General features: G+C 40.7%; 2 protein-coding genes across 2 annotated transcripts in view; one reads left to right on the forward strand and one right to left on the reverse strand.

Annotated features, from left to right (window-relative positions):
* The window catches only part of b4galt5 (UDP-Gal:betaGlcNAc beta 1,4- galactosyltransferase, polypeptide 5), a 49,049-nt gene extending 44,211 nt beyond the window's left edge, over positions 1-4,838 (forward strand). The window contains exons 6-9 of the mRNA XM_067446969.1: positions 625-812; positions 905-1,027; positions 2,740-2,841; positions 3,838-4,838. Coding sequence (XP_067303070.1) covers positions 625-812; positions 905-1,027; positions 2,740-2,841; positions 3,838-3,985 — 561 coding nt within the window. The 3' untranslated portion in view covers positions 3,986-4,838. The remainder of the gene's footprint in view (positions 1-624; positions 813-904; positions 1,028-2,739; positions 2,842-3,837) is intronic.
* Positions 4,839-19,079: 14,241 nt separating this feature from the next.
* Positions 19,080-66,436, reverse strand: LOC137079431 (EMILIN-3). The gene is made up of 5 exons (XM_067447386.1): positions 65,931-66,436; positions 23,430-23,552; positions 22,401-22,678; positions 21,171-21,703; positions 19,080-20,672 (listed from the first exon to the last, which is right to left on the reverse strand). The coding sequence occupies exons 1-5, from the start codon at positions 66,083-66,085 to the stop codon at positions 19,383-19,385; spliced, it is 2,379 nt and encodes a 792-aa protein (XP_067303487.1). The 5' UTR covers positions 66,086-66,436; the 3' UTR covers positions 19,080-19,382.
* Between the last annotated feature and the right edge of the window lie 77,743 nt (positions 66,437-144,179).

The following is a 144,179-nucleotide window of genomic DNA, read 5'->3' on the forward strand; positions in this document are numbered from 1 at the left end:
CCTGAACACAGCTGGTTTTCAGACCAACGCACATGTCAATAGTCATTTGAGCACATTTGTACATATTTGTAAATGCTTGTCTAAAACAAACCCATAAGGTTTGGACTGTCAACAATTTGTAAAAAATAATTCTGCTCATAATGTTCTACTACAAAATATCATGAGCAGCACTAAAGTACAATGTAAAAATTATTTAAAAAATAAGTTACCTGGTTGCCATATATTTTTGAGTTCATTGAAAAGAAAAATTTGAGTTAATATGAACATTATTATTATGAAATATTATTAAAAGATTTTGATAGCATATTGGGTAATTGTGTGTGTTTAATTTGTGATAACACAGTAAAACATTGATTTACATTGATTATGATTTATGTTGTTTAGATACAATAATATTTTGAGTTTCTATTTATTAAACCAATTTACAAGCCAACTAAATTTTTAAATTTCAAAAAACTCAAAATGTTAAGGCAACCAGGTTACTTACTTTTTTAAGTTAAATCAACCATATTTTTGTACAGTGTAGTCCTGTTTCATTGTAAATAAATAAAAAAATATTTCATTTTAAAGTACTGCTAAGAGTAAAGGACAGGAAGTAAAAAAATACTTTGTGTGTGTCTACAGGCAGGAAATGAACCGTTCAATCGTGCCATGCTGTTTAATGTCGGTTTTAAAGAGGCCATGAAGGACTTGAACTGGGACTGCGTGATATTCCACGATGTTGACCACATCCTGGAAAATGACCGCAACTACTATGGTTGTGGAGAAATGCCAAGACACTTTGCGGTCAAACTCAACAAGTACTCTTACATGTAAGTTTCCACCTGTTTTCCTCACGTGTGATTTTGAAATGTTGCTCGTTTTTGTGTCCCAGATTGAAATAAGCACCTTTCTGAATATGCAGGCTTCCATACGAGGAGTTTTTTGGTGGCGTGAGCGGGATGACCGTGGAACAGTACAGAAAGATAAATGGCTTTCCCAATGCATTCTGGGGCTGGGGAGGGGAAGACGACGACCTTTGGCACAGGTATGAGGCTGAAACTCTCATTAATCATTTCCTCAATCGAGAGGGTTTACAGCTAAAAGAAGAATAGTGTTTTTGAATATGTTTAAATCATATGCACTCGCTCAAGAATGAGATGAAGACTCCCTTCATAACTCTAGCCCCATAAAACCTTTTTAATTTACATGGAGATGTCACAATTTAGAGATTAGATTACTTTTACAAAAAAAGTACATTTTATTAAGTACACTGCATACTTTATGTAGTAAGTAAACTAAAATCAATGTACTGCGTTTGTACTGCTTCAGTACTTCTTGGAACGCAATTGGCCCAATTCAAATTAGACTTAAAAGTAAAAGTATACTTTAAGTGTAACAATAGTATACTTAATAAGTATACTTCAATAAGTAGACTTTGATTTGTCTGTTCTGTGAACTTCACTGTTAGTTTATGGGCTGTCAAACGATTAACAGCGATTAATCACAGTTACATAAAATGTGAATGTGTGTGTACTGTGTACAATTATTATGTATAAATACGCACACATGGATGTATATTTTTAAGAAAAACATGTAAAATTTATATATAACATATTTATATATGATATAAATTACATTAATATATACAGTATATACATGCAAATATTTCTAATACCTGAATGCATGTATTCAAATATACAGAGTAAATATACACAGTACACACACAGTAAACACAAACTTTTCTTTTAGATGCGATTAATCACAGTTAATCGCTTGACAGCCCTAATACATCAATATAATTTATATTATACATAAGTATAAATAACTTATATATAAATATAACACATTTTTCTTAAATATATACATGCGTGTGTGAGTGTGCGACCTGCGTGTGTGTGTTGATAATAATTATACACAGTACACCTAAATATATTACTTTAACAAACTTTAATTTCGGACAAGATTAATCATTTGACAGCACTAGTTAGTTTAATTGCTATATCCTTCTAGGTCACTTTTTAATTTTTAACATTTTGAAGTATACCCTCAGTAAACAACTTTTTTATACTGAAAGTATACTTGTTTTCTTTAAATGAACTTAACATCATACATGTTACTCTTAACAGTAAATAATGCAAGTAACTAACCCTACATCTTACCAGAACTATATAGTAAGTACATTAAATTAAATAACTACGTCATCTTAAAATGACTAAATAATCAATATAATCTGCCTCATGTTTAGCTATAAACTTTAAACCTGTCCGTTTTGAAGATAATATGTAAAACCTATGCTGGAGTATCTCAATTAATCCAAAATGTGTGACTACTCTATCAAAGGGCAAAAACAACTGGTACACTTAGAATAATAAATTACACTTTTCTGAAGTATATCGCAACCAAAACCAAACGTATGTGCCAAATATAACTTCCTGTATACTTACTATCCGTATAAACCAAGTACACTTATATAAGTGAAAGGATATTTCATATAAAAAGTAGACTGACTCTCGTTAATTTTGAAGATGTATACTAAATGCCCAGCTAAATAAACGTTGCTGTGGTAAGGATAGCCAAATACTGCTCACTTGGTCTTGGGTGACCCTCGTTTGTCCATAGAATAAATGTATTTTGGCCAAATCTATTGTAACCAACTATAAATACAGTATATTTAATTCATTCAGTTCATTGCAAATATTGTAAATACACCTTCACTGTGATGGCTTTGTTGGCACTAATGTGTGCGCTTCCTTTCAGGGTTCAGTTTGCCGGCTACAAAGTGAGCCGACCTCGTGGAGAACTTGGCCGTTACATGTCTATACCGCACCACCACCGAGGCGAAGTCCAGTTTCTGGGCAGGTACGTCGAGGATAGGCCTAAGTCTTCATTTCTAATGCCATGTCCTCAATCACATCCTCAATGGATGTAGTCGTCCTCCAAGCGCACACTTCGCGATGTCGTATGTTTTTTTGGAGTCATGAGAACTCATTTCTCAATACTTTGGTCACTTTTTCTACACTCTTCACACATTGAGAACAACATAAATCTATGTCAGCTAACACTGTGGGTCATTTATCATTGCTTTGGCACAAAATGCATTCAATGATTACATCTTTCAAATTGCATTAATTATTTTCTCACTTCGACACAATAATCGGCAAAACTTTGTGAACCTACAGACCAATTTGCACATGCTTACACACTTGTTGCTTCCAAAAAATGGTATCTCTGCTTTCAAAACTGTTAAACTTAAGTTCAAAACAGTGACATAATCCAAAACGGAATAAGAAATTTGCAACATTTCTAGAGTAATATTGTAATAAAATGTGTGACCCTGGAGCACAAAAGCAGTCATGTGTCTCACAGGTATATTTGTGGCAATAGCCAACAATACCTTGTATGGGTCAAAATTATAAATGTTTCCTTTATGGCAAAAGTCATGAATATATTTAGTAAAAGTCCTACCATAAATATATCAGAGATGTTTTATTAGTAGCAATATGTATTGCTAAGGGCTTAATTTGGACAACTTTAAAGGCGATTTTCTCAATAGTTCGATTTCTTTGCACCCTCAGATTCCAGATTTTCCAACAGTCGTATCTCAAGCCAAATACTGACACGTTGAGAGTTTGTTAGGAGAACTGTGTGAAGAAGAGTCGTTTAAAAATGATGCAAGGATTGAGAAAAAGTAAAAAACTGTAAAAAATAATAATAATAAAAAAAGCCACATTTTTGTAAGATTAGACCTTATTCATGAGCAGAACACATTGTGTAAATCGTTCCTAAATCCATTCAGAGATTGAATTATTAAAAGTTTTGTATGCTGAAGACCTGTGATCTACTTTTGCCTTTCAGATACAAATTGCTCCGTAGATCTAAGGAACGACAGAGTCTGGATGGCCTGAATAACTTGAACTACTCCCCTCTAGTGTCCCGGAAGGGTCTCTACACGAACGTGTCGGTGACGCTCAGCCGAGACCTGGCGCCCGTGGCCGATTACTGACACCCCTCGAGGGGCGGGCAGGAGAGACACAAGCCACATGCTACACCACGCTATTTTTGAAGTTTTTATTTTTGGAAAAGGGGGGATTCCACAGATATTTGTTTCTTTGCTTTTTTAAACATTTTTACACCTTTTTTTGTGCACATTTTACCACATTTTACCTTTTCCTTTGTCACTAATCCACTGTGTGTCTATCATGGATCTGTTCTGGAATCCAAAACCCCAACTTCTGACTTCCCCTCGCCGGGCCGATCAGATCCTAATCAGACTTCGCCAGGGGGGCGGCGGGTGAAGTCACATGTTTACAGCATCAGTGAGAAACGCTATCGGACAGGTCAAGGGCCGTCATGCTGAACGACTTCAGAATAGCCATCGCAGGGTTTGGGCAATATGCCCTATTCTCTGCCAGAAACAAACACAGCTGGTTCTGTGTGTTAGAATATCAACAAATAAATACAAATAAATAAATAAAAAATCTAATATATAATAAATAAGCATGCACTGATACTCATAGTAGATGCTACTAACATCACGCGTTTGTGTGCAAACTCATATCCACTCGTGAAACGTGGAAATGAACACCCTCACGTAGTCGATAAAAACCGGCTAACATCTTCTTGCCCCTGTAGATTGACCCCATGAATGGCTTTTCAAGCACAGTTTCCTTTCCCGTGTTGATCTGTATTCCACTAAAACTGGACGTTGAGGCATTTCACAAGGCTTCAACCTGTTTTAACATAGCCAGCAGTCTTTAGTTGATCTCACAGATGGTAAAGAGACATTTGATTACACACACACACACACACACACACACACACACACACACACACACACACACACACACACACACACACACACACACACACACACACACACACACACACACACACACAAAAACAAAACAAAAAAATACCAGGCCCATATGGGCAAGATTTGTCATTATTATTATTGGCCAGTTTTCTCTGGAAAGTAATTCTCACTTTTAGAGTCCTTTTAATGCATTTATCTACTCCTAGCATATCAGAGCAAGTAGACATCGACTAAAAGCCACAAAAGGGGGTCTCTAACAAACACGAGAGCCGTACACAAGCCAGCGAAATGCGTCCGAATGATCAAGTGTTTACGTGTCTGTACACTGGGATATGTGTCATAAGAACTAGATAAGGACCGGTTGACTTGATAGTTTAAAAAATTGTTAAGCTGTATTTATTTGGGTCTGCTGGCCATTTAAAATAGTTCTGATGAACAAACATTTTGAGGTTTGTGCCTCCAGAGGAGTTTTTCCATTAGCTCCAGCTTACATTGTGTAGATATTTTAAGAGTGTTTCCCATGAACTGCCCTTTACAAACAAATTGACATGCTTTGCATTTTGAGCAATATGCTGCTGCCTCTCTGCGTGTGTACTCACCTCATATTGAAACAATGGGTGTGTGTGTGTTAAGTTTTACAGTAGCCAACAATTGTTTAAATCTGAGTGTTACTGCCGTCAATCTTTTGCGCTAAATTTGGACAAACATATGGCAGAACTAACCATTTTATTAGACCAAACACACACACACACACACACCTTGGACCTCCTTCATGAAACACAAGAATGACTTTCAGTCTAAATCATATTTAGTTTGCTTTAAAGAAATGGGTAGACGGAAGAAATCATTTAAAAATATGAAGGGAAAAACGCAAATTGTCACATTAAACTTAATGCGAAATTCGTTCTGCTCGTGTTTCACACGATTCTGAAACATGATGTCCACGTCAGTCATTTATGAATCATGAATGAGGCCCTTTCCATCATATCACACGTGTTTATGTCGTTTAGAGATCTTAGAGGCTTCACAATGCGTATTTGTGAGCGTGTGTTTGTGTGTCATCGAACCATAGAGGCTGGCCCTCATATTTATTCATTCATGTTTTTTTTAGTTCATTGTTTTACTGTAATCGTGATTATCGTGAGGGAAACAGATTAATACGATAACTGTGATCTAAAAACAAGCACTGAAATATGTTTCTTATGTAAGGCTGATCTTGGGAAGATCATTGTTTCTGTTAAACTGAGCGGACGGCGGTTTCGTATGATGACCTCAGAGAAGGAGACGGTTAGAGAGGGGTATTCTTGAGCGCCCAGATAACCGATGGTGCTGATCTCACGGACATTAGTATTGTGCTGCCGTGGTACTTATGTCTTGTAAGGGATAATTATACAGGATTGAAGCTAATTACACTGTTGCCTCATTGACCGGCTGTGTAATCTATCCGTGTAGCATGCTCAGCGCTCCGAGCTCTTCTCTCTAATGTTTGATTCTCTCTGTGTTTGACACTCATGGAGTTTTTGCGCCAATGTTTGGGGTCTTTTTTTACTCCTATAAAAGCTAGACAATTACAACTCTTACACTGTGTCCAAGTAAAAACCAAGCTACCAATAAAATGTCCTGTTGCTTGTCAAATTTTGCTTAAAAAGAAAAAAAGGCTGTACATGTAGGAGTCATTTTTATTGCGTGTTGCTGTATTGTGCATCTGAATACAAAATTCACAATGCTCCATATTGATTGGCAGGAGTTTTGAATTGCATATTGCATTGTATTGTGTTTTAGGGTTGAAGGAAATGTAGGGTAACGTACTGGCCGGTACCTACAAGTACCGCTGCTTTTCTACAGATTTTTGTTTACAGGACACAGATTTAAGTTCAAAATCCTAATGAATGCCATTGCTAATGGAATAATTTGAAATCAAATGCTCCGTTCACGACATGTCGTAACGACCGTCATTTCGAGATGACAACTCGCCTACTCGAAGCTGTTTAACTCTATCATTGGCAAAATTAATCTGCAGCAGTCAGGTCCTAGACAGCAACATAGTGTCGGCCCAGATCTGGCCCACATCTGGGTTTTCGTTTTTAAAACTTTCCCTAGAATTCACCCTAAAGTGTGCGCCAGAAAAACCCAGTCAGTAGAAGATTGTACTTAAGCCAGGGACAGACCAAGGCAATGGTCAGGATTGAGCATATGTGCATCTAAACCCCGAAATAATCATATATGGAAAGTTTACAACGCCTAGTTTTACTATGCATAACGTCATTTGCATATAATTCGCATTTGCATATTCATCCATGTGATGCCATGTTTAACGTTACGACATTAGGAAAATATGATGGGCCGACTCATTGCTAAAAATCATTCAGTAGCCTATCTTTGCCTATAACACATTTCAAAGAAACTTTTTCTCAATCATTCTCACTGGTACCAAATAGTATTTTAAATAGCTTTTTTGATTTGGGGCATTATTGATCATTATTAGCACAAAAAAAAGAAGTCAGACCATGTGCTCTGCTATTATCATGCACCTATAGCAATCCTCGCTGTAGTTAATACATTTTATTCCGCAGGAAAAGTGTTCAAAAGTAGCACATCCACTACAAATATATCTATTTATTAGAATAATAAAAAAAAATACTTTCTGGATTATGATTTCATGTAATTGCAGTGCTCAACTATATACTATATTGAATCTAAATGTGTATAAAACAGAGTTTATATCATTATTTTATTGATTGAAACTTTTTTTGAACATACACTTTATTTATGAGTCGGCCAGATTTACTAAACAGGGCACATTTGCATGAGAGCGCAATGTTGAAAGTTCAGCTCGTGATCTACTGATGAACATTTCAATAATGACCAACGCAATCCAGATGTTTTAAGACGTGTTTTTTGGGGGCTTACCGCCCCCTCAGTATTTAAATGAGTCATGCATTATTTACCATAATGGGCAAACTCAAAAACACTTAGTAAATCACCTCGCGTGACTCATTTAAATACTCTCCTGCCATCCGTTTTGTGTCTGAAAGGGAAACTCCTACAAACGCACATGCAATAAGGTCAGCCCCAAAAATAACCCTGTCCTTTTAGTTTACTTTTCAGTGCTAATTTCTCACTGTGTGTCTTTAGTAAATCGTGACAGCAGTTTTTCTAACAGCAAAAGAGGGTTTGCACTGGAGCAAGCTGTTAGTAAATCTGGACCATAATGAGGATTTAAAGTGGTTCAGAGTTTGCGTAAGTTTAAAAATTAAATCGTCAAGTTTGTATTTAGAAATCACAACTTTTGTGTAGGAAGTGGCGTACACCTCTTCCAGGGCCTGTTTTGTGCGTAAGCAAAGGTTATAAATGAAGACCCAGATGTGGTACAAGTAGGAGCCCTAGGAAATCTCCCAGCTATTCTGAGCTCTATGATGACGTGAACACTTATGAGTTGAAATCTCCTAATCTACGGGCATTACGGCATGGCGTGAACGCACCAAAAACACAAAGTCAAATAGGAATTCTCTATGAATCAAAAAGTTTTTTTTTTTTTTTTTTTTTTTTTTTACATTTCCAAATATTACAAACAATTGATTTGTTTGTTGTTGGTGTTGTTTATGCTAATAGCATTTGATTCCTTGGTTCAAATTATGACTTGCATTCATTATGTTTTTTTCCACTTTGTAAATATAGGGTTATATGTTTAGTGTAAGTCAATGTTTTATATTTTGTAAAATCGAGTGTGACCCAGCTGCTGGGTTGATTTCACTTCCATATAAAAAGGAAAATGCAATACTGGTCTCTAATCTAAGATAAGGCACAGAAGATCCCCGTCATTGGCACACTCCGCTCCTCTACATCACCCGTTCAGCTCCGGTTGAAATGACAGGGAGGGCGCTAACCAACCCGTCCCTTGAACAACTGGCTGCCTTAACACCTGTTAATTTATTATCAATATAATCATTTATTTTTTATTTTTTATAAGAAAATATATTTAAATATGTTAATGTGTTTATTCACTTGTGCATAGTGTGTTTTGAAGCAAGGATGTCATATAAAGGAACATCTATTGAGAAAGATTTTGGAGCCATTTAGTCAGACAGTGATTTGGTGCCATTTACCTCTCTGTGAATGCCATGAGCTGTACAAGCTGTATTTTCTATTCACTCCAACTATTGTTTCTTTTTCTTCTTTTTTTTAAATCATACCAGGCCTTAAAAACTGTTTCAGGATTATTTTGTGATGATGAAGATTATCCGACATTATTTTATGAACGGTCTTTTGTCGGCCAAACCTCTGCATCAATCTCAAACTGAAAAACATTCAACATTATTTGTATAATATCGAGACACCTGAAATGTTCTGAGAAAATAAGATGCTGTCGTCCATTATAAGGAGATCCGTTCTCCTTGAAGTGAAGCCATCTGCCACTCGTACAACACATCTCGGCCTTAGTGTTTGTGTATGAACATATCTTTGAGTAGAGACACTTTATATGATGTCAGATCTTTTTTTTCTATCATTGTGAAATGACTGAAGTACACCAATAAAAGTAAGTTCAAGCAATATCTTTTGTTGTAGTCCTTGGTATGTTTGAGGGATTCAGTTGCATTATATCTACACGTGATCAAGTCTGCACTCAAGTAATATCATATTCAATATCCAAGTTTGTAAGGCCTCGCTAGACTTTGCTAGAAAACCTGTTGCACACAACCCAATACAAGTCTGTCGATTTGAATAAAGTAAATGTAAGAATAGCTTTTATATTGCTTTAATTTTGAATCATTTCTGTTAATTTAACAGCTAAATCTCGGACTGCCCACCCATCTGACATCCTTCCATCCCATACAGTAGGCTAATCCATTTTCAGAAAGTGTGATGATGGAAATATACATGTCCTCAATGCCTCATTGAGTTACTTCTGTGTTTATCAAGTGAATGTCAGGATCAGGAATAAAAGGACCGTGTCCTCATGATGAAATATGAGCAATGAATGAACCTCCTGCACTGTAAAGAATGCTTTACTTATTTTTTTATTTTTGTCTTGCTGTTTCCAGTCAAAATATTCGTAAATCAAGATGCATTTTCTACATAAAAAAATGACATAATAACAAATGTATTGTTTTACAAATGATCTGCCAGTGGGGTAAGAAAAATAATCTGGTTTCTTGTTTTAAGTAAAATGTGCTTATTTTAGATTAATATATATATTTTTAAGATATTTGTACTTGAAATAATGTAATAATTTTACAAAATACACTTTTTAAAGCCTTTGTGTAGTGTGAATGAATGAATGAATGAATGAATGAATGAATGAATGAATGAATGAATGAATGAATGAATGAATGAAGTATTTAAACACCACTGATGAGGGTGACCGAGAGAAACTTTGGGTTTACGGAAGAAATCCTGTTCCAGACCAGGTTAGGTTCACAGAGTAAGTTAACATGGTAACTAACTCTTAGTGTAACGCCATCTTAGCGCTGCATTCGATACTATCGATCACAACATTCATCTGAATAGAATCGAAAATTATGTTGGCATTAGTGGAACTGCTTTGGCATGGTTTAAATCGTACTTATCTGACCGTTATCAGTTTGTAGTAAATGAAGAGATGTCACACCGATCACAAGTTCAGTATGGGGTACCGCAAGGCTCAGTGTTAGGACCGCTGCTCTTCACCCTGTATATGCTCCACTGGGAGATATCATTAGGAAACATGGCGTTAGTTTTCATTGTTATGCGGACGATACTCAGCTCTATATTTCTTCACGCCCTGACGAAACTTACCAATTCACAAGATTAACAGAATGCAGAGCTGATATAAAAATGTGGATGAATAGTAATTTCCTGCAACTTAATTCAGATAAAACTGAATTTTTAATTATTGGACGAAAAAGCTCCACAAGTAGTAACCGAGAATACTGTCTAACACTTGATGACTGCTCTGTCTAGCCCTCGTCATCAGTGAGGAACCTGGGTGTGCTAGTGTTAAGCAGTTGTGGGAGTCACAGTTCATTCTGTTCATTCACAGTACTCCATTTGGATTACATGCCTTTTCACTCGAGAGTGCATTGAACTTTCTATTCACAGTGTGTCATTATTTTCCAGCCCCATCTGTCATTTAATCAAACAGAACAGACATCTTTTGAGTCCTCCCCTAAAAATAGCGCTTCCCGTTTTAACAGTGTTTAGCTCATCTGCTTCTTTTCGGCAGAGAGCTGCAGAGATGCAAAGTGACACAGAAATACAAATAATGTGATTGTGTCAGACAGGATTTCACTCAGCATAAATTAATTCAGTTGCGAATAACAGCTCTGAATGGACTGCTTCAGGCACTGATAAGGAATTGATACAACTGTAGAAATTATGTCTATGGAAAGTCCCCATAAAATATAAAAGCACAACATGAGTGTGTGTATTCATGTTTGTCTATCCCGGTGGGGACTTCAACCTGAATGCACGCAGTCTCATGGGGACTTCATGGGGACATGAGGAAACAAGCTTATAAATCATATGGAATGAGTTGAAAATATAAAAATGCGGAAAGTTTTCCGTGATCAGTAGGTTTAGGGTGTGTGTGCGTGTGTGTTAATAGATGCTCAAAAACTTGATCAGAAATGCACACACTTCTCAATCAAATATTTACACTCAAGCTCTCACACACTTGTCCTGTTTGCTCTGCTGCTGCAGTGTGGCCTTGTTATAGCAGTGGGTGTTTTTACAGAGCAGCTCAGGGACGTTCGTGATCTGTTTCTGAGGCCAAAACACTACACAGAACAATTGTGAAAAATATAAAAAGTGTGCTTGCCTACATTCATGTTATCAGCAGGGTATGGGTAAGATAAGGGGGAAAGTTAGGGACAGGTGTGGTGGTGTGAGTGAGTTTAAGGGTAAAGTTAGGGACAGGTGTGGTGGTGTGGGTCAGTTTAAGGGTAAAGTTAGGGACAGGTGTGGTGGTGTGGGTGAGTTTAAGGGTAAAGTTAGGGACAGGTGTGGTGGTGTGGGTCAGTTTAAGGGTAACGTTAGGGACAGGTGTGGTGGTGTGGGTTGGTGGTGTGGGTCAGTTTAAGGGTAAAGTTAGGGACAGGTGTGGTGGTGTGGGTAAGTTTAAGGGTAGAGTTAGGGTCAGGTGTGGTGGTGTGGGTCAGTTTAAGGGTAAAGTTAGGGACAGGTGTGGTGGTGTGGGTCAGTTTAAGGCTAGAGTTAGGGACAGGTGTGGTGGTGTGGGTTAGATAAGGGTAAAGTTAGGGACAGGTGTGGTGGGGTGGGTTAGTTTAAGGGTAAAGTTAGGGTCAGGTGTGGTGGTGTGGGTAAGTTTAAGGGTAAAGTTAGGGACAGGTGTGGTGGTGTGGGTAAGTTTAAGGGTAGAGTTAGGGACAGGTGTGGTGGTGTGGGTAAGTTTAAGGGTAGAGTTAGGGACAGGTGTGGTGGTGTGGGTCAGTTTAAGGGTTAGGTTAGGGACAGGTGTGGTGGTGTGGGTCAGTTTAAGGGTAAAGTTACGGACAGGTTTGGTGGTGAGGGTCAGTTTAAGGGTAAAGTTAGGGACAGGTGTGGTGGTGTTGGTCAGTTTAAGGGTAGAGTTAGGGACAGGTGTGGTGGTGTGGGTCAGGTTAAGGGTAAAGTTAGGGACAGGTGTGGAGGTGTGGGTCAGTTTAAGGGTAAAGTTAGGGACAGGTGTGGTGGTGTGAGTTAGTTTAAGGGTAAAGTTAGGGTCAGGTATGGTGGTGTGGGTAAGTTTAAGGGTAAAGTTAGGGACAGGTGTGGTGGTGTGGGTCAGTTTAAGGGTAAAGTTAGGGACAGGTGTGGTGGTGTGGGTAAGTTTAAGGGTAGAGTTAGGGACAGGTGTGGTGGTGTGGGTAAGTTTAAGGGTAAAGTTAGGGTCAGGTGTGGGGGTGTGGGTAAGTTTAAGGGTAAAGTTAGGGACAGGTGTGGTGGTGTGGGTAAGTTTAAGGGTTAGGTTAGGGACAGGTGTGGTGGTGTGGGTCAGTTTAAGGGTTGAGTTAGGGACAGGTGTGGTGGTGTGGGTTAGTTTAACGGTAAAGTTCGGGACAGGTGTGGTGGTGTGGGTCAGTTTAAGGGTTAGGTTAGGGACAGGTGTGGTGGTGTGGGTCAGTTTAAGGGTAAAGTTAGGGAGAGGTGTGGTGGTGTGGGTAAGTTTAAGGGTTAGGTTAGGGACAGTTGTGGTGGTGTAGGTCAGTTTAAGGGTAAAGTGAGGGTCAGGTGTGGTGGTGTGGGTCAGTTTAAGGGTAAAGTTAGGGACAGGTGTGGTGGTGTGGGTAAGTTTAAGGATAGAGTTAGGGACAGGTGTGGCGGTGTGGGTTAGTTTAAGGCTAAAGTTAGGGTCAGGTGTGGTGGTGTGGGTAAGTTTAAGGGTAAAGTTAGGGACAGGTGTGGTGGTGTGGGTCAGTTTAAGGGTAAAGTTAGGGACAGGTGTGGTGGGGTGGGTAAGTTTAAGGGTAAAGTTAGGGACAGGTGTGGTGGGGTGGGTAAGTTTAAGGGTAAAGTTAGGGTCAGGTGTGGTGGTGTGGGTCAGTTTAAGGGTAGGGTTAGGGACAGGTGTGGTGGTGTGGGTAAGTTTATGGGTAAAGTTAGGGTCAGGTGTGGTGGTGTGGGTCAGTTTAAGTGTAAAGTTAGGGTCAGGTGTGGTGGTGTGGGTCAGTTTAAGGTTAAAGTTAGGGACAGGTGTGGTAGTGTGGGTAAGTTTAAGGGTAAAGTTATGGACAGGTGTGGTGTTGTGGGTAAGTTTAAGGGTAAAGTTAGGGACAGGTGTGGTGTGGGTCAGTTTAAGGGTAAAGTTAGGGACAGGTGTGGTGGTGTGGGTGAGTTTAAGGGTAGAGTTAGGGACAGGTGTGGTGGTGTGGGTTAGTTTAAGGGTAAAGTTAGGGTCAGGTGTGGGGGTGTGGGTAAGTTTAAGGGTAAAGTTAGGGACATGTGTGGTGGTGTGGGTAAGTTTAAGGGTTAGGTTAGGGACAGGTGTGGTGGTGTGGGTCAGTTTAAGGGTTGAGTTAGGGACAGGTGTGGTGTGGGTCAGTTTAAGGGTAAAGTTAGGGACAGGTGTGGTGGTGTGGGTGAGTTTAAGGGTAGAGTTAGGGACAGGTGTGGTGGTGTGGGTTAGTTTAAGGGTAAAGTTAGGGTCAGGTGTGGGGGTGTGGGTAAGTTTAAGGGTAAAGTTAGGGACAGGTGTGGTGGTGTGGGTAAGTTTAAGGGTTAGGTTAGGGACAGGTGTGGTGGTGTGGGTCAGTTTAAGGATTGAGTTAGGGACAGGTGTGGTGGTGTGGGTTAGTTTAAGGCTAAAGTTAGGGTCAGGTGTGGTGGTGTGGGTAAGTTTAAGGGTAAAGTTAGGGACAGGTGTGGTGGTGTGGGTCAGTTTAAGGGTAAAGTTAGGGACAGGTGTGGTGGGGTGGGTAAGTTTAAGGGTAAAGTTAGGGACAGGTGTGGTGGGGTGGGTAAGTTTAAGGGTAAAGTTAGGGTCAGGTGTGGTGGTGTGGGTCAGTTTAAGGGTAGGGTTAGGGACAGGTGTGGTGGTGTGGGTAAGTTTATGGGTAAAGTTAGGGTCAGGTGTGGTGGTGTGGGTCAGTTTAAGGGTAAAGTTAGGGTCAGGTGTGGTGGTGTGGGTCAGTTTAAGGTTAAAGTTAGGGACAGGTGTGGTAGTGTGGGTAAGTTTAAGGGTAAAGTTATGGACAGGTGTGGTGTTGTGGGTAAGTTTAAGGGTAAAGTTAGGGACAGGTGTGGTGTGGGTCAGTTTAAGGGTAAAGTTAGGGACAGGTGTGGTGGTGTGGGTGAGTTTAAGGGTAGAGTTAGGGACAGGTGTGGTGGTGTGGGTTAGTTTAAGGGTAAAGTTAGGGTCAGGTGTGGGGGTGTGGGTAAGTTTAAGGGTAAAGTTAGGGACAGGTGTGGTGGTGTGGGTCAGTTTAAGGGTTAGGTTAGGGACAGGTGTGGTGGTGTGGGTCAGTTTAAGGGTTGAGTTAGGGACAGGTGTGGTGGTGTGGGTTAGTTTAACGGTAAAGTTCGGGACAGGTGTGGTGGTGTGGGTAAGTTTAAGGGTTAGGTTAGGGACAGGTGTGGTGGTGTGGGTCAGTTTAAGGGTAAAGTTAGGGAGAGGTGTGGTGGTGTGGGTAAGTTTAAGGGTTAGGTTAGGGACAGTTGTGGTGGTGTAGGTCAGTTTAAGGGTAAAGTGAGGGTCAGGTGTGGTGGTGTGGGTCAGTTTAAGGGTAAAGTTAGGGACAGGTGTGGTGGTGTGGGTAAGTTTAAGGATAGAGTTAGGGACAAGTGTGGCGGTGTGGGTTAGTTTAAGGCTAAAGTTAGGGTCAGGTGTGGTGGTGTGGGTAAGTTTAAGGGTAAAGTTAGGGACAGGTGTGGTGGTGTGGGTCAGTTTAAGGGTAAAGTTAGGGACAGGTGTGGTGGGGTGGGTAAGTTTAAGGGTAAAGTTAGGGACAGGTGTGGTGGGGTGGGTAAGTTTAAGGGTAAAGTTAGGGTCAGGTGTGGTGGTGTGGGTCAGTTTAAGGGTAGGGTTAGGGACAGGTGTGGTGGTGTGGGTAAGTTTATGGGTAAAGTTAGGGTCAGGTGTGGTGGTGTGGGTCAGTTTAAGGGTAGAGTTAGGGTCAGGTGTGGTGGTGTGGGTCAGTTTAAGGTTAAAGTTAGGGACAGGTGTGGTAGTGTGGGTAAGTTTAAGGGTAAAGTTATGGACAGGTGTGGTGTTGTGGGTAAGTTTAAGGGTAAAGTTAGGGACAGGTGTGGTGTGGGTCAGTTTAAGGGTAAAGTTAGGGATAGGTGTGGTGGTGTGGGTGAGTTTAAGGGTAAAGTTAGGGACAGGTGTGCTGGTGTGGGTCAGTTTAAGGGTAAAGTTAGGGACAGGTGTGCTGGTGTGGGTCAGTTTAAGGGTAAAGTTAGGGACGGGTGTGGTGGTGTGGGTCAGTTTAAAGGTAAAGTTAGGGACAGGTGTGGTGGTGTGGGTCAGTTTAAGGGTAAAGTTAGGGACAGGTGTGCTGGTGTGGGTCAGTTTAAGGGTAAAGTTAGGGACAGGTGTGGTGGTGTGGGTAAGTTTAAGGGTAAAGTTATGGACAGGTGTGGTGGTGTCGGTCAGTTTAAGGGTAAAGTTAGGGACAGGTGTGGTGGTGTCGGTCAGTTTAAGGGTAAAGTTAGGGACAGGTGTGGTGGTGTCGGTCAGTTTAAGGGTAAAGTTAGGGACAGGTGTGGTGGTGTCGGTCAGTTTAAGGGTAAAGTTAGGGACAGGTGTGGTGGTGTCGGTCAGTTTAAGGGTAAAGTTAGGGACAGGTGTGGTGGTGTGGGTCAGTTTAAGGGTAAAGTTAGGGTCAGGTGTGGTGGTGTGGGTCAGTTTAAGTGTAAAGTTAGGGACAGGTGTGGTGGTGTGGGTCAGTTTAACAGTAAAGTTAGGGTCTGGTAGTGTGGGTAAGTTAAGGACAGGTGTGGCGGGATGGGTACATTTAACCCTCTGTAGTCTGAGTTGTTTTGGGGCCCTTCAGAAGTTTTGACATGCTCCGACATTTGAGCTTTTTTTAGCTGATTATAAACACATTAATGGCAAAATTGCACTGTATTCTGCACAAACTGGGCTACCGAAATATGTAACTTTAGGGACAAGTGTAGTAGGATGGGTAATTTTAAGGGTAGGGTTTGATATATAAGGGAAGCGCCAACAGTGTATTTATAGGTGTAATTACCAGCTAATTTTAAAAATGTAAGTACTATGTAAAAACATGTATGTACACATAAGTGTATTGTATCACATGATTAATTAAAGTGTTAGTACATAGAATTTAAGGACACAATATAAAGTGTGTCCATGTTATCAGTCTTCACAATTTCACCAAACACACAGTAGTGATGAATATTAAAACCTGAAGATAAACATATGGTCATCATGAAATGTAGAATGTAGAGTCAAACAGAAGAAAATGGGTTGGAATGTGGATCCATTCATGGATAGGAATATGAAAATAAGATCTTTTATTAATTTGTATATAGCATAACATTTGATCATTAAAGTGATAAACATAAAATATTACTCCGGACCAGTATTGACCACTTTCTATACATGCAAACAGTTTAACCTACATGACTGTGCTAGTTGCATGTCTCGCACATCACTCTGTGTTCTCAGATCATACAATTATTTAATAATTTAAAAAGCTAAATAACAAGATTCGGTGTACAGTTATTTGGTAATTAACCATGTATTCAGAAGATGGATGTCCATTCAGCTTGTCATGAATGTCAAACTGGATTTATTTGGTATTAGTGACCAGCCGACCGTCTTTCATCCCTCGATGGCCTCAGTTTCATTGGTGTGGTTGAGTTCTTGACGATACTGAGTGGCGATTACTTCCACAAATGATGAATCAGAATCAGAATAATCAGAATATAAAGGAAATATTTCACAAAGGTTTTTCTTCAGTCACTTCAACTCACTTTTATTAATGAAAAATTATAATCTCTTAGAAAATATTTCAATAATAAGAAATATATTTTAAAAACAAACAATTTCACACACATCAAAAGTTTATAAAAATGAGTAGTTATGATACAGTAATCAGAACAGTAATTAGACCAGGAGATGATTTGGATGCTGAGATGAGAAGGTAGTGAACAGTACTTGCCATTAGAAACCCGTAGCAGCTTAGTAGTGTCATAACATTCGCTTTTGTTTGTTTTGCATGTTTGTTACTTCATTTAACAAATCGTCAAATATGTTTAATAATGCATTCACACTTTACTTATAAACTTTAAATCGTTATAAAGGCTTAAAGGGATAGTTCCCCCCGCAAAAAAAGAAAATTATCACAATTTACTCACGTTCAAGCCAGCCTCGGTTTATATTACAGTCTTCTTTTAGACGAATACATATTAAAACAAATATATTAAGTATATTAAGTTATATATATATATATATATATATATATATATATATATATATATATATATATATATATATATATATACACAAAATTTTAAGCCCAAATAATGCACATCCATCCATTATAAAAGGGCTCTACACAGCTTTGGGGGTTAATAAAGGCCTTCTGAAGTTAATCAATAGGTTTGTAAAAAGAAAAATATCCACATTTAAAACTTTATAAAGTAAAATATCTAGCTTCAGACGGACCACCTTCCATATGCAACTTATGAAGAAAGTGTAACTCCTTTCCCAGTTCAAAACGCTTAACGTCTGTCGTTATTGTCACGCCAGTTAACTCTTTCTTTGTAAGTTAAATACGGAAGGCATATTCAACATGTTAAATATGGATATTTTTACTACAACAAAAAATAAAATAAACATCAATTCATTTCAGAAGGCCTTTATTATGCACCTTTTTTGGGCTTCAAATTCTGAGCTACCATTCACTGCCATTTTAAAGGCATAGTTCACTTTGAAATTAAATTTTGATATGTTTTAGCTTACCTCATTAGCATCCGAGATGTAGGAGTATTTGTTTCCACAGTAGTTTCAATTTTGATCATTTTAGGTCAAACCGTTCTTGTCTGTGCCTCACATAATGCAGGTCTATGGTCACCAGCTCAAAGAGCATACACAGAGAAGTCCAAATGAAACAATCCCCCATCGGAAGTACACACTGATGGCCTAAGACACGAAACGAGCGGTTTGTGTGAGAAAACGAACAGTATTTATATCGTTTTTACCTCTTGTACACCACTACGTCCGACTGATCCGAGGGCGCGCGTGCGTGTCTCCTGTTGTGACATTCGCGTGTTCTGGCTTTAGTCTGCGCAAGCGCGGAAAGCGCCGGAAGTGGTATCACATTCTTGATCAGTGTATTCTGGTTCAAATAAATATGGTTGTGAAAAAAATTCAACGTTGTCTGTTAATATATCGAAATCTTCTTCCATTGCGATGTCCTGTACATCTAAATATGTTTAGATCTTCACAGTGAAAGGTAACACTTCCCAAATTTCTGTGTAAACAACGAGAGACGTACACGCGCGAGAGATCCACTTCCGGCGCTTTCCGCGCTTGCAAAGACTAATGCCAGAACGCGCGAATGTCACAACAAGAAACACGCACGCGCGCCCTCGGATCAGTCGGACATAGTGGTATACAAGAGGTAAAAACGAAATAAATACTGTTCGTTTTCTCACACATACCGCTCGTTTGGTGTCTTAGGCCATCAGTGTGTACTTACGATGGGGGATTGTTTAATTTGGACTTCTCTGTGTATGCTCTTTGAGCTGGTGACCATAGACCTGCATTATGTGAGGCACAGACAAGAACGGTTGGACCTAAAATGATCAAAATTGAAACTACTGGGGAAACAAATACTCCTACATCTCGGATGCCCATGAGGTAAGCTAAAACATATCAAAATTAAATTTCAAAGTGAACTATCCCTTTAAAGCTTGGAAGAGCCAGGACATTTAATATAACTGATTGTGTTTGTCTGAAAGAAGAATGTCATATATACCTAGGATGGCTTGAGGGTGAGTAAATCATGGGATAGTTTTCATTTTTTGGTGAACAATATCTTTAAAACAAATAATAGGAGACAAAATGCCCTGTCGAGGGAACACAAATATTGCAAGTTTATACAACCTCAGGCCTTGTGGTTTCTCTGTAGAGGAAGGATTACTGACCGTCAGCCCGCAGTCTTGCAGGGTCTGTTTTGCTCATGCAGTCTTTAAGACCGTCCTTTAGTTGCCCCAGCTGCTCAGAATGGCTTTCCAGTGTCCCGTTGACCTGCTCCAGGAAGCTGTCCGAATGTCTTTCCAGTTCACTGCGGATTCTCTCAAGGTCATCAGCCAACTCCCCTAGGCTGCCACATTGTCCTTCAACCTGGGTGATTCGACTTTCCACCCCCATCACTTCCTGTTGCATTCCCAGCGTTGTGGTGCGGCAACCCTGCAGTTCCCCGGCTAGCCTCCGCCGCAAGCTCTGGAGTTCAGCCTTCAACTGAACCAGTCTTCGCTCCCCGGCCCCAAGCATGGACGTCTGTCGCTCCACCAGATCCGAGATGCCCTGCACCTGAGTGACCAGCCGGCTTTCCCGCTCCTGCCAGGAGGAGTTCGCATGGCCGACTTCTCGAGCAAACAGGCTGACTGAATCACGGAGCCCCTTCAATGTACGATTGACGGAATTGACATTGATCTTCAGCAGTGTGATTTCCCCTTGAATGGAGCCCTCCGAGTCCTCCTGGGACAGCTGTGTTAGGAGCCTCTGTAAAGTGCTGTTGAGATGGTCCAGTTTGCTTGAATGTACATCCAGACGGTTCATCATCTTCTTTTCTGTTTCCTTACAGTCTTCTACTTCCGTCTGGATGAGGGCCGTCTCTGGGCTAGAGGCAGGGGAGCAAGCAGAGGAGCAGAGGAGCTCCAGGACGGACATCTGCTTTTGCATCCCATCTAGGTCGGCCTCCACCCTCCTCCGGACACTGTCAATCTCCGTCTCCAGTGCTGGCACAACTTGCCCCTCAAGCAACGCCGGTGCCGTGGCATTGCTCAACTCTTCAACTGCTACGAACAGACGTCGCTCCAATGTCTTCAGCTTATCGTCCAACAAAGTCTTAAACCCATCTAGGGAGCTGAACCCACCTAGGTGGTTATGTTCGGAGGCATTAAACCTGCCCTCCATGTCCACCAGCCGACTATCCAATAGGTTCTCGATGTGGAGTGTCTGGTCAGTCATGTCCACTTGTAGCTGCCTCTGAGACTCGGTCAGGCCCGAAACTGAGTCCTCCAGCTGGAACATCCTCTGGGTCAGGCTGTTCATCTCGCCGCAGCAGCTTTCGGTCACCGTCAGACCCTGGATCTGTGCCTGCAGCTCACCCAGCTCTTTCCTCAAGCCCGTCTCACGGCCATCCAGCGAGAGTTGGATCTGTTCTTGGCCTGTTAGGTGCTCTTTATGACACTGCTGCTGAACCTAAGGACAGGACACGGGAAGACGTTATTTCAAAACCAAACTTATTGATTCATTTGCATACATTGATATCTGAAAGTTCATGATGTCATGTTAATATAGTCATGTTTGATCATCTAGCATAGTTAAGTGTAGTAATTCTTCATTTTAATGTCTGCTTACATATTCATGTCGGAAAAATTTGTTGCAGAAATTAAATTAGTACACTGTAAAAATAGGGCACACTGTATAAATATAAAGGAATTTTCCGTATTGTTTTTTTACAGGTGTTTTACCTGTATTTAAAATTACACATTAGCATTAGTTTATTTTATGAATTACACATTTGAATTAATTTCTGTAAATTACTAGATAATGTACTGTTAGAGAATTACCAGTACATTTTCCGTTTTTATTTTTTACCATGAAGCTATTTCCGGTTGATGAATTAGAACCAACAAAACAAACGTTATTATGTGCAACGATCCAACTTATTCTTCGAAAGTTGAGTGAACAACTCACCTGACCGATTCTTTCATCACAGTGACTCTCCAGACCCGTCAGTCTCCTCTCAAAGCCATCGAGGACATCCGCCCTCACTCCGGCCAGCCTAGAGTCCAGAAGATCCTCTAGATGTCTCTGATCCCCAGGGACGGGTCTCCCAGTGGCAGTGTCTATCAGCCTCTTTAGCTGGCCATCGTGTCCCATCACCATTCCACGGATCTCGTCCAGCATGTCGCTCTTGACCTTCAGCTCATCTCTGACCTCCATCACCCTTCCCACCAACTCTCCAAAAGCAGGGAGGTTCTCATCGCCGTCTAAGCCATTTGGCGTGCCCTCTGGGATCAGCCCAAAGCCCACAGAGGTGTCCAACAGCCGAGGGGCACCGGCGAGCAAAGAGGTCAGCATCTTCCTGGTGTCCTCTCGGAGAGACACGCGCAGGCGCTCTTCCATGCCCGTCACCAAGCCGTTCAATGTGGCCAGATCTTGAGAGAGTTTGCGAAGGTTTTCTTCAATGCGGTCCAAACGTTCACCAGAGACTCCCGTCTTTGGACCTTGGAAGAAGTGAGAAAAAGATAACTCTTACGCCTTTATATACTACATTTACGAAATTAGAAAAGCGTAGATCAGGGTTTCCGGGAGTTAGTGAAGGAACTTTCGTGAGGTTGATTAAACGCTAATAATTAATTATATCCAATGTAAAATTAGAAGGAATAAATGGAGTGCCCTGATAATCGTGATACAGTTTAGTGTGATCAAATCAAAGGCTGTTATTTAATTAAATAACACCAATGTAATGGTAATGTGGACTGAGACACTATCACTAAAACTAAAAAGAAATTTGAGTTCAGCTAAAAAGTAAAAAAAAAAAAAAAACATTTCCCAAAAGAGATTAAAGTGATTAAATGTTTTATTTATTTATTTGCATGTCATGTGACCATTAACCAACTTCTAAGAACTGTGAACATGGGAAATTATTGAAATATTAACTTCAAATCGAGGGGGTACTTCAAGCTAATATTTAGGGATTCGGCTGACAAAAAGTTTGGCAACCCCTTGCATTTAAAGCAATAACATATAGTAGCACTGTAAACATTATTAGTTTGTAAATTATCTATTTGTTACCATTTATTTTAACTAACTGTTGATATTAATGCTCATGTCATGTTGATATTAATGCTCATGATATTAAGTGTTCATGTTACATTAATAATTAAACTGCTAATGGTGCGATGTGTGATTTGCATTTACCATAATTTGTTTTTGGAGTTTCTGGTGGTATGAATCCACTAGGGATGGGTTTGTTGTCAGGGTGACCTCCAGGAAAGGGGATATTGGGATGACCCCTGGGGTAACCCTTCATCCCGGGCCGAGGGAAGGAGCCCTTGAAGGGTGGCATCATGGCATCCGGGTCAGAGGACGGCCCATCAAAGCAGCTCTCTCCAGAGTACCCGGGGCAGCAACGCCACTCCAGCTCAGTGATGGTTTTATGACCGATTTTGTACTGCGGTTTAAAGAGTGTCCGATATCTGCAGGGAAAACACGCTGAATGTCACAACCAGAATGAACTTCACACCTCATCATCCATTCGCCCCGTGTTCATCAGACAGAGTTCAGTCTACAGAGATTAGCTTCAGGGTTTTTATTCTCTGACATTCAGGCATGACCATAATTATGCACTGAAAAAATAACACTTAAAACCAACTCTACTTTGTTACAGCCAAATGCATTCAGTTTTTTGTTTCCTATATTTTCTCAAATTACATTTATTAAGGGTTTAAACATTTATTCAAATTGCCAACAATAATCAAAAATCTTTATTTTCCCAAGGACAAAAAGATTAATAGAAAGTAAGAAGATTATTTACTATAAAGATCATGCCATACTTAATCAATATATAAACAGGTTTAAACTAAACCATGATTTCAATTATCCTTATATAGAAAAGCACTTTTCACTTTATTCAGTGTGCTCTATCAGTTTAAAAAAGACGTAACATAATGCATTTTAATTATAGCACACGTTTATGCCATATCATATCATATGCTTCTGCTGCTCTGAACAGCGTCAGTGGACTTTGAGCAGTTTTCTGAGTGACCACTAGAGGGCAACTCAAGGACACAATAAAAAGTGCAAGGCATCTTCAAACACCACCAAAACATTTAACATTCAACAGCTTGAGACCATTTCTCCCGCAATTTTGGAAATTAAAACCCCATTTGTAACTATATTTTGAATCCCCCATTCTGTTCCAATCAGGATTCTTAGTGCAGGACTTACATGAGCACAGGACATTTCTGTCCCCATATGCACTTGGTAGTGTACTCCGGTTTGACATATGTGGCCACTCCATCTTGCATTACACAGGTGATGTTCTTCTGGACAACGTAAGCACAGAAGTTCCTGTTGAGAGGAAAGACACATGCAAAATGAAAACGTCTGAAAAGCAAGGGTTTGTATCTCGTTAGGAGGGTTGAGTTTCATGATGGAAACTATCATTTATTTGTACACTAATAAGTGTAAAAGTACAATCACTTTTTCACTGGGCAAAGTAAGATCAGCTAGTTAAACATCCACTAGAAAAATCTTCCAGGATTGTTAACGGAAAACACAGCAGACTGAATTATTAAAGCAACATAGTGAACCTGCCTACAGTGCTCACTAAAACACATTCATTCACATCCATTCAAACTTTTTCATCTGAAGTGCGTGTCCACAGTAGCAAGAGACAACAGAGATACTATCTTTAGTGATTATAGGAATTATGCTGTTAACATGTTAAACAATAGTATGCTGCATGACCTCATTAATCCGTTTTTTATTTTTAAAAAATGCAGTTTGATCAAATAATGACTGAAGAAAGACATAAAAACCACCGTCCATATTGCTAATGGTTTGTTTCTCACAGAGGAAATGGAAGTTTACGTTGTTTTGCATTGTAGGATAGTTCCCTTTTATGGGAACTTGCGCTGCGTCACCGCTGTGGGAACACCTCTGCGTGATTGCGTTGTGAATAGAGGGTCCAATAGAGGGATGGAAAGTCATAGGCAGGTGACGTCACAGACCCGGACTAGAAAGCAGACCAGCAAACACACACTGTTAGCTTCTGTTGTCTTCAACAAGCGCTCTGTGTCATTCTGTCTGTCACAACTCTGTGTTTGTGTCTGAGTTTAGACTTTATATGTTTTCGTCCACTCAAGGGTGCCGGGTGCGAGCATTATGAGGCTCTGCCTCTTCGCATACTGTGATCCCGCCGGGCACTCTCTGTGGAGTGGCGTCCCAGCTCGCGTTTGCCAAGGCATGTTTTGGGGAGCGCATATGGATCTGTCGGAGGGATTTGAGACGGTCTCCGCCCTATCTCAGCCTTCACCCTCCAGATCCGGTGCTGCTTCTCTGGGAGCCTGCCCTGCAGTAATCTTCCTCTGAGGAGGTGGATGTCTGCAGCGTCGATGTGGGGGCTAAAGACTTGCTCCCTCAGACCCCTGCCAGTGAGGAGCTCATGGAGGTCCTGAGCAGAGCGATGGTCACGCTTAACATTGACTGGCCACGAGAACACAATTAGTTTTAAAACAAAAGTTTTTCCTCCCATCCAAAAAAATAAATAAATTCCACCACAATGATTAAATGTAAAATGACACAAATATACTTTAGGTATTTAATCTCACTTTTTTAAGCAATGTCTTTAAAAAAAACTTAATTTTTGTATTCGCTTTTTACAAGTACACTATCAAAACTCTTTCAAAAACCCAAACCTATCACACTTGTAACACAGCTAATTGTTCTGTCAAAACTTTATCCCATGCTTTAATTACAATTATTACACATGCTTATTGTTAGCCTGGCTCTGCCCTCCTACGTACTTCTGCTCAATTTTCTTTCCTTTAGTACTCCGCCTGGGATTGCGGTATATTCTCTGGCTCTCCGATCAAATTTTAACTGATCCAATCAGCAAACAGAGGGAGTGGCTGAGAACGATGACGTTGATGTTGTGCACTACCGTCTATGGTTTGAGATGACAAACGTCATGACCAAACGTTAGTGATTGGTTATGGCAGATCCAGAGTGGATCTGGGCAGATCCAATAGAGTTCCCACCTTTAAGAAAGTTAAAGCTTGTCAATGGAGAGTGGCCAGACTCTGTGAACAAATGAAATGTAAGAGTATGGTAGGACCAGGCTAGCTTATTGTAATATGTAATGAGAACATTTGGTTTAATCACTGAAACACAACAGTATGATCTTCTTTCAGTTTAGTACTTTTAACAATCAGTTCAATCAACAGCAAACAATGCAAGATGCAAATCTCCCTTGTAGCTAAAGTAATTACAGTACCTGTACAGTTGTTTCAACCCGTGTTTGGATCAAATATGGATAAACCTAAACATTGGCAAAAAAAAAAAAAAGAAAGTCCATATTTGACCCAAGTCCATATTTGACCCAAAGATGGGTTGAAACAACCCAGAATTTTTAGAGTGTAGGAAATGCACTTACATTACCTAACATATAAAATAAAATCTATAATCTAAATCTATAAAAATCTAATAATGTTTTTAATAGTATCTATTCAGTGTGTTATCAAAAGGTGTGATGAAGTTACGAAAAGGTTATGAGGTTTTGTGCTAAAACAGAGTTAGTAACATTTGGAAAATGATAAGGGTGAGTTACAGTAATGTGTCGCTGTCATGTAATTATGTATCACATGGCATCAATCAATCTGGGATGTGTTTCCCGAACAATGACGTAACTCACTGGTTAACTACCATAGTATGATGCATCGTTGAAGAAATCAACCAGCTACTGATGACTGTTTCCCTAAAAAAAGCTAATTAAAAAACTGCAATAAGCAAAAACTTCTTTAAACCACACTTGTGTGTCATTTTTATTTATTTATTTATTATTTGCTTAAGTAATATTGCGTTCCAGCCAGGTTTTTGAGCCCGTGAGTTACGACTTCAAACCACGACTCATGACTTTGTAGAATTACATGCAAAGTCACGCCAAACTGCCTGAGCGGTAGCTAGATGTAAACAAAGCATGGCGGACCGTACAGGACTCATTTACAATCATTTCTATCGCCAAAGGTGCTTACTCCTTGCTTATTTGAGGGAAATGGGGGACAAAAAATGGTGCATAATGCAAGAGAAACACGGCTTACGGGTTGCCTGGAACATAAGACTGTTGAAGAGTGTTGTCACGGTTCAGAAAGAGACGGATTCAATTTGCAGGACAGAGTGTTTATTAGAAACCCGGAGGGGACTACAGAGGAAGTGTCAGGAATAATCAATAGCAAAATAAGTCCATAGAGCGGTAATGCTCAACCCAGAGAAGCCTGTTCCGAAGATCCGGGACGAAGGATGAGACTGGGTGTGTGACTGGCCGAGGTGGCAGGTGAGGCTGGAAGGAAAATGAAGAGGCAGCGGAGGAGCTGATGGTGGCAGAAGGGGAACACCACCCAGCAGCCTGGGTAACAGGGGAACTGGAGGAGAGAAAGAAAAAAAAAGAAAAAACAAGGCCTGACCTGAAAGCAGACACAGGGGAAAAAAATAAAAACCGAAATATACTTATAGAAAGGGGAGAAAAAATAAAATAAATAATATGGCTGAAAAAATGAAAATAAAAAAAATAAAAAAACAAGGTCCAAAGCTAAGCTCAAGGACCAGCCAAAAACACAAAAAAGACTAAGACACTAAGCTGAAGAAAAACAGCGTACTAGACGAGAACTAGACTTTCTAAACAGGAGGAGCAAGACGTGACTGACACAAAGAACAAACACGATCTGGCAGGGAACAAAAAACACAAAGGGAATATAAAGGGAGTCTAATGAGGGAAGCACGTGAGTGTAATGAAGAACTAACAGGGTAACAAGGGGGCGGGGCGACAGCTGACAATGCACGCAGCACAACACTAATGACGAAGCACATGACGAACGAACACAAACACCACACACAAAAGCGCGTGCACAGACAAGGCGGCCAGGCGCGCCGAACAGTGACAACACAAGACAGATCAAACCGGCGTCCTGACAGTACCCCCCCCCCCAGGGGCGTCCCCAGACGCTCCCTGGGTGGAAAGGGCCTGCCGCTGGTGGAAGTCCTCAATCAGCGAGCGGTCCAGGATATCCCGAGATGGCACCCAACATCTCTCCTCCGGGCCGTATCCCTCCCAGTCCACAAGATACTGGTATCCCCTACCACGCCTCCTGGAGTCCAGCAATCTCCTGACAGTATACACAGGGACCCCGTCAACCAGACGGGGGGGTGGCGGGGATGGGACAGACACAGTAGGGTTCAGAGGGGAAGAAAAAACAGGTTTAACTCGAGAGACATGAAAGACAGGGTGCACACGACTAAGAGCAGGCGGGAGTCTAAGCCGCACCGCCGCCGGACTCAGAACCTTGGAGATGCGGTATGGGCCAATGAACCTGGGTGCTAACTTGCGTGATGGCACCTTAAGAGGCAGGTCCTTAGTGGATAGCCATACCCTCTGCCCACAGACATACTTGGGCGCTGGAGTCCGGCGACGGTCTGCTGCCACCTTGGCACGCCTCCCTGCCCGGAGTAGGACCCTTCTAGCTCTTCTCCAGGTTCTCCTACAACGCTGGACAAAAGCCTGGGCAGAGGGGACAGCAGCTTCAGACTCCTGCGAAGAAAACAAAGGAGGCTGATAACCATGCGAACACTGAAAAGGGGACATACCAGTAGAAGCCACAGGAAGTGTGTTGTGTGCATATTCTGCCCAGGTGAGCTGCTGGCTCCAGGAGGCGGGATTATGCGATGCCAGACAGCGAAGCATACGCCCCAAATCCTGGTTGGCCCGCTCGGACTGCCCGTTGGTCTGCGGATGGAATCCTGAAGTCAGACTTGTAGTGGCCCCAATCAGACGACAGAATTCCCTCCAAAAGTGGGAAACGAACTGGGGCCCCCTGTCAGAAACCACGTCCATAGGAAGACCATGAATCCTGAAGACGTGATCGACCACCACCAGTGCAGTTTCCTTCGCAGTGGGTAGTTTGGGAAGGGGAATGAAGTGCACCATCTTGGAAAATCGGTCAACCACAGTTAATATAACCGTGTTGCCCTTGGAGGGAGGGAGGCCAGTAACAAAATCGAGGGAAATGTGAGACCAGGGGCGGGAAGGGACGGGCAAAGATTGCAGCAGACCAGCGGGAGGCTTGTTAGAAGACTTATTCTGGGCGCAAACCGAGCAGGCTGCCACGAACTGTCTGGCATCCTGATCCATGGTGGACCACCAAAAGCGTTGACGGGCAGAAGCCAACGTTCTTCGCACTCCTGGATGGCAGGCCAGCCTCGATGAGTGACTCCACTCCAACACGGCTGTACGCAACGGCTCAGGAACAAACAACAGACCATCAGGGCACCCCACCGGAACCGCCACTCCTTGAAGGGCCTCCCTGACCCTTCCCTCGACTGCCCAGGACACGGCCGCCACCACAACTTCCCCAGGCACAATAGTGTCGGGCGACGACTTACTCTCAGGACAGTCAAAGAGGCGTGACAGGGCATCCGGCTTAACGTTCTTTGACCCGGGCCGGTATGAGAGGGTGAAACGGAATCGGCCGAAAAAGAGTGCCCATCTGGCCTGCCGTGAGTTCAACCTCTTGGCTGTACGGACATATTCGAGGTTTTTATGATCCGTCCACACCAAGAAGGGCTCAGCCGCGCCCTCCAGCCAATGGCGCCACTCACCCAGGGCCAACCTAACCGCGAGCAGCTCCCGGTTTCCGACATCATAGTTCTGTTCAGCTGGGCTCAAGCGGTGTGAGAAGAATGCACAAGGATGCACCTTCCCATCCCGAGGGGATCGCTGAGAAAGGACTGCTCCTACCCCAACTTCAGAAGCATCTACCTCCACAATAAATTGCAGATCAGGGTCTGGAACTGACAGGACAGGTGCAGAAGTGAAACATCCTTTCAGTTTCTGGAAAGCTCCCTGAGCCTGGTCCGACCACCTGAAAGGAACACAAGTGGAGGTCAGAGCGGTCAAGGGGGCAGCGGTTTGACTGAAGTTCCGGATAAACCGTCTATAGAAATTAGCAAAACCCAGGAACCGCTGTAGAGCCTTGCGGGAGTCGGGGACTGGCCATTCGGAGACAGCCCTTACCTTAGCCGGATCTACCTTAATCCCCTCCGCTGAGATTATTTGCCCCAGGAACGGAACTGAGTCAGTGTGGAACATACATTTCTCTGCCTTGACGTACAACTGGTTCTCCAGAAGACGCTGCAGCACCTGGCGTACGTGCTGAATGTGTACCTGTAATGATGGAGAAAAAATTAAGATATCATCAAGGTACACAAAGACAAATCTATTGATCATGTCTCTCAACACATCATTAACCAGGGCCTGGAAGACAGCCGGGGCATTAGCAAGCCCGAAGGGCATAACCCTATATTCAAAGTGCCCAGTGGGGGTATTAAATGCTGTCTTCCACTCATCACCCTCCCTGATCCGAACCAGATGGTAGGCATTGCGGAGATCCAACTTCGTGAAGACCCGCGCTCCCTGCAACAGCTCATGGGCAGTAGACATCAACGGCAGGGGGTACCGATTCTTTATGGTGATGTCATTCAGCCCACGATAATCGATGCAAGGGCGGAGAGAGCCATCCTTCTTCCCCACGAAGAAGAACCCCGCGCCTGCAGGAGAAGAGGAGGGTCGGATGAGGCCAGCTGCCAATGACTCATGGATATACTTATCCAGAGCCTCCCTTTCGGGTCCTGAGAGGGAGTATAGGCGGCCTTTAGGCAGAGAAGAGCCAGGGAGGAGGTCAATGGCACAGTCATACGGCCGGTGTGGAGGAAGAGATGCCGCCCGGGACTTGCTGAACACGCGTCGCAGACCAAGGTACTCCACCGGAACACCGGCTAGATCCACAGCCTCCTCCTGCAACAAAGAAGAAACAGAGACAGAAGACGAAGCCGCACCCAGACAAAACTTATGACAGAAAGAACTCCATGCCAACACAGAATTCCCTGACCAACTCACATGGGGATTGTGTTTTACCAGCCACGGATGACCCAAAACAATGGGGGTGCTAGGAGACTGAAGGAGGTAGAACACCAGCTCCTCCCGGTGGTTCCCCGAAATGACTAGGCTTATAGGGTCAGTGACATGGGTTATTTGGGCCAAGACAGAACCGTTAAGTCCCCTAGCAGTGATGGGTTTCTGGAGACGGGAGGTAGGAATCTTCCAACGAGCCACCAAATCAGCATCAATGAAGTCCCCCTCTGCACCAGAGTCCACTAACACAGAGCAATGTCTCAGAAAAGGACCCCAACCGACACTGGCAGGAAGGAGGGTGCGGGAGCAGGGGGAACACGACAATGGAGTAACGCTCACCAGTACTTCCCCCCCTACTGGCGAGCCCTGGCTTTTAACGGGCATTGTGCAGCAAAATGTCCTGGCTTACCGCAGTAAAGACAGAGTCCCTGGACTATGCGGCGTTGTCTCTCCTCCGCTGCCAGACGCATCCGCCCCACCTGCATGGGCTCCGGCTCAGGAAGAGGCTCAGGACTACGGCTGGTGGCCATCAATGATGGCGAGGTACTTCTCCACTGAACCCGTGCAGATTGTCTCTGACGACGCATCTCTAGACGAGTCTCCACTCTGAGGGCCAAATCCACTAGGTCATCGAATGAAGTAGGTAAGTCATGAATGGCAATCTCATCCTGGAGGTCATCGCTAAGACCCTCCCGGAATCTGTCCCAGCAAGCCTCCTCGTTCCAGCCGGTTAAGGCAGCAAGGGTACGGAAGCGGATGGAGTAGTCTGTCACGGAGTGGTTCCCTTGTCTCAACCTGGCGAGCTGGCTAGCGGCCTCCTTACCGGCCAACGAACGGTCAAATACCTTCAACATCTCCTTCTCGAACAGCTCAAAGGAGGCGCAGAATGAAGCCTTGGCTGCCCACACAGTGGTTCCCCATTCACGAGCCTTGCCAGTGAGCAAAGTGATGACAAACGCCACCTTGGTGGTCTCAGAAGCATAAGTGGTGGGCTGCAAGGCGAAGATGATGGAACACTGAGTCAGGAATGAACGGCAGGACATGGGATCTCCATCGTAGGGAGTGGGTGTAGGCACTCGAGGTTCTGGAGTCAAACTGGATTGGGCTGGTGCGGAACGGGCGGCGACAGCAACTGCTCTAATGGAATCTTGGTCCCTCCGCAACTCTCTAAGCTCCGCCGTGATGTCTGCCATCTGGCTGGCCATTACCTCAACATTATGGGTGGTGGCTGTAAGCTGGGAGTCATGTTGTCCAAGCAGAATCCCCTGCTGGGCCACAGCAGTCCGGACGGCTTCTGGTCCTGCTGAATCCATGACTGGCCAGATCGTACTGTCACGGTTCAGAAAGAGACGGATTCAATTTGCAGGACAGAGTGTTTATTAGAAACCCGGAGGGGACTACAGAGGAAGTGTCAGGAATAATCAATAGCAAAATAAGTCCATAGAGCGGTAATGCTCAACCCAGAGAAGCCTGTTCCGAAGATCCGGGACGAAGGATGAGACTGGGTGTGTGACTGGCCGAGGTGGCAGGTGAGGCTGGAAGGAAAATGAAGAGGCAGCGGAGGAGCTGATGGTGGCAGAAGGGGAACACCACCCAGCAGCCTGGGTAACAGGGGAACTGGAGGAGAGAAAGAAAAAAAAAGAAAAAACAAGGCCTGACCTGAAAGCAGACACAGGGGAAAAAAATAAAAACCGAAATATACTTATAGAAAGGGGAGAAAAAATAAAATAAATAATATGGCTGAAAAAATGAAAATAAAAAAAATAAAAAAACAAGGTCCAAAGCTAAGCTCAAGGACCAGCCAAAAACACAAAAAAGACTAAGACACTAAGCTGAAGAAAAACAGCGTACTAGACGAGAACTAGACTTTCTAAACAGGAGGAGCAAGACGTGACTGACACAAAGAACAAACACGATCTGGCAGGGAACAAAAAACACAAAGGGAATATAAAGGGAGTCTAATGAGGGAAGCACGTGAGTGTAATGAAGAACTAACAGGGTAACAAGGGGGCGGGGCGACAGCTGACAATGCACGCAGCACAACACTAATGACGAAGCACATGACGAACGAACACAAACACCACACACAAAAGCGCGTGCACAGACAAGGCGGCCAGGCGCGCCGAACAGTGACAACACAAGACAGATCAAACCGGCGTCCTGACAAGTGTTGCTGGTCCAGAATGGCAGCAGAGCTGAAAGGTTTGTTTGAGCTGCGCTCTTTACTGTACAGGTGTGAATCTGCATTTCCTTCGACCTGAGGCTTATTCATTTAACTTATGATGTTAAAGGGCCTTTACATTTGCCAAAAATGTTACTTTTTTGTTGTCCTTAAAAAACAAACAAGCACATCCGGCCCAGGCAATAAAAGGTAACACAAAAGTAGCGTGACACATTGTAACTAGTTATTTTTTAGGGAGTAACACAATATTGCAATGCATTTCTTTTAAAAGTAACTTTCCCCAACACTGGTGCTTCTCAATTTTGGTAGGTTATTGGGTATCCCATGCCTACATTAAAACATTGCATATTGTGGAAATTGTTAATACTGAACACTGCGCAAATAACAGTAATAGACTGGCCAGGGCAATGAATTGTCAGTGTTTGACCATTCTGAGATTTGTATTGTTTATCAATACATTTTGTCATATATTCAGTCCATATGTCTAATTTCATTAATCTTGCTCTCAGTTTACTTAAACATAGGATGAATAGCATAGAAAAACCCAAAGTCATGTTTACTAACCCCATTAGGAACCACATTATACAGTAATTGGCGGTTGAAATCTGAGAAGACACACAAGGAAACCCACATTTGGCCATACATTTGCAAAGTACGTCCAACATGTACATGTGTCTTAACACACAGAATGCTCATAGAAAGAAGAGAGTGTGACTGGAGAGCAGTCATGCATTGCTGTACTAGAGTTGGCATTTTCCAGTGAGCCTGGAGCGAAACTCTAAGTCCTGCTGTTCAACAGCGGTTCTGCTTGAGAGATCTGGACTGTTATAGAGCTTCAGGCATTCACAGTGTGTAAGAGAGTTTAGGTGTACAGAGATCCCTGACATTAATGAATCTAACTACAAGTGAGGCCAGTGAACTAACGTGTGTGTAAGCCCAACGTTATATGAACAAAATGTCCCCATGGCCATATACGAAATCCTTGTCCTTGTGCAGACATTTTTTGTTTCCCATGAGGAAAACAGTGTATCATACAAAGTTATGTTTATGAAAATGTAAATATACAGAAAGTTTTCTGTGATGGGTATGTTTAGGATAGGGATAGAATATACAGTATACAAATCATTATGTCAATGGAAAATACCCATAAAACATGGAAATCCTGAATTGCACGTTTAACTGAAAACATTTGTATAGGCCAATGTTATTCATTTTACAAACCGAATTCTGGAAAGGTGGGACGTTTTTTAAATTGAAACCAAATTAAAACTAAAAGTATTTCAAATCACATAAGCCAATATTTTATTTACAATAGAACAAACATAATATATCAAATTTTTAAATGGAGAAATGTTACACTTTTATTCACTAACTGAGTTAATTTCAGATTTGACTCATGCTACAGGCCTCATAAAAGTTGGCAATGGGGCAACAAATGGCTGAAAAAGCAAGACAACACTGGTAAAAATGATGTGTTGGGTTTACTTAAAATATATATGCACCATTTTTGCATCATACTTTTTAAGTAAACCCAACTTGGAATAATTTTATTTAAAATTAACAAGAAAAACTTTTTTATATGTACTTAAATATTTGAGTTCACTCAACATGCTTTACTTAAAAATATATGTAACATGCAAGTATGTGCAAGTTGTGTTAACTTAACATTACTTAGTAGATTCTATCATGTTACATATATTTTTAAGTAAACCCAACACATCGTTTTTACCAGTGTATCTGTGAGCTGAGGAAGTGTACTCCCAGAATGCATTGCAGCATGAATAAATTAATCACAGGGCAATCGTAACTCTGTTTTATTATTTTTGGCTTTATTTTACCATTTTATTTGCTGTCTTTTGTCAGTATAACCCCAATAATGACATCAAATGAACTTGTAATGGTCTTATTAAGTGAATAAAAAAAAAATGTTACCATTGTTGTGTTTTGCATGCTGAATGTTGAAGTCTGTGTGTGACTCAAGCATGGTCAATAATTAGATATTGTCACAAATATAGAGGCATTATATCAACTCAATTAAAAGTTTGTCAAAAGTGTTAGCAATAAAATGTTAAAAGATCATTAATTGGTATTACATTTTTATATATATGTGTATGTATATATATATATATATATATATATATATATATATATATATATATGTGCGTGCATGTGCATGTATATATATATATATATATATATATATACTTATTACTTCCCTTCCTTTGAAATCAGATGACCTTGATTCCGTGTTGCATTGCTGCATCAATAGGAAGAGATTTATAGTAATATAAATTAAGTTCCAACTGCCCTACCAAAGGGGACACCGATCACCATAATGGTGAGAAATTTGAGGAAATCAACATAAATTTATGAAGTCAGCTTATGTGATGCTTTCCCAAATTATTTAGTTGTATTTTCAATAACATTCAAGATGACTGGAAAATGAGTGAATACAAATAAGAAGAACGATGACTGCAGAAGTGGAGGAAATGAGTAAAAAGTCTATTAAGAATTGCTCCGCCTCAACCTTTTGCATCATTCATATTTGAATATCACGCAGGTCACAAATAGGTAAAATGTTATGTTGGCGTTACTTAAATTTAACCAAGTTGTAATGCTAGTTGATGGCACTTACGTATTTTTGTTTACTTTACTCATACACTTATGTTCCCCTTTTGATTTACAGTTTTGTGTTGCAAATGCTAGAATATGTTAAGTAGAGCTTGTTGTTATAAATATATATATTTTTGAGTTTAATCTATTTATCTTTATAAGTAATGGATGTTGAGCCAACGAATCGTTTTTTTCAGTGTATTTGGATTCAACTGGGAGAACATCAGCAACTGATTAATCGATATCAGGTCTGTAATAAGTTTAGCTATAAAAGAGATGTCTTAGAGAGGCAGATTCTCTCAGAAGTATGGGCCCAGGAACACTTCCTGAAACCACTGTCGGTAAACACGATCCGTCATTACATCTGAAGATGCCAACTAAAGCTCTGTCATGCAAAAAGGAAGCCATGTGTGAACATGGTACAGAAGCGCTGTTGTGTCCTAAGGGTCAAAGCTCATTTAAAATGGACTGTTTAAAAGTGGAAAAGTCCAGTGTTGGCTCCAGCTCCTGACGAGAGACCAGTGTTGGCTCCAGCCACTGACCAGACACCACTGTTGGCTCCAGCACCTGACCAGAGTCCAGTGTTGGCTCCAGCCACTAACCAGACACCACTGTTGGCTCCAGCACCTGACCAGAGTCCAGTGTTGGCTCCAGCCACTAACCAGACACCACTGTTGGCTCCAGCACATGACCAGAGTCCAGTGTTGGCTCCAGCACCTGACCAGAGTCCAGTGTTGGCTCCAGCCCCTGACCAGTGTCCAGTGTTGGCTCCAGCACCTGACCAGAGTCCAGTGTTGGCTCCAGACCCTGACCAGTGTCCAGTGTTGGCTCTAGTCCCTGACCAGAGTCCAGTGTTGGCTCCAGCACCTGACCAGAGTCCAGTGTTGGCTCCAGCCCCTGACCAGTGTCCAGTGTTGGCTCCAGCACCTGACCAGAGTCCAGTGTTGGCTCCAGACCCTGACCAGTGTCCAGTGTTGGCTCTAGTCCCTGACCAGATACCAGTGTTGGCTCCAGCCCCTGACCGGAGTCCAGTGTTGACTCTAGCCCCTGACCAGAGTCCAGTGTTGGCTCCAGCTCCTGACCAAAGACCAGTGTTAGGTCCAGACCCTGACCAGAGTCCAGTGTTGACTCTAGCCCCTGACCAGAGTCCAGTGTTGACTCTAGCCCTGACCAGAGTCCAGTGTTGGCTCCAGCTCCTGACCAAAGACCAGTGTTAGGTCCAGCCCCTGACCAGAGTCCAGTGTTGACTCTAGCCCCTGACCAGAGTCCAGTGTTGGCTCCAGCTCCTGACCAAAGACCAGTGTTAGGTCCAGCCCCTGACCAGAGTCCAGTGTTGACTCCAGCCCCTGACCAGAGACAACTTTTGGTCCAGCCCCTGACCAGAGTCCAGTGTTTGCACCAGCCCCTGACCAGAGACCACTGTTGGTTCCAGCCCCTGACCAGAGTCCAGTGTTGGCTCCAGCCCCTGACCAGAGACCACTGTTGGTCCAGCCCCTGACCAGAGTCCAGTGTTTGCACCAGCCCCTGACCAGAGACCACTGTTGGTTCCAACCCCTGACCAGAGACCAGTGTTGGCTCCAGCCCCAGACCAGAGTCCAGGGACGGCTCCAGCCCCAGACCAGAGTCCAGTGACAGCTCCAGCCCCAGACCAGAGTCCAGTGACAGCTCCAGCCCCAGACCAGAGTCCAGTGACAGCTCCAGCCCCAGACCAGAGTCTAGTGACAGCTCCAGCCCCAGACCAGAGTCCAGTGAGGGCTCCATTCCTTTTCTAGAGTCCAGTGACGGCTCCTGCCCCTGACCAGAGACCAGTGTTGGCTCCAGCCCTTGACCAGAGATCAGTGTTGGCTCCAGCCCCAGTCCAGAGTCCAGTGACAGCTCCAGCCCCAGACCAGAGTCCAGTGACAGCTCCAGCCCTTGACCAGAGTCCAGTGACAGCTCCAGCCCCAGACCAGAGTCCAGTGACAGCTCCAGCCCCAGACCAGAGTCCAGTGACAGCTCCAGCCCCAGACCAGAGTCCAGTGACAGCTCCATTCTTTTTCTAGAGTCCAGTGACGGCTCCAGCCCCTGATCAGAGTCTAGTGACGGCTCCAGCTACTGACCGGAGTTTCAGTTTGCATATTAGTTTTTCCACCATAGTCCCTTGTCTGTTTATTTCTATGGTTACACATTGATTGGAATATTCCATCCAGGTGCTTCTTGTTATCTCATCATTTTCCTTGTTTATCCTCCTATTTAAGCACTGTTTCTGTATGTTCATTGTCAGTTCTACGTTGCATTAAGTTGGTTGTTCTGTTTACATTCCTGAGAATCTGTTTTGCGTAAGATTTGAGTTTATTTCTAAATAAATACTGCTGCATTTAGAAAATTCCTGTTTTATCTCTGCGGCAACGAACTGTGATGCATTTAGCTTGCCAGACATTGACTGTTTTAGTCTTTAGTGCAAGAAATTACTCACTATGCAACAAAAGCATGTCTAAAGTTGTGTGAGTAATAGTGAGACTTCTCACTTACGGTGACAACTAAAAAGACCCCTGTGACTGGTCTCTTTAATTTTGTGGCATTAAACAGATCTGTGCAAGCACTGCAAATGACGGAAATGCAAATAACTACATGCAGAAGGCTCAAGATTTTTTTTGACTGAGTAACGAAAAACAGACTTCAGCATTTGTTTGTCAGGTGAGAAGCACACGTGGAAAAAAAGGACAAAACTCTTTTAGTCAAGCAAAATGAGTCCAGGTGTTTAAATGTCCCACATGTATATACATAATCCTATTCAACCATACATGAGTTGATTCAATCAGTATGAAATTTTGTCCACATGAAGAACAAGATAAACATGACACAGATACAGCATGTATGTTAGATATGTTCTTTCAAGTTGAAAGCATTGCTTAAGTTTCTGTCGACAACTGCTAAAAAAACCTAATGTTTAACAATTTCATGCATTTGTTCATAGAACAAATTATCTTGTGATGCTGATCAAATTACAGTACTGTGACTTGTGCAAAGACAAATTAACACATTGTCAGACATGTAAAGCCTCCTGTGATGTGTTACACAGCGCCTATGATCTGTGTGTTGCGTATGAAAGACGAATATTAGATCTGCAGGCTGATCTCCCAAACCACAAAGACCACACAGCATGAGGAAAACGTGTGTTCATCTGTCAGAGGAATGGTGTAAAGAGCCTATTGGAGAGATCATTCAGCTGGTGTGTCTTCTGTGTTTTTATTTTATTTCTAATGCACTTTATATTAAACAAAATCTCAAAGTGCTAATAACAGTGTGACGGGGTCTAGTACATACACTTGAGGTACACCTCATGAAGAAAGAGGTGCAACTTGTCTCAGCTTCAGACAGACGATATTTACGACATTGGGCGACTACAATACAATATCTGGGAGTCTAAAAGTGGAAGGTTTTATCAGTCTAATAATTAGTTTTAATGAGGTTTATGGTTTTGAATCATTTAAAGACATTCAGAGTTTTGTTTGAGGCCCTTAATAGCTAATAAAATACATTTTCACAAGCACGACTACCTTTTTAAAGTCTATAAACATTTATGCAATTTCGTTATTATTTTTCAGAACAACATTTTTTTTCCCACCTGTCTTTTTGTAAATTATTATATTTCTTATTTCCCTACTGATAAACAGCACTACATTAAAAAACAGGACAAGCCTTGGCTACATGTGACTAGTGCAAAAATAGCCGAGCCACACAAATTGTTTCAGACCATCATCTAGCTCAGGATCTAGCTGTGGATTTTAATAATCTAAATATAAAGGGCCAGCATTGTTTAAAATGACCCCTAGTCACCCTTGAGTAATGCACAGGCATGTCAAAAGCTTTTAATGGCACTTAAAGCTTACAGTTGTGAGATGGAGCTGTGCCAGAATTTTTCTCTCGTTCTCCATATAAATATCTCCCTCCATTTTTACATTGTTCTCTCTATCTCTTCCACTCTCTCACTCACACTAATGGAAGCAATCTTTCATCGGTCATTGGGTTCAGTCATTGGTCATGCCTTAAAGAGTCGCTCTGGAAGGGATGGGGCTACTGACAGTATAAATATGGAGTTACGCTTTTTAGGATCCATTAACTAAAGAAAGAGGAGCTGCTTCACGCTGAACAATGGGATACATTTAGTATGGAGATACTGTATCCATCCTCCAAAATAGCTTGAGTTCAGAGAAGTAATTCCAGCTAATTTGGCCTGCTTTCATGCACAGCATTCAAAGACAGAAACAGATGTCAAACTGATCTGAGGTATTTTCAACTTAATCACTGCGGACCGCATCTGTAGCAAAGTGTCAATTACCATGCATAAATGAACAAGACATATGTTCAGTTATGTAAATGTATGCATGTGATGCATAACGGCAGCCTGGCAAACAAATATTCCAGGGCTTTTAAAAGCTAAACATTTGTCTATGGCACTTAGAATAATTCTTCCCCATAGCTGGTTATAACTGTTAAATAAAACATTTGTTGAAACTGTAATTTTTAGATTGGGCTTTTGAAGTTATAACTGAATGCAGTATGTCTCAATACCTGCATATTTACTTAATACATAGGCCTACAGTTTTTAAAAGCACACACTCTTTCATCGCCAGCAAAGCACTTTTATAAATGAGAAATTGTCTTTTCAGCTGGTCATCATGACATGAGATAAGATAATGGATACAAATTACAGTATAAAAGAGTTGATAAGAGAATTACACCAATATCATGCATAGTTTTTTTAATACATTTTTTAAAACTTAATTTTTGTTTTAATATCAGCTTGAAATGTAAAGTTGTACTAAGACAACCTGGATATTTGATTTGACAAAATTTGTAAGGCCGCATGAACACTTCTAAGTTGAAAAGACAATTTTTGTATTATTCATAACATTTATTTTTGGGGCATGTCCACTTGCATGTTAAGCTTCCATTACAATTATATTACTATAACATGCTTCTTATTTATTTAAACAGAAATATGTGTATACATTCAAAATGAATCAAAACTATTGTTCATGTTAACAGATGTGCCACAAATGTTGTCCATAGACATCAGATAGAAAATAAGGCAGCGTCACTGACTGACTGATGCACAACAGTTACAGTTTAAAGAGGTTTCTCAAAATATAAGATGCAATCTGATAGTAGTTCCTGCAGAGTGACTATAACACTTGAGTAATTACTGATGGATTTTACAACCACATTGAACGTTTTTTTTTTTTTTTTTTTTTTTTAAGATGATTGCTCATATCGCAGACACGTTAATGTTGTGATAAGTAATTAATTAGTAATTCTTTATAATTTATCATAATTAGTTCTTATTGATGCCAATCTCATTCAGTAATTATTGATAACCTAATAAGGATCTCTATCTCAGTCCTAAATTTGATATTTCTTACTGATTAGTTAAGCTTGTTTGTATATTAATTAATGGTAGCAGCTGAAATGTTATTATTTTTATTTTACGGGATTATTATTTTTGAAAAATTAGTTGTCCAAATTTTCAATGGTTTCTCTGTCTCAAGCTTCCGTGAGCCATTGATATAAATCAGGGATGTAAAATGATTACATTGAAGTTATTGTGCCAAATTGAAAACTCGAAATTAGCCTTAATTGTATAACAACTTAATGTAGCTGCTGTTTGCAGAAACTGATCTTTCAATTGCTCTGAATGATATAAAGAGAAAAATGTGAAACATATGAGAAACGTTTAGATCTAAAATGTCCTCAACATCCCGCTGGCAGAGACATTAGACTGAGTGAATCTTGGAGGCTTTATTCTCATATGTTCTTATTTAAATGATGAGCTATTGTAATGTGCTCATCAGCTTTGGTCATGCAGACAAATAACTACACATGACATTTTCATGGACTTGTTTGTTAAAGGACAATCATTCACATATTTTATTCCATGTGTAATATACAATTAGGGATAAATGTTTATAACAAAAATACACAATGTTGAAAAAAAGTATGTATATATATATATATATATATATATATATATATATATATATATATATATATATATATATATATATATATATATATATATATATATATATATATATATATATATATATATACACACAGTGGGTACAGAACGCATTCAGACCCCCTTACATTTTTCCCTCTGTTATATTGCAGCCATTTGCTAAAATCATTTAAGTTATTTTTTTTTTCCCTCATTAATGTACACACAGCACAAAAAAAATAGATTTGTGTATATTTTTGTAGATTTAATAAAAAAGAAACACTGAAATATCACAAGGTCCTAAGTATTCAGACCCTTTGCTGTGACACTCATATATTTAACTCAGGTGCTGTCCAATTCTTCTGATCATCCTTGAGATGGTTCTACACCTTCATTTGAGTCCAGCTGTGTTTGATTATACTGATCTTATAGACACACGTCTCTAAGACCTCACAGCTCACAGTGCATGTCAGAGAAAATGAGAATCATGAGGTCAAAGGAACTGCCTGAAGAGCTCAGAGAGAGAATTGTGGCAAGGCACAGATCTGGCCAATGTTACCCAAAAAAATCTGCCGCATGTGAGGTTCCTAAGAGCACAGCCTTCATAATTCTTAAATGGAAGACGTTTGGGACGACCAGAACCCTCCCTAGAGTTGACCGTCTGGGCAAACTGAGCTATAGGGGGAGAAGAGCCTTGGTGAGAGAGGTAAAGAAGAACCCAAAGATCACTGTGGCTGAGCTCCAGAGATGCAGTCAGGAGATGGGAGAAAGTTGTAGAAAGTCAACCATCACTGCAGCCCTCCACCAGTCGGGGCTTTATGGCAGAGTGGCCCGACGGAAGCCTCTCCTCAGTGCAAGACACATGAAAGCCCACATGGAGTTTGCTAAAAAACACCTGAAGGACTCCAAGATGGTGAGAAATAAGATCCTCTGGTCTGATGAGACCAAGATAGACCTTTTTGGCCTTAATTCCAAGCAGTATGTGTGGAGAAAAATATCACCTGTCCAATACAGTCCCTACAGTATGGTGGTGGCAGCATCATGCTGTGGGGGTGTTTTTAAGCTGCAGGAAGAGGACGGCTGGTTGCAATCGAGGGAAAGATGAATGTGGCCAAGTACAGGGATATCCTGGATGAAAACCTTCTCCAGAGTGCTCAAGACCTCAGACTGGGCCGAAGGTTCACCTTCCAACAAGACAGTGACCCTAAGCACACAGCTAAAATAATGAAGGAGTGGCTTCACATCAAATCCGTGACTGTTCTTGAATGGCCCAGCCAGAGCCCTGACTTAAAGCAAATTGAGCATGTCTAGAGAGACCGGAAAATGGCCGTCCACCCACGTTTACCATCCAACCTGACAGAACTGGAGAGGGACTGAAAGGAGGAATGGCAGAGGATCCCCAAAATCCAGGTGTGAAAAACTTCAAAAGTTTTACAATCAAAAGGGTGCTTTTACTAAATACTGAGCAAAGGGTCTGAATACTTAGAACCATGTGATATTTCAGTTTTTCTTTTTTAATAAATCTGCAAAAATGTCAACAATTCTGTGTTTTTCTGTCAATATGGGGTGCTTTTGAAAATTAATGAGAGGAAAAGAACAAATGATTTTAGCAAATGGCTGCAATAAAACAAAGAGTGAAAAATGTAAGGGGGTCTGAATACTTTCCGTACCCACTGTGTGTATATATATATATATATATATATATATATATATATATATATATATATATATATATATATATATATATATATATATATATATATATAGTTTAATACTCACAGAAGCATAGACATCTAGCTCTCTGTGCTCATGCGTCAGGAGTGTGTGCTCAAGTTGAGAGTGAAAAGGCTTTAAAACACATGCAGAGGATATTTCATGATGATGAAAAACTGCAATGTCACGTGAGCGTGTATATCCGCCATAGAGATGATAATCAAAGCCAAACAGATGCATTCGGCATTCACGAGCTGTAAAGACGTCGCCCTATGGGGTGGGGAGCAGCAGCTCATTTACATTTAAAGGAGACACACACAAAACAGATAATTTCTCTCAAACCCCAAAATTAGCTTTTTTTAAGATGGCATATTAAATGATCGGTTAAGAACTTTGATCTGAAACTTCATAGACAAACTCTGGGGACAACCGAGACTTATATTACATCTTGTAAAAAGGGCATAATAGATGCCTTTTAAAGCTCATTTGCATGTAATGGCAGGTGTCCCAAAACTTTTGGCAATATAGTGTATCTGCACACCGTCTACCGCCTCATGTCCCCAGTCTGATTTGTGTAATATACAGACTCACTGAGTACAGAAACAAATAACTGTGTGTGTTTACAGGTGGACACTGGACAGAAAAACCGGACGCACCCCTGCCGTTAGTTTAATGAACCAAGTCATTAATGACGTGCAGTGGTGGACGAGTAAATTGTTGTAATTTTAAGATTCCAACTTGTAAAAAGCATTCATGTCCTCAAAGAACTCACAATTTCTACTCTGACTTGTATATGATGTGACTGATGCAGAGGGATTTTGTATGCAATTAATGTATTCATTATAATATTTATTAGGGATACCAATATGGATACCTGTATTTTCACCATACCTGTAATTTGTAAATATATTAGACAGAGAAACCAAAAGAATATGACTCATATTGTGAGTTATAAAGTTAGAACTGTGTGATATAAACTCGCAATTGCAAGTTATTAAAGTTGTGGGATAAAAAGTCGCAATTACCTTTTTTTATGTTTTATTCAGTGGCAGACACAAGCTTTCATAGTAAAAGAGAAGACGAGATACAAACTGGAGTGGGGATAGGGCATGGCACAGGGCCCGACAGACAGGCCGAGATTAAAGTCTGAAACATAGTCAATGCTCAATTTAACACAAAATGAGTCAGAATACAATGGATCATGCAACTCAGGTGCACATCGCATTCTCAGCATGCTGTAGTGGGCATCTGTGTAAACATGATGAGCTTCTATTAAGAGTTTTCTTAGTCAGGTCAAATATTCCCTTGTCAAAAGATAGTGTGCCAAATTGTGTTGAGTGTGCATCTTAAACGTATATCTAAGTATATCTAACTGTACTTGCAAGTAAATTAAACGGCTTAAATCTACATGTCAATAAATAAAAGGCCACTTAAGTGTACTTAAAAGAACACAATTACTTAAAGGTGGGGTAAACGTTATTTCAAAACCGTTTTACAAAATGGACTCGGGCCAAGGCCAATAACAAACTTGTAGCCATTCAGCAGGTAAGGGGCGTGTCTAATAATGATGGTGAATGGCTCTGTGCACGTCATTATTCAAACACAGAAGTCACACAATGGACATTAGTCGAGAACTAATACACTGTAAAAAATTATTTAGAAAAAAAGTAACCTGGTTGCCTTAAAATTTTGAGTTCATTGAAATTAAAATTTTGAGTTAATACAATGAACATTTTTTGAGATTCGACAACCTTTATTAAAAGATTATTAAAAGATTTAGTAAGCATATTGGGTAATTATGTGTGTGTTATTTCTGATGACGCAGTGAAACATGCCAAATAGTGCTATTTTCATGATTTATCAAATTTTTTATGTGGTTCAGATAGAAAAATATTTTGAGTTTCTATTTATTAAACTAATTTCCTTCATTGTATCAACTCAACTTTAACATTTCAATAAACTCAAAATTTTAAGGCAACCAGGTTACTTACTTTTTTAAGTTAAACCAACAAAAAACAACACAAATTTTTTGCAGTGTGTATGCTGCTTTTGCTTGAATATGCTCGTGTGTCATGTTCGCTTGTTTGTCCATTTGCGATCGTATTGTGGCTCACTTCAGCGATGAGAAAGACCCGTTCATTTCCACACCGTATGGAGCATCTAAATCCCCTCAGTGTTTCAAGCGTCAGCTCACAAAATGTGTCCCACAAGTAAGATACTATACGCCTAATATATGTTTGTTTCCTCTTTTTATGATCTACATAACCTTGGTCCATCATAATTGTAATATGTCCTTAATTGGACTAACAAGCTCGTGTTCTATCGTGTTCACGAAAACGTTTTTTATTTTTGTGATGCTATAACTCTAAACTTGTCATATAACTCTAATCTGGTCATAATTGTAATATGTCGTTAGCTGGACTGTTGTGCTTGTGTACTTTTTTTTTTTTTTTTTTTTATCCTTTATTTTACCAGGATAGTCCCATTGAGATATAAATCTCTTCTTCCAGGGAGTCCTGGCCAAGATGGCAGCACAGAAAGTTTCACATAAACAACATACAAAAAAAAAAAAAAAAAAAAAAAAACATCTGAATCTTTCATAAAATTTTGTCCAACACTCAAAATAACAACAAAATCTACTTAACAAAACATACACATGTTTCCCTTAACTTGGTTAATAAGAGGTTTTTAAAAACTTTTAAAGAAGGGAGTGCTTCTATCCTTATTATACTCTGCAGCTCATTCCATAACCAGGGAGCATAGAAAGAGAAGGCAGTTTTACCAAACTCTGAACGTACTCTAGGAACCTTTAAAAGCAATTTATCTCTCGATCTAGTGCTATAAGTACAGGTGTAATACGATAAAAGTTGACAAATATAAAGTGGTAGTTTTCCCAACAATGCCTTAGCAATAAACATCAGCATGTGTATTTTTCTCCTTTGAAACAAAGAAGACCAACCCACCAATTCGTACAAGTTACAATGATGAGTGCGTGAAGAGGCACTCGTCACAAAGCGCAAGGCAGCATGGTATACACAATCTAACTTTTTTAGAGAAGATGAACTTGCATGCATATAAACCACATCACCGTAATCTAAGACGGAGAGGAAACAACTTTGAATAATTCTCTTTCTTGCTTCTAAAGGAAAACATTTCTTTAAACGAAAGAGAAAACCCAGTTTTGGTCTAAGCTTTTTCAAGAGATTTTCAATATGTACATTAAAACCTAATTTTTCATCTAGCCATATGCCTAAGTATTTATAACAGTTTACTCTTTCTATACAGTCTCCTTCTAAAGTTAAAATCGGGAAATCTGTTTTAATGGAACCCCGGGTGAAAAGCATATAATTTGTTTTTTGTGTGTTTAAAACCAGTTTCAAATTTGACAATGACAGCTGCAAAGACCAAAAAGAATCTTGCAGAAACTCCATGGCTTGACTCAAAGAATGTGCGACTGTGTAAATGATTGTGTCATCAGCATATAGATGGATTCTAGCTGGAGTTATCCCACAACCTATGTCATTGATATAGATAGAAAATAAAATTGGTGCTAAAACTGAACCCTGTGGGACACCTTTTTTAATTGTTTGTTCTGCAGATATAAAATTTTCAACTGAGACACATTGAGTTCGTTCAAATAAGTAATTATTAAACCAATTTAGAGCTGTTTCACTAAAACCCACACAACTAAGTCTCTGCAACAGTAGTTTATGGTCTACAGAGTCAAATGCTTTGGAGAGATCTACAAATAAAGCTGCACAATGCTGTTTACTATCCAAACATTTAATAATATCATTAGTAACCAGCATGGCTGCAGTTACAGTACTGTGACCTGATCTAAAGCCTGATTGAAATTCATTTAAAATATTATTTTCAGTAATAAACTGTTTTACTTGATCATTTATAAAAGATTCAAATACTTTTGCCATCACTGACAACCTTGAAATTGGACGGTAATTATTCATCTCAGATGGATCACCACCTTTTAACAAAGGTAGAATCATAGCTGATTTCCATGCACGAGGAATAACATTTGATTTTAAACTTAAATTAAAAATTGAAGTGATGGGTTCTGTTATAAGATCTGCAGCAATTTTTAAAAAGTAAGGCTCTATTTTATCAAATCCCGCTGATTTTTTACAATCCAAGTTTGACAAGGCTTTATAAACTTGTGTAGCCAAAATAGGAGTAAAGGTGAACAGCTGAGAACAACACGAAGCATTTGCCACATTGCCTTCTACATTATGTTCCTCTAAATTACTAAAGTCCGGAATTAAGCCAGCAGTGATAAAATGGTTGTTAAAAGCTGTTACAATATTTTCCTTGTCCCGTATTACACTCTCATTTATTTTTAAACAGTCCGGCAGACTGGTGGAGTTTTTTTTACCACCAATTGATTGAGTCAACTTCCAGAAATTTGTCGGATTGTTCAAATTTTCATTCATCATATTTAAATAATAATCACATTTAGATTTTTTTATCAATTTTGTACAGTTATTTCTTATTGTCCTATAATTTACCCAATCCATATTATTATTTGTTTTCTTTGCTTTAGCCCATGCATTATCTCTATTTTTTACTGGAACCAGGGCCGTACTATCGAGTTGTTCATGAGAACGGTTTGTGTTTTTGTGATCGCTATAACTCTAATCTTTTCATAATTGTAATTTGTCGTTAGCTGCACTGTCAAGGCTCGTGTACTATAGAGTTGTCATTGGAACCAGGGCCGTACAAACTAAATGTTGCAAAAAAATTTGACTCAAATTAGAAAATCAGAAAATCAGTTTTGTTGTTAAATTGAGCCAAAGACGACATATGTGTGACTCCGTCTTTGAAAACCTAGCTAAAGTTAATCTTTGTGATTTACATTAGGTAAAGAACATTATTTGAAGATATAAACTTGATATATTTAATGTTGAATGAGTATGATCATGTCAAAGATAGAAATCAATGTGAAAATATAACCAATGAGTGAGATCTAAATGTGATGCTCCTAATCTCAATATTAGATGATGAGACTTTAGCCTGGATTTCACAGACAAGAATCACATTATGTGTAGCAATCAGGAATATATTGTAGGCTAATGCTTTTTCTATTCTGAGCACAGTGGGCTACCTGCTCTTTCTGTCTCATCGCCATCATCTTCTCTCTTTCTTTTTTCCCCAGTCTCCTTCTCTTGACCTGTATCTTTTCTCTTTTCAAAGCTGAGCTTTGTTTGAAGCAGTCTTTTCATTTTCTTCTGTATCGGTAAAAACAAAGTTGTAAATGTAAATTTACTGAAGGCTTCCAAGAAAACCAGGTCAAGAAAACGTTATTAGTTTGCATCCCTGATTATTAAGCGCTCTCGCGGTGTTGTGATGTCAAACATCAGTCATTGTTCGAAGCGCCGGTTGGTGGTTGTGGCATTTGTCCCGCCTCTCCTCCACTGTGATTGGACATTGATGTTCACCCAAAGTTGAACTGTGGACGCTCAACGCGTAAAAATGGACAACACCTGCTGGATGTTGGCGCTATTGAAAAGTGCGGCGCATCCATTGGAAACAATTGAAAACATACACCGGGCGAGGCGAGAACACCTGTTTGTACACGCCGCCTTAATAGGCTATTATTTTTGCAACTTCTATTATGTAGGCTACATCTCGGAGAATTACCGAGGTCTGGACCTTGGGGACCTCAATGGTGGGTACGGCCCTGGTTGGAACGGTTTGTGTTTTTGTGATGAATATTCACTTATTTATTGAATATTCGACCTGGATTAGTTACACAGATTCTGCCATAGTCGTTGCCTGGGTTTCGTATGTGTGGGGCGGAGCTATCAAAATAGGGCCGAGACCCTTTTGGGGGTAGGGGCGTGTTTGTTTCGGTGATTTGAAATATCAACAACGGTTAACAGAAAACACTTTCCACAACTTTAACCCTTGTGTGGTGTTCATATTTTTGTTACTCAGCCAGTGTTCATGGGTCTGGTGGACCCGCTGCATTTTTGAGTTTTTAATTCAACTCAAACTAAAATGTTATGTTAAAATACTCAACAGATGTTTACTTCATCCCAATTACAAGCTATATAAACAGCACTCACACACAATCTCTCTGTCTCTCTCTCACACACACACACACACACACACACGCATACACACTTGGATATGTGGTGTATGGTTAATCTCCATAGGCATACTGGTTTTTCTAATGTACAGACTGTATAATCTATTCCCCTACTAACCATACCCATAAACCTGCCCATCACAGAAAACTTTTGACATTTTTTGAATTTCAAAAAACACCATTTAGTATGTTTTAGAATGAGGACACAGATGTCGTCATATACCATGTTTACGTTGTAATATCCATGTTATTATACACATTTGTGTCCTCATAAACCATACACATGAACACACACACACACACACACTAACAGCAGCCCTGACAGGAGGAGGACAGAGTAAAGGTACACAGGACCTACAATTCCCACACTTTTATTACCCCCGGGTCCAGTGGACCCGAACATCCTGTGTGTAATATAAATGTGTAGGGGGGTGTACAGTGTGTGGTCATCGAAAATTTGTTCTGATAAATATTCCTCACAGAAAATGAGCCAAGGCCAATGAGTCTCAGTTTGAAAAAATAATTATTCGTATCCTTTTTCTTTCGATAAAAAATGAAAACGGGTCCAACAGACCCGAACACCATACAAGGGTTAAGAGAGCGCAATTTCATTCATTTTTCTTAAAACACTTATACACTTTAGAAAAAGTGCACTTTAGATTTAAAGTTGCAACTTAAAGTAAATTTCCAAATCAATGTGTTTACACTTATTGTAATGTTAAGTAACATACTAATGCATGTGTAAATAACATATAATTTTAACTGTAGTGTGCGTTACATTTAATATAGTTTGTCCCCTGGTTTCACAGACAAGGCTTAGTCCCAGACTTTGAGCTGATTAGACTCATAAAGACTTGCACTGATACATCTTAAGATATGTCAGTGCCATTGTTTTGTCTCAAGATACACAGCAGTAATGTTTTTAAGGCGTGTTTACAAAAGCTACTTCAATGTCCTAATTGAGCTAAGGCCTAACTATGGCTTAATCTAAGACCTTTCTGTAAGACCAGGCCAAAATGAACTAAATTATAATTTAATTAATTAACTAGTTATTATATTTGTAATTATACAGTGATTAAATACATGTCATACCATGTCAACATTCAAAAGAATGCTTACTTCAATGCTTCTCGGTATATTCGGCGGTACACTTTAATATATCTCAAAATACAAGTAATTATGAACTTATATAGGTGCTTAAATGGATTGAAAAGTTCAACTAATTGCATTTTTCATTTAATTCTAATAATATGCAGTTATAGTGTATGAAACCATGACATTCAGTATATTCTTTTAAAGAATATTATTTCTGTAATAAGTACTCTAAAGTAGATTTAAAAGCATGCTAAATTGTAAGATGCTGCTTACATGAGCAGCTCATTAGAAACTGAGTTGGAGTTAGACAGGAGATTCACAGGCTGTTGTGATATACCAGCGTGATCAAGATAAACATGTTCAGATGCATAAATGGTTTGTGTGGTAGCATAAAGAGCTCAGAACATGGGTCATTGAGGACAAATGAGGCAGATGCAGCATCACTGCCAACATTTGGGATCTGCATTTGATACCACTGGCATTTCAGAATTCCTAGATGCCAACAGGTCTTTGATGGGAATTTCCTCAACATGCCAACTGCTTATCTTTCAGTCGGATTCAAATTGCTCCAGAGCAAAGTTTGAACAAACTATCAGTATTGATTTTAGGACATTTATACACTGTAAATTCTAACGAGTTCAGTTTACTTAAAAAAAAAGTTTGGAAACAGATTGCCTTATTTTTGCAAAGCAAACTTAAAGGGGGGGGGGGGGTGAAACACTCAGTTTCAGTCAATCTCATGTCAATCTTGAGTACCTATAGAGTAGTATTGCATCCTTCATATCTCCGAAAAGTCTTTAGTTTTATTATACTTATAAAAGAAATATAGGCTGTACCGAGTCTTTCCGGAAAAAAACGAGCGCCTGGAGGCGTATCGTGTGGGCGGAGCTAAAGAATGACGAACGCGCAAAGCGGTGACATCCTCAAGCGTGGAGAAACCCATGGCTATCTCAGCTAATAGATATATGATCTACGATGATGAGGACATGATTCGGTTTATGGACTATTGCATGCGACTAAACATTAGCAGTAGCAAGCAAAACGGTTTTGCACTTTTTTTACTTTTACTTTACTTTATATACTTTATTTGTCCCCATAGGGCAATTGGTTTTGCAGCAAGATAAACACAGAACAGTTTACAGATGCACAAATACAAGACAAAAACACATAAGAAATAATTTATGTAACTGGCCCTTGTTAAAGTAAAATCTGACATTTTCATAAACAATTTCATAACCAACCCCATTTCAGCAACAACATCATCAAAAACAAGCAATACTATACATATTATAATAATAATAATAATAACCCCATCACTATTTAATAGTTATAGTCTGTCTACTCCTCCGGGCTGAATTCATAAACAAGATGGCTCTCGGGACGAATGAATGCTTATATCTGTTATTCTTCACAGGAGGTAAGCGGTACCGAAACCCGGAAGGCAATATCTGGAACTCAGAATGAAGGGGGTGGGAGCTATCAGAGATAACTGCGTTGGCCTTCCTAACTACCTGTCTATCATACAGGACAGAAAGGCTACTCTGCTGGACACCTATAATTTTACTACTGACCTTCACTATATTGGAAAGGGCAGTTTTGGCCTTGACAGTGAGACTACCATACCAGCAAATTAATGAGAATGTTAAAACAGACTCAATGTATGATTTATAAAAAAGGGTCATGAGAGTCTTGTCAACACGAAATTTTGACAGTTTGCGAAGACAAAACAGTCTTTGTTGGCCTCTTTTGCAAAGCATTTCAGTGTTGGAGATAAAAGTTAACTTATTGTCGATCAAACTGCCTAGATACTTGTATGTTTCTACGAATTCCACCATCTTCCCATTTATAATAGTGATCTGTGGAGTTGATGACTTTCGCCTAAAATCAATCAGCATATCCTTTGTCTTTTCAACATTTAGTTGAAGGAATGCCCTATCACACCAAAGTGCAAAATCATCCACAACAGGACCATGGTCACTTTCCTCATTAGAGAGGAGACTAACAATAGCAGAGTCATCGGCAAATTTTAAAATATGTCTATTTTCATGCTGACTGCGGCAGTCGTCAGAATAAAGAATATAAAGGAGAGGTGAGAGGACACACCCCTGAGGAGACCCAGTGGATGATGACATCTCCTCAGACAAGCAACCATTTACCCTCACTCTCTGAGTTCTGTCGGTTAAAAAATCAAGAATCCATCCTACAATATTAAAATCGAGATCAAAATTCTTTAAGCGACGAAGCACGCGATCATGTCGTTTACTGATGTTTACTCACGCGACGATAGCCGACAGCACAGACATTTGAAGCAGTTTTACTCACCGGCTGCTTCCAAAGCAGGACCGAACCTTTATCGCTGGGACCGCTCCGTCAAAAACACACTTCTTTGGTATGATTTGGTGAAGTCCTGTGACAGCAGTGATCGTGGAAATCCACTTTGAGACGCGACTGAAGCGATGTTGTGAAGCTTCCCGTCATTTCTGCGTTCAAATCGGTTCAAATGCAGCGCTGCCTTCCCAGAATGCTGTGCTGAAGCGTTGAAGTCGCTTGATGTCACCCATAGGAATAAAGTGGAGCGCGGCGCGGACTATAACGACATAAGTGTTCACGGACGACTGGATCTACATCTGAGAGAGTGTTTACGGGCGTGAATTTCCTCTCTCGCTCTAGTCACGCGCGCGCGCACCCTACCGAGAGAAGAGCCCGTACGGCCCATACAAAGACCTTCCGCTCTAGTAACGTCAAGCCGACCCATACTCAAAAAAACTCTCCGAAACTTGTGAGAAACCGGAAGGAGTATTTTTGACACAGAAATACTCTATCAAACGTCCAACATTAGTTTTTGAAACTTTGTCTATGTTTAGGATGGGAATCCAAGTCTTCAGCAGTGTAAAAAGCTCAGTATGCATGAAACAGCATTTCACCCCCCCTTTAAAGGGAAAACGGCTCGGGTTATGTATATAACCCTTGTTCCCTGAGAGGGAACGAGCACTGCGTCGGAACGACGATTTGGGGATACTCCCTTAGCATGAACGCGTCTGAAGTATGAATGAAACTAGTCCAATCCTTATTGGTCCTACGTCATGACGTAGATGTGACGGCATACCCGGAAGCTATAAAGGGGAGCCCGGCGCATAGTAGCGTCAATTATCGCGATGAAGCATAATGCTCTCAGGTGATACGCGGTGTGGCGACGAGACGCAGTGCTCGTTCCCTCTCAGGGAACAAGGGTTATATACATAACCCGAGCCGTTCCCTATATCGAGGGAACTTCGCACTGCGTCGGAACGACGATTTGGGGAACGAGTACCCACTAGGCCACACCAAGGATACGCCTGCCCTATTGTGAGCTGGAGACCAGGCACAATCAGGACTGGAGTACCCTGCCGCCGGGGGTCGCAGGGAGGTGTAGGCTGTAAAACCTTATAAATGTGTGCTGAGTAGCCCAGCCAGCCGCTTCACAGATGTCCTGCATAGGGACTCCGGACAGAAGGGCCACCGAAGAGGCCATGCCTCTAGTCGAGTGGGCTCTCAAGGCAATAGGTGAAGGCAGATTGCGCACCTGATATGCCAAGGCTATTGCCTGCACAATCCAATTACTGATAGTAGGGGTTGACGCAGGCAGCCCTTTCTTGGGTGAGCCAAAACACACTAAAAGTTGGTCTGATTTCCTCCACTGAGCTGACCTTTCCAGATAGATCCTTAGGGCCCGAACTGGACACAAAAGGAATAATCTCCCTTCTTCCGCCGTCACATGGGGCGGAGGATGAAATGCATGAAGAACCAAAGACCTGACCGTACTGGATGGAACCTTCGGCACATACCCTGGCCTAGGGTGTAGTACGGCCTTTACTCCTCCCGGGGCAAACTCCAAGCAGGTTGGCGTGATGGCCAAAGCTTGAAGATCTCCCACTCTCCTGAGAGAGGTAATAGCTAGGAGGAACGCCACTTTAAGCGTTAGATTCTTAGGTTCTGCTGTCTCCAGTGGTTCGAAGGGGGCCTCAGCCAGGCCTTCGAGAACCACTGCCAGATCCCAGGTTGGAACTCTGGTGCGCACTACAGGTCTTAACCTACGCGCCCCACGAAGGAAGCGTACAACCAACTGATGCCTACCCAAAGGCCCATCACCTAACGGAGCGTGGAAAGCTCCAATAGCTGCCACATACACCTTAAGTGTGGACGGGGTAAGCCCTGCAGAGAAACGATCTTGGAGGAACTCCAGTACTGAAGCCACTGGGCAGTTAACTGGGTCCACCTCACGTTCTCTACACCAAGTGACGAAAACATTCCACTTGAGGCTGTACAATCTCCTAGTAGACGGGGCCCTAGAGCTAAGTAAGGTCTCTATAACGTCTGCCGGCAGGCCCTCCTCTCGGAACCTGGCCCCCTCAGGGGCCAGACCCAGAGGTTCCAGATTTCGGGGCGGGGGTGAAATATTGTGCCCCCCGCCTGTGATAGGAGGTCCCTCCTCAGAGGGACCTGCCACGGGTGATCCGCCAGCAGCGCTATTATGTCCGAGAACCATACCCGAGTCGGCCAACAAGGAGCTACCAGAAGGAGACTGACTCCCTGTTGCCGAACCCTCTCCAGGACCCCTGGGAGCAGAGCGACGGGGGGAAATGCATACAGACGCCGCCTCGGCCACGTCTGTACCATGGCGTCCAACCCCAGCGGGGCTGGGTGCGTGAGGGAGAACCACAGTGGAAAGTGGGACGTCTCTCGAGACGCAAACAGATCCACTTCCACTGGGCCGAACCTCCTGACAATCGCCTCCACCACCTCTGGGTGGAGCCGCCATTCCCCGGGCCTCAGCCCTTGCCTCGATAGTATATCTGCCCCCTGATTCTGTATCCCCGGGATATACATTGCCCTGAGGGATAACAGTCTGTCTTGTGACCAGCGAAGAATGAGATGCGCCAGTTTGCATAGCGGGCGCGACCTCAACCCCCCCTGGTGGTTCAGATATGCCACGACAGCCGTATTGTCTGTACGGACTAGAACGTGGTACCCGCGAAGCTCTGGGAGGAAACTCCTGAGAGCCCTGTAAACCGCCATCATTTCCAGGCAGTTTATGTGCCAGGTCGAATGATGGTCCTCCCATAGACCCCTCGCAAAGCGGCCTTCCATGACCGCGCCCCAACCAGTTAGGGAAGCATCTGTTGAAACGGTTTTCCGGCAACATGATGCTCCCAGGACTGGCCCTTGGGACAGAAACCAAGCTTTCTTCCATATACCTAGAGCCCGAAGGCATTTGCGCGTGACTCTGATCATACGGAATGGGTTCCCTCTGGGGGAAAACCCCTTGGTTTTCAGCCACCACTGTAGAGCTCTCATATGTAGCAGGCCGAACGGAATAATGTTGCCGCTAGATGCCCTAACACTATCTGAAAGTGTTTCACAGTGATACTCTGGCCTAGCTTTATTCTTGAGACTACCGCCAGAATGGTCTTGATTCGTGCGGGGGAGAGTTGCGCCCGCATCGAAACCGAATCCCATACTACCCCCAGAAAGGTCGTTTTCTGGGCTGGCGCCAACACGCTCTTTTTTGTGTTGAGCCTCAACCCCAAGCGTTGGATATGTGCTAGAACTACATCTCGATGTTGAACTGCCATTTCGGACGACTGGGCCAGAATAAGCCAGTCGTCGATGTAATTTAGTACCCGGATGCCCTGAAGTCTCAATGGAGCCAGAGCTGCATCCATACATTTGGTAAACGTGCGAGGGGAAAGAGCTAGACCGAAGGGAAGCACTCGATATTGGTACGCTTCGCCCCCGAAAGCGAACCTCAGAAACTTCCTGTGGCATGGAAGGATGGAGACATGAAAATAGGCGTCTTTTAAATCTATCGTGACGAACCAGTCCTTGGGCTGGATCTGACTCACGATCGTGGGAATGGTTAACATCTTGAACCTGAATCTCCTCAGAGACCGGTTCAGATACCTCAGATCTAAAATCGGCCGAAGCCCTCCATCCTTTTTTGGAACTATAAAGTACCGGCTGTAGAACCCGGCCTCCCTCTCCGACGGCGGGACCCACTCTATGGCCCCCTTTGCCAGCAAGGATTTTACTTCTTGTTCCATTACCCGAACCCGCTCTGGCACCACTGCAGTCCATGTCACCCCATTGAACTTTGGCGGGGGGTGATCGAACTGCAGTCTGTACCCTATTTCTACAGTACGCAGGACCCATGTGGATATATTCGGAAGGCATTTCCATGCGCCGAGATAATCTACTAAGGGAATCAGCCTCTCGAGGCTGGTCTCGGGTGTTATTTGAGTCTCGTTTCCCGTCCCCTGAAGCGGATGCCCGGCAGGGGACGAAATATGATTTTCGATATTTGGACACTCGTCCCGCCCAGTCGCAGGTCTTACTCGAGGTGACTGGATCGAAACGTGCCCTAGGAAAAACGATGTGGCCCGAAGCGTCTGTGACGGCGGATTACCACATCGTTTTCCCTTCGAGAGCGTCGCGCGAGAGACAACCTCGGTTGTTCCCGCGCGAGGGGGACCGCTCTCTGAAGCCCTACCACAGCTAGGACTTCTTCCCAGCAGCCTTCTTAGCGAGAAGGACGTTCCTTAGATCGCCCTTCTGCACGGAAGCCTGCTGGTGAGAGCGCCGCCTCTGTTGCCAAGCTCCCGGAGGAGGGGCTCTAGAAGCGACGCTCTCTTTTTGCACCTGACGGTGCGAGGAGCTGGCTGACGGCTGCGGCTGCCCACTAGTGGCAGCCTTTGCTGGTTTTGGCCGACGAGGGAGAAACTGTCGGAAGGCTGCTGACTGTTTTCTCGCCTCCTGAAACCTGTCGACGACCGAATTAACGGCGTCGCCGAACAGGCCAGAAGGCGAGATCGGGGAGTCTAGGAGAAAAGTCTTATCTTTCTCCTTCATCCCCGACAGATTTAGCCACAGGTGTCTCTCCACTGTCACCATAGAGGCCATGGAGCGGCCGATGGCACGGGCCGTCTCCTTGGTGACGCGGAGAGACAGATCAGCAGCCTTCCTAAGCTCTAATACATCCTCCGGGGAGGGACCTTCTCCCTCGTCAAGCTCTTTTAATAGGTCGGCCTGGTACGCCTGCAATATCGATAGCGTGTGCAGAGCGCTACCAGCCCGACCCGCCGCCATATATGCCCTGCCCACCAACGCTGATGTGTCCCTGCATGGCTTGGTGGGCAGTACCGGGGCTTTTAGGGACGATGCCGATTCGGGTGACAGATAGCTCGCGAGAGCATCTTCCACCCGCGGCATCGTCCCGTAGCCTGCCTCGCGCGCACCCAAGACATTAGCATAATCTAATACTGGGGGGTTGGATATGCGCGCGGAGTATGGTCTATCTCAGGACCTACACAACTCGTTGTGCAGGTCCGGAAAGAACGGCAAGCCCCGGCGAGGCGACTGAGCCCGGCGCGAGAGAAACCGGTCGTCCAGCCTACTGGATGGCTGGACTTCCTGCCTCTCTTGTGGCCAATCGATATTTAACTTGGCCACGGCACGAGTCAGTACCTCAATAAGCTCCTCTTGGGCGGGTGGGTGCGGTGGTGACATGTATGCGGCCCCACCCGCCTCGATGTTGATATCTTCCGGATCCTCGGATCCGGAGAGAATCAACATCTGATTCTCCACCCCGGGGGAAGAAGCCGCTTCGCGGGCTTCCACACGAGGTGGGAGAATCTCTGAACTATCAGCGGAAGATTGAGAAAGTGCCTCGGCAGTCTCAATCTCCGCTGATACGTCCAGCTGCGAGCCCCATGATCTGCGACGCCGCGCCGCCTCAGCGGACGCAGGCCCAGAACCACGGGGCTCGCGTGGTTGGCCGGCCTCGTCAAAGACCGCCAACCGAGACCTCAGCACCCTGAGCGTCAGCAGCTCGCAGTGGCTGCAGGCGGCTCCCTCGAGAGCCGCCTGAGCATGCTGAACGCCCAGGCACTGTACACAAAGAGAGTGCGTGTCCGTTCCCGAGATGTAGCGGGGACACGGATGCACGCACCTCTTAAACTCAGAACTAGACATATTATCTTCGTTCTTAGGTCTCTTTTTTACTGAATATATATATATATATATATATATATATATATATTTATATGGGACAGACAACAATAAATAGACAGACAATGTTCAAACACACACAGAGCGTTATGCTGAAGAGCGATAACTGACGCTACTATGCGCCGGGCTCCCCTTTATAGCTTCCGGGTATGCCGTCACATCTACGTCATGACGTAGGACCAATAAGGATTGGACTAGTTTCATTCATACTTCAGACGCGTTCATGCTAAGGGAGTATCCCCAAATCGTCGTTCCGACACAGTGCGAAGTTCCCTCGATATAGGGAACTAAAGTTAATGTAATAATCAGTTAAAAGTAAAGAAAGCAAACGCCTTTAAGGTGTTGTTGATTATTAACTTTTTTTTTTTACTTTAGTTAGTGTGTAATGTTGCTGTTTGAGCATACATCTGCAAAGTTACGACGCTTTTGAAGTTCAAAGCAAAAGGAGATGTTTTATTTTAAAGAAATAACTTTTTAAGGACTACAACAAACAGCTGGTAGGAACTACAACAAGCTTCTTCACAGGTTAGTGACATCACTAACCCTAAAATGTACATGAACCCCGCCCCCAGGAACACGCAACAAAGGCCATGTTAAGAAGAAGAAGAGTTGTTGTAGTCGAGCATTTGGGAGTTGCTCAAGTTGTCACTTCCATCTTATATTGCAATACATTTATTGCAATACGATACACACTCAAATGCAACAGCATGTCATAAAACCAAAATGACAACATAAGTTTGTCATGGAAATTCTCAATACGAAAATCTGACTTCACCTCGGACAATTCAAAATAACTCCCAGTTGTTAATATTATGCTACAGTATCTTGAGGTAATTCTCTTCTCGAATACATCTAATACAAGTCAATACTTTGAGGTAATTTGCCTCCCAAGGTGACGGCGTCCCGTCGAGAAGCTACTATCACTAACGTTACCTCAAACACACGTGAGCACACAGGTCTTTAGCATCTATACACTCTCATCATCCTTCTCAGGCGTATACACTGGTCTCTGCAGGATCCTTCATACTAACATATTACAGCCTCACCCTGAGAACGGCTCTATAGTCTTCCAACACTATCACTGTCTCTGCTGTGATCTCTTGAGCGCAGACTCTTTAGTACAGTTGGAAGCAAAGTCAGAACGAGCTCCTCCTGTTTGTAGCTTTGTCTATTCTAGCTTTTTTATAGCTTTTTACTACTTTTATTTTGTTCATTATATGTTTTAGTATAGTGCTGCCCTACCATATTTTTATTCTATCCTATGGGTATGGACTTTTTTTGACTGAAGAACAACCATGGACTTGTTTTTACGAGGGATCAGCAGTTCGCTCTCAGGACTTTGGCCAGAGCTGGTGTTGTCCCCTTTCTATCTCAAGAGGTGAGAGGACCTGTTGGGGATGTCGAGCGAGCGCTAAGCTAAAATCTAGGTGCATGGATAAATGGTAAAGATTTAAGCCATTTGTCCCGTTGGTGCTAATGGGGAATGTCAACTCACTGGCTAACAAAATCGATGACCTGGCTGCATTAGTGAAGAATGTAAAGATCTACAGGGAATGCAGTTAGCTGTGTTTCACTGAGACATGGTTAAGCACCAACTATGCTAACATGGATTTACCCGGCTTCACTACAGACAGAGTCATGAAGGTGTGTGGGAAACGTAAAAGTGGGGGGTTGCAATGTTTATTACCAATAGATGGTGTAATCCTGGGCATGTTACGTTGAAGATGACAACCTGTAGTAGGGACACTGAGCTGTTGGCTGTAAGTCGCCGCCCTCATTACATACCTAGAGAGTTTTTGCAAACTATTGGGGTTTGTGTCGACATCCCCCCGCGAGCACAAGCTGTAAGGTCATTCACTCGCGAGACTGCAGACGCAGCACCCAGATGCCTTCATGTTTATTTCTGGGGATTTTAATCATGTCACACTGGACTCCTCTCTCTCTCTGTCTGCTTTTTTGTTAATATGTTGACTATCCCACCAGGGGAAATAGGACTATTGAACTACTGTATGCTAATGTTAAGGATGCATACACTGCCATTCCTCTGCCGCCATTTTGGAGATCATACCACAATCTGGTTTTGCTCAAGTCTCATTACAAGCCCAAAGTTATGAGGCTACCCATCACTAAACGTTCTTTTAGGAAGTGGTCTCCTGAGTGGTCTCCCTGCGTGACTGTTTTCGGTGTACGGACTGGGGAAGCCTGCAGGAGTCGTATGGGGAGGATATTATGGGTATCACTAGTTGCGTAAATGACTACATGAACTTCTGTATGGACATTGTTGTTCCCACTAGATCTGTACGCTGATTTTGCCAATGAGAAGCCCTGGATTACCAGTAACTTTAAAGACCTACTCAACCAGAAGAAGAGGGCTTTTATGAAGGGTGACCAGGTAGAGCTAAGACGCATACAAAGGGAACTCAAAGTCCAGCTCAAAGAGGCTTAAGATACTTATAGCAGGAAAGTTGAGCAGAAGTTGCAGCAAAATGGTATGAGGGAAGTGTGGGAGGGCATGAAGACCATTACAGGATGCCGCTTAAAGCGTGGGAACATTGTGGATGGGGATGTGGGGAGGGCCAACTAATTTAATAACAATTTAATAACCCCCTGCTGCTGCTACTGAGGCATGTACTGCTGCAATCCATGTGCCCCCCCTGAGTAGCACCAATATCACTGGATGTGAGATTAACACCCCCCTTTCACCACCCATCATCACAGCAGCTCAAGTGAGTGGGGAGTTGAGGAGGCTCCGCCTCAATAAAGCTGCTGGCCCAGACGGAGTATGTCCAAGACTACTCAACACCTGTGCTACAGAGCTTGGCCCTCTACAACATATCTTTAATCTGAGTCTGCGTTTAGGGAGGGTTCTTGTGCTGTGGAAGACATCCTGCCTCGTCCCGGTCCAGAAGATGCCACACTCAAGGATCCAAATGATTTCAGGCCAGTCTAAAATCAATGCTACTCTACCTTAGACCACAGGTTCATCATGCACTCGACCCTCTGCAGTTTGCATACCAGGAGAGGGTGATGGTGGGGGTGGACGAAGTCATCCTCTACGTGCTTCATCGGTCGCACTTGGACAGGTGTGGTAGCATTGTGAGATTCATGTTTTTTGATTTCTCCAGTGCATCCAATACCTCTCTATTGAAAGAGAAACTGACTGAGATGGGTGTGGACTTCTAGTTCGACCTCATTAAGTGGATTATAAACTATCTTACTGAGATATTTAGTATGTTTGACTGAGGGACTGCACCTCTGAGACTGTTATCAGCAGCATGGGGTACCAAAGGGGACAGTGCTCTCCCCAGTCCTGTTTACTTTGTGCACCTCTGATTTAAAGTACAACTCGGAATCGTGTCACGTGCAGAAATTTTCTGATGACTGCCATCGTGGGGTGTATAAAGAATGGAGATGAGGGAGAGTATCGGAGCCTAATTGAGGACTTTGTTAGGTGGTGTAGTTCTGCTTAACGCTTCAAAAACTATGGAAATGGTGGTCGACCTCCGGAGGCATAGGCCCCACCTGCAATCTGTATCCATTGAAGGTGCTTGTGTGGAGGTGGTTCAGACCTATAAATATCTGGGTCTGCAGTTGGACGACAAACTGGATTGTTCCAAAAATACTGATGTCCTCTACAGAAGGGACGTGTCGACTCTATTTCCTAAAGCTTGGGACATACTCTGCAAGAACAAAGAAATTTGTTAGTTTTCTCGAGGTGGCAAGAACAAGAACAAAGTTTGTTCTGGCCAGTACATTCCATACTTCCCAAGAAAAGCAGGTGCTGATCATCTGCGTTTCTCCAAATTAACCCCGACCCTACTTTAAATGTCTGACCAATCACACAATAGTTCTCGGACACCTGCAAAAATAAAAGGTCCTGCTCAGGCGATGTGTCGAGAAAAAGCTGCAAGAACTCCCAAACCAGGGCTGCGAGAACAAAATTACGTCATTTTGTTCTCGCAGCCCTGGGAGTGAGAACTTTTTTCTCTGTTCTTGTGGAGTATGTTGTAGCCTTTAGAAGGCTGGGGTCCTTTATCTGTAAAAAACTGCAGCAGATGTTTTACCAGACCGTCATCGCTAGTGTCCTCTTCTATGCTGTGGTATGCTGGGGGGGCAGCATTAAGAAGAGGGACGCCGCACGGCTTGACAAACTGGTGAAGAAGGCTGGTTCTGTGTTGAACTTGACTCCTTAACAACTGTGGCAGAGAGGAGGACCCTTAGCAAGTTTTTGTCCATTGTGGACAATGTCCATCACTGCATAACACCATTTCTAAGCAGAAGAGCACCTTCAGCCACAGGATGCTTTCCCTGTCCTGTTCTACAGACAGACTGAGGACATTTGTTGGCTGCTTGTCTTGTTTATGTTTTTTTTACTGTTTTAATTGTTACTCCTGGAAACCTAAAGCTCCCTATTGGATCTATAAAATCTCTATCTATCTATCTATCTATCTATCTATCTATCTATCTATCTATCTATCTATCTATCTATCTATCTATCTATCTATCTATCTATCTATCTATCTATCTATCTATCTATCTATCTATCCATCCATCCATCCATCCATCCATCCATCCATCCATCCATCCATCCATCCATCCACCCCCCCCCCCCCCCCGCCCACCATGATTTTGATTTATCATGATTTATCATGATTTTAAATGATAAAATAAATGGTTTTAACTGTAATTATTATTATATTATAAACCTTTAAATTATATGGTGCTGTCTTGAAAACCTAAAACGTTGCTGATGTATTTTTTTACGGTAAAGTTCTGGCAACCGAAGCTGACGTTTTTTTACCGTAGATTGTACAGGGATTTTATACAGTATATCATATGACTTCTATTAGTGTTAAGCGTCTTTTGGGGTAAGTCTGCAGGGTCTTTGACCTGAAAATCTGTGTTTTTCTGTAGTTTCATGTTAAATAACCGTTTAACCACTTCTGAGGCCATTATTATTCTGAGGTCCTTCGGATGAGACGTTAAACCGAGGTCCTGACTCTCTGTGGTCATTAAAAATCCCATGGCACTTCTCGTAAAAAGAGTAGGGGTGTCACCCCAGTGTCCTGGCCAAATTCCCTCGATTGGCCCTTACCAATCATGGCCTCCTAATAATCCCCATCCACTGAATTGGGTCTATCACCCTCTCTCCTCTCCACCTGTCGCTCGTGTGTTGTGAGCACTGGCGCCGTTGTACTGTGGCTGCCGTCCAAGTGGATGCTGCACACTGGTGGTGGTTGAGGAGAGACCCCTGACATGAGTGTGAAGCCCTTTGGGTGTACAGTAGTACATATGAAAGCACTATATAAATGCCTCATTCATTCATTCATTATATTAAAAAATTCCGAAAGTTAAAACCTTAATTAAACTAAACTACACTAAACTAACTAACTGTTCTCTCCTCATCAGCAGATATTCTCTGCTCTGTGTGTCTTACAACAGTTCCCACAAGAGCGATTTATAGATTATCATGACAGAGAATGCTAATCCATGACTTGAGGACCGTTAACTCCACATCAGCTCCATACATTCATCAACTATACATTCAGAAACGTCTCATTCTACATGTTGTCACTTCTTCGCAAGTCTCTTCATCATTGTCCGACTCCGGTTTGACATAAAAGGTTGAACAGTTTTGGACATGTTCAGTGTGTGTGTGTGTGTGTGTGTGTGTGTGTGTGTGTGTGTGTGTGTGTGTGTGCGTGTGCGTGTGTGTGAGAGAGAGAGAGAGAGAGAGAGAGAGAGAGAGAGAGAGAGAGAGAGAGAGAGAGAGAGAGAGAGAGAGAGAGAGAGAGCTTTTGAAAGCTCCACCCTCTTCTAAAATGAGTGTGGGGAGCAGCAGCTCATTTGTTTTTAAAGGGACACACCAAAAAATTGCAATGACAATTTTAACATGCTATAAAAAGGATCTGGGTATTTTGAGCTAAAACTTCACATACACACTCAGGGGACACCAGAGACTTAATTTACATTGTGTAATAAGGGGTTATAATAGGATAGTTCAAAATCACTCATTGGTTGCTTACTGGTTAGTGTTTTGATCATCGGAAAGTTTGGAGTGTGTAGCTCAGAAATTATTATAATACAAATAAGTTAATATCATCAAAATGTCAAATAGACAGTCAAAAATATTTCATTTCAACAAAGCTATATATGTAACAGAATAATATACTAGGCTGTATTTAGGGTCGTGCAGAAACTTGTGAAATATGCTCTTGTTTAGTTTAGTGACGTAATTTTATGTTGTGGGAAAACTGAAGTTGTATGATCAGTGTCGGTCACAGCGCCTTTTAATTGGTGTTTTGGATCTGGATTTTGGATCTTAATTTACAATTTAAGCACTGCAACAGTATACTGTATCATCAAGTGTACTGTTTATTTAGGGATCATTCCAAATACCTGGAATGGTGACAAAACAGTTTCAGAAGCTGTCTGAAACATTAAGGAAGCTTTGAGAATGGCAAAAAATTATCAAACTATATATTAGGTGGCCTTAACTGCTACATACTAAACCATTTGATAAAATGAATGTGCATACTGTACGTGTTAGTGCATTGTAATTAAATTGAAGGACTTTAATTATGAAAAATTGTGGTTCCACCATTAACTTCCTCACCCCAAAACCTACTCCTATATTTACTCCTTCACCTATCCAAACCTCAAACTCATTAGCAAAAAATAAATGTGGGAATTTGGGAATGAGGGAAGTGTAGTTAGTAAACCCATTGTCATGTAGGTATTTATTATTAGTACATGGGCGTTGGAACCATTGTGTGTGTGTGGGACAAGACCCACCCACTCTTTAAGACCAATGATATTGGACCCACTCACTTTTATCGTCTCTAATTCAGCACATGTCTGCTTACCTTGACTACCCCTTAACCAAGAAACTTTTTAAGAAACTTATTATTAAACAACGCTTTGTAAAACGCTTTATTTTCCCCTTTTCTAATATTTTCTCTTTTTTTATTGAAAATAAATACCTTTCCGATCTGATATGTGATGGGGAAAGGGAGTAGAGCGAGTGTGGCAAAAGGCGGATCTGAACCTATGCTCGATATGCGTCAAAACTTGATGTCATGCATCTTACCTCTACTCTATAACAACAGAAAAAATGTAATAAACCCATGTATTAGTACATAGTATTTGGGCCACCCAATATAAAATGTGACCACTTTGTTTGTTGATGTTGTTAAAATGAATATGAAAAAAGAGAATAGTGTCAATTTTAAGCTCTGTGATGATTGACATCATTTTAGAAATGTTTGTAGGCTATCTTATCTTCTTTTTTTATCAGTTCATTAAAAGTCCTGAGGTGAGACTAATTACAAAATTACAAATTCTGTAACTACAAACATTAGAAGTAGCCTCCCAATGAATTTGAGCTCCAAAACTACAAAGTGTACAGTAATTAAAAGAATCAGAAAATGTTGCAGATGAAGCACGTAAAACTGCAGGACGCTGCTGTCCTGTCACTGCTTGACATTTCATTACTTGCACATACATACTAATGCTTGATAAAATGGGCTCTTGTGCTGCACACACAAACACACACACACACAAACACACACACACACACAAACACACACACACACACACACACACACACACACACGCACACACACACACACACACACACACACACACACACACACACACACACACACACACACACACACACACACACACACACACACACACACACACACACACACATTATGGGGACTCTCCATAGACATAATGGTCTATATACCGTACAAACCATATTTTCTATCCCCCTACACTGCCCCTGTCCCTAAACCTACCCATTAAAGGAAACTGCACGGTTCACTTTCTCCAAAAAAACTCATCCTGTATGATTTATAAGCATTTTGAAAAGTGGGGACATGGCCAAATGTCTTCATATGTCCCCCTCTCCTGTAATACCTGTGTCATACCCATGTCATTATACACATTTGTGTCCTGATATGTCACAAAACACACACACACATACACACACACACACACAAAGACATCTATCTTTACTGTTTACTTACTTATGGTGACCCATTGGTTTTCCAGGGTTGTATTGCGGGACGCTCCCAGACTTGTGTAGATTGTATCTGTATGGACTTCCATAGAGAGTTCCTTTGGCATCCACTGAAGTCAGTAGCAGCGTGAGTAACAGAAGACCCCCGCACGTGAAAATCATCTTTAAGCAGCAGAGCAAAGGTGGACAAAAACACTTGCAGAAAAAACTATCAAGTGGAGGAACACAGAGAAAGTGAATAGAAAGCAAAAGTTGGGGAGGATAAGCAGATGGGGGGGAGCTGCAGAGTCCGGAGGTTGTGAAGTGTTGCTTGTTTTCCTTGCTGAGTCCCACAAGGTTTCTCTGGAGCACTGACTTCAGTTGTTGGCGGGCAAGCAGTGCTGCAGTCGAAACATCTGCTGTTCTGGCACCATCCTGCCCACTTCACCGCTCACACGAGAGAGAGAGAGACAGGCAGACAGAGGAGAAAGTGAAGAGGAAAGACAAGGCAGCGGTAGCAGAATACTAAAGCAGGAGTGGCTGCGAGCGCTCAGATCCCTCTGTCAACATTCGGCCGCGTGAGCTCGACCCGGCAGCTGCAGCTCTGAGGGGGCCGCGGTCGGGACGACGGCATTTGCATATCCCTCCCCAAACTCCCCAAACTCCTGCCTGAAATGAGACCCAGCAGGCGACAGCAGGGGTGAACCCGTTCACTTTATGTTACTCTCAAGACAGAACCCACGAACTGCTCAAAAACAAGAGCGCATTTAGAAAAATTAGCCCGTTTATTACAGAGCAGCTTTAAATCTGTGGATCAAGAGTAAAAGAAGGCTGGGATTAGGAACATTTTCCTTGGGTTCCTCTGTGCCAAATCCACACCCCCCTTCATTGACCTCAGGCCATAACCTTCTCACGTGCCTGCAGCTATAAATCTATTTCTTGTGCTCTGTGATTTTCCTCAATTTCTGCAGTAAAATGCGAGCAGGCTCCATCTCCGCATCTCTAAATGTGAGCAAAAGCCAAATGTTTGTCAAATGCAACTTTATGCTTTTCTATTTTTTGTTTTTTATTATAATCCTCCTTGTCACTGCATCTAATATGACTAATTTGCATTGGCCTACTAACTTAAATCTGCATGTTGTCATACACTTTTAATATATAATAAGAGAAGACTTGAATTGTGTATCAAGTGTACAAAGTTGATGTGTCCATGGAAAAATGGACAAGCGTAAGGATTTGAGCGAGTTTGGCCAAATTGTGACGGCTAGACGACTGGGTCAGAGCGTCTCCAAAACTGCAGCTCTTGTGGGCTGTTCCCGGTCTGCAGTGGTCAGTATCTGTCAAAAGTGCTCCAAGAGGAACAGTGGAGAACCGGCCACAGGGTCATGGGCGGCCAAGGCTCATTGATGCACGTGGGGAGTGAAGGCTGGCCCGTGAGGTCCGATCAAACAGATGAGCTACTGGAGCTCAAACTGCTCCAGAAGTTAATGCTGGTTCTGATAGAAAGCTGTCAGAATACACAGAGCATCCCAGTTTGTTATGTTTTGTTCTGCACAGACTAGTCAGGGTGCCCATGACCCCCGTCCACCGCCGAAAGTGCCAACAGTGGGCACATGAACTGGGCACATCAGAACTGGACCACAAAGCAATGGAAGACATTGGCCTGATCTTGATGAATCACGTTGTCCTTCACAACATATTGCACCAGGATGCACTATGGGAAGAAGGAGGAGGTTTCTGCTTGGTTACAAACATTCTTCCAAATATATTTCTCTGTTAAAACAGCAAGAAGACCAAACTCAACAGCAGGAACTGCTTTGGTAAGAATAATGGCATAAACACATTCATGAGGACGGGATTTGGAGCTGGTCTCCATTGATCGATCAGTGTCCAACCAACTGCTGATATCTTGGTGATCCTGACTCAATTTATCCGCTAATATTCAGTTATCTTTCGGTATTGTTATAGTTTTTGGTGTGAGTGTGTCTTCACGGTACTTTACACGACAGCGGTGTACTAAATTTTGCATACAGATGACAAGATCACCAAGATATCCCCGGCTTAATCCCTTATCCTAGTTTTGTGCAATGGCCCCAGATCAGGAGTATTTCCTCATCCAATAACAGCTGCTCAATGTTTACTACACCCTGAGGAAAAGCACTTCTCGCATAGGTGTCAGGAGATCATATTTACAATGTCATGTTTGCTTTTCATTCACACATAATTATCTAAAGCAAAGAGCGCCGAGCTGTCTTATTTGCAGAACGTTTCTTGCAAGAACGCACCATTGTTTTACTCATTGGTTTCATAGTTCATAGTCAGTCAGCAAAACAACAGAACAAATTTTTATCAGAAAGTTGAAGAATTACGAAACTTGAGTCGATGCATATTTACTCTAATATGTCTGCTTGACATTGTAAAAAAAGCGGCATGTAAAAATCCTTGTAAAAAATAAGTGTGTGTATTTTTTATTGAATATGCAATTGTAGTGTTCTTCAAATCTTAAAAAAACTACTTAATGTTAATAATGAACAAGTACGCTGCCCTGTTAAAATGTCAGTGTTTTGAGTTACATAACTAGCCTGAGAAGCCAGATCCACATCAAGATATGTTTGGTCTGGAAACTCACCATTGACGGCTCAATCCGAGGGGCGGATAAACGGTTGTCTTTCAAACTCCCTCTGCACGCGATAGGATAGCGCTACAACCAACCAGAGCAACGAAGGTGAAGCAGAGCTCGCTGACAGATTAAACATTCGCCGTATCCGGTCGGCTAAACTCCGAACACATCTTCCCTTTTTAAGAATGACTTCAGTGCCGCTCTTTGTTCTTTTCTCAGAGAAAAGCTTAACTCCAAGTCTTCCAGAGTCGCGGTCAAAACTGATTCGAAAGACCGCCGCAGTTCGCCAGTTTCTGTGTTTACTAGAAGCACGCAAACGCAACTCGGCCGTCGTCATTATGGCCCCGCCCACCGACTCTATACACGATGTGATTGGCCGTCCAGAGTGAGGGGAATACAGCTCAGAAGGGTATTGAGAGTTGCTAGACAACACTTGCGGGCAGATTAAATTTGCTGCCGCTAGGGTGCATTTAGATTTCTAGGCTAATACATAACTACATTTTCTTTCTTTTTTTTTACAGTGCATAGTGTAATAGGGAGGACATGGTATGTTTTACACTATTAAGTATATAAGTCTTCTAAAAAATTAGGACAAGAGTGAAAAGTTTATGATGATACTTTGTTCTTGGAGATGCTTTTTTCTGATGTCCCTCCTAGCAAGTCACGTAATTTAGGACATGCGCTTGCATACGCAAGATTTTAAATGGCAATTATCAACAATGAAACTAATATAACAGTTTTTACATTTAAAAAAAAAAAACTGTATCACAATAAACTGTATTATAAAAGTAAAAGTAAATGCAGCCCATATACTAATACTCAAAATTACTAATTTAGAAATATTTTAATTTAAACTTAGGTTGAGAAAACATGGTCATTTGTCTGTCTAGCACTTCAAAATTATATTTCTATGTTTTTAAAATGATTTTGACATACTATTGTGTTTTTGTAAATGTGGTACATCTATACATGATAACCTTTAAAGTTGATAAACACTTCATGGCAGACTGTAGGAATGACCCTCCTGCATCCCTTTGTGATACTCAATGATAAGAAACAGCAAACATTCAGTCTATGAATTTAAATCTTTCCATTTAATTGTGTTCAGTCATTTTATTATTTAGTTCTCCTCACCCCCCATGAGCCATGAAACATCTGTGAATAGTTTCAGATAAGCACACTTATCTCTACTGCCAAATCGCTTCCATGCATAGGAGAGAAATGTACTTTCATTAACATATTTGCTCTGTATTGTTCGCCACATGAAAATGTTAATACATTGCAGGCTTGTAGTAAACTCGCATGGTCACTGTTTTCTCTCTGCAGCGAGGGATTTCATTTAATGCAATAACCTCCGAGCTGCAGTGTAATTTTTTTAACTGAGCGTCTCTGCGGATTCTTGAAATGTGTCCCGAACTGACAAGTTGTTAAAAGTACCCCAGATTTATAGAGAATGTGTAAAACATGACCTAGAAACACAATGCACACACACACACACACACACTACAAGCACACCACTGCCCTATGTAGTGAGAAACCGAAGAGTGAGATATTATAAGGAAAATGATACTGATACCTTTCTCTGCAGAAATTAGGCCCATTTCTCCCCAAAAGTCTTTTTTACTCTCGTTTCTTTACAGCAGTTGTTTTGAAACAACCTTTGGAAGAACTCCAGAGAAATGACAGAAGCTATTTAACAAAACAGTTGCTGGCCAAATTTTTCTAATGGTGACCTGCTCCCCATCAAAATAAATAAAAGCTGAGAAGACATGACAACTATATTGGTTTAATAATGTGGGCATGTTGACAGATCCAGTCATAATATGTTAAATCAACAGTTAAATTGCCCGTGTACACACAACAGAGGTGGAGATCTGCGATAGCTGCAGAGAGCTGGCTGTTAGTATTTCATCTTAATGATTCGTGATCCTTCAGTTCGATAAAATACTAAGATAAAATCTGTATAATGTACCTAAGTCTGTCTGGATCAAAGTGCCCATCGAAAAATAGGTACATTTTTATATTATATCTACTTAAACTCCAAGACCATTTTCTAGGATTTCCGCCTGGATTTGGCCGACCCAAATTAAAAAGCCTCCCATACACACATACAGTGGTCTAGGTTCAAAATGTTGGTGTAATTTTACAGGAAACACTTTAAAGTTACATAAAACACTGCTAAAAGTGATAAACATGTAAGTATATGTTGTCTAAGCTGTAATAACCCCCCAAAAAGGCACTTTTTTGATATATTTTTTTATATAAAATCATTTTTGAAAGTGTGTAACTCAGGCCCTGTGTGCTCTAGGACCCTGCAGACAGTTTGGGCTGTTTCCACTAAATTCCAGAAAATAGGGGGAAAAAGAAGTTTGTCTGTGTCATGTTGCATGCCAGATTTACTCAAATGGGTCTGAGGGGATGACCCCCTCCCCCCCCCCCTCACCCAATATCCCAGTGTCATTAAATTAATTATATATGCTGGAAGCAGCCCAAACTGTCTGCAGGGTCCTAGAGCACACAGGGACTCTGCAGAAAGTTGTTTTTATTTCTATCTGGCCTTTTCTCTGATCTGTATCATCATGCCATGATCTAAATATAGGTCTAAATGTAATGCAACACTTTTCATGATTAGTTAACCATGAGAGCTGTAATTGTAAAAACGAGCTAAAGGAGAGAGTAATACTGTTTCAAATGCATAGATGTTAGCCAATCACAGCAGTGGGTGTTTATACTGAAGTCTCACAGCAGTACTATGATATATCATATATCTCTCAGTACTGTGATAGTACTTCTCTCATCAGAGTTACAAATGATTTACTCTTATCATCTGATCGTGGTTGTATCTCTCTATTAGTGTTACTCGATCTTAGCGCTGCATTCGATACTATCGATCACAATATTCTTTTGATTAGACTCGGAAATTATGTTGGCGTTAGTGGAACTGCTTTGGCATGGTTTAAATCGTCCTTATCTGACCGTTATCAGTTTGTAGTAAATGAAGAGATGTCACACCGATCACAGGTTCAGTATGGGGTACCGCAAGGCTCAGTGTTAGGACCGCTGCTCTTCACCCTGTATATGCTACCACTGGGAGATATCATTAGGAAACATGGCGTTAGTTTTCATTGTTATGCTGACGATACTCAGCTCTATATTTCCTCACGCCCTGACGAAACTTACCAATTCACAAGATTAACGGAATGCATAGCTGATATAAAAAATTGGATGAATAGTAATTTCCTGCAACTTAATTCAGATAAAACTGAATTTTTCATTATTGGACAGAAAAGCTCCACAAGTAGTAACCGAGAATACTCTCTAACACTTGATGACTGCTCTGTCAAGCCCTCGTCGTCAGTGAGGAACCTGGGTGTGCTCTTTGATGCCAATCTTTCATTTGAAAGCCACGTTTTTAGCATCTGTAAAACCGCATTCTATCATCTTAAAAATATATCTAAATTACGGCACATGCTTTCAATGCAAAATGCTGAATGATCTACTGGGTGGTTGCCCTTAAAGGGGTCATGAAGAAATGCATTTTTTTGAATCATTTTATGATAGCCTGACGTGGTCATTCTCAATTCTAGTCAGAATATGAGACTGAAACTGCTCCATTGGGCTGTGGTTGTGGGGCGTGTTTCAACCAAACCAGGAAAGACATCAATTGGACAGACCAACAACCAATCAGAGCAACGAAGCGACTCATTGTCAAATGTCAACAGAGCTCAACTGCACTGTGTTGCCAAATCCGCGTTTTTTTTCCGCGAGTTGTTTTCTATGTCCGCGGGTTGAAGCAACTATTATGTGATATATAAACCCATGAGTGTGAATTTTAGCAGCAACCTTGCCAAAATAACACACATTTTACCCCCAAACGCCATTTTTCCCCGGAGAACCCCCGAGAAGCTATTGTTTAGGGCTAGTAGTTGGCGGGTTTTGTTGTAAAAACTTGGCAACCCTGTCTGCATGCGCGCTGAAATCAGGCTGGAATACACGATCTTTGCCGGTGTTGTAAAAAAATAAAAGAGTACTTACCCAACATGATCATCATTTCTGAGAGAAATAGTGAAGGTGAATGCAGATACAAACAAGACAAATATAACCCAAGCCCCTTTGATGACGTGATGATTACGTTATTGTTGATCATCTGTCCGTCATCGTCTAAAGCCCGCCCAGATGATTTCATTGGTCCGAACAGTTTCTGTTCGGAGATAGTTACTCCTCTATGGATCAAGGCCAGACTGAACTGCTCGACCTAAAAAAATGGTGGGTGGGGCTAAATTCGCCTGGCATCCAGGATAAATTTATGATGTTTCCTGGGGTGCACTTATAATGATAGAATGCTTTTGACAGCAAAACTCGTCATAATTTATGAATAAAAGGTGTTTTTCCTAACCTAATTTTAGCCTCTGCTCTGAATGCTTTTAAGGGGCGTGTCTGCTGTGAGAGTTCAATTTAAAAGCCCACTGCTGTGATTGGCTGCTGTAAGAGTTCAATGTAAACGCCTACTGCTGTGATTGGCTGCTGTAAGAGTTCAATGTAAACGCCTACTGCTGTGATTGGCTGCTGTAAGAGTTCAATTTAAACGCCCATGTGGTGTGACAGGCAGCGGGGTGAGGGACCGCGAGAGCGGGCCGGTGATTAATGTTCACGAGTGCCTGCTGCGTGGCACACCGGTCTCGTCTCGCGGCCATGTGACGGGAGCATAAAAGGAGAAGCAAGGGCCGAGGAAGACGAGAGAGGACCAGGCCTGGATTTTATGTTATGTTTTGTTTTACGTGTGTTTGTGTTAGTGGGCAGTCGTCCATGAGGGGCTGCCCACGGTTTTACTTTCGTTTTGTTTATTTATTTTGAATTAATAAATGTTGAACGTCTGCCGGTTCCCGCCTCCTTCCTTTCCAGCTACTAACTTCGTTACAGCCCACTGCTGTGATTGGCTGCTGTAAGAGTTCAATGTAAACGCCCACTTCTTGTGATTGGCTGCTGTAAGAGTTCAATGTAAACGCCCGCTGCTGTGATTGGCTGCTGTAAGAGTTCAATGTAAACGCCCACTGCTTGTGATTGGCTGCTGTAAGAGTTCAATGTAAACGCTCGCTGCTGTGATTGGCTGTTGTAAGAGTTCAATGTAAACGCCCGCTGCTGTGATTGGCTGCTGTAAGAGTTCAATGTAAACGCCCACTGCCGCGATTCACTCAAAAAAAATAATTCAATGGCTTAGTAAATATCACAGTAAAAATTAACTTTATTGACTTAATAAAATCTCTAAAGATCATTTATTTGATGCTTTGAGTTGAACATACCAAAATAATTGACAAAAGTCCAAAAGTTAATTTTGTCTAAAATTTACAGTTGTATTTAAGTATTTTTCACTAAAAGAATTTTGTATTTGAATCACCAATTATTTATTTAAAATATACTTTTCCCTGACTGGAAATTCTCAGCAATACCAATTATTTCTAAAAATAAATAAATAAATACAATTTTAAAAAAGGAGCATAATTGTGAGGACACTGCCTTTCCTAGTATTTTTGACAAAAAAGGTAGATTTGAACCCTAAAGTTAATAACTATTTTGATTCATATTAATTTAAGGTTAAAATAAAACCAAATAATGTGAATAATGTAACAAATTAGAGCATTTTTTGTAAGTTGGTCCAAAGTATATATTTTTTCATCTTATGGTTTTGGACCATTGATGGATGAGATGCTGCTGGTCTCTGCGACAATAACAGAAAGAGGCAGGGGGAATGGACATGTTTACCAGAGAGAACACAGATAATGTGCCATTTTTTACTATACGATTTCTGTAATCTGCAATTGCTGGAAAACAAACATTTTTAGCTGGCAAATGACATTAAAATTTCACTATAACCAGTAGATGTCTGCAGAGGACCACTCATGAGCTCCTTTGCCATTTACACTAACTCTTATAGTTCTTTTCACATGTTTTGCTTTTGGATTTATTATAAAATTACTATTGCAATTTTTATGTACTGAAGTATGAAATATAGCAAGTAAAGAAAAACTTTTACTTTAAAAAAAATTATAATAATTTAAAATAAGCCCAGATCCCAGCAGCCTAAGGGATTATGTTTCATATTTTAGTCAAATGTTTAATATATAAAATTACATTTTAAAATGAAAACAGTACACTGATGTATTTTTACAGTGCCTTCATGCATATGTGAAGTTCTAGTGGAAAACAACTGTGGTGTGAAGCCAGTAGAAATGTCTCACAGTGGATGGGAAACCGTCTTGTGTTCCTCCAGTCCTGCATTATGTAAACTGCATTTATGACAAATAAACTTCACCGATGTCCTGATAATAATCTATCAGTAAATGCACACACACCTTGTTCTCTGCTGCTGACTTTGGTGCTGCGCTGCAATGGGTCTGAAGGTGACAATACAAAAAAAGGCCACTGACTGTAAGTTGTTTATCTGTTTGAACCCATAAATACCTCAGCTTAGTCTAAACTTCTTGACAATACAGCTGAGGACAGAAGGTTTGTGACTTCCTCACACAGATCAGGAATGTTTAGAAGGTTTGGGAAGCACATACTTTAGAAGGGTGGGGAAGATTTATTTCCTCACACCTGGACTCAATGACTGCATTTCTTAGTTGATGAATAGCTGGACAGCTTTACCACTGTTAATTTGACATCTTGATCTTCAGCAGACACTGGCCTAAACCTCACCGAGTAAATATTCCAGGCTTAAAGAGTTGTGTGTCTTTTACCTGTCAAACTGTAAGAGAGAAAAATCTCTAAAGGCATGAAATCCCTTGTGAAAAAGAAGTGAGCTTAATTGTACTGAAGCGCGCATGTAGAAAACTTTAAATCTTATGTGCAAAACAAATAAAAAAATTGAATTTCCTATTAATATTCATTAAATAATATTCCATTTAATTGTACTTAAAGAGAGTATACGTTAAAACGTTATGTAATGATGTTGAAAAGTTTAAAAGTTTTCTAATTAAATTAAGTGTTTTGTTATGTTAAACACTCTTAAAAACACTCTGATGTCTTCTGGAACATACTTTCTTTTGTTTCTTTTGTTTTTGTTTTTTTACTGATGTTTTAACTGTTCAGTATGACAAGTTGATACATTTTACATGTACTAAATAGCTTGTTTATTATTGCAAATGTGTAATTGCAAATACATACAGGTAACAGATTCCATAGAAAGTATATAATATAAACTAGTAAATACAAAAGCAATAGAAATAATCATGAAATTACATTTTGAAGAGGCACTTAAGTCCTAATGTACTTCTTAATTCGGTAATTTAATATAATTCCAATTAACATGAAATGAAGTGTTTAACATTACATTCAGTTTACAGACCTGCTGTTTCTAATTTAAGTCTAAAACATTCAAACAGAGGTGCAAATAAATGATATAACCAAAGCACAAATAAAAATGTATTACCAGATATTTGGTATAGCAATATACTTGACATTTTCAGGTGATGAACAAAGAAAATATGACTACAGAAACAGAATATCAATTACAGAATATTAACAATGTCTCAAATTGTGCTCACATCTGTCCAAATGCCGAATCTGCAGACAAAAGTCAAAAATCTTAGTAGTACCATTTTTATCCTTTTTTTCCACCAAATGATCTGAGTTTGATTCATTAAGTCTGATTCATGATATAGCTATGTGCTTTTCTTATACAGTATCACTTTTATCACTTTTATCACTCTTAGGGAGTTTTAGAAAGAAAAAGAAAAACTTTGACAAAGTTAAGCTGAATTAAACTGAGAACTAAATTAAATCAGGGGGGAATTTAAATTAAATCCTCTGAGCAATGAAGGAACAGCTATCTAAGCGATTTCCTCTTGGGATGCATTTCTAATCAGCTAAAGAAGGGATTTAGTGTTTTACACTTTTTCTTTTAAAGGCAGAAAATGTTGCCAAACAGCCTGGCAAACCAGAGAAGCAACCGGAGATCATGTGCCAAATTCTCCATCACACAAACAAGAAGCATTCAGCATTTGAGTAGATCTCATATCACTGTAATGCAGAGAGAGACTAAACACACAGACACACACACACACACACACAAACACACACACACGTCGTGGTTCCATGTTTTATGGGGACTTTTCATAGGCGTAATGGATTTCATACTGTACAAACTGTACATCCTATCCCCCTACACTGCCCCTGCCCCTAAACCTACCCATCACACACACTGCCCCTAAACCTACCCATCACACACACTGCCCCTAAACCTACCCATCACACACACTGCCCCTAAACCTACCCATCACACACACTGCCCCTAAACCTACCCATCACACACACTGCCCCTAAACCTACCCATCACACACACTGCCCCTAAACCTACCCATCACACACACTGCCCCTAAACCTACCCATCACACACACTGCCCCTAACCCTACCCATCACAGGAAACATTCTGCATTTTTACTTTCTCAAAAAAACTCCTTCTGTGTGATTTATAAGATGTTTTCCTCATGGGGACCTAAAAATGTCCCCACAAGGACAAGGATTTCGGATATTGCCATCTTTGTGGGGACATTTTGTCCCCATAACGTAGGGATTACCAGGCACACACACACACACATATGTCTGATTTACTATCTTTGTGGGGACTCTTAGACGTAATGGTCTATATACTGCACAAACCGTATTTTCTATCCCCCTACACTCCCCCTGACCCTAAACCTACCCATCACACACACACACACACACACACACACACACACACACACACACACACACATGCACACATGCACACATGCACACATGCACACGCACACACACACACACACACACACACACACACACACACACACACACACACACACACTGCCCCTAAACCTACCCATCAAAGGAAATATTCTGCATTTTTACTTTCTCAAAAATCTCATCCTGTACGATTTATAAGCCTTTTGAAAAGTGGGGACCGCTTGCTGGTCCCCATAGGTGATCTCAGGTTTTAATATCCTTATGGGGACATTTGGTCCCCACAATGTAATATAAACAAGGGGCACACACACACACACACACACACACACACACACACACACACACACACACACACACACACACACAGTACCCTGTGTAAACTAAGCATCGGGACCTAATTACCCTTCTATCCTACACACACACACACACACACACACACACACACACACACACACACACACACTCACACCACACATCTCACTGCTACTGAAAATCCTGCAGTGATGTGCATGCAAGCTCAACACAGTGTTGCTCTTTATTGAACACTTTCTCACTGTTCAAACTCACTTATGTCCCCTGTTCATAGAGCAGCTGTGTGTGTGTGTGTGTGTGTGTGTGTGTGTGTGTGTGTGTGTGTGTGTGTGTGTGTGTGTGTGTGTGTGTGTGTGTGTGTGTGTGTGTGTGTGTGTGTGTGTGTGTGTGTACATCCATCTCTCAGCATGTGTACCAACACAATTGTTTGTGTGGCCCCATGGACAGCTGAGGCCTTGAGCTCTGTGATTGGGAGGGTGTGATTTGTATGATAAAAGCGACATCCGCTGTTTAGAAAAATGCATGTAATTATGCTTTTGGCCACATTTCTTTTATCTCAAAATCTTGCATGATTGCTGATACAATCCAACAGGCATCCTGTAGCACAAACAGTAGAGTAAAATAAAGGGATTGATGTATCTATCATGTATCTTATGGATTTGAACATAATAGGAACAGCCTTGCAGAGCAGCTCTGGCTTTTGCACAGGTACACATTCCCTGCTGAAAAACCCAGTTTAAACATGGTATAGTGTTGGTCTAACTGGTGGGACCAGCATACTCATGCTCTTCTCTAGCAGAACGGAGAGCCGGGGAAGCTGGTTTGCTATAGGCCAACTGCCTGTATGCAAGCAGCAACCTTAAAAAACTGGCTTAAAAACAACCCAAGTAGGGTTGAAAATGGACAAACCCAGAAATTGGGTTGTTTGAATGGTTCCCTTCACTGGGTTCAAACAACCCAATTTCTGGGTTTGTCCATTTTCAACCCAACTTGGGTTGTTTTTAACCCAGCATTTTTAAGAGTGAGTGTTTTGGGGACAAGCATTGTTTTTGCTTGCATATTTCTATATTTAGCACATTCAAGTTGTAAAGGAAAAATAAGATAAGGTTAAAAAATGATTAATTGAATCATGATTATAACTGTAATTTATGTAGCTCCCTCTGTTTAAAGTAGAGCTGTAGCTGATTGTTTGAGTTATGATAGCATTATTAATCAAAGGCACTGGTTAAATGTTTCAAAGGCTCAATGGTCTGTACTAGGGGTGACCCCTAATAGTCGAAGATTCGATGCATCGATATGCGGGACCCGATTCGACCACCGATCTCACGGTTGAATCTTCGCGGCTGTTATGAAACGAGAATCATACCATTTTGGCAATATGAGGGTGCTCAATATTAATGGGGTGTGTCTCAATCAGCTCCCTAGTCCACTAGTCAGGGCACTGATCAGGGAGTCAGCCCATTGACTTATGTCCTGATCAGTGCCCTGACTAGTGGACTAGGGAGCTGATTGAGACGCAGGCAGTGTTGCGCGATTGCAAGATGTGAAAATTCGAACACACACACTGGCGAACACACACACTGGCGGCGGCATTCGGCGCCTGTCCGCGGCGATTAAATTCATATTAGCCTCAAATCGTGAATGTACTGATTTCACCCTGTGCTACAAGATACCCTCATCGTCCAGCTTTTCTGTCAGAGGTCGATTCAAAATTGAGTTTGCGCGTATTACGTGCGCGTCTGGTGTGAGAAACGGCGCTGAGCTTCAGTCCGGTGTGCGACCCGCTTTAGGCACAATCGGCTTTAGAACGTGCATGTAAACTCACTCAGTGTTCTTTTCCTCTCTAGGCAGGTATTTTTTGGGGGGTTTATTTATCAAAATGTTCTTTTATATATTTGTGTGATGTTCTGTATTTCGATCGCAGCTTTAACATGTAATGAGAAAACGGTTTACGAATGTTTATCCACCACATTACCTTTTATTTAAACCTAAATAAGAAAGCCATTGTCAGTTCGTCTGTTTTGGTCACTTTATTAAAAGTTGTTGCAGTGTGCAGTGTGTAAAGGAAAATAAAAATAGTTTTACCCTTCTGCTGACTAGTGTCGTGCCCCTCCCAACCCATTCACACACACAGATGATTCGGCTATCGGTCGACCATAGAGAGATTCAACAATTCTGATTCCAATGTCTAAATCCTTAGTCGAGGACACCCCTAGTCTGTACACAAATCAGTTAAAAAGAGTTTATTACATAACAAAACATTTAGAAATATGAAAACCAAGAAAAATGCCCAATAAAAGCATAATCATTAGTGTGTGTTCAATAACGGGGGTTATGAGGATAGCTCTTTCAATGGGACAGTTAATATTAACAACTTTTAAATGAATATAAAAGTTGCTGATATATACGTATATTAATAATAATAATAATAATAATAATAATAATAGCGACAGCATGCATTTTTAGCAATTGCTGAAAGAGAGTGAATTAAACCAAAGTCAATGACCAAGGTCCAAATAAAGGAACACTGATCACCATAATGGTGACTTCAAACAGACTTCAGCAACCTTTGTACATGTACCATATGAAAGATATAAAGCCAAACTGGTTTGTAATAAGGGAATATTGAATAGGGTAATGCTGTTTTTGGAGTTGTTTAATCATCCTCTGGGAATACATTGATTTTATTTGCAGTTGATGTAATCTAAGGCTGTGTGGCTGTGGATTGCTTCACTGTTACTTTTATAGCATAAGACCCTATGAAACTGAGCTGTGTTTGTTTAACACTGAGGATTTTCTGCGTAAACATGTAACCAGCAACATGCATGTTTCTTTTTTTAAAATAGTTCATTGAAATTAATTGAAATTTTTCTTGGTATTTAACTACGAACACACACTAAGAAATGTGATATGTAACATAAGTTCTGTTGTGGTCTTGCTGGGATCAAACATGTGGATGTTTAGTGTCGCTTTTATAAAACAATGACTACAAAAAGGCAACTGCCAAATCAAGCAACTTCTACTGGTCAATCCTGTGGATTAAAGGGTCAAAGTTCACCAAACTTAAACCTGATGAGAAATTTAGGAAGGGGCATTTCACCAGAATTCCATTAATCAAAATTGCATGAATTCCCATTAGTTTATGGTGATTTTGACAATAAAATTTCACCAAACGAAGGTACATTTTAACATGCTTTTACTCTCATGGTCTTAAAAAAATTAAAATCCAGGGGTTTGACAATGAATCTGGAACACTGGCCAAAATAGTGCTGGCGGTTTCACTCTTATGTGCGGCCTGACCAATCTTCAGTGATTTTACATTCCATCAGTAAGAGCTGAGTGTGAAGTTTGACAGAGCAAAAGCACTGTATAACATAAATATAAAATATTGCAACCCATACAACATAATGGGAGGCACAGACAGAGTTCAAAAGAAGGTGTTTCGCTCACTCATCTGTGACCAGGACAGCAAGTGTTTGTGGTGTATCGAGAGCATTTGGGCAATGTGTAATAGGATGAACCACATCCAACAGGAGACACTGAAAACTGTCTGAAAGGGATGTCAAAGTGGAAACTCAAATTGTTAAAAGTCTGTTAAAAGCGCTATATAAATGCAGTCCATTTACCACCAATATACAGGAGCGTTTGAAAGCACACGGAAGTGTTTGAAAGTGTTTTGAAAGCAGGGGCGTTTGAAAGCACACAGAAGTGTTTGAAAGCACCAGCAGGTGTTGACCAGCGGACGGGTAGGCTGACTGACGCCTGCATTTATACGCTCTGTGTGTATCCGTGTAAGCGCTCTATAAAAAGCACCATAGATGTATATTTACAACATGTTTTTGAAGCACTAATCATTGTAGCCCATCACAGACATTTGATGAGCGTGTGAGCACAATGGCCTGTCAGAGGTGCTAACGATTCTGCTAAACAGGGCTCAAAGCGTGACATTTAAAAAATGTCAGTACCGATTTGATATTGCAGTCGGTACTTTTGACAACACTACTCATGTTAATGCCAAATATCCGTTTTACTGGTGCCTACAGTGCAAATCTTGGGCTGTGGACAATGTGAAACATGAATTGTCCTCTGATGAGTTCACCTTCACTGTCTTTCCCACATCTGTAGGAGTTACGGTGTGGAGAAGAGCCAAAGAGGCATTACATTCAATCTTTTGCTGCCCATAGTGAAGGACCCTGCTGTACTTGATGGGCACGCCACAGCCAAGCGCAACCAAACCATTCTGGAGGACCATGTTCAAACATTCACATGTTGTACCCTGAAGGGGGTGTCGTGTATCAGCATGAAAATGCACCTATACACACAGCAAGACTGGTGACCGAGTGGTTTGATGAGCATGAAAGTGAACATCTGCCATGGCCTGCACATCAACAGAGCTAAATATTTTTGGGGTATTTTGGAGGAGCCATGTAGTGACTTTTACCGTAGACACCACTGTTCTGAAAGAGGAACAGCTCAAAATCTCCCTGGCCATTGTGAAGGACTTGTATGTCATTCCCAAGATGAATAGATGCTTTACTGGCCACAAAAGGAGGTCCCACACCATACTAATGAATTATTGTTGGCTAAAACCAGGTTTTTCAGTTTCATTGTCCAACCCTTGTACATTTATTGAAGGTTTAGCACTCCAACCTTAATTGAAATTGTTTTAACAGTCTATTCACGAGTTCATGTGCCCATATAATCTCAGTGTAGGTGGTCAACAGATTTGGCTTGCTCTCTGCTATAGAGAGGGGATCAGAGAGGATATCTTCTCCTCAAGCTCTGATTGCCCCCCATAACACAGGCAAAATTGTACAAAAGGAGGAGGAGGGTTGCTGAAAAATTGACTACAAGAAGTTTTAAGAGGCTGGTTTTTATACATTGTTATTAATTGAAAGATTAGATTGATGTACTCCTCCTGAAATTACATTTAATAACTTCACACACACAACAATCAATCATGGTTAAAAAGTTCTTGTTTTATAACTGAACTTAAAATAAATCGATGCAATGATGACTTAAAAACCCCATGCATACAAAGTTCAACTTCAGTTTTTTACAGTTAATGGACTATCCTGGATACCTATGACCCAAACCTCCCATGCCACCTCCAGTATACCTGTCCCTAAGCCTTCCCAGAACAAACCTATAACACAATGTCCAGGTGCCTGAGAAACAGAAACGCTCCGACTGTGAAATCCCATATTCCCTCAAGCACTGCGATCACAGACGGTCTCTGGAGCTCTGCATTGATTTAGAGTGCTTTAAAAGCTCATTCATAATAATGAACTTAAATGACCTAACTCCACATTAGCAGACGCTCACTGGCTGTTTAGTGAGTTAGGATAAAACTGAATTACATCCAATAAATAGATAAGATTATGTGGGATCATGACACATGGGCTCATATGATTTTGATTGATTTCATTACTATGCCACATGACTGCTCTTTAGCCAGTGTCCTGGAAGACATTTTCAGAGCAAAAACCCTCTGCTGTACCCAATTTCTGTCAAGCCCTTGTCATCAATGGGATAGCTGGGTGTGCTCTTTGAAATTCACGTCTCTAGCATCTGTAAAACCGAATTCTACCATCTTAAAAATATATCTAAATTACGGCACATGCTTTCAATGCAAAATGCTGAACAGTTAGTACATGCGTTCATGAGCTCAAGGCTAGATTATTGTAATGCTCTACTGGGTGGTTGCCCTGCTCGCTTAATAAACAAACTCCAGCTGGTCCAAAACGCAGCAGCTAGAGTTCTTACTAGAACCAGGAAGTACGATCATATTAGTCCAGTTCTGTCAACACTGCACTGGCTCCCTATTAAACGTCGCATACATTTTAAAATCTTGCTTATTACTTACAAAGCACTAAATAGTTTAGCTCCCCGGTACTTAAGCGAGCTCTTAACACATTATACTCTATCACGTCGATTGCGGTCTCAAAACTCTGGCCAGTTGATAATACCTAGAATATCTAAATCAACTGCAGGTGGTCGATCATTTTCTTATTTAGCTCCTAAACTCTGGAATAGTCTTCCTAGCATTGTTCGGGAAGCAGACACACTCTGTCAGTTTAAATCTAGACTAAAAACACATCTCTTTACTATGGCACACACAGAACATTTTTAACTTTCATTATTCAGATCAATTGACTGATTGCTAGGCTGCATTAACTAGGTCAGCCGGATCCGGGAACACTTCCCATAACACCTGATGTACTCGTTACATCATAAGACGAGTGGCATCTACGCTAATGTTAGTCTCTCTGTTTATCCCGAGGTTTACTGCAGTCGGCCGGATCCAGGCCGTGTCCGGATCAGATGGTGGACCTGCGTCTGGACATGACTGGAAGCTCATCCTGAAGTGTCTGCTGAGACCGTGTCAATTAAACTCCTCCTGTAAATGCCACATCGATATGACACATAATCAGACACCACAACTAAACTCAAAAAACATACCAACTGAGAAAATCACAGGGAACCGGGAGACATAGACGATACAAGGATCCAACAACAGAATTCTTCTTCTTCTTCTTCTTCTTCTTCTTCAAGTTTATTGGCGGTTGACAAACAACGAAATGGTGTATTACCGCCACCGACTGGTATGGAGTGTGGAACAAAATGACATGCTCTCCTTTATATTCTTTATACTCCATAAATTGGTCACTTTTAGATATTGAAAAAGGCAATTATAGCATTCATTTCCTGATTTATTTTGTAAAATATCTCCCAATATAAATCGCATTTTTATTCTTTCTAGATTTTGTATTAAAACCCTTCTTTCAGTCTCATATTTCTGACAGTATATAATAACATGTTCCACGGTTTCTTCTTGCCCACAAAATTCACACTTTCCTGTATCATGTTTATTCATTTTATAAAGTGTGCTGTTTAGACTTGTGTGTCCAAATCTCATCCTTGATATTATCATCTCTTCTCTTCTATTTTTCCCTGCACTTCTCATCTCTCCTACTTTCCTTTGAATCCTGTAAAACCATCGACCTTTCTTCTCCTGATCCCACTGTTTTTGCCATCTTTCCTTCAACCTTTTCTTAATAATACTCTTGATTTCATTCTTACTCAGATTAACTGATAAACTAATGTCTTTGTTTTTAATGGCGTCCTTTGCTTCCTTGTCTGCTAATTCATTTCCTTGAACACCAACATGAGCCGGAACCCATAAAAAAACCACTGTGAGACCCATCATTTGAATTCTGTATAATGTTTGTTGTATTTCTAATAAAATGTCTGGTCTACTTTCTGAGTGACTATAATGCAAGCTGGCCAAAGATGAACTTGAATCTGAACAAATGATTGATTTCATAGGTCTTATCTCCTCTATCCACTGTGTTGCTAATAATATTGCTATCATTTCCCCTGTATAAACAGATAATTCATCACTGATCCTTTTCCCTACAGATAATTGAAACTCTGGCACAATGAATGCTACTCCTATTTTATTATCTGAACTCCTTGATGCATCCGTGTATATCTGAACATAGTTGTAATACTCATTAATATATGTCTGCACATTATATGAATTATATTCCATATCCTTATTTTTCTTTTCTAAAAAGGTAAAATCTACAGTAGTTTCTCCTAGTAACCAAGGTTTTATTACTGGTAGTGGTACAGTCGGACTGACGTTTAACTGATCAATTTTAAGTTCTGTTGCTTTCTGTTTCACTGTCCATCCAAAGCTTTTCGTTTTCCTCCTCTCTTTTTCCCAACATGGCTTTAACACTTCTAACGTAGGATGCTCTTCACTATGACCTTGTAAATTAGCCCAGTAACTCACTGATAACTGTACCCGTCTCATTTCTAATAACATTTCTCCCATTTCTACCTGTAGCGCTGCAATCGGTGTTGTTTTTATAGCTCCTGTACATAATCTCAATACCTGATGCTGTATACAATCTAGCTTTCTAAGCGACGATTCTGCTGCTGATCCATACACCACACAACCATAATCTAAGCGAGATCTAATCAACCCATTATATATCGCCTTTAATGCTATCCTATCCGCCCCCCATTCACTACCAACTAAACACCTCATTATATTTATTACTTTCTTACAGTTATCTACTATTTTCTGAATATGCATCGCCCATGTAATTCTTTCATCAAACCACAACCCTAAAAATTTAAAATATTTAACTCTTTCTAGTTCTTGGTTATATAATTTTAATTTTACCTTACCTTCAATTTTTTTCCTTGTAAAAAACATTACCTTTGACTTATCAACCGAAAATTTAAAACCCCATTTATAAGACCATTCTTCAATTATTATAATAGCCTCCTGTACTTTTTTTACTATAAAATCAATGTTCCTTCCCCTTTTCCAAATAGCCCCATCGTCAGCAAAAAGTGAAATCCCCAACCCATTCTCCAAATCCTCAAATACATCATTTATCATTATAGAAAATAATAAAGGGCTTACTATACTTCCTTGTGGAGTTCCATTTTCAATCACAAACCTTTCTGAATAACAATTTCCTATCCTAACTTTTATTGCTCTCCCTACTAAAAAATTCTTGATCCATCTATACATATTCCCTTTGATACCTAATTTGCATAATTTTATTAACAGACCTTCTCGCCACATCATATCGTATGCTTTCTCTATATCAAAAAAGACAGCCACTACACTCTCTCTGTTTATTTGTGCCTTTCTTATTTCATGTTCTAAACACACTGCTGGATCCAGAGTATTTCTCCCTCTTCTAAAGCCACTCTGATATCTAGAAAGATATTTTTTATTTTCCACATAATACATTAACCTTTCATTTATCATTTTTTCCATTATTTTACAGATACTAGAGGTCAAAGCAATTGGTCTATAATTCCCTGGATTTGTGCAGTCTTTCCCTGGTTTGCGTATTGGAACTATCACCGCATCCTTCCAACTTTGTGGTAACTTCCCTTCTTCCCAAATTTTATTATACATTCTTAATAATATCTCCTTGGATGATTCACTAAGATGATTTATCATTATATAGCAAATCTGATCCATTCCTGGTGCAGATTTCTTGTTTTTCCTGAGGGATCGATTTAACTCTGTCTTGGTAAACGCCATGTTTAATTGGTCATTACTATACTCCTCATTCTGTAATATCTCTTTATACTGCTCTAACGTACTTTCCCGTCCTCTTTTTCCTTCTTCACTAATATTGTTTGCATTATGAACTTTAACAAAAAAGTTTGCCAACATTTCTGCTTTCTCCTCATCTTTTACAGCTATTTTTTCTCCATCACTTAAAATTGGATACCCATATTCTCTTCTTATCCCATTCATCCTTTTTATCATTCCCCATATTTGATCAATTCCGGTTTCCCTTCCCACAGTGTTACAAAACGTCTCAGGTTACGTATGTAACCCTAGTTCCCTGAGGGAACGAGACGCTGCGTCGAAACGCTGTGAGAACGCCTCTGCGTTAATGCGTCGTGAAGCGCCTGTAGAACCATTCCATCGGAAAAAAGATCGATCGTCGCCGACGTGATGACGTCGCCGACGTGATGACGTCATCAACCGGAGACTATAAAAGGTCCGCGAACACAAACAGGAACTAGCTTCTGATAAAGCCTGAAGTAAGTGATCACGGACACGCCGGGAGTATGGCAGAGCGACGCAGCGTCTCGTTCCCTCAGGGAACTAGGGTTACATACGTAACCTGAGACGTTCCCTTTCGGGGAACTCGAGCTGCGTCGAAACGCTGTGAGAACGCTTATACCCACATCGCCATAGGACCAAGTGTCTCGTATGTGTGAAGCCGAAGCGCACACGGTTACGAGAGTACCTGTGCCCCAACTGTAGATGCCAGGTCTAGTTCATAGAACCTGACGAAAGTTAAAGGAGACGACCATCCGGCCGCGTTTACAAATATCGTGGAGGGACGCCCCCGACAAAAGTGCTTAAGAATCAGCCATACCCCTGGTTGAATGCGTCCGGACAGCCAGTGGAGACTGCTGCCCGGCCGCCTCATAAGCAAGTGAGATGGCCTCGACCACTCACTTGCTCATCCTCTGCTTAGATACTGGGGCCCCTTCTTAGGGGGCCCGAAACAGACAAACAGCTGATCAGTTTTCCTCCACAGGGCAGCTCTGTGGACATAGTATCTAGTGCTCTAACAGGGCACAGCAGATTAATCTTCCTGGTCTGACGTCGTGAAAGGAGGAGGACAGAATGCTTGAAGAGTAATGGGGCCCCGTGGGCTCGTAGGAACCTTGGGGACATAACCCGGCCAGGGATGAGAAAACCCCGGCGCAAACTCTAGACATGAGTGCATAACAGGCCTCAACCTTAAAGTGCCACGGAGGAAACGTGTAATCAGAGGGTGTCTTCCCAAGACACTCCACCCAAAGGGACGTGGACGGCACCCAAGGCCGCCACGTACGCCTCTATTGTGGAGGGGGTCAACCCTGCCGAGAACCTCGCCTGCAGAAACTCCAGCACTGTACCAACCGGGCAGTTAACTGGGTCCCACTGGCGTTCTCTGCACCATGCTGAGAAAAGTTTCCCTTTCAGAGCGTACAGTTTCCTCGTGGACGGAGCTCTGGAGTGAAGGATGGTCTCTACAACCTCGGCCGAGAGACCTTCCTCTATGAGCCTAGCCCCCTCAGAGGCCAGGCCCACAGTTTCCACATCTCTGGGCGTGGGTGCAGGAATCTCCCGCCCGCCTGAGAGAGTAGATCCCTCCTGGTCGGAATCTCCATCGGAGAGCCTTCCAGGAAAGATATCAGGTCCGAAAACCATACTCGGGTCGGCCAGTACGGAGCCACTAGGAGTACCTGGGCCCCGTCCCGGCGTACTCTCTCCAGAACTCCTGGAAGCAAGACAATCGGGGGGAAGGCGTACAGAGGTAGCCTCGGCCACCCCTGTACCATGGCATCCACCCCAGCGGGGCTGGATGGGTCAGAGAAACTACTGCGGGCAGTGAGAACTCTCCGCCGAAGCAAATAGCTCCCATATACCTTCCATAGGAGCTCCACCACTTCTGGGTGGAGTCTCCATTCCCCGGGCCTCGGCCCCTGCCTCGACAGGCTGTCTGCTTCCTGATTCAGGACCCCCGGGATATATACTGCTCTGACTGACAGCAATTTCCCTTGGGCCCACAGGAGGATCCGATGTGCCAATTGTCCAACGGACGGGACCTCAGACCCCCCTGGTGATTTATATAGACGACCACCGATGTGTCGTCTGCACATGGTGGCCCCTTGAGGTCGGGCAGGAACTGTTTCAATGCAAGAAACACTGCGAGCATCTCTAGCCGATTTACGTGCCAGTGCCGCTGATGTTCCTGCCATAGACCCTGGGATGAGCGACCACTCATGGTCGCCCCCCCAGCCCGTGAGAGAGGCATCTGTCGTTAGCGTTACGCGACGAACATGAGCCCCCAACACGGGACCCTGAGTGGGTTTTTCCACATGACCAGAGCACGTAGGCATCGCCGCGTGACTTTGATCGTGCGGAGCGGATTTCCCCTCGGGGAGAACCCTTTTGTTTTGAGCCACCACTGCAGTGGCCTCATGTACAGTAGGCCAAAAGATATCACGTTGGACGCTGCTGCCATGAGACCTAACAGTTTCTGGAACCGTTTCACAGTGACGGCTCGGCCTAGCTTCTGTTCTTTGGCGGCTGCCAGGATCGATGCTATGCGTGTTGGCGATAATTGCGCCCGCATAATTACCGAGTCCCAGTTCACACCTAGAAAAGTGGTTCTCTGAGCCGGAGAAAGCACACTCTTCTTGGCGTTCAGCCTCAACCCCAGCTTCGACATATGGGCGAGAACAGCATCTCGATGCTGAACCGCCATCTGCTCTGTATTCGCTAGAATCAGCCAGTCGTCGATATAGTTCAGTATGCGGATGCCCTGTAGACGCAGCGGCGCCAGAGCTGCATCCACACACTTGGTGAACATGCGGGGTGACAGTGCTAGACCGAAGGGAAGTACACGATATTGGTATGCCTCTCCCCCGAAGGCAAACCTCAGGAACTTCCTGTGATGTGGAAGGATGGAGACATGAAAATACGCATCTTTGAGGTCTATGGTGACAAACCAATCCTCCGATTTGACCTGCGCTACAATCTGTCTGAGTGTAAGCATCTTGAATTTGAGCTTGGCCACCGAGCGATTCAATAGCCGCAGATCTAATATCGGGCGTAAGCCCCCATCCTTCTTCGGCACGATGAAGTAACGGCTATAAAAGCCAGACTCCCTGCTGGGAGGGGGAACCCTCTCTATAGCCCCTTTTTGCAGGAGTGTCTCTACTTCCTGTGCCATTACCAGAGCCTGCTCCGGGCCCACCTCTGTAGGTAGGACACCGCAGAAAGGAGGTGGCCGACTTCTGAACTGAATGGCGTACCCCTTTTCTATTATCTGCAGGACCCACTGAGATATATTCGATAGACGTTTCCACTCGTCTAGAAAATCTACTAAGGGAACCAGCCTCTCGAGGCTGGCCTCTGGTGTATTTTGAGCAACAAGCACAGTGCCCTGAAGCGGCGGACCGGCAGGGAACGACTGACTTGACTGCTCGGGAGCCCCCCGAAGGGGCAGCGGACCACCCTCGAGTGGCCCGCGGGGACCGTCTGCGCCCCGGCATTGCGGCGGGGTTGGCAGCGCGGCCCCCAGAGGGTGCTGCAGGACAACGGGTACCGTAGGCAGAGGTAAACACCGTTTCCCTTCGAAGGGGACTACCCTCAGCGTCCTTTTGTTTCCCCTGCCCTCCGAGGAGGGGGCGGACCACCCTCAGGTGGCCCGCGGAGACCCTCTGCGCCCCGACATTGCGGCGGGGTTGGCAGCGCGGCCCCTTGAGGGTACCGAAGGAAGACGGGTACCGTATGCTGAGGTAAGCACCGTCTTCCCACGGAGGGGAAACTAAGGGAACCAGCCTCTCGAGGCTGGCCTCTGGTGTAATTTGAGCAGCGAGTGCAGTGCCCTGAAACGGCGAACCGGCAGGGAACACCTGACCTGACTGCTCGCATGCCCTCCGAGGAGGGGGCGGGCCACCCTCAGGTGGCCCGCGGAGACCCTCTGCGCCCTGACATTGCGGCGGGGTTAGCAGCGCGGCCCCCTGTGGGCACCGAAGGAAGACGGGTACCGTGTGCTGAGGTAAGCACCGATTTCCTTCGGAGGGGAAATGCCAGGGACGATGCAGCTGAAGGCGAGAGATAGCTCGCAAGCGTCTCTTCGATCTTCGGCATCGCCCCATAACCATAGTGTCTCAGCCCAAATATATTACTATATGCAGATGTATGTGGGCTGAACACTCTATATGATACCGCTTGTTTCCTCCATGACCTAGACACCTCGGTGTGCAGGTCAGGGAAGAATGGCAGGATGTTGATGCTTTGCACGAGAGGGCAGGAATCGCTCATCTAATTTCGTTCTCTCTGATTTCGATGGGATTCAGATATTTCAGCCAGCCAGTCATTTCTTATTTTTATATTTAACCTGGCCACAGCTCTCGTGAGAACCTCAACTCACTAGCGGGTGACTGAAGTGGCGAGTCTTCAGTCGCGATGCTCTCAACGTCCACCTCCTCAGAGCTGGATAGTTGGAGCACCGGTGCCCCGCCCAGGGAGGAAGAGACCGCAGAGCGGGCTTCCAAACCCCGAGACGAGACACTGGACGATACAGGTGAGGGCTGAGATAAGGCCGGGCCCGTCTCAAACCCCTCTGTAAAGTCCACTTTTTTCTTTTTTTTTCACTCGCAGGGGACTGAAGTGGCGAATCTTCAGTCGCGATGCTCTCAACGTCCACCTCCTCGGAGCTGGATAGTTGGAGCACCGGCGGCTCTCTCGGGGGGGAAGAAACCGCAGTGCGTGCTTCCAAGCCCCGAGAAGAACCGCTGGATGGAGCAGGTGAGGGCAGAGATAAGGCAGTGCCCGTCTCAAACCCCTCTGCAACATCCAATTGTGAACCCCACGACTGCAGCCTCCGCTCTGCCTCGGCAGCAGCGGGACCAGAGCCGCGGGGAACACGAGCCGAGGCACCCTCCTCGAAGAGTGCCCGGCGGGAGCGCAGCGTTCTCAGTGGCATACGCTCACAGTGCTCGCAAGCAGCCCCCTCGAGGGCTGCCTGGGCATGCTGCGCTCCCAAGCATGCAACACAGAGAAGATGTGTGTCCCCGCCAGTGATGTAGCGTGGGCAGGGAGGAACACACTTTCTGAAATTGCTGCTTTCACTCGCCATTTCTATCTATTTTATTTTCTCTTTTTTCTGTTAATATATGAAATATTTAACAAAAGGGTGGAAAATCTCTGATAATAGACAGACAAAAACACCAAATAGACAGACAGGTTCACACAGATCGCTTACTGAAGGCACAGAAGCTAGTTCCTGTTTGTGTTCGCGGACCTTTTATAGTCTCCGGTTGATGACGTCATCACGTCGGCGACGTCATCACGTCGGCGACGATCGATCTTTTTTCCGATGGAATGGTTCTACAGGCGCTTCACGACGCATTAACGCAGAGGCGTTCTCACAGCGTTTCGACGCAGCTCGAGTTCCCCGAAAGGGAACTTCCTCCAATAAGCCTTTTTTGTATTTTTAATAATTCTCCTTACATTTGCTTGCATCCTTTTATATTCAATAAAATTCTGAAAACTGTGATTATTTTTCAAAAGTTTAAATGCTTTATTTCGAGTTTTAATTGCATTTTCACAATCCTTTGTCCACCATGGTACAATCTTCTTCTTTTTCCTGTCTCCTTTCTTCGGGATAGACTGAATTGCTGCTAATATTATTGCATTACAAACAGCACTATTAACATTATCAATATCTTCTTTAATCTCAATTTTATTTAATTCTTGTTCACTAATATATTTAAATTTCTCCCAATCTGCTTTTTCAAATAACCATCTATCCACTCCTTCTGTATTACATTCTTCTATACTTAAATTTACTTCAACTATTATAGGGTAATGATCGCTTCCTACAGTAGTTCCTCTAATGACTTCCCATAAACATACACCTGCAAGTGAATTTGAAACCAGTGTAAGATCAATGGCTGACTCTTTACCTGTTCTGACATTAATCCTTGTGCCCCTTCCATCATTTAAACATACCAGATCTTTTATCTCCATTAATTCTTCAATCACTTTCCCATTCCCATCATTACAATTATCCCACAATGTGCTATGTGCATTAAAATCTCCACAACATACAATTTTTCCTTCTAAATGTACAATAAGTTCATCCATTATCTCTATTGATAATCTTTTACAAGGATTATAAAAATTAATAACTTTAATATTTCCTTCTTTTACAAAAACTTCTATTATTATAAGTTCCAACTCCTTTCCTTTCCCAATAATCCTATATTTTAATCCTTGTTTTACAAATATTACACATCCTCCCCCTACACTATCCTCCTCCCTATCTCTCCGAATATCATTATAACCTTTAATATTAAAATCTAATACTGGCTTGAGCCAGGTTTCCTGAACACATATAATTTCTGGTTTCTTTTTAAGCCCTTTTATAAATCCTTTAAACTCTTGCCCATTAGCTAGCAAACTTCTTGCATTCCATTGTACAATATTCAAGTTGTCTTATCACCTGCTCCTCCTAGCTTTCCCACCACTTCCAGTCTTTTATTAATATCTTCCCACGATATATTTTTTATTCCCAAAAACCTTTCAGCTCCTTTCACAATTATTTTAATTTTCTCTGTTTTGTGTTTGACTTGATCTGAACAATTAATAACATAAGCAATGAACAAAATCAGCTTGTCTACTGTTAGCGCTGTACTGGTTTCCTCTGTTTGACCAACCTCTTCTCTCAAGATGTGTTTGTCTTTATCATTGTCACTGTTTCTCCTTTGCTCTTGTACCTCTTTCACTGCCTCTGCATAACTGATGTTGTTTACGGCTTTCACTTTCTCAATTTCCACAGCCCTCTTTCTTACATCACATCCACTGAATGTTACTCTATGATGTCCACCACAATTACAACACTTATCCTGTGCATCCTCTCCACAGTTTTCAATTCTATGATCACCTCCACACCTGGGGCATCTCTGTTTTCCTTTGCACACAGCTGCTATATGTCCATATCTCTGACATTTATAACAGCGAAGTGGTGGAGGTATATATGGCCTCACTGAGAAACTCATATATCCAATTTTGACCTTTCCTGGGAGCATAGCTTCCTGAAACTCCAAGAGAACTGATAAACTATCAATCCTTTCCCCATTCACTGTTTTTTGCAACCTTTTTATTTTACTCACTTCACCTCCAGATATACTTCGTTTGAGTTTTTCTAGATCTTCGTCGATTGGAATACCTGTTATCACTCCCTGTTTCATTCTTCCCTCACCAAGAATTTTCCTTTCATTCACTTTTTTCTTACATATACTGTCGATTTGAACAGCTTTGTTTTTTTGATCTTCTGTTTTACATATTACTAACAAACTTCCATCTCTCAAAATCTTAGCCATATCCACGTCTCCTACGTTTTTCTTCAATTCTCTAGATACCACTATTGGACTTAGATTAACATGCTCATCTTCCTTTCTAAATTTAAGAATTATTTTAAATTCCTCTCTCACAATCTTTTTTCGCACAACCCTATTTTCTTCATCAGAGCTGTTTCCTTCTAAACCCCGTTTACTGGATTGGCTTGCTGCCATACTCCCTTCATTTCGCCCATCTTTCTTCTTTTCTCGTCCTTTCCCACTTCTTACTAAATTCCATTCATCAAACTCCATTTCATCCTCATTTACTCCCTCAGAAATCATTTGATCCAGTCACAAACCAGTTTATGTCAACCGCCGTACTCTCCGAGAAACAACTCCTCGGCGCGCGTCGATGACGTCCCCTGATTCTCCAACAACAGAATGACAAACACAAGGAGCTATAAAGGGAAGAAATCAAGAGGGGAATCAGGGAACACAGGTGGGGCCAATTACACTAACCAGATAACAAGGGGGAGGGATCTGACAATGACACGAGCACATGCTCAACATAACAAAACCCACATGTGCACACAAGACAGGACAGGCATGTGACACCTGTTGCCTTTGGCTTTTGGCTTTTGCTCAGTTGGGGACACAAAAATTTCAACTATATCACTGATCTGTCCACATTGACACTATGATAATTGAACTGAGCTGAATAACATCACCGTTTTCTCCAGAGCGGCTGTACAGCCGAATCAAATTCTGTTGCATTATTTTCCAGTTAACACTGTGAAGCTGATTTGAAAACAATCGTGATTGTGAAAGCGCTGTATAATTCAAGGTGGCTTGACTTGACCAAATTTCTAGGAAACAAGACTTGTATTATACCTGTATGTAACTTAAACATATTCTTCTTAAAAGGCATCATGGGACTGGGATTCTCTTTTGAAATTCACTTGTGAAGAAAAGCACGTTCATGTACAGTAAATCCATTCCAGCAAAATGTCAATGTGCATTCCACCGTAAGACATTCTTTAATAAATCACATTAATATCGACAGTAGGCTCTGACAGTCTTCCAGATTAAGGTCTTCCTTTGATTTATCTTCTTTTCTGGCCTCTGTGAATAGCACATTGTCTCCATTTTCTGGCAATGACAAACACATCTGTCAACACCTTGTCATCTTTTTCTTTTTTTTAAAGCCTTGTTTAGCTTCTTTCTGTCTATTTGAAAAGCAGCACGCTGCTCAGATAAGCATCAGGGAAATGTATGAGGCTAGATCGGAAAAACAGTCTTCAGGAAAAGCGAGTTAAGATTTCAACGCTTCCCCCATAGACTCAGACTGCATCTCCCATGATGCACCAGTGTGAAGGTGTCATGGAAACGGTTGGTTCGGGATGTGTTTGTTCTACCAGGATGAGAAATCAAACCAGAGGTGCGAAGCTCTGCAGTAATAGCTGGTATGCTCCATTATTGTAGGATTCTGAATTATATTCTGAAAATTATAGATATCATTTGGTCTAATGTTCCTTTCAGACATGTTTTTAAACTGCAACTGAATGTCGATGATTACCCATTTTCAAAAGTACTTCTACACAGTTTTGGACAATTCTTGGTTTGTAGCACGGATTCACTAATAAACCAATTTTGATAGGACATTACATTAAAACTGCACTTAAGGCGGGCGTACACTGTGCGAATTCGGACACTCGGAAGGTCGTGAGATATTGCAGACGCTACGAGTCATTTAATTTGATCATCGCATCAAATCAGCTGGTACACGGCACGACTGTTTGCATCGCGAGCCGGCCGCGATCACACAAATTTTCGTGTACACAGACACCGGAGCTTTCAATGTTGTTGCTATAGCTTCAGATACAAAAAATAAAGAAAAACTGTGTGCAAATGATTTGTTGAAAAGCAGAGAACAGTAGTAGCAATTCCTTTTAACCGAAACAACCAGAGGGAGAGAGAAAAGTGCACGTGAGAGAGCTGGTAAAAATCGGGCCGACACCCCGAACTTTTTAAAAATGTTTAAAATTTATCGTAAGGTCGGGAGGTGCTCTTAACGTGCTCGGCTCGTCTCGTATTTCCTCTCACACAGTGCGAGCCGCGACCATACGAGCATCGACGATGTCCATGCGATTTCTCCCGAGAAAAAAAAATTGTCTGCGAGTTCGTACGACAGCAAAAATCGCACCGTGTACGCCGCCTTTACTTGCTTCCAGATTTCGATCTCTACATCACCAAATTTGTCATATAATGTTACTCTAGAATGGTGCCTTTAACTTATAGCAGGGACAATCCTCCAGGAGTAACCTCGGGATTGAGTGTCTTGCTCTGTGGTGATATTTTGTGGCTCATTCCTCACAAGAATCAAACCAGCAAACTTCTAGTTACAAGTCCCAAGCTTTAGTCACCCTGTTAAATAGTGTTATTGAGAAAATAAAGTACTTTCTAGGATAGACAATGGGTGCGTTTACATGCACACCAGTAAGCTGATAACTCCAAAAAAAACAGCTTTTTGAAATAACCAGTTTTCCCCGTTTGTATGCAAACCATTAAACTGACATCGCAAGTGCACCGCGTTTACATGACTATTAATAAACCGGGTTATTTCCTTGAAGTGATGTCAAAAATAATAATGTCCATATATCTGATTTAGAGTTTTTCAAATGTAACGTCAGTTAAATAAAGCCTGCACCGTGTCAGCGGGAGATTTACGGCTCATATGATCCCGTATGCAGTTATGCAGCATTTTGACTGAACCTCTTCTACTTCTGCTGCATGAGAGGAGAACACATCTTTACAATTTTCTGTGTCTTAAAAGAGTCTGCGTTTGTGATATATGTCCTTATTTCATGTAAAACGCTCGCTCTGTCTGGATGTGTTTAAATCTGCTCTAAGTTTGTGTTTTTGTCACCTATCACACATGCGCACTTCAATAAGCCGACAGAAAGCAGGTTAATGCGTTTACATGCAGCGCAAAATCAAGGTAAAAGGAAGAAAACTCCCTGTGTCGACCGGTTTATGCTTAAGGCATTTATGACCTTACTCCGATAAAAGAAAACAGGTTACCGCGTTTACATGACCATGTTTGTTGTCGGCTTATTAGGCGTAATCGGCCTAAGAACGTGCATGTAAACGCACCCAATTGTACATGTATTGAGATAACAATAATTTTGAAATTACTGTAAACCAACATCAAGACAAGATGCTGGAGCCTGACCATGAGATGATATCAGGGTAAGTATGTTGAAAGGCAAGCAAATATTTTCTCCGTAGCACACAAGAGACAAAACGAGGAATGTTATGTACAGTTGAATGTCATCAGCATGACAGTGGTCTGAGAAGCCGCCAGTCTGGAGATGGACTTGGTTTGGTTTGGCAGTGTTGAAAACTAGACAGCTCCACAAGATTGATTGTGAACCTAAAAGAAGATTACACCCAGAAATTCTGTCATCAATTATCCATCCTCCTCTCGTTCCAAATATTTAAGGAGTTTTACTTCTCATTTTGTACTTGTCCATGTAATTAAAATGAATGGAGACTTGAGGCTTTCAACAACCAAGTAAAAACATTATAAATGTATCATACAAGCGGTTAATACGACTTGTGTTCTATATTCATGTTACACTTTTGTATACCCATATTTAAGATATTCACAAAAATCTTTCCATCTAATGAGCTGCTGCAACAGGATTATTGAGATTATTCAGAGTTGCACTCAGATCAGTCTGATTCATTTAATATTTGATTTCATCAGACTTTTAATTAAATACATCAGACGGTTTGCCAATTGGACTTGCCAGAAGTGCACCAAGGAGATCTTACTAAGCTGCGATATGTAATAGAAAAACATGAGACATGTGACCCACTTAAATGATACTTATGCTTCTTACTGAAGATAAAGGAACACAGAAAAGGCCAGTCATATATGTTTGAATGAGGCTATGGTGAGCAAATAATAATAGACTTTTGGCTGAACTACTTATACACCGATCAGGCATAACATTAGGACAGGAGAAGTAAATAACACTGATGATCTTTCTTTATCACGGCACACGTCAGTGGGTGGCATATATTAGGCAGGAAGTGAACATTTTGTCCTCAGAGCTGATGTGTTAGAAGCAGGAAAAATGGGCAAGCATGAGGATTTTAGTGAGTTTGGCCAGATTGTGACAGTTAGACGACTGGGTCAGAGCATCTCCAAAACTGCAGCTCTTGTGGGCTGTTCCCGGTTCCCGGTCCAGAAGTTAATGCTGGCTCTGATAGAAAGCTGTCAGAATAAAACCAGTCAGGGTGCCCATGCAGACCCCTGTCCGCCACTGAAACTGTATTCCCTGGGGGCTGTGGCTCTTCCAGCAGATAATGCTCCTGCCACAAAGCACAAATGGTTCAAGAATGTTTTCAGAAACACAAGTTTGAGGTGTTGACTTGGCCTCCAGATTCCCCAGATCTCAATCCAATCGAGCTGTGGGATGTGCTGAACAAACAAGTCCGATCCATCGAGGCCCCACCTCGGTTACTTTCAGGACTTAAAGGATCTGCTTTTAACATATTGGTGCCAGATACCACAACACACTTACAGGGGTCTAGTGGAGGCCATGCCTCAACGGGTCAGGGCTGCTTTGGAATCAAAAGGGGGACCAACACAAAATTAGGTCATAATGTTATGCCTGGTCGGGGTATAAAAATGATGCTTGGGCTGACATAATAAATGCTTGTTTATAAGTGACTGAGCAGTGAGTGAGTTTGAAGACTGACTGGTCGGCTGTAAGTAGATTTGGTGATGTGTGATGGGTTTTCAGAGAGGGGGATTGCACAGATTTGAGACTGCAGAACAGTATTGAGTGGTGAGTTTACGGAGAGGTCGTAATGTCTGTGTTGGTGTAAAGAGGAAGAGAGAAGATTCGGAGAGGACGACTTGCATGCAGAGGAATGAACAGTCTCCTGAAACATATGAAAACCAGTCAGTCAGAGCTGGGTTTGTCTCGATTATGGCTCGCATACAGGCATGAGCTCTTCCTGGAGTGCCAGGGCAGCAGAGACGAATGCATAAAGCAGCAGCTGCAGTTGGCAGACATAAGCCTGGGCAATCAAATCCACTAAAACACAATTATAGACCATCACAGGAAATATGGTTCACCCCAAAATGCTGTCATCATTTGTGCACCCTGATATTGTTCCAAACCTGAATGGTTTTCTTTCTTCCATCTAACACGCACAGTAGGAAGAAGTTTAGCAGAATGTTCATGTTGCTCATGTTGCCATCTAAAGGCAGGCCCATTTGTAAATGAGACGACTGTCTATTTCCACATATATATTTGTCTAAATTCGTCGTTTAAAAGGGAAACCAACACTCCAGATACAAACCGTAAACAAATCAGCGCACGCTTACCTTTTTGAATATCAACTCTTCTGATCCCGTTCTTTACTCTACTCCGCTCATGTTATTATGACAATATTGGCCCAGGAACACTCGGTAAGCCTTGTATCTTCTTTGCTCGCTGTTTTGCTATTATTCTCATGCACTGACTCATTCGCTAAGCTGTGAACAGCCAATCAGAGTTCTCTCTCTCATCGATGCTGATTCCCAAAAAACCCAGACGGTTTCCAACTAGAGCACACCAAAAAAAAAAAATAGGCTTGGTGTGTCCCGGGAAGAGAAATCCAAATTTAGCTTTTTATAATTATATAAAATATTCTGTCATAAAGGGCTCAGTGTATATTGAAGACATACTGTAAGGACCAACTGTCCTAGAGATCTTGTAACCAAAAAAAACCAACGGACATTGAAAAAGCTGAAATAAGATATATATATTAGATGAAAAAAAAATGTTGCCTTGGAATCAATAGCTGAAATAAGTTAAAGCACTATGGCCTGGTTTCACAGACAAGACTTAGACTAAGCCAGGACGAGGCTTAAGTTCATTTAGGACATTTAGATATATTTTTATAAATGTGCCTTAGAAAAAAACATTACTGATGTGCAAAACTGATTTATTTTAAGATATATCGATGCAAGTTGCTTTCAGTTAAAACTGATCAGACATGAATTTTAGTCTGGGACTAGGCTGTGATACCAGGGGTAAAATTACTAAAACTAAATAAAGTGTAACGACAATGACTATGAGTTTAATGTCTCGGGGAATAATTAACTCAAAAGGGATTTAATATTCAATATTCATGAATTTATGAATATAATTTGCTAGTCGTTCATTACGTATTAAAATTTTCCGATAGGGAAAAATGTTTAATTAAATACAAGTAACCCTTTACGGAATTGCTTGAAATTATCCTACTAAGTTTGTCCTGTAAATTAGTTATAGACTTTCAAATCAATTCTCAATAAGGGATTACTGCTTTACGAGCGCATAAGAAACATTAACTTTACTGATCAGGACAAAGTCAATATTTCAAATGGTCGTACAAGTTACTTTACTAAAATAGTAGCATGAGCAGTTAGGTAACGTTAGATCGTAAGTTTCATTGACTTCGTGTATGTGGAAGAATAACAGATTCAACTCATTAAATGTCTTTTGGAAGTTTAATAAACACAGACTAAAAATAACACTACAATTCACACAGAAAGTACATACTTAATATGCATCAAGAGAGTAGAAATATAGATATTAACGAAAGAATATGGTACGTAAACGAAGATAAGGAATAGACTGAACCTAGAGAGATAAAAAGAGAGAGGGAGAGAGAGAGAGAGAGAGAGAGAGAGAGAGAGAGAGAGAGAGAGAGACAAAGAGAGTGGGGGGGGGGGAAACAGCTTTCCTTCAGTTCATCAAATACAACCTTCACGGAGTTAACTTGTCCCAACGGGAAAATAACACACCCTCTAAACAGCAGTTTGAATTTGGAAAATAAGAATACTTGCTTTAGTTTTGGCTTCTCGCGTGTGTGCGTGTGTTCCGAGTTCAAATGTCCTGTGTGTCCGGCGGTTCTTTCCGAGGTCAGGGGGAGTGGCTGGTTGCTCTAGAGATGCTCCGTGTCCTCCTTCTGAAGAATGCCCTTGGGGGCTAGTAAGTTGATGAGGCAGTAGGGAAGCGAGGAGAAGAGGATTGTGGAAGAGCGGATTGTAGAAGAGAAGATTGCGGAAGAGTGTTGGGGCCTGCTTGGAGGGCCTGCATTGGTGGCCTGGCTCAAGGGCCAGCCACGGTGGCGTGTTGGTTCAGCCAGAGAGAGAAGAGAGAGGGGGGGAGGGCATCCGAGCACCTCCTTTTAAAGTCTGGGAGTAGTCCCACCCTCCGGGGTTAGACTTAACCAATGAGATTGTTGGGATTTCCAGGCGGGAAATTCCTCCGGAGATTTTATGGCTCTTTGTTTCAAGCTCGAATCGATGGGTCTCTGACCATTCATACTCTAATTAATGCAACAAACACACACTGCATTCTCTGAATAAGTGACATACATGGAAGTGTAAGTCGTGAAGTGAGCATTAATTTGATAGGAGACATGACATATATGAGGTTACCTGAACTAGTAAGTTGTTAAGACAAAGACAAAAAGATGCAAAATACCATACAGAAGAAACATTTTACAAGACAGTTATGTGTTTACATATAATGTCCTGGGGTGCATGTTCATTTATAGATGGTTTGTCTATAATTTGAGGCAAAAGCGTGTGTTTTACAAGCTTTAACTCTCTGTGTATGAGACTTTTCATGTGGCCAAATTCTTTTGGGCCATAAAACTTCTTATCAGATGGTTTCCAGGGTAACGAAGAATCTTTCTCTGTTGTGTTGGGGGAAGGTCTGTTACTAAGCACAAAGCATTCAAAACATATTTGTTAAATGTAACTGGCGATTGTGTGTTTGATTCGCCTGAGTCGCTACAAAAGCTATACATGGAAAAACTAGTAATAACTAATCACTTCAATTCAAATTTAAAATAAATGAAAAAAGCTTATTTAAATCAACACTGGACCCCTAAAAATGAAATTCTACACCATTCATAAATCTCAATTATGTTCATTTAAGCATTTAGCTAATATAAAATCAAAAGCTGCTAAATCTAAGATTTACACATTTCAATTCATGGTCAAATTCAAGTGAAATGTGTAAATCATAAAATAAGGCTTTTTTGTGTGTGCTAGCATTAGGTAACACTATTTTACAGTGTCGTTGTTAAATATGCTACATGAAGTTACTTGGGATGCTCTGATCAATCATCCGTAGATCGGTATCGGCCGATAATCATAATTTAGGTCTGAATCTGAAATCGCCCCCTATACCCCAAATTATTTTCATTAAGGGACAGCCTTTTGTAGTGGTGTCCGAAACCAGAGTGGACATGATTGAGTGCACTCATTCAATCCCACAATGCACCGCAATAGCGAGTGTACAGCCAATGTACACACAACGACTGTCCGACTCGATCAGTCCGACTCGATCGGTGCTCACTAAACTTGGCCGATCTCACGAACCGATCACAAATGTATCACATCAGTGTGTGAGAACATACATGAGGTGTGAGGTAGTAGCAGCTATTAAAGTGAGAGCTTTGAAGGCCGAAGTGGAGAAGGGTTAGCCTGACAAGCCAGACCCACATCAAGATGTTTGGTCTGGAAACTCACCATTGACGGCTCAATCCGAGGGGCGGATAAACGGTTGTCTTTCAAACTCCCTCTGCACGCGATAGGATAGCGCTACACCAACCAGAGCAACGAAGGTGAAACAGAGCTTGTTGATAGATTAAACATTCACCGTATCCAGTCGGCGAAACTCCGAACACATCTTCCCTTTTTAAGAATGACTTCAGTGCCGCTCTTTGTTCTTTTCTCAGAGAAAAGCTTAACTCCAAGTCTTCGCAGTCAAAGCTGATTCGAAAGACCGCCGCCGTTCGCCAGTTTCTGTGTTTTCTAGAAGCACGCAAACGCAACTCGGCCGTCGTCATTATGGCCCCGCCCACCCACTCTATACACGATGGGATTGGCCCGTCCAGATTTTGAGGAATACAGCTCAGAAGGGTATTGAGAGTTCCTAGACGACACTTGCGGGGCAAATTAAATTTGCTGCCGCTAGGGTGCATCTAGATTTCTAGGCTAGAGAAGGGTCCCATGTGAGCAGCAGCTGAACATGGGTCAGTCGCTCCTAAGGGATGGGCGAAAGCCGCTCGGAAGTAACGATATACAGTAGATCGATACGAACACATCTGGAAAACAGTATGCAGTATGCAGACTGAGCTGATGCAGGGAAAGTGCATGATACAATTTGTCCTAAACATGACACATGCTTTATATAAAGGGCTGTAAATAACAGGTAAGATACAGTTAGCAGGTATTTTAAAGGGGTGGTTGAATCCGATTTGACGTTTTTAACTTTAGTTAGTGTGTAATGTTGCTGCTTGAGTATAAACAGTATCTGCAAAGTTACAGCGCTGAAAGTTCAATGCAAACGGAGATATTGTCTTTTAAAGTTATGGCAGTTTATTGCCTACAAAAATGGCCAGTTTGGACTACAACAAGCATCTTCCTGGGTTGGTGACATCATTAACCCTCGCTAGTCTCCGCAGATGTGACTTCTGCCCGTAATGGGAAGGGGCGTGGCGTTTGCCGGCAACCTGTGCTTGGCACTTCAGCCAATAAAAATACAGGAAACTACATTTGGCCATCTAACCAATCTAAGACCATTGAGTTTTTCGGAGGGATGGGCTTCATAGAAGCAGGAAGCAAACGAGCCGCTCAGAGGACAGTGGAGTAAAGGTCAAATATAAGAAAAATACGGCGTTTAAAAAAGAAGAAGTATTAAGACATGTTATACTGCGCCCCGTAAATACAACCAAGCCTAAAAAAAAAAACACAGAGCCTCCCCTTTAAAGCAGCTTGTGCTGTCAGATACTCTGAGAGATCGGCTACTTTTGCTGACAGACAGATAACCTAACGTACATACTTGTGGTGTTTATTGCTTTTGAAATGTGGTTCTTTTCTCAGTGCATAACTTACATTTCACAGGTATATTCTCCATCTGTAAATGTTAAAAAAGTCCTGCAAATATGTCAATATTTCTGTCAGGAGAGGATGAGCCTTCTGCATGTGAATCTCCGCTAAAAGTCAGGCTTCCAGACGAAGCACAGTAAGTTGTTTGCACGTAATGTCACTGCTGTAGCGTGAAATGCAGATGGAGGGCAGGAAGCGATTTTCTAGGAATCACGAACACAAACTCAAAATGTCTATGTTTTTGCGTCGTTTATTGTTGCTCAGATCGATCAAATTGAAAGACGACAAAGAGTTTTTATCATTTACGAAACTTTTATCACTTTACTTTAAAAGTTGTCGCCTTTAATGCCGTTTTAAGGTTTACTAATACTGAACTTAATACGGAGACCGGCTTACCTTTGTTTTTGACTTGGTTAAATATTAACATTCTTCTTGGTATCGAAAAATTCAGTTCAATAAGCAGACAGAAGTCGATATATTTCTTTGTTGGAAAAATGTAACTGTAACTAAAGCTTATTGTTGTCATTGTGAAAGTAATTATTCCCATTCGGCCACACAGGAGATTTGGAGATCAGTTCAGTGGACAGACACCAACACACTGTATTCTTTTTATTAAATATGTATTTCAACAAATGACAACCAAAATCACATCTATGGAAGCTTGTGAATAGTTTTGCGGTTGGCTGCGGTTCTGCTAATTCACGAGCTGAGTGAGAATCATACTCGCAAATGTAAAGTTAATTAACCAAACTAAACACAGAACTTTCAAAAGCAATGTCAGTATTTTATTGCCTGGCAGTATGTTTAATCAGTGACCTTATTACTAGATCTGCTATCCAGCGTCTTTCCGTCACCTCCTCAACTGTGTTGAAAAGTGTATTACATTGTCCAGTTTTCCACCTGAGCGATGATGTGAGTCCCTATGCCAATTCTCAATGCAACATGAATGATACAATGGTGACATTTTTCACAATTACGAGTCGACAGGAAATCAAAACAGCCTAAACTCACTAGCAGAAAAGCAGCGCAGTATAAACAAATCAGACCAGAACTCAACACGCCGTGACAGCAGCTTCACATTCTCTATATCAACCGTCTAGATGGCAGGCAAGTCTTCAAATTCAGTAGAAAAATCCCTTCTTTTCATAACATCCAATCACGTCCAACGTATGTTGTGATTTTCTGTTTATAGCTTTCTAAACCAGCACATTACCTCCATCTCGTCAATTCTGTTTTTCACTTCCTGCCCTCCATTTTAATTGCGTGCGTCATCAGAAGCACGTGATTGCAAACAAGCTATTGAATTAGTATCGGTATCAGCGATCACCATGACAAGAAATCGGTACTCGGTATCGGCTGCAAAAATACTGATCGGAGCATCTCTAGGAGTTACTATAACTATAAACTATGCATAATTACATGCAACTAACCCTAACCCTTTAACTAACTAAAACAAATGAACAAATGATTACAACATGGCCACAATTCAGTAAAATTAGTGAACAAATGATTAAATCATGCGTATGATTTTATAAAACGAGAGAATTAGGAAAATGTGCATGCATTTTAGAAAGTTGTGGGGAACGTTTTTTATCACAATAAACATTTACATGTGCATTATATTTACCTATTCACCTAAATCCTGCTCTCAGCAGTGTCAGGATATTTGCTAACACTACAAAGGTATTTCACACGTCATTTTACCCCTTAGAAAAAGAAGCCCAACAGTGACCAGAGGTGTATATATATCACCAGCCAAACTGGCACAGGGTTTATTTTCCACACCATTTACCCCCTAAAAGTATTTTTTTACTAAATATATAAAAATGGACAGCCACTGAAATAGTCACTAATTGTAGACTCACATACTTTAATATAAAGTAGCTGTCAGACTAAGTTAATCATGTCTCAAAAGAGTAAATCAAAGGCATTGTGCTATTATTCCTCACACAATAGTAAAACAGCATGCTTTCTGACCGCTAGTCCAGGCTCCAACCCCTTACCTACACACATTGGGCACTTTACCTTATTCTGGGATTGCTTCCAGCAACCCGCTGACATAAATAGGGTGCCACTATTTTGTTAAGGCTTGTAAAAAATATTGTGCCTGGTTTTTCTCTTTCCTCACTGCATGAAGTACCATTTTTCATTACCGTGGTTAGAAATGAGTAAGAGCCATGCCTGTGACTGTCAGAACGCTAACTGGTACCACAACCGCAAAGAAAACCCAAAAACGTATTAAAATTAAGACTTGGATCAAACCGTAAAAAAATGCTTGCAAAGTTATAGTAAACATAAGATTTTTTTTTCCACTAGTAAAATTCATCAAAGTAAACACAAACACCTAAACAAACTATCTTTCAAGGTTTGCTTTCCAACCGTGCTAGTCATAAGCTAATGTTTCCATCCAAGTTGTGAATGTATTTTGCGCAAAATTTAAATCGAACAAAAGAAATCTGTGAAAAAGCAGCAGGTCAGAGTTTTATGCCCAGAGAACTACTACTATATGCAGGTTCATAATTAATGAGAATAATAAATATTAATGTATAATTAATTCTAAAGTGTAGGTCATAGTAACCCACTAGTAATTACTCAAGTGTCACTACATCCTTCTAAAGGAATTATAATTACAATATTTGGATCAGTTTTCTGAAGTGAAAAACATAACAAACATAGGTTTTGGATTCTAACACTTTAGTAATTACTAGTAATTCCTATTGAAGTATGTATAGTAATGTGTGTCATTAATATCCAAAACCTTACAAAAACTCAAAAGTTTACAATGATTTCAGTAATTACAAGAGAGTTATCGTTTCTTTCACTTTAGAAAACTGATCCAAATAAGGTGTAATTCCTTTATTATGCATTATTCTAATTAATTTTGAATCTACCCTCACGAAACAAAAATATATTTTTGTTCTTCAACTATCCAATTTCGGTGAGCTTGTGCGAATTGGATGATTGCATGATGGATCCACACTGTAAAAAAATACCCATCAAATTTACGGTAAAAAACCGGCAGCTCTGGTTGCCAGAACTTCACCGTAAAAAATACGGCAGTAACGTTTTAGGTTTTACGGGACAACAGCATATAATTTAAAGGGTTATAATGTGGTAATTACGGTTAAAAATTGTTTATTTTACAGTTAAAAACCCTATAATTTGAAAGTTTATACTGAAATAATTATGTGTACATAGTACACTATAAAATAATAATGGTAAAAAAAATGTATTGAACTGAAATATTAAATTACCAACTTATTGAAATGCTAATATCTATTATTTTCCTTTTATATAATTTGACAATCACCAATTATAGTGGTGATGAGAATCACATGATGAATCAAAGCTCATCACACGCAGCTTTTGGAGGAACAATATTAACATATAGAAGGTGCACACACAAACACTAAACACCAAACACCATCATGGTAACACACATGATGTTTTAAAAATGCAATAAACATTAATTTAGCAACATTAGATGTAACATAAAACCTTATTGTACATAAGTGATTAGAAAAAACTAAGAAGAAACATAGTTAATTCAATGAAAATGCATCAAATGCGAAGTGCCATGTGGGGAATTCTGGGAATGTCAATTTACGTTTTTTCACTGTTAATTACACAATGACCTGTTCTTTTTCACTTCGTAAAACTGTAAATTTAACGGTATTTTACTGTAAAATAAAATAAAATGTATAAATCTTTAAATTATATAGTTTTGAACTGTAAAATAAATGTTTTTTAACCGTAATTATTACATTATAAAACTTTAAATTATATGCTGCTGTCCTGTAAAACCTTAAACGTTACTGCCGTATTTTTTACGGTAAAGTTCTGGCAACCACAGCTGCCGTTTTTTTACCGTAAATTTTATGGGGATCTGTAAAAAGTGTACACTGTAAAAAAACTACAATTTTTTATTATTTTTACAGGAAAATGCTGGCAGCTGTGGTTACCAGAGAATTATGAAACTATGCGCACAATGAAATTCAAAATTAGGCGGACAAGTACAAGTCTGTGGTTAGAGGAGGCACAGTTTTTTTTATTATTTTTTTATTAAAAATAAATAGAAAACCAGTAAGTATTACATTAAAATGTAAAGCATAAGATTTTTTGTATGTAAACTGCATATGCATTTCCAATAAATTTGGATTATTTTTACATAGACAAATTAATAAACTGAAGGTGATTGATAAATGCCAGTTATACGTAAATGAAACAGTTAGGAATTATGTAATAGTACACAGAAAAACGGCAATGTTAAATTAACACTTCCTAGTGTTGATGTGTGTGCTCACTACTGAGTTAAAGTACCATTGAAGCAGTGAAGTTAATGAGATAATTAAGAGATGATTGAGCATTAATGATGAACACCTGATGATAATGAGCAGAATCACTGAAGGAGAGAACTACAACTGACTTCAGCCACAGCTTTAGATGAAATCAACTGAAGATAAAAGAAGACATTAAATCTCTGAAGATCTCAGCAGAGGATTAAACAACTGCACAAACAGCATTACCAGCTTCACACATTACTAACCAAACTGACTTTATTGTTGTAATTTCTGTTTTAATTAAAATAATAGTTTTTTTATGAAGTCACCATGATGGTGAGCTATGTTTGCTTTAGTTGGGCTCTTGACCCTTGACTCTCCAACATTAGTTTTCTGGCTGCTTAACCTGTGTTTATAAAGCACTTTGGTTATGGCATGGAAAGCCAAAATCCATGGTCAGGTGATTTGGCTCTTTAATGATGATTATATAATCATCATGTAGTGGCTGAATCACTAAACTCATTCAGATTCCAATTCTCTGGATATAGAGGTAATGTGTTAATTGTGTAGTATGTGTCAAAAAAGCCATGTGGTTTATTTTTGTAAACTGATGCATCGTTGTGGCAATCAAACAATTTGCAGGATCAAAAAAAAGGTTTAATCTACGGCATTATTTAGACAAACACAGACATCAAGAATCAGTGTGTGCATCTCTACAATGGTGAAAAAAAAAAAAAATCACAATTCAGATGCATAATTTATTCATGCTGCAATGCATGCTGGGACCCATTGGAGAGTTTTGATTGGTGGTACCCAGCATGCACTGCAGCATGAAGCTCTTCATTGATTGTCACCATTGTTGAGATTCATACACTGCTTCTTGATATCTGTTTGTGTCTAATAATTGCCATAGATTAAACCTTTTGTGCAGTATTTTTTTTTTTTTACATTCTGCATATTAGATTGTCACAACAGCGCTCATGCTATAGAACCAACTGACCACTATTATGATAAAACAAAATTAATAACATAAACAGAGTCTTAGACTCTGAACGAGCCCAGTGATCACTAGATGATGATTATATAATCATGAACTAAGAGACAAATCATCTGACCATGTTTCTGCTTGGCTTTCCATGCTGTAACAAAAGTGCTTTATAAACACAGTTAAAGCAGCCAGAAAACTAATGTTGGAGAGTCAAGGGTCAAGAGCCCAACTAAAGCAAACACTGCTCACCATCATGGTGACTTCAAAAAAAACTATTATATTCAATAAAACATCAACATCCACAGAAATAAAGTCAGTTTGGTTAGTAATGTGTGAAGCTTGTAATGCTGTTTGTGGAGTTTTTTAATCCTCTGCTGAGATCTTCAGAGATTTAATGTCTTCTTTTATCTTCAGTTGATTTCATCTAAAGCTGTGGCTGAAGTCAGTTGTAGTTCTCGTGTGTCTCTTTCCTTCAGTGGTTCTGCTCATTATCATCAGGTGTTCATCATTAACCATCATGCTCAATCATCTCTTAATTATCTCATTAACTTCAACACTGCTTCAATGGTACTTTAACTGATTAGTGAGCACACACATGAACACTAGGAAGTGTTCATTTAACGTTTGCGATTTTTCTGTGTACTATTACATAAATCTTAACTGTTTAATTTACGTGTAACTGGGATTTATCTGTCACATTTAGTTTATTAATATAATTAAATAAATCTTACCTGTTTCATTTATAAATGATTTACAAATAAGATTTATCTTACTGATTCTTAGTAAGTTGATTAATTTGTTTGTTAAACTTACATAATCCAAATGCATGGAACATTTATATGCAATTCAAATACATGTTTAGACATTTTTTAAGTGCATAAACGTGTAAAGTGAATTACATTTTTAAGAACAACTGACAAAAATTTTAATTGTCACAATATTTGCATGTCAAATTAACAAAATAGTTTTTACAGTATTTTCTCAAAAAACTTACAGGTTTTTAATACCAATATTTGTAGTTTTATCAAATAAATTTTATTAATCACATGTTGTAAATATAACAAAATATTCTGTTTAATAGTTTACAAAAGTTCACTGTGATTCAAACAAAAAAATATATGCTTTTGGGTTTTCTATACTTTTCTGTTGGGATTTTACATTGTTTTTCTGTAAATTTCACGGGCATAAGGTTAGATCTATTGCAGTTATTCACCGTATATAGTAAGGAAACTTTGTGTTAACCAAATAACAGTTTTTAACTGTAGCATTTTTACAACCTTTGACCGTTAAAATCACGATCATTTTTTACAGTGCATGTTCCATTTTGTTTACGCCAAATTCTGACTCCTAAAGTGTGCCAAGAAAACATCCCCCACACCATTACACCACCACCACCAGCCTGCACAGTGGTAACAAGGCATGATGGATCCATGTTCTCAGTCTGTTTACGCCAAATTCTGACTCTACCATCTGAGTGTCTCAACAGAAATCGAGACTCATCAGACCAGGCAACATTTTTCCAGTCTTCAACTGTCCAGTTTTTAGTAAGCTTGTGCAAATTGTAGCCTCTTTTTCCTGTTTGTAGTGGAGATGAGTGGTACCCGGTGGGGTCTTCTGCTGTTGTAGCCCATCCACCTCAATGTTGTGCGTGTTGTGGCTTCACAAATGCTTTGCTGCATACCTCGGTTGTAACGAGTGGTTATTTCAGTCAAAGTTGCTCTTCTATCAGCTTGAATCAGTCGGCCCATTCTCCTCTGACCTCGAGCATCAACAAGGCATTTTCGCCCACAGCACTGCCGCATACTGGATGCTCTTCCCTTTCACACCATTCTTTGTAAACTCTAGAAATGGTTGAGTGTAAATCCCAGTAACTGAGCAGATTGTGAAATACTCAGACCGGCCCGTCTGGCACCAACAACCATGCCACGCTCAAAATGGCTTAAATCACCTTTCTTTCCCATTCTGACATTCAGTTTGGAGTTCAGGAGATTGTCTCGACCAGGACCACACCCCTAAATGCACTAAAGCGACTGCCATGTGATTGGTTGGTTAGATAATTGCATTAATGAGAAATTGAACAGGTGTTCCTAATAATTCTTTAGATGAGTGTATATTCACATGTGTGGGGTTTTATATTTATATTTTCCAATATATTGCCATATATTGAAAGTGGCAATCATTTGTATATTTTGCAATATATTACATAAATACATAACATCAATATATTATGTATTTACAATATATTATAATATATTTAAGTAACATATTGGTAAATATATTTTCCTTTCGTAAGGGTTCTGGTAACACTTTACAATAAGGTTCATTAGTTAACATGAACTAATAATGCACAGCACTTATAAAGCATTTATTTATCTTGGTTAACATTAATAAAACAATATTAAAATATTGTTAACATAGTTAATGCACTGTGAACATGACAAAAGGCTATATTTTTATTAACTAATGTTAACAAAGATTAACTAATGCTGAACAGAGGTGTTGTTCATGGTTAGTTCATGTTATAGGGGGGGGGGGGGGGGGTGAAACACTCAGTTTCAGTCAATCTCATGTCAATCTTGAGTACCTATAGAGTAGTATTGCATCCTTCATATCTCCGAAAAGTCTTTAGTTTTATTATATTTATAAAAGAAATATGGGCTGTACCGAGTCTTTCCAGAAAAATACGAGCGGCTGGAGGCGTATCGAGTGGGCGGAGCTAAAGAATGACGAGCGCGCAAAGCGGTGATGTCCTCAAGCGTGGAAAAGAAAACGCTCCCCTAAATAAACCATGGCTATCAATCAGATTCAGCTAATACAGATATGATCCAGAATCAGATCCGGAGGCTGAAATAAATTGAACAGGAGAAACAGAAACAGCAGGACGTCCGTCTCTGTGGTATGGACTGTATTTAGTGGCCTGTCAACATTTGTGTGTGTTTACTCGCAGTTTATGAGGACATGATTCGGTTTATGGACTATTGTATGCGACTAAACCTTAGCAGTAGCAAGCAAAACGGTTTTACACGTCAGACTAGTGTAACGTTATACAGAGAACAGCAATGGAGTAACCGTTAGCGCATTTGAATGACGAAGCACGCTTTGTGAGAACACTAGGTTTGTGTTTGGGTGGTTTTACAATAAACAAACTGACACCGATAGTGGTCAGCTAAACAAATGTATTTAAACACACACCATAGATTGCATGCTCCATTGATAAATTAACTAACGTTATACACGATCGTGTTGTTTAGTGATGTTTACTGACGCAACGATAGCCAACAGGACAGACATTTGAAGCAGTTTTACTCACCGCCTGTTTCCAAAGCAGGACCGAACCTTTATCGCTGGGACCGCTCCGTCAAAAACACACTTCTTTGGTATGATTTGGTGAAGTCCTGTGACAGCAGTGACTGTGGAAATCCACTTTGCGATGCGACTGAAGCGATGTTGTGAAGCTTCCCGTCATTTCTGTGTTCAAATCGGTTCAAATGCAGCGCTGCCTTCCCGGAATGCTGTGCTGAAGCGTTGAAGCCGCTCGACGTCACCCGTAGGAATAAAGTGGAGCGCGGCACGCGACATAAGTCTTCACGGACGACTGGATCTGCAGCTGAGCAAGTGTTTATGGGCGTGCATTTCCTCTCTCGCTCTAGTCACGCGCGTGCGCACTCTACCGGGAGAAGAGCCCGTACGGCCCATACAAGGACCTTCCGCTCTAGTAACGTCAAGCCGAGCCATACTCGAAAAAAACTCTCAGAAACTTGTGAGAAACCGGAAGGAGTATTTTTGACACAGAAATACTCCATCAAACGTCCAATTTTAGTTTTTGAAACTTTGTCTATGTTTAGGATGGGAATCCAAGTCTTTAACAGTGTAAAAAGCTCAGTATGCATGAAACAGCATTTCACCCCCCCCCCCAAACTAATGCAATCTTATTGTAAAGTGTTACCGTAGTTCTCTTTGAGGTATGAAAAAAATAGTATTGATTAGCTAATAATGAACTAACACATTCAAATGAGCACTATAACTAACTCATTTAGTAATCAGAATTTCTTGTTAGTTAATTGTAGTTAGAGTGCTGCATTACTCACTCGTTCCTGTAGTTGTTCATCACCGATGAAGTATTAGCGTTTTCTGTTATTGTGATTGCCACACGCCAGTCATGGTTGTCTTATGTAGATTGCTTTGTACTGCGCACTCTTTTAAACTGGTTTCATTTGAACAGTTCTCATTTCACACCAGTTCAAGCCCTCATAACATTTTACATCACACAGGCTAAAACCCCATCAAATCCCCCCTGCTGCCAACAGCAATGGCCAATTAGCCTCTCTCTCAATAGGTGACAGAACCAGTATCATCAAAGAGTGTTTCCACATCTGGCTGAGGTTTAAGAGATGCACCTGCGTACTCACACACACACACACACACAGACACCTGAAAACCTGAACACTTTGCTTTAAATGGAGACTGCTCAGTAGGTTAAGGCTTATGCATGAGAAGTTTGTGTCCCCTGTTTGTATATATATATACAAACTTATTGGCAATATAGTGTAGATTTACATAAACAGGTCCATACACTCAAAAAATGACTTGTTGAATTTACTTAAAAAAATATGTGGTAAGTGGTTGCACAACTATATTGAGCAATTTTTACAAATAACAATTTAGTTATATGAACAAAAAAATTCAGGTAAAACTGGCACAATTTCTTTGAGTAAATACAAACCTTTTGAATTTGTCACTGTCACATAATATTTATATGTGGCGTTTACTTAATTATGTTATGTTAAATCTATAAAAAGTGTATTATGTAAGGTGAACACTGTTATCAGTTTAATTTGCCTTTAATAAAATTAAATAACAAGCATATTTAAAAAAAAATCAAATGCAAGATTAACTCATTGGACAAACTAGAGATATTTAATTGAGAGCAGGAATTCATCCAACAAATCTGTATATAAGTGCCCACAGCCTAAACACACGCACACACACACGCACGCACGCACGCACGCACGCACACACACACACACACACACTATTCTGCATAATGGTAACCACAAAATTACATAAACTCCTCAATGTCCAACATAACTGAACATTAAACACTAAAATAAACTAATAACATCTTTCCCTTTACTGAAAAACACATAAAATAACACTTTAATCCATACATTTTCTCTCCTAGCGCAGTCCCTCGCAAAGCATGCTGGGAACTACAGATCCACTGCCCACTTAAGGCGGGCGTACATTGTGCGAATTCGGACACTCGGAAGGTCGTGAGATATTGCAGACGCTACGAGTCATTTTAATTTGATCATCGCATCAAATCAGCTGGTACACGGCACGACTGTTTGCACCGCGAGCCGACCGCGATCACACAAGTTTTCATGTAACACAGACACCGGAGCTTTCAATGTTGTTGCTATAGCTTCAGATACAAAAAATAAAGAAAAAAGGTGTGAAAATGATTTGTTGAAAAGCAGGAAGGGAGAGAGAAGAGTGCACGTGAGAGAGAGAAAGTGTGTGTGTGTGTGTGTGTGTGTGTGTGTGTGTGTGTGTGTGTGTGTGTGTGTGTGTGTGTGTGTGTGTGTGTGTGTGTGTGTGTGTGTGTGTGTGTGTATGTGTGTGTGTGTGTGTGTGTGTGTGTGTGTGTGTGTGTGTGTGTGTGTGAACTCAGTATGTGGCAGCCACTGAGCTAATAATAGTCATAGATTGAGCGTATGTGACGTGCTTGTGCATGATTTGGCAATAGGGGACAGCCATATGCTGGTAAAAATCGGGCCGACTCCCCGAACTTTTTAAACATGTTTAAAAATTATCGTAAGGTCGGGAGGTGCTCTTAACGTGCTCGGCTCGTCTCGTATTTCCTCTCACACGGTGCGAGCCGCGACCATACGAGCATCCACGATGTCCACACGATTTCTCCCGAGAAAAAAAAATCGTCTGCGAGTTCGTACGACAGCAAAAATCGCACCGTGTACGCCCGCCTTTAGTTATGTCAGCACAAATATTTCATGTAGTTCTAACGCAAATTAATTAAGTAAACTTCAGCTTTAAATATATTAGGCTGATTGAACACATGTCGACACAACTTAATTTAATTAGGTAAAGCAAACATAATTTAAACGTGTCTTACTGTGTATAATTATTATGTATGTATAAATGCACACACACACACACACATGCATGTATGTATGTATTTTAAGAAAAATCTGTTATATTTATATATGAAATATTATACATATACATAATTTAGATAATTAGTACACAAACATATATATTGTAAACAAACTTTTAAACATTTGTCAAATTTTGTGAATGGACTAAACACACTTTTTATTAAATGCATGAAATAGGGAATACAGAATTGACATCTACTACTGAAATTTTGGTACTGTGACATTCCTAGTCATTGCCAGGAAATACCAGGTTGGAAGATATGGAGAGAATAACAATAACAGGTTTTTGTTGCGCTGCAGGTACTGGACAGGCAGGTAAGTATCAATTATCAATAGGAGAAAAATAAGAAGGGGACGGTTAGCCATGTATTTGTGGTTAACAACCATTAACAATGTGAAATATTCTGAGCTGAATTAAAAGGGTTATGCATGCAATTGTGAGTTATTTTGAGTTTAAGTTGAAAGAATGTGAAGAATGTTCTTAAATTATTATTTATTTGTTAAAAAATCGAGTAAGGGTAAATCAAATAAATAAATAAAACATTACAAATATATAAAAATGAAATAAAATCAGCTTTCTGTACAATTTTTTTTTTTTTTTTTGGATAATTTTAGGGATTTGTTTTGTTACAAAGTGCAAGGGAGGGATGAGGGTCACATAATGGCCAAAAGCTCAGTAGTTCATGTATGTTGTATAAAGTAATACTGTATAAATTAAACTTTCATGACATAATAACAATGTAATTTAACCAATAGTTATTAATTTTTTGATCTAATGATGCTTCTGAAAGATGAATGTTATTATGAAACCATTGCTTCCTGTAATATAGGCTTCCTTGGTGCAACTGATTTGTGAACGCACGCTGAGAAACGCGTCAGACCCTGAGCACACCCAGAACCAGAGCCAAAAATGAGCCCAATGCAAGGCAGAAATGAGACACAACACAATACAGCTCCTGTTGTTAAAGAGCCCACTCCCTCCCCCCAACTTCTGCAGAATCATTAACAGATGTCTGAACACACACACACACACACACACACACACATGCAATATTCTGAATGGCACACACACACAGTTGGGCACAGTTATGCCTATAAATCTGATTTTGTGAGAGTATTTAATTCTCACTATTGTTTCTTGCCTCTTTGCATCAAAGACGATTATGAGTCTCTCAAAGATTTTGCACTGCTAAAATATACTGACATCGTTATGCATATCAAGTTATTATGATAATGTTGAAACAACACATCGTCAACAACCAAAGACAAGGCAGACAAGTGCAAATTCAACTCACAAAAAGACAAAGCGTTTAGGTAAACATTCAACGCGAAAATAAACTCTCTACCGCCTGATGTCATAAAGACGGTGACTGCATGTTAAAAATGGAAATGATGCGGTAGGAAACATTGGAGAAATATGCCTCCTAAAGCGCAGAAAATACAGCGCAGTGTTTGATTTGGGTTTAAATGAGCGGACTGGGTTTCACATCTCGGCACAAAATAAATATAGATGCAGAAAGACTGCAGGGATGAAGGTGGAAATGACGCCAGCTTTGTGAAAGGGGACACAGATTTTGGAGATAAAGGCGTGTTTTTCTCATGAGTGGTTTTGGACATAAACTAATATGTAGGAATCTTTGCCAAACATCAGGGGTTATATTTGAGAGATTTAATGAATTGAAATGTCAACCTTAATATGATTTTGCTCCTTTTAAGTGTGATAACAAAAGGAAAGCAGGGAAGAACATGCTTATCTATTCATTCAGATATTTCTACAACCATTTGGCAATAGTAATTGATAACAACCATAGGTGTGTATGATGACATGTTGACTTTAGTAAAATCATTTTTTTGTGTGTTTTTTTTATTATCCTCCCCGTTTCAATAGTTTAATTTGTTTGTCTCTGGGATTGACAGTCATTGTGCTGCAGGAATGGATCCTAAAACCTGGAAGCAAGTTAACATTTTTTGCACTTCCGGTTTCATCGTCCTGAAGCCAATGTTTTTTTTTTTTAGACGGGCTTCTGGTTAAATGCCTCAAATAAGGTCTGTGGGGACCTCAAGCTCAAGATATTTTCACGTTTCATTCCACAAGATAAAATGCATCGACTATTACCCTAAATTCACATGCTGCTCCTTCTCTGTAAATCAAGTGTTCACAGTTGCAGTTTGGTTTAGTCCGTTTGGTCTGAACCAAAAAAACAAGTAAAAACATTTTGGGTGCTTTCACACCTGACTCATTTAGCTCGGTTGAAAAGTACGAGAGTTTGTTGTCCCCCTTGGTGTGGTTCGTCTGGGAAGGTGTGAATGCCACAATCGCACTTGGGTGCACACCAAAATCACACCAAATAATCGAAGCGAGACCTCCTTTTTTTTTTTATGTATAGTGCTTTTACAATAAAGATTGTTTTAGAGCAGCTCCACAGGGTTAAACAGGACAATATTGCAACAAAATTTGATTTGGCTGTACAGTCATGATGTTTTCAGCTTATTTTTTTTATCATATAGCTACAATATGTGCAGATCAGTGATATATATGTCAAGTCAGTCATGTCCAGGCTCAGGTCCACCATCCAATCCGGATCCGGCCGACTGCAGTAAACCTCGGGATAAACAGAGAGACTAACATTAGCGTAGATGCCACTCGTCTTATGATGTAGCGAGTCCATCAGGTGTTATGGGAAGTGTTCCCGGATCCGGCTGACCTAGTTAATGCAGCCTAACAATCAGTCAATTGATCTGAATAATAAGAGTTAAAAATGTTCTGTGTGTGCCATAGTAAAGAGATGTGTTTTTAGTCTAGATTTAAACTGACAGAGTGTGTCTGCTTCCCGAACAATGCTAGGAAGACTATTCCACAATTTAGGAGCTAAATAGGAAAATGATCGACCACCTGCAGTTGATTTAGATATTCTAGGTATTATCAACTGGCCAGAGTTTTGAGACCGCAATAGACGTGATGGAGTATAATGTGTTAAGAGCTCGCTTAAGTACCGGGGAGCTAAACTATTTAGTGCTTTGTAAGTAATAAGCAAGATTTTAAAATGTATGCGATGTTTAATAGGGAGCCAGTGCAGTGTTGACAGAACTGGACTAATATGATCATACTTCCTGGTTCTAGTAAGAACTCTAGCTGCTGCGTTTTGGACCAGCTGGAGTTTGTTTATTAAGCGAGCAGGGCAACCACCCAGTAGAGCATTACAATAATCTAGCCTTGAGCTCATGAACGCATGTACTAACTGTTCAGCATTTTGCATTGAAAGCATGTGCCGTAATTTAGATATATTTTTAAGATGATAGAATGCGGTTTTACAGATGCTAGAAACGTGGCTTTCAAATGAAAGATTGGTATCAAAGAGCACACCCAGGTTCCTCACTGATGACGAGGGCTTGACAGAGCAGTCATCAAGTGTTAGACAGTATTCTCGGTTACTACTTGTGGAGCTTTTCTGTCCAATAATTAAAAATGCTTTTTTTTTATTATTAAGTTGCAGGAATTAACTCTTCATCCAATTTTTTATATCAGCTTTGCATTCTGTTAATCTTGTGAATTGATAAGTTTCGTCAGGGCGTGAAGAAATAGAGCTGAGTATCGTCAGCATAAGAATGAAAACTAACGCGATGCTTCCTAATGATATCTCCCAGTGGAGCATATACAGGGTGAAAAGCAACGGTCCTAACACTGAGCCTTGCGGTACCCCATACTGAACCTGTGATCGGTGTGACATCTCTTCATTTACTGCTACAAACTGATAACGGTCAGATAAGTACGATTTAAACCATGCCATTGCAGTTCCACTAACGCCAACATAATTTTCGAGTCTATTCAAAAGAATATTGTGATCAATAGTATCGAATGCAGCGCTAAGATCGAGTAACACTAAAAAAAAGACACAGCAGCTTATACTCAGAGCTGTTTACAAACGTCAGAAGTTGCTTTTTTTGTTGTTAATTTAGCCACATTATTGAATAAATATCATGGGGTGTGTTTATTTTCTTCTAAGAGAGTTGAGTAATAAGCATATCTAGCAGTTTTATGGCCTTTCTGTATGCAATCATGCTCTCATTCCACGAACTGCGAAAAACCTCTAGTTTTGTTTTCTTCCAGCGGAGCCTCCATTTTTCTGGCAGCTGTTTTAACCCTTAACATTTTTGGGGCGCTTGACATGCCTCTACTTTTCTTTGTTTTTCTCACACATTCTAGCAGTTAGCATTAAGTGCCATATATCATTATAAACAGGAGAACCCGAAGTTTCCATCTAACTCATTTGATGTCCCAATTTTACATTTATTTATTTTGAGAATGGATTCAATTAATATAATTTTAAGAAAAACGGCAGCAAAAATGTGGTATTTTTACTGTGAACTCAAACAGAACTTCATGAAGTTTGGATTTTTTCCTTTAAAAAGTTAGACTCGGTTGTTTTAGACTTCCAGATTGTGTGTACATGTATCAATCCCTCAGCAAGTTATAGCCATTTATTATAATATTATTCTAGGCGTTTCTAGGTTTTTGAGTGAAAACAGGTGTATTTTATTTACTGACAATGGGGTGTACGATATGATGATGATGTGATGTGGAGTAGCCTACCATTCATTCACATTAATAATTACATGACAATTTGTAAGATTCTTTTTATTCTTATTATTATGATTTTTATTATTGATGAGGCTTATTGTTATTTAGAAGAAGAATGCCGTTATTATTTATTTTATTATTATTATTATTATTATTATTATTATTATTATTATTATTATTTAAAAGAAGAAGAATGTAATTTGTATTATTTTGTCAGTCTGAATTATTCAGTCCCAGTTCGTGCGCAGCTGCCGCACAGGCTCGCAACTGGAGGAATACATCAAATGCTTTGGTTTCCAATTAAACATTAAACAAATTAAACAAAGTCTACGTTGCAAAAAAAAAAAAAAAAAACACTGAAGTTTATAATTACTATGTTGTTGTTGTTGTTGTTTACAGTGGGTCATAATATAGCATATCTTTGACTGTTCGTTTTGTGGAGTTATTGTTTTCCTGCGCTAAGCTGCTGTCCAATCACAGCGCGGGAAGCGCTGGCCCAATCAGAACTCGTTACGTGTTTCTGAAGGAGGGACTTCATAGAACAAGGAAATCATCAGGCCGTTTTTAGGACAGAGGAAACAGTGCTGTACAGATAAGTAAATTGTGTGAAAAATACTGTTTTTTTACACGCCAAACATGAACTCATGTTATATTGCACACTGTGAACATAATCAAAGCTTCAAAATCACACGAAAAACGGGACCTTTAAGTATATGAAAACATTACATTCAGTCACACTTACATATTTTCTTTTAAATTATATTATTTCCGTAACTAGTACACTTTTTAAAAGAATCCTAAAGTGAAAGTAATAGACGCTTTTCACAGCACAGACTCTGATGACACTTTTCCACAATTTTTGCAAATATTTTATGCACATTTATAACGCTATACAGCTGGACATGTTTCTCTGACCAATGTAATCAATATTTTCCCTTATTTTGGAAAGACATGGAAACTCTATCCCAGGTTTTTCCTTTTCCTGTTAGTTATATAGTTTATATATTATATATTTGCTGTCGTCTCCTATTCGACATTATTAAAGTTTACCCAACTACAACTTCCTCTTCTGAGAAATGTGAAAAGGGTCCATTAGCTAATGCAGTCTGTACACTATATAAAGACATTTACACGGTTGATGAATAAAGAATTACATTTTAAGCCTCTGTGAGTCAGGAAAGTGTTGTCAATATACCAGAATGAGTATTTAGACTTTATAAAGCTGTTGCAATAGCATGTAATACAGGATAATGTTTAATGCATCGTGACTAAGCTCATCTCCAGGGAGAAGTTGAGTGAAACTGTGCCCAAACATGCTGTTTAAACATGCTCTCTTTATCCCAGAATCATAAAAGATCATCCCTCTATGACTTTTTTGGGGTGATTGTGGTTTCCAGGAAGCTGAATCCAGCCAGATTGGTGTGTGATCAGCCTAATCTGCCCAGGACTAATCCGCTGTGGGAAAAGGGTGTTTAGGCAGATCACATTTCACTCTGGTTGGCATCAGACAGGTCCAAATGGCTGCAAAATCCTGTGTTTGCCCAAAAGTCAACAGCTGGGCTTTATGTAAACAAAATACTGGCATTATTAAACCATGAGATTCTGAGTAAATATGGTGTCATGGCATACAAATGCTCTAAGATGTTAAGCCATGGATGGATTTCTTTTTGAAACAGGAAGTTCAGGGAAAAAACACCTTTAGACAATAAGCTTCAGATACATCACAGCTGTGGATCATGATTTGCTATAGTCAGGATCAGGTCAGTAACTGATATTAGGGGAGAACCAAAAAATGTATAGTCCTTTTTGATAAATGTGTAAAGGACAATGTTAATTGTACCTGTGTGTAAGTATTAAATGTACATATCAACTTTTAGGAGTATTTGTCCATATAAAGATGCAAAAATAATGCACTGTAAAAAAATGCTGTAAAAAAACGGCCACATTTTGACAGTAAAATGCTGTTTTCCATTAAAACAGTAATATACTGTAGAAAACAATGCATTCTGGGTAATATTTGTCATTTTTGAGAAAATAGCCAACAGTAATATACTGTGAATTAACACGCTTAAAGTCGACACTCAAAGGCTGTGTTCAAAATCACTCCCTCTTCCCTTATTCACTATTCCCTACACTAGTTCACTGATATAGACCACTCGACAGAGAGAGAGGAAAGAAGAGAGTGAATTCAGACACTGATGAACACCTGTTGTTATCACTGAAGGAAAGAGAAACATGATTTCATCAACTGAAGATAAAAGAAGACATTAAATCTCTGAAGATCTCATCAGAGGATTAAACAACTCCACAAACAGCATTACCAGCTTCACACATTACTAACCAGACTGACTTTATTTCTGTCAGACGTCTACAGAAGCTCTTATTGAGAATTATCAGATGATGTTTGATTGTTTCTTCTGACGTTACCGTTATGGTGATCAGTGTTTGCTTTAGTTGGGCTCTTGAACATTGACATAATAACATTAGTTTTTCTCTCGCTGCTGTAACGGTGTGTTTTCAATACATTTGTTATAGCAAGCAAAGCTGAGACTAAACCATGAGTGGTTATGTTGACTATTTAATAATAGTTTAATTCACTAATAATTTACTAGTCTTATCTATAAACATATAGTTCACGCTTAATTTTTTGCAAAACTTGAACCCTACAATTTTATAACATCATTGTTGCAACAACCAGATAATTTGAAGAGCATGGGAACAGCCTGTGGTCAAAACATCTGAAACAATTTGACTCACACAGACATCAAGAATCGGCGTATGAATCTCAGCCGTGGTGACACTCAAAACTCCCAGCATGCTTTGCGGCACGAATAAATTATGCTGCTGAATAGCCTGGTTATTTTCTTTAATTCTTATTATTTGCGTTTATTTTTGCTGCTGTTGTTGTGTTGACTTTGAGTAGTGTTTTGTGATGTTCAGAGTTGATCTGTTCGTTTTTTTTATTGATTGTCACCATTGTTGAGATTCATGTGCTGATTCTTCATCTCTATGCGAGTCTAAATGACAGCAGAGAGCAAACTAATTTTTGAAATCATGACTTTATAAATTATAACTAATTCCTAATCAGTGGTTGATAATTTCAGAAGTGTCCCAGTTTAATAATATAAAATAAGAGTAAATGTATGCGTTTTTTAAAGAATGGGTTTGTTTGGGGAACAAACACTGGACAAGATTAACAAGCTAAACATCCTATTACAATTATAGCAAAACATAGCCGATAACTTCTGACCATGTTTTTTTCTTGGCTTTTTTGCTACAATAAATGTGTTTAAGAAACACACAGTTATAGCAGACAAAGAAAGACTATTATTACAAAGTCAAGGGCCAAGAGCCCAACTGAAGCAAACACTGATCACGATAAGGGTGACCAAATATTTTCTATTAAACATCAACACCTAAAGATCTGATGATTCACAATAAGAGCTTCTGTAGACGTCTGACAGAAATAAAGTCAGTTTGGTTAGTAATGTGTGAAGCTGGTAATAATGTTTGTGGAGTTGTTCAATCCTCTGCTGAGATCTTCAGATCTTTAATGTCTTCTTTTATCTTCAGTTGATTTCATCTAAAGCTGTGGCTGAAGTCAGTTGTAGTTCTTGTGTTTCTCTGTCCTTCAGTGATTCTTGTTAACAGGTGTTCTCAGTTATCACTTAATTCATCTCTTAATTATCTCATGAACTTCATCAATGCTTCAATTACTCTAACACTCTGTAGTGTGTACACTCTTCAGTGTTTATTTAAAACTGAAGATTTTGCTGTGGGGTTAAAAGGGTTAAATGGGTTAGATGAAAAAACCCACAGTGGGAACCGTAAATTAACAGTAAGAAACTGTAAATTAATTTACGGAAAAGTTCTGTAAAAAAACAGCACTTTACTGGCAACCAGAGCTGCCAGTAGATTACTGTTAAATCAAGGCAAAACAGTAATATACTGTAAAACATAACAGTCAAATTTACCAGATGAATCAAGATATTTTCACTGAAATATTAGTGAAAGTTATTAGAAAAAAGTTGTGCAAAGTCAGTAACTGATAAGGAGAGTAAATATTAAAATGACCTGTGTTTATGTGTTGTTGCACAAGATGATATAGAAGAGATCTTTTAGTTGAATTCATTAGTTTTGTGGGTTACCGTTGTGCTGAAGAGTAGAGCCTGTGCTTCAGTCCAGGATGAGCAGAGAAACATTGATGATATGCTGCCTGATGCTTTCTTTAACGGCAGTGACCGTGTTTGCTGATGCAGTTATGAGCCGTTTGTTGAGTAATTTATCACATACGTGTGTTGCTCAATGAACCGCAAAAAGTAAAGTTAAAGTCATGTTTCTAAATCATTTTACTACTACACCTTACACGTGTGAAATGACTCAAATGAAGTTTTATGATACAAACACCTATAAATACTAGTTTTAAAATGAGAACTGTTTGAAGCAATCAGTTTTCCAAATGAAAAGTTATCTTTCATGGTATTATTACGGTAAAATACTGTAAAAAATGAGAGCTGTATATAAACAGTAGAGGGCTGTAAATTAACAGTACATTGCTGGCAACCACAGCTGCCAGTAGATTACCGTTATTTTACGACACAATTTTTTACAGTGTGATTTTACATAGGTCATGAATCAAAGGAATAGTTCACCCAAAAAATGTAAATTATCCCATGGTTTACTCACCCTCAAGTCATCCTGGTGTATATGACATTCTTCTTTCAGACGAATACAGAGTTAATATCCAAAAAGTTATATAAAAAAATATCCTGGCTCTTCCAAACTTATAATGGCTGTGTCTGGCTGTTTCTGTTTTGAAGTCCATAAAAAGTGCATCCATCCATTATATAACGCACGGCTCCAGGGGTTAATAAAGGCCTTCTGAAGCAAAGTGATGAGTTTTTGTAAGAAAAATATCCATATTCAAAACTTAAACTTAAACTTAACTATAAACAGTGATGCCAGTAACGCGTTATTCTAATCCGACGACTTTTTTCCAGTAACAAGTAATCTAACGTGTTACTATTTCCAAACCAGTAATCAGATTAAAGTAATTCATCCAAGTCACGGTGAGTTACTATTTTAGTCATTTTCCTTAGTAAAAAATTTAAATATATATTTTTGCTTTCTTCTCGCGTCTCTGGGAGAGTATTTTTTCAGGAAATATTTTTTAATTTCAACGTAAACTGTCAGGAGATACATTGTTGGCATTACTGTTAAAAATGCACTTCCAATAAAGTGTGTGTTGGCAAAACCGGTTGTCATTTCTATGTTGAGGCGGCGGGGGTGTTGTTGGAAACTGCTGAATGTAACTCATAAAGTAACTTGTAATCTTACTTAGTTACTTTTAAAATCAAGTAATCTGTAAAGTAACTAAGTTACTTTTTAAAAGAGTAATCAGTAATCAGATTACTTTTTGGTTCTCGCGAGAACTACCTGAAATCTGAGCTATGCCGTTATCCCTCTCTACTACTCACCATCTGCATAATTCATAAACACGCATTTATTATTCACAGTACAGTGAGATGACAGATGACTGAACATATAAGGCTGAACACCGCTACCGGCCGTTTCTGACACTTTTAGTGCGTGAGATTGTCCTGTTTTGTTGTTGCTGGTTTGCTGAGCTCTTAAAGCTCCGCTCTCTTCTTGAAAGAAGTGACAAAAACAGCATGTTTTTACTCACCCCTGGAAATTTTAACAAGCTATAATAAATGATCTGTGGAGTATTTGGGCTAAAACTTCACATACACACTCTGGGGACATCAGAGAGTTGTTTTACCTCAAGTCTAAAAGGGGCCTGATATAGGTTCACTTTAAAGAAGGCACAGTGCCTTTAAATCAGAGCAATAAAACCAGACTAGAATAAAACCGGCCTTATATTTTTATTTTTAATGTAAAAATCCTGCTGACACTATAAGTGCACCTTGGTAAACGTGAAAAAAAAAAATCTCATGATATTTAAACATGTTGCTTTTAGTGATCCTACATTATCACTGAGAAAGCTGAATGTAACCGCTTGCTTAATTAAATGTCAATTTGGTTTGGTAACAACTTACTAAACTGTGCGTCCACAGTAAAGCAGCCTGCTGTACGTGTTTCAAAGCCATAAAGATCCAGAGCAGGAGGAACTGTACCTCGTATAATACAGCGTGTACTTCAGAAAGCACATGTGTGTCCGTGTGATTAACTCTATTTGAGTGTGTGAATCTCTTTATTAGTGTGAGAGCATATGAGCGTGGCCTGTCCACACGTACGTCAGAGCTACACTCTTCACCCATTGCAATTAACATTTCTGTGTGCACACTGGGACATGCAGAGGTCACAGCAGAAGTGGAGGACTTATGAAGGAGTTTTATTCTTAGCGGAAAGCAAAATGCCATCAGAGAGGCCCAATGGAATAAGCTCAGGCCCAGAGACGCCAGCTCCATTCACTGGGATTCTGGATCGGCTTCTGCCGCCGTCATTAAAACCATCTGGTGGGAATGAAACACATTTTCCAGATTAAAGAGCCTCATATCTCTCCCCTCACAGAAGAGAGAGCCATTTAGTTGGAGATCTGCGCCAGAGGGCAGCACACAATGTGAAAACAGCAGAGCAAAGGACTGTGAAGATAATCGGCAGGTTTAAAACGTTCAGCTTAGTCTATATATCTACTTAGGGAAGTTTGAGAAAATAATAGTTTGATCTGACGTTTGTTTAACTGTACACAATCCAAAAAAGCACAGTAAAAAATATCAGGAATGTTATTTACAGTTATGGTCACGATGCAAGAAGTGGTAGATTGTGCGGGCAAACTGAAGTAATTCCTCAAAATGAGAGAGTTTGACCGCGGTAAACGGGACGCAAAGAAACTTTTGTTGACAGATGAGGCAGGGACTGTGGATCTGAGAGCAGCTACATCGCAAACCGTAAATTAATTATTTCATGATGCTTTGTCTGTGGATGACAGTTATATATGGAATATGTTCTCAAAAGTTGTGTCCAAAGGCGAGTGGGCATTGACACTGTTTCCTATGCAATGACGCTAGCCAATCACAACAGCGGCCGTTTACCTGCAAACCTTAAAGGAGCCACACCTTAAAAACTGATCAATTCAGACCATATCAGACAATAATACTCTTTTTGCCTGTAAAAAAAATTCAGATCTCCAATTGAAAATTTTCAAATGACCGATCACATTTAAATTTTTCAGTTAGCTGAATTGAATTTCTGTGAATTCTTCTTCATCACGGCGCCTGTTAGTGAGTGAGATATATTAGGTAACAAGTGAACATTTTGTCCTCAAAGTTGATGTGTTAGAAGCAGGAAAAATGGGCAAGCGTAAGGATTTGAGCGAGTTTGACAAGGGCCAGATTGAGACGGTTAGATGACTGGGTCAGAGCATCTCCAAAACTGCAGCTCTTGTGGGCTGTTCCCGGTCTGCAGTGGTCAGTCTCTATCAAAAGTGCTCCAAGAGGAACAGTGGAGAACCGGCCACAGGGTCATGGGCGGCCAAGGCTCATTGATGCACGTGGGGAGCGAAGGCTGGCCCGTGTGGTCCGATCAAACAGACGAGCTACTGGAGCTCAAACTGCTCAAGAAGTTAATGCTGGCTCTGACAGAAAGGTGTCAGAATACACAGAGCATCTCAGTTTGTTGTGTATGGTCTAGTGGAGTCCATGCCTCAACCAGTCAGGGCTGTTTTGGCAGCAAAATGGGGACCAACACAATATTAGCTCATAATGTTATATCTGATCGATTGATTTACCTGAACAAGCTGCATTTTATCAATCTCCATTTGAGATGTTCTGCTTAAAGTGTCATTCAGTCGGTCTGTGTTGTGTCAGGACTCACGAGCCGCTTCGCTGAACTGCTGTGAGCTGCTGAAATAATCAGAGAAGAGTATACATTAATATTCATGACTCTTCCAAATAAGGCAAAAACAGAGCATTACATCCCAGGGACAATTTCTAGGGTTGTAAATAGACCTGATAAACTGAATCTGGACAATTTTTGCACTTAAATAAGCCACATACCTTCTATGTAGATATCAGAGAACAATTTAACATATTGTTTCAACTCATTCTAGGGCACCTTTAATAGTAGTAGCTGAAGTGTTAATGCAGTAGCCTACTACTCATTAGTCCGTCATTACTTCCTGCAGAGTTGCTTTGGATCATTATTCAAAGTGTTACCAATATTTCCCCACACAACGGGTTCAAAATGGTCACATAGATTCGCCATGTTGACCAACATTGCTTGGTTTGAAAGAGATTTCTGTGTGATACACTATTGACAATGGACAATGGCTTTTTTTTTTCCTGCTTTTTGCTAATGTGGCCGCACCTTAAGAAATGCAACTTTGGAGAGATTCCTGTTTTGCATTTGCAGTTGTTATTGATGGAGTTCCCAGTGGGACCATTCCCTGGGAAACACTAGTGAACGTCCGCCACTGACCACAGAAATCTGGGTGTAAATGTGGTCCGTGGAGCAAAGATTCACACCACAAGATGAACATAAACACCCCACAACTGGGCCTTCAGCTGAGCGCTGATCTGGGCTGTACTGGCCACATGAGCCTCTGAGGTGATCATGGCTGGAAAATATCACATGTCTGTCCAGGGCTTTGTCATAACACGCTCTGCCCACTACATACTAATCCTTTTACACACACTCATGTACTATACACAGTTGCTTGGCGTTGTTTTAAAAAAGCTTTTCATACTGAGATGGTCTCCATTACAAATGAGACAATATCTGAAATACTCAATGTGTGTGTGTGTGTGTGTGTGTGTGTGTGTGTGTGTGTGTGTGTGTGTGTGTGTGTGTGTGTGTGTGTGTGTGTGTGTGTGTGTGTGTGTGTGTGTGTGTGTGTGTGTGTGTGTGTGTGTGTGTGTGTGTGTGTGTGTGTGTGTGTGTGTGTGTGCGTGTGTGTGTGTAGGTGTGTGTGTGTGTGTGTGTGTGTGTGTGTGTGTGTGTGGTGTCTTGGGAAAAGACTGCAGGAATTAGAAACAAAGATACAGTAGACACTTTGACCCCTTAAAAGTCAGGAGAAGGAATCCTAGACGGTCCGTATGGAAAGATCCGTTTGTAGAGGAAACTGTTAAGAGCTCTGTTACATACAAGAGCTACCACCAAAGAAAGCCCTCTTCACTCCTGCATCCGTAGATTAACGCAGTGTCTGTTGGGGAAGCTGAGACTGATGTTATCTCTAAAATGGGGTTTTATGTTAGAAAGATCTCACTTTTATGTGCCTATCATTCAAACATGTGTGATGTACCTAGATGTACATTGTGTAGAGTAAACTCCAAATATATGATTTTTGACTTAAAACTTAAGTAAAAAATAATGTATGATTAACTGTTTATTGGTTTTTCAAAACATGTAAACACACACATACAACAAACAAAAACACAAAAGAAAAAACAAACTTAAGTTAATTTTAATTTTATTAAAATGTAAATAGCATAAAAACGGCTCATCCCAACACGGTTTACTTGTGCATCTGCGGCAACTTTTTACATAATCATATTGATCAGTTTGTGAGATCGGAAACGCATACTTCCTTACTGTACATTAGGTAAAAACAGTATGTGACAAAAGAAGTGCCTGAATTTACAGTACTCATAAAAGAGTAGACAGACAGCACCCGGATGAACTACTACTTCCGGTTAAATTCAGAAGAGTGCATACAATGGACACAGGAGAGGATTTGGGAATGACCGTGAAGAGACATATCTGATGCTGGAAGGTCATTACATTCATATTACACACATTCATGAAGATCGTTTTTTAGCGGTCACAAAGTAATTACATATTCAGAATAAATAATTACTCAAGAGAGCATGCGATTTTGGATATTGAAAAAAACAATTAGACATATCATTTTACTGCTTCTGTGGAGTCATACTAAACTGTGCTCAGAAAAGCAAACTAAACAATGTGCGTATATTTTCAGCATTACTTTTCATTTAAAAATATTTTGCCATAAAAGCATCTCAGCTTCATAAACCCGGCACAATGCGACGCCAGACACAACGCAAATGTTTTTTGCTAGTTTCAGCCTGACGTAGTTTTCATTTTCCCATCCAGCTCCATGTTGTTTAAACAGCCAATGTACTCTCGCCCATCTGTTCGCCCATGGGTGTCTGGTCTGTTCAGGCGCATTGTTGGCGAGTTGCTATTTTGATGAACTTAAAACGACTGACCGTTGACCAACACAAACATGCTCTAATAGTGAAGTGTTTTTTGTGTTTTATAAAGAGTGCATTAGTAATATGAGCCTATGGGCGGGTACATAACTTGAATACACACTGATTATTACACACACATGTGTGTGCAGTATGTGTGTGTGAAACACCACACACACGGCAAATATTAAAAATAAAAGGATTACAATGTAAAAGATTGTTATTGTGTACATAAAGATAAAAAGGCCTACACTGAAAAAATAAATCTTCTTATTTAGTTTTTTTTTTTTTTCTAGTTTCCAGTCCAAATATCAAAAAGAAAAAAAAAACTTGCATCAAGATGTATTTACTATTTAAGTAAAATTACATAAGATACTTGTTCTTGTTTTCTGGGGGAACATGAACAAGAGAGTTAACAACAATTAAATGAAGAGAGTTTTTACTTAAAACAAACTAAATAGTGGATCTTATTTATGCTTGGGACAGAAACAAGAAACAAGATTTTAATCAGAAACAAGATTATTTTTCTTACCCCATTGGCAGATAATTTTGCTTGTGTTAAGCAAAAACTCACTGCATTTTCTAAAAAATATATCTTATGTGATTTTGCTTTAGTAAATGCATCTTGATGTAAGAATTTTTAGATATTTAGACTAGAAACAAAACAAAAAAATACTAAGTAAGAAGAGCATTTTTGTCATTTATGTACGACAAGCATATGTGACTAATTTGCATTAATGCTGAATGAAATTGACTACTTATTTAACCAATCGTGGCAACACACACATATACTTAAACTGTCTCTTCCGGTTGAGGGTCTTTTTTTTCCTCCATGTAAACAGTAAATCATCCATGATGCGAGTGCAACTGGCTTTTAAAGGGAACGGGAGATGAGACTCTGATTGGTTTACATTATAACTTCAGACAGAGAACTGTAGTGTCACTGAGGAAAAATTACACTTATTCACTACTATAGGAGGAGAAGAATTGGCTAAACTTGTTAAATCATCAAAATCAACAACATGTATGCTTGTCCCTATACCGACTAGGCTATTAAAAGAGATGCTTCCAGAGGTCATAGATCCTCTGCTTATTATTATTAATTCATCCTTGACATTAGGATATGTACCGAAAACTTTTAAGTTGGCTATAATTAAACCACTTATTTAAAAAGTCAATTACAGGCCAATCTCGAATCTACCGTTTCTATCAAAAATAATAGAAAAGACTGTGTCTTCACAATTATGTTCCTTTAGAAAGAAATGGTATATGTGAGGATTTCCAGTCAGGATTTAGACCGAATCATAGCACTGAGACTGCTCTAATTAGAGTTACAAATGATTTACTCTTATCATCTGATCGTGGTTGTATCTCTCTATTAGTGTTACTCAATCTTAGCGCTGCATTCGATACTATTGATTACAACATTCATCTGAATAGAATCGAAAATTATGTTGGCGTTAGTGGAACTGCTTTGGCATGGTTTAAATCGTACTTATCTGACCGTTATCAGTTTGTAGCAGTAAATGAAGAGATGTCACACCGATCACAAGTTCAGTCTGGAGTACCGCAAGGCTCAGTGTTAGGACCGTTGCTCTTCACCCTGTATATGCTCCACTGGGAGATATCATTAGGAAGCATCGCGTTAGTTTTCATTGTTATGCTGACGATACTCAGCTCTATATTTCCTCACGCCCTGACGAAACCTACCAATTCACAAGATTAACGGAATGCATAGCTGATATAAAAAATTGGATGAATAGTAATTTCCTGCAACTTAATTCAGATAAAACTGAATTTTTAATTTTTGGACAGAAAAGCTCCACAAGTAGTAACCGAGAATACTGTCTAACACTTGATGACTGCTCTGTCAAGCCCTCGCCGTCAGTGAGGAACCTGGGTGTGCTCTTTGATACCAATCTTTCATTTGAAAGCCACGTTTCTAGCATCTGTAAAACCGCATTCTATCATCTTAAAAATATATCTAAATTACGGCACATGCTTTCAATGCAAAATGCTGAACAGTTAGTACATGTGTTCATGAGCTCAAGGCTAGATTATTGTAATGCTCTACTGGGTGGTTGCCCTGCTCGCTTAATAAACAAACTCCAGCTGGTCCAAAATGCAGCAGCTCGAGTTCTTACTAGAACCAGGAAGTATGATCATATTAGTCCAGTTCTGTCAACACTGCACTGGCTCCCTATTAAACATTGCATACATTTAAAATCTTGCTTATTACTTACAAAGCACTAAATAGTTTAGCTCCCCGGTACTTAAGCGAGCTCTTAACACATTATACTCCATCACGTCGATTGCGGTCTCTAAACTCTGGCCAGTTGATAATACCTAGAATATCTAAATCAACTGCAGGCGGTCGATCCTTTTCCTATTTAGCTCCTAGACTCTGGAATAGTCTTCCTAGCATTGTTCGGGAAGCAGACACACTCTGTCAGTTTAAATCTAGACTAAAAACACATCTCTTTACTATGGCACACACAGAACATTTATAACTTTCATTATTCAGATCAATTGACTGATTGTTAGGCTGCATTAACTAGGTCAGCCGGAACCGGGAACACTTCCCATAACACCTGATGTACTCGTTACATCATAAAAAGAGTGGCATCCACACTAATGTTAGTCTCTCTGTTTATCCCGAGGTTTATCCCGGATCTGGGCCCTGTCCGGATCGGATGGTTGACCTGCCTGGACATGACCAACGCATCCTGGAGTGTCTGCTGAGCCGTGTCAAATGGTGTCTCCTCTGAATTTTCCTCACCGGCACGTCATGCTCATAAACCCGTCTCAGGTGCAATAACTCCGATCTTTCATGTATTCATACTCTTGAGTAATCGACGCCCCATCCTAAATAAACCCGTCTCTTCCGTGATACCCTGAAATTTTGAATATTCTGATCTAATATGATTTCTGACCTGTAAGGTTGCCAGAATAATAATCTTACACGGTGTAAGGCCGCCCAAATCGTCCCAATGGAGGCTAACGATCGGCGGGTGAAGGTCGCTGCGCGTTCGTCTTTTCAGCTGGGAAAAGGGAATTTATTCCAATTCCTCGTTATCTGACTCCATTTAATCATAATTTAGAATTTAGGTTAGAATGCCATTTGGTTATTTGGTCATTTATATTTAATAGTTTACGTACACATTTAATTATTCCGTTTAACCCTTTGTTGAAATTATGTCCGTTCGTAACCTGAATAATTCCAGAGCAAGTCAGAATCAATCAAAGTGTAACAATTTATTAACAGTCAGGTAAATGTATAATGCCAATTACATAATCAATTCAAATACTTCACATCAAATACTCTAAAGTAAAGAATGAGATGTATACCTGACTTATCAAGGTTACATAATGCTGCATGGGTTAAAACTTCCAGCATTACGGGCTGACCTGAGTACAGTATCGAGCCCTGAGCTCTTTGCAACATTTCCTTAAATACCCAGAACCAGATACATACCCAGAACCATTTGAAACTCTTTCAAATGGAAACACCAGTTCACAATGTAGGAATTTGCAATGATCAAGTCCTATAGACTTTTATGAAAGAGAGGCCAAATGGCTGAAAGCCACACCCACCATACACCAAGGAAAGATATCTTTTAACTCTTAAAACATTTATGATGTTCTAGTTTACTTCTGTGGAGTTGAGATATTTGTACCAGTCGCACTGAGACATTTCAAATGATATCAAACACATCTAATACTGTATCGTGAGGATTGACATTGTAACAAAGAGATTTCCGGTGCATTTCAGGTGATCTCAAGTTTGGGGGAGCAGGAGTTTGGGGGAGTTTCATGTGAAAGGAAAGGCATGTAAATTAGAGTCATTCATAGATGGTTCACTCAGTGTGATGTCATCTCGGACAGAGACACTAACTGTATGAATGAGTTCAGATGCTAATTTCCTTTGTTTTCTCAGAGCGATTAGACATTTCGGCATCTACTAGGTTTTTCCAGCCTTACACGGTGTGTTAATAGGCCAGAGGAGAACTGGCACCCGGACTGAGTCTGGTTTCTCCCAAGGTTTATTTTTCTCCATCATGCCCTGATGGAGTTTTGGTTCCTCGCCACTGTTGCCTTTGGCTTGGCTTGCTCAGTTGGGGACACTAAAATTATGATCAAAGTTATTCAACTAATTATACAAATAACATTTATGAATTAGGTTTTAATTAATTCTGTAAACTATAATACTGATCTGCAAACATTGTCGCTATATGATAAATTAAAATAAGCTGATAACATCACTGTTTTCTCCAGTACGGCTGTACAGCCAAATCTAATTTTGTCGCAATATTATCCTGTTTGACACTGTGAAGCTGCTTTGACACAATCGTGATTGTAAAAGCGCTATATAAATAAAGTTGATTGATTGATTGTGTTTCAGTCTTCTCTTGTCGGTTCTCGTTTATGTATTTCTGAGTTTGGTCTAGGTTTTCTTTGTATTAATAAAGTTTGTTTGAATTGATCTTCTTCTCCTTGCCTTCTGCCTGTACCACGCTGAGAGAATGTGACAGTTTCTCCTTCATCCAACTTCATCTCAATTTTTATTTTGTTTTTTTACGGTCACCTTTGATTCAGAGGTTTGATTTGGAAGTGTATTGTGAAAAATGAGCTACTAAATACTTTAAATTGACTATGAACTATTAACTATGAAACAGAATGATCAAAATACACTTTCTCAAGAAGTCAAACTTATTTTTCTGTAGAAAAGAAAAAAGAAATCATTGCTGGACTGAATCCTTTCTTTTGTCCATGTTTAATCAAAGCTGGGCTCTTATAAAACCCTAGAGTACTCTGCAAAAAAACAAGCAACAGCCTCTGCAAATTACAACGTCATCATTCCTGTTTTAAAGGCAAAGGCTACGTTAACACGTTCATTTGCATTATTAGTTAATATATGCTATTAAGATATTAATACATGATGACACATTTAATTAATAGCAATTCATATATTATTGAATCTATGATAATCTGTGCATTAGTTAAGCATCAATTAATGCATATTAGTACACCCATATTGTAAAGTGTTTTTAAAACTATTGGCTTTTAAAAAATATATATTTTCACGTTTGTTATTTGTCTCATGAAAACTGCACAAAATATATATATATATATATACAGTATATTGTGCACAGCAAAAACTCCAGTGTTAAATTAACTCCCCTGAGAGTACATGTGAGACCACACTCAAGAGTGTTAAAGTGTTAAAATAAGAGTGTTAAAGTAACACTGAAGCAGTGTTAAAGTTAATAAGATAATTAACTGATTAATGGAGTGATGATTGGCAATTATTGAAGATACCTGATGTTAACAGAATTACCAAATGAGGCCATTTTGGTGATCAGTGTTTGTTTAACTTGGGCTCTTGACCCTTGACTTTGTAAGATTATATTTTGTTTGATGCCGTAACCAACAGTCAGACAAGCCATGAGAAAAGCTGATTGTTTGCTGTTGGTTATGTTTTGATGTTGTCATTACTTGATCTGAATCCCTCAGCTAATTTAGAGTCTCTTAGTTGGGTTTATCTGGTTGATTATAACATGAGATCCAGCATTTTCAATATAATTCTAATGATTTCTTTGCCACTAGAGGCAGACGTTGAAAAGACGTCCACTGAGGAGCCAGAATGAAAGTTTTTATGACGTCTGTTTTGGACGTGATCTGCACGTCTGATATAGACCCTCATGGACCTCAAGGTTAAACACTAGTTCAGATCTGCTCATTGTGGACATATGTTTTATCTGTAATTGCAAAGCAACTCACAGACAAAGTGTGTTTATCCAAAAATCATAAAAACAAAATTAACAGATAATAATTAGATGTTGATGAGTTATGGTTCATTTGAAGTCACCATTGTGGAGGGAAGCGTTTGCTTTAGTTGGGCTCTTGGTCCCCGTACGTGTGTTAGCGTTTCTGAGGCTGCTGTAACTGTGTGTGTGTGAAACACAAGAGTTGAGGCTGAGAAAGCAAAGCTAAAGTGACATCAGGTGTTGTCAGCTCCTTGTTGATGATAACTAAATCATCAGAAAGTGTGCATCTGATATTATGTTTTTATTTGGTACAATAGTAATTTGTTTATAGCCTCTGCAGTATTGGCACCAAAAGCCTTATCCTGAAGGATGATAAAGTACATACACCCAATGTTTTAAGAAAATATTTCCCATGATCACACACAGACATCAAGGTTTGGCCTATGTTTCACAACAACGGTGACACAAAAACGCTTCCTGCTGCAATGCATGATGGGTGGCTTCGTAGTGCAAAACTGATGCTTGATTGTCACCATTGTTGTGAATCATAGGCCAAATCTTGATATCTGTGTGTGACCATGGGAAATATTTTCTCAAAACATTGGGTACACATACATTTTTTCTCATCCGTCAGGATAGGTGGTCCTTTTATTGCTATTGGTGCCAAATAATGCAGATTCACAAGATTATAGAGGCTATAAACAAATAACTATTGTGCCAAACAAGAACACAAAAAACAACATCAGATGCTCACTTTCTGATGATTTAGTTATAATCAACAAGGAGCTGACAACATCTGATGTCACATTAGCTTTGCTTTCTCAGCCACAACTCTTGTGTTTCTCACACACACACAGTTACAGCAGCCTAAGAAACGCTAACACACACACGGGGACCAAGAGCCCAACTAAAGCAAACGCTTCCCTCCACAATGGTGACTTCAAATGAACCATAAATCATCAACACCTGAACCTCTGGTAATTCTCAGTAAGAGCTTCTGTAGACGTCTGACTCTGACAGAAATAGTCAAAGTGTGTCTTATATCTGTGATTAAGGGCAGCACAGTGTCTCAGTGGGAAACACTGGCTCCTCACAGCAAGAAGATCCTAGATTGAATCCTGAGCCAGAGAGTCTTTCCTTCAGGTCTGGTTTCTCTCATGATCCAAAAATGTGTGAATTACAGATGATAAGTTGTCTAAAGTGTCTAAAGGTGTGAGTGAAGTTTCTTTTATTTTTATGATTTTCGGACAAACACACACTGTCTGAGTTGCTTTGCAATTACAAATGGAAAATATGTCCACTTGTGAATTGTGATGTTCTCATTTGGTGATTCTGCTTGTTATCATCAGGTATCTTCAATAATTGCCAATAATCAGTTAATTATCTTATTAACTTTAACACTGGTTCAGTGTTACTTTAACACTCTTATTTTAACACTTTAACACTCTTGAGTGTGGTCTCACATGTACTCTCAGGAGAGTTAATTTAACACTGGAGTTTTTGCTGTGTGATCTGGTATGATGAACTATAGCTAGTGCCTAAATATAATAGTTTATAATCAATAGTGAACCAAAGGCATATTAAACAGTTTATCTTAGGAATATTTAAATACTAAATATCCCAATTCAGTTACATAATTTTGTAATACAGTAGTATAATGTATACATGTGCCTCTCTTGTTCTGTTTTGCAGCTTGTTTGTCTCAAATGAATGATGATAGGAATACTTTGGAAAGTTTTGTCGTTGAACTAACAGATGGAAAACCGAGGCAAGTTTCACAGGAAGTTTTCGGTATTCAGAGATGTACAGTAAATTCAGAACTTACAACGTGAATATCCTGTTGAGAGGATCCATCACGCTAGAAACCGAAAGTTAAAAGTCAAGATTAAAACACAACATCTGTTTCAGTGATGAATGATTTCACAATGCAACTAAATTTCAATAAATAGCCTTATAATCTATAATTTTAAGTAGGTTTGAAGCAAGTGGGTTAAAAAGAATAATTCATATTTACACACAAATGTCACTTAAGTCCCAAACTTAGACCTGTGAGTCTATTTGAAGAGGTCCTGCCTGGGAGGACCCAGAGATGCTAAATGGACGCTTGGGAGCTAAATGTCAGACCCACCCAAATCATCGTGTGAACCCTCTTCTCTTTACAGCTGTGGCTCCACAACACTGCAAGCCAGCACATCTGGGAAGCTTCTGCAATCTAGCGGCTGGAACGCATAAAAGCTGCACACCAGCCAAAGCTGGATCGAGCCAGCATGCCAGACATTATTAGACAGACCTTTGAGCATTTTGATGTTGGTGTGTAGCTTTAGCAGGGCAAAAGCAAGAGCAAAGCATTCCAGGGGCATCAGAACATCAGGAAACCTGTGAGCGGTTATGCCAGCGCAGGGTAAAGTGTGTGAAAGTGTTCCAAGAGGATGCGTAATGCGATAAATCGAGCCTAAATCGAGCTGCGTTTGGAGTCTGGTGTGGACCACAGGTCACTGAGTCTGACTGACGCACTCCGGGATATCATTTGCACTCGCTGCTCAGAAAACAGAAATTAGTTGCAGTGTATTTATGTTTGCTAATGAAAACAAAAAAAACAATACAATATGATTCTCCTTATAATTCTCATTACTGGCTCAGGATGAACCAAGCAACGCAGATAAGGGTCTAAATATTTACTTAATCATCGACTTTACAGAGTGATTCCAGATTATTTGCTTACCTCACACCAGAAACATATTGGCTACACAATATTGGTTGGTTCATCCTGAGCCAGTGAAAATCAAGCACTTGAGTAAAAGTGCAGATACCCTAATTAAATATTACTCCAATAACAGTATTAAGTGCTACTTTTCAATAGTAGATTTGTTTATGTACTTATTTACTAAAAGTAAAAAAGTACTAATTTATTAATGAATTTTTATTTTTATTTTTTTATTTTTTTTACAGTTTATATACTCCATCCTACAGCCCAAAACACACTGGTGTAATGTACACAGATCTTAAACAGGTTACAGCTCAGTCTGACATGATTATGATTTTTTATGTATTTTACACACACACACACACACACAAAACAATGTTTGAATTTACTTAACTTTTTTATTTGATCAGGTTCCACATAACTGGATTATGTTGCATTTAATTAACATTGTTTATTCCAGTAAACTTAAGTGTAAATATTGAGTTCTCTATCAAGTCTTGCGCTTGAACAGACAAATTCACACTAAAAGTATGTCAACATGTCCTTGACTCAACATCTTGATGTATCCAGCAGACATATAGTCTTTATATGCCTTAAGTGAACTTTATTCAGTCGAGAAAGACGACACACATCCGTTGATTAGCTCTTAAAGCAGCTTTACTGCGGACTGTTTAATGTCAAACAAAAGAAAAAGACATCACTCACTGCTCTTTAATAAATAGCTTTTATAAGTTTAATAAGGATTAATCTTTAATTTAAACAGTTAAAAATGCATTTATTTCACATTTTATTACTTTATTTCAATTTAAAAAAAAACTAATGTTAGACCTACCTGAAAAACCTGAAAAGCATTGTTTATTTTATTAGTATCTTTGCTCAATTGTATTTATTTGTGCTGCTGCTTGTATTTGAGTTATTTGTTTTTATTTATTTATTATTTGTCAGTAGTCCCTGAACATAGCAAATACCGAACCGTACTGAAACTGTGAACCTAAAACGTTATACAAACCGAACCGTGAGCGTAACGTATGTGAGGGGGAGCCACAAAATATGGAAAATTTTCAAAGGGTGCCATGACTGAAAAAGGGTTGGGAAACACTGCTAGTAACCTCCAAAAACACTACCATACCAGAAACTCTTTTTTAAAGAGAGAGAACTTTAAACATTAACAAGTCTCCAAATTGTTTCATCTTGATGAAAAAGCGCATAATATAATTTTATTTCAACATTTACTCTCTGCATCCAGTCCTGGAAGGGGAAATCCTGTTCCCAGTTTCTATAATGCTGTTTTAAAACAACTAAAATCATTTATGTACTCTCAACTCAAATGTATTAAGTAAAGTGGTCGAAAAGAATTGTGTTGGATTAACCTAATTTACTTAAAAGTGGGGTAAGTGTTATTTCAAAACCGTTTTAGAAAATAGACTCCGGCTGAGTGGAATAACAAACTTGTAGCCAATCAGCAGTAAGGGGCGTGTCTAATAATGATGGTGAGTGGCTCAGTGAACGTCATTATTCAAACACACGAGTCACACATGACGGACATTAGCTGAGAACTAATATATGCTGCTTTTGCTTGACTATGCTCGTGTGTCATGTTCGCTTGTTTGTCCATTTGCGATCGTATTGTGGCTCACTTCAGCGATGAGAAAGACCCGTTCAATTCCACACCGTATGGAGCATCTAAATCCCCTCAGTGTCTGTTTCAAGATCAGCTCACACAATGAGTCCCACAAGTAAGATACTATATGCCTAATATATGTTTGTTTCCTTTTTTCATGATCTATATAACCAATCCGGTCAGGTGTGATCCAAACAAGTGAAAGTAACCAAATATACAATTTAGAACATGAGAGGAAATGAGAAAAACAAAATGTGTGTAAATGTGTGATGGCAAATAAAAACGTACAATAAAAAAAAAAAACGTCACTTATACACTGTAAACCAGACAAATTTGGTAAAAACAAGAATTGAGGAAAATCTGTTTAATTTAAAGTTTAAGTAAACAGATACTGCAGATTTTAATTGCTATTTTTTTTTCTCTTTGTTTTCAGGGAAGCTTTAACTAGCTTATTCAAAAAAATGTCACCTTGCCAATTGGTTACACAATGCTTTTAGCATTAGCATTTTGCTGAATGAAAACCCTAATATAAAACATTTAACATAAATCTGTTCTCAGACTAAGCTCATGATCGACTCATCACCATGATGCAGGAAATCCTACAAAACCCCAAAAACTAGCATAAAACATTAAATACTACTAAATCTCCAACTTATTGTTGATCTTGCACAAAACTTAATTTTGGCATTTACTGTCCCCTTTGAGTATCATGGTAAACATGCTGGGAAATTGAAATCCCAGCCCAGTTTCCATTACATTTCAGTTTGTCTACATGAAAAGAAACAAGTTCATAAAACTCAAAACAATGAAACAGTTCAGATTACTTAAAATGTGTCAGTTTTTAGAACTCAAATGAAAAGGAAATTTCTAGATACCGAAAGCCCATTTGTTTGAAATCATTTGAGTTGGCTGTACTCAAACCAATTAATTATTTTGGCCATTATTATCATTTAACATCATTTTAAGATGCATGGGCTGGAATGTGTACATGACTAGAACAGTTTATTGACTGCAACGATCAAAATGGAGGAATTAGGTGAGTATTTAGTTCCATATTTACTTCAGCAGAGCAGTACAGATGTGTCACGGTTCATGGATTCCCTGTCTCACTCTTGGGTGCGTGTTGAATGTAGGTGAGGGCGGAGCCTGGGATTGGCTCATCACGCACCTGTGGCTGATCACCTGCACCAGCTGCAACTCATCACCTTCACCCTATTTAGTCTCTCTGTTTCTCTCTTGTCTTTGTCAGAGCGTTGTTGGATGTTTCCCCTTGTGTCTCCGTGTTGGTTGTCGTTTCCCCCTTCCGTGAAACGCTGGATCCCTTCCCGGATTACCTGTACCGACCTCCCGAGTCACAGCTGCTCACAGCCTGCCCGTGTCGCCAACAGAGTCTCTCTCACTGCTCCGTCTTATCCGGACTTCTTCTGTGTTCTGAGTTTTGGCTTCTGTGACACTTCTGTCAATAAACTGAGTTACTTGCAATTGAATCCTGCCTCTGTGAATCCGTTACAGAACGCTCTGACCAACCATGGATTCAGCGAGTATCAACGCCCTACTGACCAGCAGCAACGAGAGACTGGACCAGCAGGAGGCGAACTTAACTGCCACAGGACAGGCAGTACACACCTTGGTGGCACGGGTGGCCGAGCTGACCCAACAGATGCAACAACTCGTCGGTCCCACTGTGCCCGACCCACCGCCGATTCCCCACACACCATCTGCATCGCGGCAATCGGAACCACGTCTGCCTACCCCCGAGAGTTATGCCGGTGAGAGCAATTATTGCAGAGCCTTCCTTACCAAGTGTTCCTTGTTTTTCGCTCTTCAACCGCAGACTTTCAACACGGAAAGATCCAAGGTGGCATTCGTCCTCACCCTGCTCTCCGGACGAGCCGCACTTTGGGGAACGGCGATGTGGGAGAACCAACATCCTTGCTGCTCCTCGTTCCAGACGCTGGCGGCAGAGATGAGAAGGGTGTTTGACCGAGCGGTGACCGGAAGAGAAGCAGCACGTCAACTCGCAGAGCTCCGCCAAGGTAACCGCTCGGTCTCGGATTATTCCATCGAGTTCCGCACCCTGGCCGCCGAGTGCAAGTGGAATGAGGAGGCACAGTGGGACATGTTCCTGCATGGGCTGGCTGACCGCATCCAGAAGGAGATATTCGCCATCGACCTTCCGGAGAAGATTGACGGTCTCATTGATCTTGCTTTGAGGGTGGACGCTCGTCTGAGTCGGCTGAGGTCCAGGATGGATCCTCAGCATGGGAGTGTCGAATGCCCTCAGGCCAGCGCTACGGATGCGGTCAGCTACACCTTCGACCCGGAGCCCATGCAGGTGGGTCGAGCTCGGCTCTCCCGGGAGGAGAAGGCGAGACGGAGATCCCGTGGTCTTTGCCTGTACTGCGGCGGGAACGGACACCTGCTAGACTCCTGCCCGGTAAAAGACCACGCCCGGCGGTAAAAGGAAGGCTACTGTCGGGCGGGATCTCCGTGGAAAAGACCTCATCCTCCACTCTCCTCCCGGTGAGATTGCTGTGGGCAGCTCAGGATTATTCCAGCCTCGCCCTCCTCGACTCGGGAGCGGAAGGTAACTTCATTGACTCTGCCCTTGCTCACAAACTTAACATACCCACCATTGCACTCAAGAACACCATTTCTGTCAACGCACTCAATGGACAAGTTCTCCCTGACATTTCATTCACCACTGAACCACTTACACTGATCACTTCCGGCAACCACACAGAACGCATTTCATTTTTCATCCTGGACTCCCCTTTGGCTCCCGTTGTCCTCGGTCACCCTTGGCTGGAGTTACACAATCCAAGGGTTGACTGGGGACAAAACTCTGTGTCTGCGTGGAGTGATAAATGTTATGAGTCTTGTTTGGTGTCTGCTTGTTCGTCTGTTTCTCGTTCTGTTTTTCAGAGTGAGACGGTGAATCTGTCTAACGTGCCTCCGGAGTACCTCGACCTGAAGGAAGTGTTCAGTAAGTCCCGAGCTGCTTCTCTCCCTCCGCATCGTCCCTATGACTGTGCTATAGATTTACTCCCAGGTAAGTCTCCGCCTAAGGGCAAACTTTACTCTCTTTCTATTCCAGAGAGGGAGGCCATGGAGAAATATATTTCTGATTCTCTAGCCTCCAAATTCATCCGCCCTTCCTCTTCTCCAGCGGGGGCGGGGTTCTTCTTCGTGGGGAAGAAGGATGGTTCTCTGCGACCTTGCATTGATTACCGAGGGCTGAATAACATCACGGTAAAGAATACCTATCCTTTGCCGTTGATGTCTTCAGCTTTCGAGAGGTTACAGGGAGCATCCGTCTTCACGAAGTTGGACTTACGTAACGCTTATCATTTGGTTCGCATCAGGGAGGGGGATGAATGGAAAACCGCATTTAACACCCCCAGGGGGCATTTTGAATACTTGGTCATGCCTTTCGGCCTTTCCAACTCCCCAGCGGTTTTCCAGGCACTCGTCAATGATGTGTTGAGAGACATGGTCGACCAATTCATATATGTCTACCTGGATGACATTTTGATTTTTTCTTCGTCTCTCCAGGAACATGTTCGACACGTCAGACGAGTGCTTCAGAGGTTGCTAGAGAATGGGCTTTTTGTCAAGGCGGAGAAATGCGCTTTTCATGCACAGTCTGTTCCTTTTTTAGGGTACATCGTGTCATCGGAGGGAATGCGCATGGATCCCGACAAGGTTAAGGCTGTGATGGATTGGCCAAGTCCAGATTCCCGTAAGGCCCTACAGAGGTTTCTGGGGTTCGCCAATTTCTATCGGCGTTTTATTCGCAATTTCAGCCAACTAGCCGCACCTCTGACTGCCTTGACCTCTCCCCGAATGACGTTCAGGTGGTCCGATACAGCCGAGGCTGTATTCGCCAAACTCAAAAGCCGCTTTGTTTCGGCTCCCATCTTAGTCGCCCCTGATCCCACACGTCAGTTCGTGGTAGAGGTCGACGCGTCAGAGGTGG

This window comes from Pseudorasbora parva, chromosome 6 (assembly GCF_024679245.1).
Source record: "Pseudorasbora parva isolate DD20220531a chromosome 6, ASM2467924v1, whole genome shotgun sequence".
Classification (NCBI taxonomy): domain Eukaryota; kingdom Metazoa; phylum Chordata; class Actinopteri; order Cypriniformes; family Gobionidae; genus Pseudorasbora; species Pseudorasbora parva.

Excerpts from the sequence above, each read along its gene's own strand:
- LOC137079431 (XM_067447386.1), bottom strand. The coding sequence starts at position 66,085 with ATGATTTTCACGTGCGGGGGTCTTCTGTTACTCACGCTGCTACTGACT. Across the intron at positions 22,679-23,429 it reads CAGAAATGTCCTGTGCTCAT|ATATCGGACACTCTTTAAAC; the intron begins GTAAGTCCTGCA and ends TTTTCCCTGCAG. Across the intron at positions 20,673-21,170 it reads GTGATGAAAGAATCGGTCAG|GTTCAGCAGCAGTGTCATAA; the intron begins GTGAGTTGTTCA and ends TCCTGTCCTTAG.